The sequence below is a fragment of the Oncorhynchus mykiss genome, chromosome 25, assembly GCF_057628025.1.
Source record: "Oncorhynchus mykiss isolate SJ-2025 chromosome 25, ASM5762802v1, whole genome shotgun sequence".
Classification (NCBI taxonomy): domain Eukaryota; kingdom Metazoa; phylum Chordata; class Actinopteri; order Salmoniformes; family Salmonidae; genus Oncorhynchus; species Oncorhynchus mykiss.
Window position 1 is genome coordinate 8,037,371 of NC_143046.1, and position 106,586 is coordinate 8,143,956.

The window sequence follows — 106,586 nt, forward strand, 5'->3', positions numbered from 1 at the left end:
CATCCATACTGGTAAACACAAGTGGCCACAATCAAATACAAATAGAGAACATATGTCATTGATTGAACACAACCACTCAAAATGGATTTAACCTGTTTCAAATGATGCAACACAACCAATATAAGCCAGTTCAGAGAGCAAACAGGTTGTTGAAGGTGGGAACGAGAACGTCTGAGAATGTATACTGTAGTGCAGTGCATTGTAGGCTGTATACTGTACAACGGACAAATTGTATGGCCCTGAACATTGTGCTTTCCATTTATTAACAGTACTGACTGCTCAATAGATTTTGACTGGTTGCAGGTTCATATCAACAAAGAACAAGAATTACAGTATCACAGAGACAAAGGACAAGTTTGTAAGATGCAGGGTACAGTACTGTAAAAATAGGGGTACAAGGAGGAGGAAGAACAAAATACTAAATTACAAAGAGCAAAGCAGAGTAGTAATTTCTGATCAATTTTGAGCTCCTATGATAGAACATGTTTTCGTTCATCAAAAGACAATGACGGAAAATATGAATATTTTTTTAGATTAAAAATGTACTTCTCCCTGAGAATTGTATGTTTTGAACAATGTGTTTTCTATTTTTCGGTGTATTGTTTACTGACTGCTTGAGAGTGTTTATCATTTTGATCACTTGGTTTATGATTTGAGAGCAGTGTTTGATTTTGAACACAGGTAAAACTGTTTTGAGGCGAATGTTTCATTTTGCGAGAGGAGTCAGAGGTTATGTAAATAGTGCTTGAAGATGAGGTTTTGTGTTTAATGTTTTCAGGAAATGGAGCAAAGTTTCAGAAATTGTGTTTTAGCAATTGAGAAAAACTGTAAATCAGGAAGGGTGTCAATAATTTCGAACCCCACTGTGACTGTCTGTCCACACAGTTTCTTTCTCAGGGCACACCACAGCACACCCTGCATTGTTGCCCTGTCCCAGCCGACTCTGGAGACAAGTTTATATTTTTCTCTGCAATGTAGTTCCCAGCCAGCTCTCTGTCAGCAGCTGAGAGGCTATCTAACTATCAACCCTGACAGATAATGTCAAAATAATCACTATTAACTAATAGGTAATGTCATAATTAGTAAAGAGGGGGGGGGGGGTCGAGAGAGCGGTTAGAGAATGAAAGAGAGAGACGGACAGAGAGAAAGAGAGACACTGAGAGAGAGAGAGAGAGAGAGAGAAAGAGAGAGAGAGAGAGAGAGTGAGAGAAAGAAAGAAAGAGCGCGAGAGAGATTGAGAAAGAGAGAGAGTGTGAGCGAGCGAGAGAAAAAGAGAAAAAGAGAGAGAGAGAAAAAGAGAGAAGGGGACAAAGCTGCTTTCATGGCTCATAACGGGCTGTACACTCTTTGTGACTGTGGTGTTGTTTCGTTTTCTTTCCCCCTGAGCCTCCTCTCGTCTCCCATAAAGGGACTTCAGCCAACCCTAATCCCTCCTGACGTCCACCTGCCTACCCAGGGACGGACTGAGACCAGAAATCAACCCGGTTATTTCTAGCACACCAGACAATTTTGTTTTCTTTATTGAGGTCTCCATTATTATCTAAATAATGAGAATTCAGCCCATCTGGCATTTCCCAACTGCCCTACGGCCAGTCAGTTTCTGTCACTACCCCAGCCCTGCCTCTCCACCCCCTGGCCCACCCCAGCCCTGCCTCTCCACCCCCTGGCCCACCCCTGCCCTGCCTCTCCACCCCCTGGCCCACCCCGGCCCTGCCTCTCCACCCCCTGGCCCACCCCTGCCCTGCCTCTCCACCCCCCTGGCCCACCCCTGGCCCACCCCTGCCCTGCCTCTCCACCCCCTGGCCCACCCCTGCCCTGCCTCTCCACCCTCTGGCCCACCCCTGCCCTGCCTCTCCACCCCCTGGCCCACCCCGGCCCTGCCTCTCCACCCCCTGGCCCACCCCTGCCCTGCCTCTCCACCCCCTGGCCCACCCCTGCCCTGCCTCTCCACCCCCTGGCCCACCCCGGCCCTGCCTCTCCACCCCCTGGCCCACCCCTGCCCTGCCTCTCCACCCCACCCCTGCCCTGCCTCTCCACCCCATGGCCCACCCCGGCCCTGCCTCTCCACCCCCTGGCCCACCCCGGCCCTGCCTCTCCACCCTCTGGCCCACCCCGGCCCTGCCTCTCCACCCCCTGGCCCACCCCTGCCCTGCCTCTCCACCCCCTGGCCCACCCCTGCCCTGCCTCTCCACCCCCTGGCCCACCCCTGCCCTGCCTCTCCACCCCCTGGCCCACCCCGTCCCTGCCTCTCCACCCCCTGGCCCACCCCTGCCCTGCCTCTCCACCCCCTGGCCCACCCCGGCCCTGCCTCTCCACCCCCTGGCCCACCCCTGCCCTGCCTCTCCACCCCACCCCTGCCCTGCCTCTCCACCCCATGGCCCACCCCGGCCCTGCCTCTCCACCCCCTGGCCCACCCCGGCCCTGCCTCTCCACCCTCTGGCCCACCCCGGCCCTGCCTCTCCACCCCCTGGCCCACCCCTGCCCTGCCTCTCCACCCCCTGGCCCACCCCTGCCCTGCCTCTCCACCCCCTGGCCCACCCCTGCCCTGCCTCTCCACCCCCTGGCCCACCCCTGCCCTGCCTCTCCACCCCCTGGCCCACCCCTGCCCTGCCTCTCCACCCCATGGCCCACCCCGGCCCTGCCTCTCCACCCCCTGGCCCACCCCGGCCCTGCCTCTCCACCCCATGGCCCACCCCGGCCCTGCCTCTCCACCCCCTGGCCCACCCTGGCCCTGCCTCTCCACCCTCTGGCCCACCCCGGCCCTGCCTCTCCACCCTCTGGCCCACCCCGGCCCTGCCTCTCCACCCCACCCCGGCCCTGCCTCTCCACCCCACCCCGGCCCTGCCTCTCCACCCCACCCCGGCCCTGCCCACCTGGCTCAGTACACGCCCGTGTACCTTTGACCAATCTCCTCATGGCTCAGGCCTCCTGCCCCAGGGACCCATATCTGCACAACTCAATAACACGGATAAGTTATCCAGACTACCAGTAATGATATTGGTAATGTTGAAACCACAGAGGTGTGCTTCTGTGGATCAGACACACACACACACACACACACAATGCTGCTGCTGTGGAAGAGAACAGTCATGGCTCTCTCTCTCACACACACACACACACACACACATATATACACCAATATACACACACAAACATACAAATACACAAACACACAAGTACACACACATTGCTGCTGCTGTGGAAGAGAACAATCATGGCTCTCACACACACACACACACACATATACACACATACACACACACACACACACGCACACACACACACACACACACACACACACACACACACACACACACACACACACACACACACACACACACACACACACACACACACACACACACACACACACACGCACACACACATACACACTGCTGTGGAACAGAACTGTCATAGTTTGTGAGGAAGGTTTATAAGCAGAGAGAGATAGACAGAATCAAACTGAACCTCAGTAAAGTTCACATGCATACGGGCAAGTGTCTCAAATGGCACCCTATTCCCTTTATAGTGCACTACTTTTGACCAGCGTCCTATGGGCCCTAGTCAAAAGTAGTGCACTATAAAGGGAATAGGGTGCCATTTGAGACCAGTCCCTTCCCTGTGTGCTCAGACAGTGGGTTTTTAACATGGAGTGACAAGTCTACCTGACAGATTGTACATACAAAAATTCATTCAGGCAGGAAAATTGCATATATATTTATAAATATCCCAAATTGAAAAGCTACTAAGTTCTCTCTCTCTCTCTCTCTCTCTCTATCTCTCTCTCTCTCTTTAATCTTACTAGTTTACTGTCTCTCTCTTTTTCTCCCCAACAAACACCACTCTATAAATACATACTTTGAATTAGAGTCTTTACCTTGTCTCAAATTCGCCCAGACCAAGACTGCTATTTAATTCTTGTTGTTGTGTATCCCGAGTGGACGGACAAATATAACCACTGTCTGTGTTTACTCTTATGAGGGCAAAGTGATTTTTTACGGCCATATATACAGGGCCTGTTGTGTGACCCTCCTACTCACTAGATTTAGCGACAAAGTAGCCTTTCTGACTGGCTGCTGAGTCTGGCCCCGTTTGGCCCATAATGTCCTCATTATTACACACAGCCTGAGCCCCAAATGACACCATATTCCCTATGTAGTGCACTACTTTTGACCAGAGCCCATAGGGAATAGGATGCCATTTGGGACATTTCCACAGTCAGGACTACAGGGTGAGAACTGTGAACAAATCCCGTGCTGAATGTCAGAAATTCTTTTCTGCTGTAAACTCTACTCTTTAGTTTTTCCTTAGTTGAACCCACATACTGTGGTCACACGGTATGTTTTTTTGTTTTTTTGGGGGGGGTGTCTTGTGACTTTGAGATGAAGTTGAACAAGTTGAGATACAGAGATGTGAGAGGGTGGGAACTCGTATCTGTCAAGGAATCTGATGACGTATTCTATGTAATGCAGTTCTGAAGCAACAGAGAGCAGTATTTCAAATCAAAGTTCATTGGTCACATACACAGATTTGCAGATGTTATCGCAGGGGCAGCGAAATGCTTATGTTGCAGTAATATCTAGCTATATACTAACCAAAACATTTTTTAAAAAGCAAGAAATTAGTAAATATCTGAACGAGCTAGTGGTGACTGTTTAACAGTCTGATGACCTGGAGATATATTTTTCAGTCTCTCGGTCCCAGCTTTGATGAACCTGCACTGCCTCCGCCTTCTAGATGATAGTGGGGTGAATAACACATGGCTCAGGTGGCTGAGGTCATTGGCGATCTTCTTGGCCTTCCTGTGACACCGGGTGCTTGTGGGCGGTGCAGTTGCCGGAACCGTGAAGAATGCTCTCAATGGTGTATCTGTAGAAGTTTGTGAGGGTCTTAGGTGCCAACCCGAATTTCCTCCACTGCGGCCCAGGGACTACACCAGGGATTTCACCTCCTCCCTGTAGGCTGTCTCGTCGTAGTTGTTAATCAGGACCTCCACTGTTGGGTTGAAAGCAAACGTATTTAATAGAGTTGGAGATGTGGGGTAGGCCACGCAGTCATGGATGTGCAGCGCAACGGGCGATTGCGTCGTCAGTGGATCTGTTGGGACGGTATGCAATTTGCAGTGGGTCTATGGTGTCGGGTAAGATGGAGGAAAAATGATCCCTAACTAGCCTCTCAAAGCACTTCATGATGACAGAAGTGATTGCTACAAGGCCATTTTTTATTACATTTTTTTTGTTATTAAAGTTGTATTTACTTTTCCCTTTTTTCCACAGAACAAACAAATAAAAATATAATAAAACAGTGCACATATTATCTCACAAGCTTCAAAACAGAACTAAATGGGTTTACAAGATACAGTACAGAATTAAATGGGTTTACAAGCTACAGTACTGAACTAAATGGGTTCACAAGCTACAATACTGAACTAAATGGGTTCACAAGCAGAAGTAATCACCTCCCAGTCTTAGAAACATGACAAATATACGCCCAGCTTCTATAATTTACATTTCTACCAGTGATCCTAGCAAGCATTTGCTCATAAGATGCCACCGCCAAAATTGATTCTACACTGTTTCAGTGCAAGAGAGGCCCTTCTAGATTCTAAGGATTACTCTAGTTGCTGTAACCATATCAACAGTGATTCTTTCCACGGTTTCAGAGTAGGAGTGAACCTTCCAGATTCTAAGGATTACTCTAGCTGCTGTAACCATACCAACAGTGATTATGACCACTGTTTCAGAGTAGGAGTGAACCTTCCAGATTCTAAGGATTACTCTAGCTGCTGTAACCATACCAACGGTGATTCTATCCACGGTTTCAGAGAAGGAGTGTGCCTTACAGATTCTAAGGATTACTCTAGCTGCTGTAACCATACCGACGGTGATTCTATCCACGGTTTCTGAGTAGGAGTGGCCCTTCCAGATTCTAAAGATTACTCTAGCTGCTGTAACCATACCGACGGTGATTCTATCCACGGTTTCTGAGTAGGAGTGAACCTTCCAGATTCTAAGGAATGGTCTGTTTATACACGTCCAGGTTCCCAGTACCCTGCCCTGGTTAAATGTGGTGGTTTGCGCTTTGTGTGAATGCTGCCAGCTATTCACTGTTTCTGGTTTGGATAAGTCCTAATCGTTCCAGTAGGAACAACATCCTCTATGCACTTCCTGATGAACCCAGTCACAGAGTCAGTGTATACATCTATACTAACGTTATTCCCAAAGGTGACCCGGAACATTTCCCAGTCCGGGTGATCAGATTAGTCTTGAAGCATAGATTCTGATTGTTCAGACCAACTTTGAACAGTCCTTATCACGGGTGTTTCTAGTTTAAGTTTCTGCTTATAGGTGGGGAGGAGCAGGATCGAGGCGTGATCTGATTTGTTGAAGGGAGGGAGGGGGAGGGTACTCGTAGATGTTCCAGAAGGTAGAGTAACAATGGTCAAGCATGTTCTATTTGCGTGTAACACGAGATGTGTTGGTAGAATTTCGGGAGCGTTTTCCTCAGATTTCATTTATTAAAGTCCAAAGCTACAATAAATACAGCCTCAGGATATGCAGTTTCCAGTTTGTGCGAAGTCCACTGTAGTTCTTTGAGAGGGGTTGCAGTGTCGGCTTGGGGGTGAATATACACGGCAGTGACAGTAACCAAAGAAAATTATCTTGGGATGTAATGTGGTCTGCATTTGATGGTGAGATATCCCAGATTGGGAGAACAAAAGAACTTGAGTACCTATAAAACCACATTCACACCATGAGTTGTTAATCATTACATACCCTTCCACCTTTGTTTTCCCAGAGAGTATGTTTACAGCCCCTTATGTCTCTCTGAAAGGTGATCCTCGCCCTGAGCTCGTCTCTTTTATTGTCCAGGTCAGGGAAGTAGAATTCCTGGTTGGATTTCTGGTGATTGACCGCCGATCTAATGTCCAAAAATGTATTTTCGGCTGTAGTAAATAATACTAGAAACGTTTTGAGGAAATAACGTAAGAAATAACACACACAAAAAAAAGTACAAATTCCGCAAAGTTTGCTAGGAGTTAGGAACAGGGTAACCGTGTCTGTTGGCTCCATCTTGCATATATAACATCTCAGGGATCACATTGCTGTGTAATCTGGCTAACTATAAGAAGAGAAAATAGCCTTGTGTGTCTGTAGTAGACAGCTACTTTTTTTGTTGTTTAACCTTGACAGTAATCCAGGGCATAGTTTCACATTCTGCTCAGGGAAAAGCAGAGAAAAACATACTTATCTTTCCCTGGGATGTGATTGAAAGGTATTAAAGTTACTGCATACAGTGGCAGATTAACTAATCTTGTAAAACGTCTCAAAATGCCATCATACTTTGGCGGGGGTTGGGAACATTTTAATCTCCAAATTCTGTCTACCCTGTTTGTGCTGTAAGGTGCATGACCAGGAAAGCCAGGTGTCTTTTGGGAAGCTAACAGGGGAGAAGTAGTGGCCAGTATTACTGGCAGTGATGTAAATACAGTCATACAGTCCCACTGTCCCACACACTCAAATCTCCCGTGGGCAGATGATGCGTGTAGACGAAGAATCTGCCGGGACTGAATGGGATGCATGAGACAACTGCGATCGCAACATTTTTGGCAAAATCAACCATTCCTCGCATATTATGCGAGGGCTTGCAAATTTGACCAATCTCCGCACTATTTCCGCATAAAACAGTCAAATCATTGCAATATTATCACATAAAACTGACCCATCACCGCAGTAAAAAAAAAAAGAAGAGGGCTTGCAATTTCAACCAATCATCGTACATTTACCGCATAATGTGGTTCAATCAACCAATCATCTTTTACATTTACCGCATAATGTGATTCAATCAACCAATCATCTTTTACATTTACCGCATAATGTGATTCAATCAACCAATCATCTTTTACATTTACCGCATAATGTGATTCAATCAACCAATCAACCACACGTCAACAAACTTTTTCCCTCGTCAGCGCATTTTCTCAACAAAATTGGACAGAATCATTGCAAATTGCCATGCAAAATGTCAGAATTGCGGCACAAAAATCTAGCATTTTATCCCGCAAATATCACAAAACATGTCAGTGAAATCCCAGAGGGATAACAGCATTAGTTCCGTTTTGGGGTTTTCATGGTTATTTGGGTGTGTGAGGATTGGACAAAGGCTGTGCTTAGGGTGGCTTCATGTGTTCTTGTGGGAAATGGGAAACTGGGAAGTCTGACATGATTGTGTTCACGTGCCTTTGAAACACTAAGATTTGAACTTGCAACCTTCCGGTTACTAGTCCAACGGTCTAACCACCCTGCCGCCCCTGTGTTCACACAGTGTGAACACAGAAGTTAATTATGCAGCTGACCAAATTACACAAGATTTTACTTCTGGGTTAACAGTAATTACTCACACTCTGATCTCTCTTCCCGTTCTCTCTCTCTCTCTCTCTCTCTCTCTCTCTCTCTCTCTCTCTCTCTCCCCTCACTCTCTTCCTCTCTCTCTCACTCACTCTCTCTCCCCCTGTCTCTTTCCTTCCCCTCTATCTCTCTCCCGTCTATCTTTTTCTCTCACACTCTACCGCTTTCCCTTTCTCTCTCCCTCATTCTCGCTTTTCTCTCTCGCTCCCCCCTCTCCTATTCTCCCAAGTTCTGATCTCTCTGCCCCTCCCCCCCTCTCTCGCTCTCCTCCTCTCACTCTCTCTCTCCCCTCTCTCCACCTCTTTCCCTCTTGCTCTCTCCCTCGTTCTTTTTCCCCCCTCTCTCTCTCCCCCCTCTCACTCTCTCCCTCTTTCTCGCTCCCTCTCTCCCTCTCTCCAGTCTAGCTTTACATTACCCTCTGACCGGAATGGCTCCCACCACAGCCAGCAGAGACAGAAATAGCACAGTCACAATCTCTCACACAGAATGCTCAGCTCTGGCAAAGTCACAAACCGGTAGGCCTCACAGCTCACACACACCAGTCATACCTCTCTCTCTCTCACTAAGGTTCAAACTATTATAACAGCGGAATAATAGATCTGAATATGCTTGTACAGAAGGCCCTGCATGTTGTTTCAATGTTTCAATACTGGCTCCTCTCATAACCTGACCATAACATGATTGCAACATTCACTCTGGTGGAGGTGGCTCCTCTGCATGCAACCTGGACTCAGAGGTAGACGTAACATAATACACATAATTTGAATCAGGTTCATTTTAGTTTTGAATTAAAGTTGAAAATATGTATTTTCCGGACATTGAAATCAGTTTCATTTTCGGGTTCTGAATAAAAGTTGAAAAAACATAATTTACAAATGTTGAAAATACTTGTTTTTTTGGTCATTCGTTCTATGGATATTTCAACTGCACACAAAGTACGTTCTCAGTGATTAATAATGTTTTATAGCCATCACTAGCACATTAGAGGCTGCTTGCTGCCTATTAACATAGACTTGAAATCACTGGCCACTTTAATAAATGGAACACTAGTCACTTTAATAATGTTTACATATCTTGCATTACTCATCTCATGTGTATACGCTGTATTCTATTGTATTCTACTGTATCTTAGTATATGCCTCTGACATTGCTCATCCACATACACTACCGGTCAAAAGTACCTACTCATTCAAGGGTTTTTCTTTATTTTTACTATTTTCTAAATTGTAGAATTATAGTGAAGACATCAACACTATGAAATAACACATATGGAATCATAAAGTAATCAAAAAAGTTAAACAAATCAAAATGTATTTGAGTTTCTTTAAATATCCTCCCTTTGTCTTGACAGCTTTTGCACAGTCTCGGCATTCTCTCCACCAGAGATTGTCCCTTAGTTCCCTTTTTTTTTATATCTAAGGTGGAGACTAAGTAACATCAGATGTCCTTCTAAGTTCTTAGTACTGAACAAAACAACAAGTTCTTAGTACTGGAGGCAAAGTGCTGGCAAAGGATGTGTGGGGTTAGGGGCTCCCGAGTGGCGCACTTCATCTCAGTGCAAGAGGAGCCACTACAGTCCCTGGCTCAAATCCAGGCTGTATCACAATGGACCACAATTGGGTGAGTCCCATAGGGCAGCGCAGTGTCGTCTGGGTTTGGCTGGGTGAGGCCATCATTGTAAATAACTGACTTTCCTGGTTAAAGGTAAAGGATGTCGCACCTATCCTGAGATGGTATATTACCCAGAGGCCCACTCTACCCAGTGGGGTTCCACTCTATTCACTCTGTGGGTGGTGGGAGCCGCTCCCCTTATCAATACGTTTTTACTACACCCGACCGGACAATAGTGTGCAACTGCAGCCCGCAATTCAGGGCGTTTCGAGCATCCCATCGGTCCCTGGATGGTCCCTGGATGGTCCCTGGATGAACATTACACATTTGAATGTGGGTCAAAAGGGAAATAAAAGTATTATCTGTGTTTTCTCGCGCCCCCGCCTCCCAGAGTCCTCCTTGCTAGCTAGCGGGAGTGACACCGGTAGACAGTGTCCTTCGCTCCTACCTGCCGAACACCTGCATTAACAGAACTGCTGGATAACAGTACCTGAAAGGCGGGGGCGAAGGACACTGTCTACCGGTCACCCCCACCTACCTACCTACCGCTAGCACAGCAGGCACCGTGTGTTAGCTAACTAGTTAGCTTGCTAGTTACGCCATGTGCTAGCTTGCTAGTTAGCTCGCACATAGTGTTGCCTCTGCCTCCCGCCTGCTGTGTTCCCGGAGAAAACCGTGCCCAACAGGCGGGGACGAAGGACACTGTCTACCAGTCGCCTGCTAGTTAGTTAGCTAGTACACAGTGTCGATTCCGCCTGCTGTGTACCGGACCAGCTGGCAGTGTCCTTCGCTCCTGCCTGCCGAACACCTGACCTCGTAGTCATTAACAGAACTGCAGGAAAACAGTGCCCGACAGGCTGGGAGGAAGGACACTGTCTACCGGTGTACGGTTTACTAGCTACCATTGTCACCCCCGCCCCTTCCTCTGTGAGGTTTTTTCGGCGGCTGGCATCCAACGTTATTGTGCATTAAAGCCACCTCCTGTAGTGGACTGGCCCCACCTCCCTCCTGTCCTAGCTTAGAAATGGACCAATAGAAGTATAAAGAGGGATTCCAGCACGTGCCAGAATTCCCACATGCAGGAACACCCTGAATTGCTGGCTGCAATTGCATCCCTCTTTGATCTGACAGGACCAAAAATAAGTCCTAAAGAAGGTTCATGCTTAGTGGGTATATGGAGCATCCAGAAAGACCAAACAGCACAAGTAAATTAGTTGTTCACATCTTTGTTAATTTACCGTAAACACCATTTTTATTCAGTGTGGAAGGGCTCGCTGTTTGAAAGGGAAACTCTTTTTGACGCACTGCCGGTGAGCGCCGCAGTTATTACGTCAGCTCGAGGACAGTGAATAAGACAGCTGGCTGTTTCAACACCGGGCAAAACGCAGGAGAGAGGAGGTCAGCACTGCGGCGTGGGTTGATTTGGATCAAATTAGTTCTGTAAAAGAGGTGAGTTTGCATTTTGCATTGTAACGAGTTTCCTATAGTGTCAAATGCTCAACAATATAGGCAAAGATAATGTTGTCGCAAGTCACGTGAAGACAATAACGGAGCTATAACGGTTTGTTTAGGCTATTATTAGCCTAGCCCAAGCCTATAATAGCAAGTTTGTGAAATGAGAGTAATAAACAGACACACTGTCCCATTTTACAAACCAAGAAGTATAAAGAACAACATAGAGAAAAGGATGTTGTAAATGTAAAGCAAGGGATTGAGCATAGACATGAGTCATGTCTATTGACATTGATGTCCATTGTGTAAATAGTCAAATTCTAAGTTATGTGTTTTTAGACAGAATAAAATAAATACATTTTAAAAAAAGTTTTAAGCTTTATGAATATGAAGTTGTATAATTAGTTTGGGGTGGGAGCCTGAGAGATGGGGTGTGGTCGTGGACATTCTGTGGCTGTAGGGGTTGTGGATCAAACTATTTTAGGAGACTGAACACTGCTGTGGGCTTATCTTAAACAAACTAAGATACCTTTCTTAGATTGTTTATCTCATATCCTCACTAATGGAGAAACTCTCAGAAATCCTACAATTGACTGCAATACTGCGTGCTTGCTTGTCCTCACTGAGTGCTTCTCCTGCGCTATATATTCTTTATGAGAATCCGAATGACTTACATCTCATTTGGAAAGTCCAACAGCATTCCCTTTACTGATACACAAATTCTTAAGCTACACAGTTTTTCCATCTACTGTAGAATCCATCATCATAGACCGTGTGTGCTTTGGTTCAAAGTGGAGATGCTTCAAAACAGTTCAACAAGAGTGTCAGAACAAGTTTAACCCAACCGTACCTTTGTAAAAGTAGATGTTTGATTATTAGATGTTCTGTGCCCCTTTCTCCACCTCACCAGATGCTAAAGCTAACTACCACTCTGAAAGGGAACACTGTAGCCACACTGAACTGCAGGAGAGAAGCAGCCAACATGTTTCCTGCAGAAAACGTGGCTATGCTTTATAACCACTAGGCCATAAGCCAACCACCCTACATTTACCCTGAACGCGTCAGCATGTGGGTGGGCCCCCGTTGTGTCTTCTCCCTGTATAATCCTATAGCAAGCCTACTAGTGACTTTTATTATGAAACAGTGTTTTGATCTTGCAATGCAGTCTTCTCTAGTGCAGGTTCTGTGGATGGTGTTGTGCTGAAACCGGACCACCACCATTCAATGACATATCGAGTATATTTTCATGAGCCTATGGTCCAATAGCATCTCTTTGTTCATCCGGCCACACATGTGGATCACAATCATATAATGTAAACATTGACAGTTAGGATCGATAAGATGGAACAGCCAGAAGAGGACCCCTTGGTTTCTGTAAAAAGCTCTTTGTGACAACTGCGAGCTGTAAAAAGGGCTCCATAAATACATTTGATTGGTTGATATTGATACCATCTTAAACAGAATGTCAACACGTTTCTCTGTTCTCATTTCTGCTTCGTATATATCTTGTCTTGCAGGTTGATTGTTTCCTGCATATCCTTAAAAGACCAAATATGGTAATGGTAAGTCAAAATTATAATCCTGTGTCTGCCATTCTCTCAGTGCTATGTGTAGCTACAGTAGATCTATAAGGATAAACGTATCCTATTCCATAATGACTGTATGATAATGAGGTAAGGACAGAGGAGGGGTCAGATGAGCAGTCATCAGCCTTGGGGCATCTGTTTATTGTAATGGCAGCAGTATAAGGTGTCACTTCCCTCTGGCAACCTGGACATGCTATTGACAGACACACAGAGAGAGCTCCGGCAGGCATACGTCAGGCCTGCTCCTCTATCTGATGCCAAGCCTCGGACACCCAGGTTCCGTCAGGCCTGCTCCTCTATCTAATGCCAAGCCTCGGACACCCAGGTTCCGTCAGGCCTGCTCCTCTATCTAATGCCAAGCCTCGGACACCCAGGTTCCGTCAGGCCTGCTCCTCTATCTAATGCCAAGCCTCGGACACCCAGGTTCCGTCAGGCCTGCTCTTCTATCTGATGCCAAGCCTCGGACACCCAGGTTCCGTCAGGCCTGCTCCTCTATCTGATGCCAAGCCTCGGACACCCAGGTTCCGTCAGGCCTGCTCCTCTAGCTGATGCCAAGCCTCGGACACCCAGGTTCCGTCAGGCCTGCTCCTCTATCTGATGCCAAGTCTCGGACACCCAGGTTCCGTCAGGCCTGCTCCTCTATCTAATGCCAAGTCTCGGACACCCAGGTTCCGTCAGGCCTGCTCCTCTATCTGATGCCAAGCCTCGGACACCCAGGTTCCGTCAGGCCTGCTCCTCTATCTGATGCCAAGCCTCGGACACCCAGGTTCCGTCAGGCCTGCTCCTCTATCTGATGCCAAGCCTCGGACACCCAGGTTCCGTCAGGCCTGCTCCTCTATCTGATGCCAAGTCTCGGACACCCAGATTCCGTCAGGCCTGCTCCTCTATCTGATGCCAAGCCTCGGACACCCAGGTTCCGTCAGGCCTGCTCCTCTATCTGATGCCAAGCCTCGGACACCCAGGTTCCGTCAGGCCTGCTCCTCTATCTGATGCCAAGTCTCGGACACCCAGGTTCCGTCAGGCCTGCTCCTCTATCTAATGCCAAGTCTCGGACACCCAGGTTCCGTCAGGCCTGCTCCTCTATCTGATGCCAAGCCTCGGACACCCAGGTTCCGTCAGGCCTGCTCCTCTATCTGATGCCAAGCCTCGGACACCCAGGTTCCGTCAGGCCTGCTCCTCTATCTGATGCCAAGCCTCGGACACCCAGGTTCCGCTCACGTAAGCTCTGAAAGTCCAGTCAACAAGAGGAGATTTGCAATGATGGCCCTGCTAGACTATTTAATATCAAAACCATGTCCAAAGATGGCCCTGCTAGACTATTTAATATCAAAACCATGTCCAAAGATGGCCCTGCTAGACTATTTAATATCAAAACCATGTCCAAAGATGGCTCTGCTAGACTATTTGATATCAAAACCATGTCCAAAGATGGCCCTGCTAGACTATTTAATATCAAAACCATGTCCAAAGATGGCTCTGCTAGACTATTTAATATCAAAACCATGTCCAAAGATGGCTCTGCTAGACTATTTAATATCAAAACCATGTCCAAAGATGGCCCTGCTAGACTATTTAATATCAAAACCATGTCCAAAGATGGCCCTGCTAGACTATTTAATATCAAAACCATGTCCAAAGATGGCTCTGCTAGACTATTTAATATCAAAACCATGTCCAAAGATGGCCCTGCTAGACTATTTAATATCAAAACCATGTCCAAAGATGGCTCTGCTAGACTATTTAATATCAAAACCATGTCCAAAGATGGCTCTGCTAGACTATTTAATATCAAAACCATGTCTAAGGATTGCCATGCTAGTGTAACCGATGTGAAATGGCTAGCTAGTTAGCGGTGGTGCGCGCTAATAGCGTTTCAATCGGTGACGTCACTCGCCCTGAAACTTGAAGCGGCGGCTTTTGTGGAGCGATGGGTAACGATGCTTTGTGGGTGTCAGTTGTTGATGTGTGGTTCGAGCCCGGGTAGGGGCGAGGGGACAGACCAAAGCTATACTGTTACACTAGACTATGTAATATCAAAAGCATGTCCAAGGATGGCTACACCAGAGTAGCAAGACAAACGACAAGTTAGCCATAGCACAGACAGACTGGTGCCAAGGATAGTGCAGTGTCTGAATGGAAGTTGCATGCAGCCAATCACTGCTGTAGTTTAGTTTTATCATCAAAACAAATAGCTCTAGTATTTCACTGGTATCATCTGAACATACTGTGATTATCTATGTTCTACGATGCTTATTTGCTGCTTGAACAGTCTGTTTGCTGAAAGGACCGTTGCTATAGGCCCGTTGGTTTGGTCCTGTCGCTATGTGGGTGGGACCTCCCAGCTGTCCTGGGGAGTGATGGTCTCTATGGTAGAGCTGTAGTAGGGGCACATCTGAGCATGTGCAGTGGCCTCCTTGGCTGTCTGACTGGCTGGATTTCTGGGTAGGAGACATTGGCTGTGTGCCTCAATGCAGCAGAAAGAATCTCCACAGAAACGGATATGTTTCTCACATACAGGATAAGAAATACGTATCAGATATAGGCTGGGGATTCTTCAAGACAGATCTGTAGTCTCTGAGCTGTTTATTTGGTTCTTGTTTATCACGTGATCTTCAACGTGTATTTTCACGTCATATGAACACCGATATTTTCCGCACTGAATATTTGATTGAATTGCAGCCCTGGTGACTATTGTGTTGTTTTATTGTTACCGTGTTGATTTGAAGTCAGCTTCTATGAAACCGTGTCAGACCCCTGCAGACTGAGCAGGTCTCTGTGTGTGTAACCTGACCTCCCCGTTCCTCCCTGCACACACACTGCTGTTCTGGAGGGGGCAGCTGTAGGCAGGCGGGCAGACTGGTGTCAGCTGTCTGTCTGCCTGTCAACCCTCTGCTCAGGGCAGGCTCGGCCACAGAGACTGCAGCCACAGCCCTTCCTTCTCCCTGTATACCCACTCAGCCACTTCCTGCTCCCTGTACACCCACACAGCCACTTCCTGCTCCCTGTACACCCACACAGCCCCTTCCTGCTCCCTGTACACCCACACAGCCCCTTCCTGCTCCCTGTACACCCACACAGCCCCTTCCTGCTCCCTATTCACCCACACAGCCCCTTCCTGCTCTCTGTTCACCCACACAGCCCCTTCCTGCTCCCTATTCACCCACACAGCTCCTCAAGGCCATCATATACTCCAACACAGCCCACAAATACACCCATAACCCCTCACTTCCCTGTGACTTTAATTAAACCTGGGACAGGCCCAGAGCAATTCCTGGCCCCTCATTCATTCTTCTGTGCCGAACTAGTCATACCAAGCTTCCAGTTGGCTCAATCAACCTTTGCTCTGAAACTCATTGTTATGAATGAAAATGTGTTCTTTAACAACTGACCTGATTAAGTGAATAAAATGTCATGAATATTTTTCTAGGGGTTCCGAGGCACAGTAACCGATGCTCCAGACTTTGATGCCAGCGCAGATGCTGAGACTCTCTACAATGCCATGAAAGGCATCGGTGAGTAACACCGTAGCTACACTCAGTATCCACTTTAGGGCAGGGGTACACTAGCCTGGTAAAACCAAACAGAACAATGCACTGCACTTTGTTTCAGTTTACTTCAGTTCTGTCTGGTTTATTAACCAGGCTAGAGATACACAACTCCAACACCAGTATTCACGGCTGTTTAGAACAGGGCTGATTTAACCCTGTTCCTGGAGAGATACCATCCTGTAGGTTAACATCCTACCCTGTTCCTGGAGAGATACCGTCCTGTAGGTTAACTCCAACCCTGTTCCTGGAGAGATACCATTCTGTATGTTTTAACTCCAACCCTGTTCCTGGAGAGATACCGTCCTGTAGGTTTTAACTCCAACCCTGTTCCTGGAGAGATACCGTCCTGTAGGTTTTAGCTCCAACCCTGTTCCTGGAGAGAAACCATCCTGTAGGTTTTAACTCCAACCCTGTTCCTGGAGAGATACCGTCCTGTAGGTTTTAACTCCAACCCTGGTAATTCTGGTAATTAATTCTGGTAATTAGCTGGTTGATAAGAATCAGTTTAGTTACAACGGGCGTTGGAGCAAAAATCTAGAGGAGGGTAGCTCATAGGAATAGATTAGAATCATTCTATTTCAGTGGTGTAGCTCTCCAGGAACAGGATTGGACAGCCCTGGCTGACAAGGTTCTAAAGTCAAATGTTACTAATGATGTTACTGATGATCTTCCTCTGTGCTCTGCAGGCAGCGACAAGGAGGCCATCTTGGATTTGGTCACTGGCAGAAGCAATGCTCAGAGACAGGAGATTGTACAGGCGTACAAGTCTAGCTATGGGAAGGTACAGGAACATCACATCATAACATCTAACATCACATCTATCATCACGTTTCTGTACCTTTCCAGAGCTGGACCTGGATTGCATTGAAATCATTTTTTTGGGGGGGGAGGATTCATGTACATAAACATCACTATATATCAGAAAGTACCCATTGTTACTTTGACCCACTCTATCATCTATAGTTAATACCAGGTAAATACTGGATCTGTATCAGCTAAAACCACGGTGTAAAATGTAGCTATACCACAAATTGCACAATTCAGTGTGCCATTTATTAGAAGGTACAATACATTCTTAGTTAAATTCCAGAGGTGCATGCATCAGTTTGTGAACATTAGCTAACGTTAGCTAACATTACCCATTTGTGTTGTTTTATGCTAACAATAGCTAACATTTCCCATTTGTGTTGTTTTATGCTAACGTTAGCTAACATTTCCCATTTGTGTTGTTATATGCTAACATTAGCTAACATTTCCCATTTGTGTTGTTCTATGCTAACTTTAGCTAACATTTCCCATTTGTGTTGTTCTATGCTAACGTTAGCTAACATTTCCCATTTGTGTTGTTTTGTGCTAATATTAGCTAACATTTCCAATTTGTGTTGTTCTATGCTAACATTAGCTAACATTTTCCATTTGTGTTGTTTTGTGCTAACATTAGCTAACAGTCTGCGAAGGTAGTGTGTAGAGAACGTCAGTGTCTGTTTTGGGGTCTAAACTGCCACTACAAATAATAATGTAACCCTGTAGGCTTTCCCATTACATGTAGTAGGAATAGCAACGTCATTTGCAGTTTGACCATTATCCCTAAACTGCCTCAGTTATCCTTACAAAAAAGGATCTGTTTAATGTTTCACTGTAATATTTTGGAATATTCATTCAAATCGTTCAACTGAAATTGTTGCTAAGTAACATGTTTGCCGCTAACAGAAGCGTTGTTGAACTCACTATACTGAGCACGTTGTGTCACAAATCATGACAGGACAACTTCAAAACAGACACGTGTCTTACTAATTGTGTTGAATTCTTTAAGGTAAGTTTGTCCAGTCAATTCGCAATTCACAATTCAGTGTGCGCACACCGTGAGAGGGTAACTTCCTAACAGACGTCTCTGTTCCCCAGGACCTGATAGATGACCTGAAGTATGAGCTGACGGGGCATTTTGAACGCCTCATCGTCAGTCTGATGAGACCCCAGGCCTACCATGACGCCAAAGAGATCCACGATGCCATCAAAGTAAGATAATGTCTTCGAGATTTTGGAAGTAAAAAGTTAAGAAACAGGAAAATGATCAGAATTGAGAATACCCACATCAGACACCAACTGTTACACAGTCCAGTTAGTAACTTGTGCCATTCTGTATTTAATGTAATGCTTTATTTCTAAGGGGGCAGGAACAGATGAGAAGTGCCTGATTGAAGTCTTGGCCTCGAGGAACAACCAACAGATACACGACCTGGTGGAGGCATACAAGGATGGTAAGAAATATTTCCTCCTCCCATTAGAATAGATAGTAAGATATATTTCCTCCTCCCATTAGAATAGATAGTAAGATATATTTCCTATCTCCCATTAGAAGCATTAGAAGCTGAATGGTGGAGATACCTGCAGATCTATGATCTATAGTTAAAGCCAAATACATATGACATACACCATATGATAATAATAATGTATTATTATAGCATTTTTTATTACAAAGTCAAAGAGCTTTAAGCAACAACAAAAAATGTTTAAAAAAAAGATACAATTTATAAAAACCAAAACAAATAGTTAATGACCGCTCATGGCAGGCAGGGTAGTTAATGGCTTGAGATAGTCGGCACCAGGAGGAAGGCTAGAGCAGAGGCAGTTCAGAGGTGAAACAGAGGGGTAGCTAGCTAACTAGTTTGATCACTCTTTTGTTGCTGAGAATTTTTGCTACACGGCAGGAAATGCAAACGTGTAGTGTATTCAAGGCTTCTGAAGTTTTGTAATTTCCACTTGAATTCCCATTTCCTGTTGCCGCAGCAACATACTCTATGACATACTCTACACTTGAATTCCCATTCCCTGTTGCCGCAGCAACATACTCTATGACATATGACATACTCTACACTTGAATTCCCATTTCCTGTTGCCGCAGCAACAGTATGACATACTCTACAGAAGTATGTGGGCACCCCTTCAAATTAGTGGATTTGGCTATTTCAGCCACACCCGTTGCTGACAGGTGTATAAAATCGAGCACACCGCCATGCAATCTCCATAGACAAACATTAGCAGTAAAAATGGCCTTTGCTGACGAGCTCAGTGACTTTCAACGTGGCACCGTCACAGGATGCCACCTTTCTAACAAGACAGTTCATCAAATTTCTGCCCTGCTAGAGCTGCCCGGGTCAACTGTAAGTGCTGTTATTGTGAAGTGGAAACGTCTAGGAGCAACAACGGCTTAGGCCACAGAAGCTCACAGAATGGGTGCTGAAGCGTGTAGCGCGTAAAAATCATCTGTCCTCGGTTGTAACACTCACTACCGAGTTACAAACTGCCTCTGGAAGCAACGTCAGCACAAGAACTGCTTCTCGGGGGCTTCATGAAATGGGTTTCCATGGCCGAGCAGTCGCACACAAGCCTAAGATCACCATGCGCAATGCCAAGCGTTGGCTGGAGTGGTGTAAAGCTCACCGCCATTGGACTCTGGAGCAGTGGAAACATGTTCTCTGGAGTGATGAATCACGCTTCACCATCTGGCAGTCCGACGGACTAATCTGGGTTTGGCAGATGCCAGGAGAACGCTACCTGCCCCAATCCATAGTGCCAACTGTACATTTTGGCGGAGGAGGAATAATGGTCTGGGGTTGTTTTCATGGTTCGGGACTAGGCCCCTTAGTTCCAGTGAAGGGAGATATTAACCTTACAGCATACAATGACATTCTAGATGTTTCTGTGCTTCTAACTTTGTGGCAACAGTTTGGGGAAGGCCTTTCCTGTTTCAGCATGACAATGCCCCCGTTCACAAAGCGAGATCCATACAGAAATGGTTTGCAGAGATCAGTGTGGAAGAACTGGACTGGCCTGCACAGAGCCCTGACCTCAACCCCATCGAATACCTTTGGGATGAATTGGAACGCCAACTGCGAGCCAGGCCTAATCGCCCAACATCAGTGCCCGACCTCACTAATGCTCTTCAATCAATCAAATGTATTTATAAAGCCCTTCTTCATCAGCTGATGTCACAAAGTTCTGTACAGAAACCCAGCCTAAAACCCGAAACAGCAAGCAATGCAGGTGTAGAAGCACGGTGACTAGGAAAAACTCCCCAGAAAGGCCAGAACCTAGGAAGAAACATAGAGAGGAACCAGGCTATGAGGGGTGGCCAGTCCACCCACCACAGCCAGAAGAGGAACAGAACATGGCCAAGATGTTCAAACGTTCATAGATGACCAACAGGGTCAAATAATAATCAACACAGTGGTTGTAGAGGGTGCAACAGGTCAGCACCTCAGGAGTAAATGTCAGTTGGCTTTTCATAGCCGATCATTCAGAATATCTCTACTGCTCTTTCTGTCTCGAGAGAGTTGAAAACAGAAGGTCTGGGATGTCCGGTGAACAGGTCAGGGGTTCCATAGCCGCATGGCTGAATGGAAGCAAGTCCCTGCAGCAATGTTCCAACATCTAATGGAAAGCCTTCCCAGAAGAGTGGAGGTTGTAATAGCAGCAAATGGGGGGGGCAACTCCATATTAATGCCCACGATTTTGGAATGAGATGTTCGACGAGCAGGTTGTCAACATACTTCTGGTCATGTAGTGTGTGTATGACAAACACAGCATGTTCCAGTGAAATCCTGGTTGCGTTATTAACTGCCTGTGTTGTTACTGTCTTCAGCTTACGGCTCAGACATCGAGGAGGACGTTACAGGAGAGACCTCAGGGCACTTTAAGAAGATGCTGGTTGTTTTACTCCAGGTAAGTTGTTTTATAAGGTCACAGCCATGGAAACAGGAAATGTAAATCAATCTAAATGTGATTTGACTATTTGAAAGGCTGTCAATAGCTTGTTTTCTGGTTTTCGTTATTTTGTAAGTTGATCTAGTCTGGGTACCAATCTGTTACCGAACTTGTTGTTGTCCTAACCAAGGCGTGTGTGTGTGTGTGTGTGTGTGTGTGTGTGTGTGTGTGTGTGTGTGTGTGTGTGTGTGTGTGTGTGTGTGTGTGTGTGTGTGTGTGTGTGTGTGTGTGTTTTTCTCCAGGGAACCAGAGATGAACCAGGAGTAGTGCATACTGATCTAATAGAGGAGGACGCTCAGGTGAGTGTTTAAAGCAGGAGAACACGTTCCCCATAATATAAACACCAAGCATTTGATCCCCTACCCAACCCTATCAACCTCACCCCTTTCTTCCTGTCTCTAACTATCACTTTTCAACACTTTCCAGGTGCTGTTTGCAGCCGGGGAGGAGCAGTGGGGCACAGAGGAGTCCATTTTCATTATGTTGCTGGGAAACCGCAGTTTCGACCACCTACAGATGGGTGAGTATAACACTGGGGTACATAAACATGAGGCTGAGCGCGACAACAGTATCATGACCTCAGCCTGACCAGAACTATTGGTTACATCCCAAATGGCACCCTACTCCCTACATAGTGCGCTGTCTATAACCCATAGATGTTAAAAGTAGTGCACTATGTAACGAATAGGGTTCCATTTGGAACATATCCAGTATGACGTCAGTGTGACATTTACTAGTGTGAATGGGTCATTTCTTGTCACACCCACAACACACAGGGATCCTGGTTGTATCAGGCTGCTGAGTTATGTGTCTGTGGTCTGGTCTCAATAGTTCACTGACTAGGATACCATGCCAGGGAATGACTCCGTTCTCTTGTCTTCTTCCTGCAGTGTTTGATAAGTACCAGGAGATAGCAGGGACGTCCATAGAGGACAGTATCAAGAGTGAGCTGTCTGGTGACTTTGAGAACCTCATGTTGGCTGTCGGTACGTGTTGGACTCTTTCTGATGGTTAAAAATCAGACGGAACCAAATTGAAATCAAATTGAACATCGTGGAGTACACTCACCGTCTCGTTCAGTCTGGTCTAATCATACCTAGTCAAGTCATCCACGAACCCTTATTTCAACATGTCTGTCTTGTGCGTCTTGTCTCCTACAGTCCAGTGCATCAGGAGTGTACCTATGTACTTCGCCAAGCGTCTCTACAAGTCTATGAAGGTAAAAAATCAACTGCTTATTCTTATTGAAGTCTTTCAGTCTCAGCCGCGCTCATATCCATCTCACTCTGACCAACAAGCTCTCAATTCAATTCAAAGGGCTTGTCTCTCTCTCTCTGTCTCTCTCTCTGTCTCTCTCTCTGTCTCTCTCTGTCTCTCTCTGTCTCGCGCTCTCTCTCTCTCTGTCTCTCTCTGTCTCGCGCTCTCTCTCTCTCTCTCTCTCTTTCTGTCTCTCTGTCTCTCTCTGTCTCTCTCTGTCTCTCTCTGTCTCTCTCTCTCTCTCTTTCTCTCCCCCCTCTCTCTCTCTCTCTCTCTCTCTCTGTCTCTCTCTGTCTCTCTGTATCTCTCTCTCTCTCTCTCTCTCTGTCTCTCTCTGTCTCTCTCTCTCTGTCTCGCGCTCTCTCTCTCTCTCTCTTTCTGTCTCTCTCTCTCTGTCTCTCTCTGTCTCTGTCTCTCTCTCTCTCTCTCTCTTTCTCTCCCCTCTCTCTCTCTCTCTCTCTCTCTCTCTCTCTCTCTCTCTCTCTCTCTCTCTCTCTCTCTCTCTGTCTCTCTCTCTCCCTCCCTCTCTCTATTTCAATTCAATTCAAGGGGCTTTATTGTCATGGGGAAACATATGTTAACGTTGCCAAAGCAAGTGAAATGGATAAACAAAAGTGAAAAAAACAATAAAAAGTGAACAGTAAATCTCTCTCTCTCTCTCTCTCCAGGGTCTTGGTACGCAAGACAACACTCTGATCAGGATCATGATCTGTCGTTCTGAGATTGACATGCTGGATATACGGGAGTGCTTCCGTATGTGCTATGAGAAGTCCCTGTACAACATGATCAAGGTGATACAACTTAACTTATCTTAAACCCGTATATGCTTTGATCCTATAGATTGTAACCTCCAGACTTTATAATGCCTCTTGTTTGAAGTTCTGTCTTAGTTCTTAGTCACCTTGTCTAGTGACTTGAGTTCTTAGTCACCTTGTCTAGTGACTGAGTTCTTAGTCACCTTGTCTAGTGACTGAGTTCTTAGTCACCTTGTCTAGTGACTGAGTTCTTAGTCACCTTGTCTAGTGACTGAGTTCTTAGTCACCTTGTCTAGTGACTGAGTTCGTAGTCACCTTGTCTAGTGACTAAGTTCTTAGTCACCTTGTCTAGTGACTGAGTTCTTAGTCACCTTGTCTAGTGACTGAGTTCTTAGTCACCTTGTCTAGTGACTGAGTTCTTAGTCACCTTGTCTAGTGACTGAGTTCTTAGTCACCTTGTCTAGTGACTGAGTTCTTAGTCACCTTGTCTAGTGACTGAGTTCTTAGTCACCTTGTCTAGTGACTGAGTTCTTAGTCACCTTGTCTAGTGACTGAGATAAGAGTAACATTATGACTCCATACTGTCTATCTTCCTGTCTGTCTAACTAGCTATCTGTCTGTCTAACTAGCTATCTGTCTGTCTAACTAGCTATCTGTCTGTCTAACTAGCTATCTGTCTGTCTAACTAGCTGTCTGTCTATCTAACTATCTAACTAGCTGTCTGTCTATCTAACTAGCTATCTGTATATCTAACTAGCTATATGTCTATCTAACTAGCTATCTGTCTATCTAACTATCTAACTAGCTATCTGTATATCTAACTAGCTATATGTCTGTCTAACTAGCTATCTGTCTATCTAACTAGCTATCAGTCTTTCTAACTAGCTATATGTCTAGCTAACTATCTATATGTTTATCTAACTAGCTATCTGTCTATCTAACTAGCTATATGTCTATCTAACTATATATATGTCTATCTAACTAGCTGCCTGTCTATCTAACTATCTAACTAGCTATCTGTCTATCTATCTAACTAACTATCTGTCTATCTAACTATCTGTATATATCCCTGTCTTTCTAACTATCTATATGTTTATCTAACTAGCTATCTGTCTATCTAACTAGCTAGCTATCTGTCTATCTAACTAGCTATTGGTCTATCTAACTAGCTAGCTATCTGTCTATCTAACTATATATATATATGTCTATCTAACTAGCTATCTGTCTATCTAACTAGCTATCAGTCTATCTAACTATATATATATATGTCTATCTAACTAGCTAGATGTCTATCTAACTATATATATATGTCTATCTAACTAGCTATCAGTCTATCTAACTAGCTATCTGTCTATCTAACTATATTCAATTCAATTCAAGGGCTTTATTGGCATGGGAAACATGTGTTAACATTGCCAAAGCAAGTGAGGTAGACAACATACAAAGTGAAAATATAAAGTGAAAAACAACAAAAATTAACAGTAAATATATATATATGTCTATCTAACTAGCTATCTGTCTATCTAACGAGCTATCTGTCTATCGGTCTATCTAACTAGCTATCAGTCTATCTAACTATATATATATATATATGTCTATCTAACTAGCTATATGTCTATCTAACTATATATTTATGTCTATCTAACTAGCTATCAGTCTATCTAACTAGCTATCTGTCTATCTAACTGTATATATATGTCTATCTAACTAGCTATCTGTCTATCTAACTATATATATATGTCTATCTAACTAGCTATCTGTCTATCTAACTAGCTATCAGTCTATCTAACTAGCTATCTGTCTATCTAACTGTATATGTATGTCTATCTAACTATATGTATATATCCCTGTCTTTCTAACTATCTATATGTCTATCTAACTAGCTATCTGTCTATCTACCTATCTATGTCTATCTAACTAGCTATCTGTCTGTCTAACTAGCTATCTGTCTGTCTAACTAACTATCTGTATATCTCCCTGTCTATCCAACTAGCTCTCTGTCTATTTAACTAGCTATCTGTCTATCTACCTATCTATATGTCTATCTACCTATCTATATGTCTATCTAACTAGCAATCAGTATATCTAACTATCTATATATCTATCTAACTAGCTATCTGTATATCTAACTAGCTATCTGTATATCTAACTATCTATATGTCTATCTAACTAGCTATCAGTATATCTAACTATCTATATATCTATTTATATAGCTATCTGTCTAACTATCTATATGTCTATCTACCTATCTATATGTCTATCTAACTAGCAATCAGTATATCTAACTATCTATATATCTATCTAACTAGCTATCTGTATATCTAACTAGCTATCTGTATATCTAACTATCTATATGTCTATCTAACTAGCTATCAGTATATCGAAACTATCTATCTATATAGCTATCTGTCTAACTATCTATCTAATTACCTATCTGTCTAACTAGCTATATGTCTATCTAACTAGCTATCTGTCTATCTAACTGTATATATATGTCTATCTAACTATATGTATATATCCCTGTCTTTCTAACTATCTATATGTCTAACTATCTATATGTCTATCTAACTAGCTATCTGTCTCTCTACCTATCTATCTGTCTATCTAACTAGCTATCTGTCTATCTAACTAGCTATCTGTCTGTCTAACTATCTGTATATCTCCCTATCTATCTAGCTGTCTGTCTGTCTATCTAACTAGCTGTCTGTCTATATGTCCCTGTCTAACTATCTGTATATCTCCCTGACTGTATATATTTTAACATGATGTCTTAATGTTCCGTCTGGTCTTCTACCCATCAGGAAGACACATCAGGAGATTACAAGAGGACTCTGCTCGCCCTGTGTGGAGGAGACGATGAGTAAGTTAGTTACTGCTGATTGATGGAGCTCATCATTACTGGGTATTTTTAGTAGTTCATTTTCACCGCTTGGGGGTGACATTGCACCATCTCAGTTTATCCACAGTTGGCAGATTCGACAATGACTTTTTCTGAGAAAACAGTAAGCCAAGGAGCTGAAACCCAAAGCTTCCCTAAAAAGTGAGAGAATTTAGAATGAAATGTGGTCATAGTTTAGGAATGAGTCAGAGGAGAAATACTGTTCATATATAACTCTCAACAGGCAAGCCTGAAGGGTCAGAACAGAGTCTGCTTATAGTGTAAAGGTTGGGGGAGTGCAAAGCTGACATAAGGAATTATGGTCATGATATCGATGTTGTGGTCATACTAAGATGGTCATACTGTGGATAATTTTGCTATTTGATTTTTAATTGTGTGACCCCTTTAGGTATCAACATTTAAAAAAAATAGGTATTTGATAAAATAACAATTTTAGCCTTTACTACTAAAGCCGATAGAAACGCATTGAATAACACATTCATACATGTCAAAAAGGACAGTCAGAAAATAAATCATAAAAACAGGGTTCTGAAGTGTCTATGCTATTCCAGGAGATACAGAGCATTCTGAAAGTATTCAGACCCCTTCTCTTTTTCCACATGTTGTTATGTTACAGCCTTATTCTAGAATGGATTCAATTATATTTTTTCCTCATCAATCTACACACAATACCCCATAATGACATCACAATACCCCATAATGACATCACAATACCCCATAATGACATCACAATACCCCATAAGGACAAAGTGAAAACAGGTTTTTAGAAATACCTTATTTACATAAGTATTCAGACCCTTTGCTATGACACTCAAAATGGAGCTCAGGTGCATCCTGTTTCCATTGATGATCCTTGAGATGTTTCTACAACTTGATTGGAGTCCACATGTGGTAAATTCAATTGATTGGACATGATTTGGAAAGGCACACACCTGTCTATATAAGGTCCCACAGTTGACAGTGCATGTCATAGCTAAAACCAAGCCATGAGGTTGAAGGAATTGTCCGTAGAGCTCCGAGATAGGATTGTGCCGAGGCACAGATCTGGTGAAGGGTACCAAAACATTTCTGCAGCGTAGAAGGTCCCCATGAACACAGTGGCCTCCATCGTTCTTAAATGGAAGAAGTTTGGAACCACCAAGACTCTTCCTAGAGCTGTCCGCCCGGCCAAACTGTGCAATCGGGGGAGAAGGGCCTTGGAGGTGACCGAGAACCCGATGTCTCCTGACACTTGTGGGGTTCGTAAAGCAAAACGGAAAACACCTTTGTGAGAGGCTCATCTTTCCATATAGTTGTCATAATAGTTTGTAGTTCACACCTTCTGGACGCTGCGGACATTTACCCGACAAGACCAATTTTCGGGGCGTCTCATGTTCTGACAAACACCGCTCTAGCTCTGCCACCTCCCACCACAGATGCAGAAGTACAATATGGGCAGATGAGGTGGATTGAGACGCATCCAATAATATCTCTAGTTTAAACTGAAGGATTTTGATGGGGATTCTTTGATTATTTAACTTAGATTGACATACCCGTGCGATAATCAACTCTAAGGGGTTTAAAACAGCCATAAACCCCATTGCGACGGGGGAAATGGAAGCTTGTTGTGTGCAACAGGGAGTGGCAATGCAAGCTTCGCGCGTATTTGTCTTCTTGCCAAAATAGTTATAGTCGGGTAACGATGACGTGGACATGGATTTTAAGGCAGCCCCCTGCGCCTCTCCGAGTCAGAGGAAAATGAGACATTTAGTTTGAATGCATTCACTTGTGCAACTGAATACGGTATTCCTCATTTCCTTCCTATTTATGGGTAACAGGGTTGACGTGTTATGCTTGACCCACTCAGTTTTTTGGTCACCACAAAAACACCAGGAAATGTCCAGAAAGAGTACAACCCAGCTCACATTCTTTTACACTATGAATTGATTATTCATAGTTATTATTATTTTATTATTCTTTAGAATAATATTTTTGTAGGTTTTCCCTACTTACAAAGCATGTAGAGGTCTGTATTTTTTTTTAATCATAGGTACATTTCAACTGTGAGAGACGGAATCTAAAAAAATATTGGTGAACAATTTCTACTTAAAATATAGAGTTGGCTCATGATTAGATACATTTTATTATTAAAGTGTTTTGAATCTTCAGGATGCCCAGCCCAGTCTGTTTTTCTGATTCAGTCTGTTCCATACTCCTTGACTCATTAGTCTATAATTGGTCATGCAGCCTTGCAGGAGAGTTCTTCCCAGAGGCTGCTCAGCTAGCCTACAAGATGTGGGAAACAAGCGCCATGACAAAAGTCCAGGTTTGGCCCTCTGCTCACACATCCCAAAAGTAGTACACTGTGTAGGGTGTCATTTCAGAGATTGCATGTTTGTTCTGGCTCTGCCATGCATCTCAATACCTTTACAAGGATCTCTTCCCTTGCTGTTGCCCCTCAACCCGCGGTGATTACTCTACCATGTCCTCCCTTGCTGTTGCCCCTCAACCCGCGGTGATAACTCTACCATCTCCTCCCTTGCTGTGGCCCCTCACCCCGTGTTGATAACTCAACCATCTCCTCCCTTGCTGTTGCCCCTCAACCCGTGTTGATAACTCAACCATCTCCTCCCTTGCTGTTGCCCCTCAACCCGTGTTGATAACTCAACCATCTCTTCCCTTGCTGTGGCCCCTCGCCCCGTGGTGATAACTCAACCATCTCTTCCCTTGCTGTGGCCCCTCACCCTGTGGTGATAACGCTACCATCTCTTCCCTTGCTGTGGCCCCTCACCCTGTGGTGATAACGCTACCATCTCTTCCCTTGCTGTGGCCCCTCACCCCGTGTTGATAACTCAACCATCTCTTCCCTTGCTGGTTTCCCTCACCCCGTGGTGATAACTCTACCGTCTCTTCCCTTGCTGGTTTCCCTCACCCCGCGGTGATAACTCTACCATCTCCTCCCTTGCTGTTGCCCCTCAACCCGTGGTGATAACTCTACCGTCTCTTCCCTTGCTGGTTTCCCTCACCCTGTGGTGATAACTCTACCGTCTCTTCCCTTGCTGGTTTCCCTCACCCTGTGGTGATAACTCAACCATCTCTTCCCTTGCTGGTTTCCCTCATCCGTGTTGATAACTCAACCATCTCTTCCCTTGCTGGTTTCCCTCACCCAGTGTTGATAACTCAACCATCTCTTCCCTTGCTGGTTTCCCTCACCCGTGTTGATAACTCAACCATCTCTTCCCTTGCTGGTTTCCCTCACCCCGTGGTGATAACTCAACCATCTCTTCCCTTGCTGGTTTCCCTCACCCCGTGTTGATAACTCTACCGTCTCTTCCCTTGCTGGTTTCCCTCACCCGTGTTGATAACTCAACCATCTCTTCCCTTGCTGGTTTCCCTCACCCCGTGGTGATAACTCTACCGTCTCTTCCCTTGCTGTGGCCCCTCACCCCGTGGTGATAACGCTACCATCTCCTCCCTTGCTGTGGCCCCTCACCCCGTGGTGATAACTCTACCATCTCCTCCCTTGCTGTGGCCCCTCACCCCGTGGTGATAACTCTACCGTCTCTTCCCTTGCTGTGGCCCCTCACCCCGTGGTGATAACGCTACCATCTCCTCCCTTGCTGTGGCCCCTCACCTCGTGGTGATAACTCTACCATCTCCTCCCTTGCTGTGGCCCCTCACCCCGTGGTGATAACTCTACCATATTTTCCCTTGCTGTTGATAACTCTACCATCTCCTCCCTTGCTGGTTTCCCTCACCCCGTGTTGACCTGTGCATGCTTGCTGCTCTGACCCTATGAAGTGTTGACATTTCAGAAGGAGGATTATGCAATAACGGCTTTGCCTTTACTATACACGTGTGTGTGTGTGTGTGTGTGTGTGTGTGTGTGTGTGTGTGTGTGTGTGTGTGTGTGTGTGTGTGTGTGTGTTTACTATATCTGATTTGTCCCCTGCCCCCTCTCATCATCATCCTCTCTTCTTCAGCTCAGACCAACCATCCGTCCTGCCAGTGATTTCGACCCGGCTGATGATGCTCAGAACCTGAGGAAAGCCATGAAAGGCTTTGGTACATAGCCTCCCATGGAAAACACATCACCTTCACTCTAACCGTGTTAATGACGTTGTTGTAACTGGTTCATACATCATATGGTATTGTATTAAACATATTGTGTGGAAGTGTTTGATAAAACAGGTATTTATAACCATTGTTTCTGCCGTGTCTTCAGGCACAGATGAAGACGTCATCATTGACATTGTGGCTAACAGGAGCAACGAGCAGAGACAGGAGATCAGACAGGCATTTAAGTCCATCCTCGGCAGGGTAAGACAGACATCCCCAACACTCACATGGTAGAGCTTTGCGTTGTACTGTGAAACCCACCGCATCCAAAACTCTGTTTGCTGGAATGTGATGACATCATTCCAGTGAGTGGGTGATGCACAGCAGCCATTTTGTGCCAGTAGTTCCACACATGGGCTACAGATGTACACAGGATCAGATGATCATTTTTATTTTACCTTTATTTAACTAGGCAAGTCAGTTAAGAAAAAAATCTTATTTTCAATGACAGCCTAGGAACAGTGGGTTTACTGCCTGTTCAGGGGCAGAACGATAGATTTGTACCTTGTCAGTTCTGGGGTTTGAACTTGCAACACTTTCCGCTGCTAGTCCAACGCTCTAACCACTAGGCTACCCTGCCACCCCCGTCATCTGTTCTGGGTGTTAACTACGACCTCTCCTATAGGACCTGATGAAGGATCTGAAGTCTGAGCTCTCTAAGAACCTGGAGAGGCTGATTATCGGCCTGATGCTGACGCCCGCTGAGTTTGACGCCAAGATGATGAGGAAAGCGATGGAGGTAGGAAGAGATGGTGGTCAGTGTATCTACAGCGCATTCGTAAAGGATTCAGACACAATGACTTTTTCCACATTTTGTTATGTTACAGCCTTATTCTAATATGTATGAAATTACTTCAATCTACACACAATACCCAATAATGAAAAAGGCAAAAACAGATTTTAAGAAACGTTTGCAAATGTATATTTAAAAAAACAACTGAAATATCACATTTATGTAAGTATTCAAACCCTTTACTCAGTACTTTGTTGAAGCAACTTTGGCAGTGTTTACAGCCTCAAGTCTTCTTGGGTATGACGTTACAAGCTTGGCACACCCAAATTTGGGGAATTTCTCCCATTCTACTCTGCAGATCCTCTCAAGCTCTGCCAGGTTGGAGGGGGAGCGACACTGCAAAGCTATTTTCTGATCTCTCCAGAGATGTTCGATCGAGATGTAGTCCGGGCTCTGGTTGGCTACTCAAGGACATTCAGAGACCCAAAGCCACACCTGCGTTGTCTAGGGTCGTTGTCAGGTTGGAAGATGAACCATCTCCCCAGTCTGAGGTCCTGAGCGCTCTGGAGCAGGTTTTCATCAAGAATCTCTCTGTACTTTGCGTCGTTCATCTTTCCCTCGGTCAGGACTAGTCTCTCAGTCCCTGCCGATGAAAAACATCCCCACAGCATGATGCTGCCACCACCATGCTTCACCGTAGGGATGGTGCCAGGTTTCCTCCAGACGTGACACTTGGAATTCAGGCCAAATAATTCAATCTTGGTTTCATCAGACCAGAGAATCTTGTTTTTCATTGTCTGAGAGACTTTAGGTGCCATTTGCAAACTCCAAGCGGGCTGTCATGGGCCTTTTACTGAGGAGTGGCTTCCATCTAACCACTCTACCATAAAGGCCTGATTGGTGGAATGCTGCAGAGATGAATGTCCTTCTTGAAGCTTCTCCCATCTCCACGGAGGAACTCTGGTGCTCTGTCAGAGTGACCATCGGGTTCTTGGTCACCTCCCTGACCAAAGCACTTCTCCCCTGATTGCTCAGTTTGGCCGGGTGGCCAGCTCTAGGAAGAGTCTAGGTGGTTCCAAACTTCTTCCATTTAAGAATGATGGAGGCCACTGTGTTCTTGGGCACCTTCAACGCTGCAGATATTTTTTGGTACCCTTCCCCAGATCTGTGCCTCGACACAATCCTGTCTCGGAGCTCTACGGAGAATTCCTTCGTCCTTATGGCTTTGTTTTTGCTCTGACATACACTGTCAACTATTGGACCTTTTATTGACAGGTGTGTGCCTTTCCAAATCATGTCCAATCAATTGAACTTACCACAGGTGGACTCCAATCAAGTTGTAGAAACATCTCAAGGATGATCAATGGATGCAGGAGGCACCTGAGCTCAATTTCAAGTCTCATAGCAAAGGGTCTGAATACTTGTGTAAATACGGTATTTCTGTTTTTGACAATCATTTCAAAGAATCAAATCAAGTTGTATCACATGCGCCGAATACAACAGGTTTAGACCTTACAGCGAAATGCTGAATACAACAGGTTTAGACCTTACAGTGAAATGCTGAATACAACAGGTTTAGACCTTACAGCGAAATGCTTAGTTAACCAACAATGCAGTTTTAAGAAAATATCCCCCCCCCCCCAAAAAAAATTGATTACAATAACAAATAATTAAAGAGCAGCAGTAAATAACAATAGCAGGTCTATATACAGGGGGGGGGGGGGGTACCGGTACAGAGTCAATGTGTGGGGGCACCAGTTAGTTGAGGTAATTGAGGTAATATGTACATGTAGGTAGAGTTATTAAAGTGACTATGCATAGATAATAACAGAGAGTAGTATCTCAGGACCCATGCCAAATCTTTTCAGTCTCCTGAGGGGGAATAGTTTTTGTCATGCCCTCTTCACAACTGTCTTGGTGTGCTTGGACCATGTTAGTTTGTTGGTGATTTGTCCTCTTCACGACTGTCTTGGTGTGCTTGGACCATGTTAGTTTGTTGGTGATGTGGACGCCAATGAACTTGAAGCTCTAAACCTGCTCCACTACAGCCCCATCGATGGGGGCGTGCTCTGTCCTTCTTTTCCTGTAGTCATGAAGTCCAGGATCCAGTTGTAGAGGGAGGTGTTTAGTCCCAGGGTCCTTAGCTTAGTGATGAGCTTTGAGGGCACTATGGTGTTGAACACTGAGCTGTAGTCAATGAATAGCATTCTCACATTGGTGTTCCTTTTGTCCAGGTGGGAAAGGGCAGTGTGGAGTGCAATAGAGATTACATCATCTGTGGATCTATTGGTGCGGTTTGCAAATTGGAATGGGTCTAGGGTTTCTGGGATAATGGTGTTGATGTGAGCCATGACCAGCCTTTCAAAGCGCTTCATGGCTACAGACGTGTGCTACAGATTGCTAGTCATTTAGGCAGGTTACCTTAGTGTTCTTGGGCACAGGGACTATGGTGGTCAGCTTGAAACATGTTGGTATTACAGACTCGGACAGGGAGAGGTTAAAAATTTCAGTGAAGACACTTGCCAGTTGATCAGCGCATGCTCAGAGTACACGTCCTGGTAATCCGTCTGGCCCTGCGGCCTTGTGAATGTTGACCTGTTTAAAGGTCTTACTCACATTGGTTGCGGAGAGAGTGAACACACATTCGTCCGGAACAGCTGATGCTCTGTTTCAGTGTTACTGTGGCCCTGCCACATCCAACATGCGTCGGAGCCGTTGTCACTGGGCAGCTCTCGGCTGTGCTTTCCTTTGTAGTCTGTAAGTGTCAGAGCAGGTGTAGTACGATTCGATCTTAGTCCTGTATTGACGCTTTGCCTGTTTGATGGTTCATCGCAGGGCATAGCGGGATTTCTTTTAAGCTTCAGGGTTAGAGTCATGCTCCTTGTAAGCGGCAGCTCTACCCTTTAGCTCAGTGCGAATGTTGCCTGTAATCCATGGCTTCTGGTTGTGGGGACGACGTCCTCGATGCACTTATTGATAAAGCCTGTACTTCTCAATGCCACGAGAAGAATCCCGGAACATATTCCAGTCTGTGATATCAAAACAGTCCTGTAGTTTAGCATCTGCTTCATCTGACCACTTTTTTATAGACCGAGTCACTGGTGCTTCCTGCTTTAGTTTTAGCTTGGAATCAGGAGGATAGAATTATGGTCGGATTTGCCAAATGGAGGGTGAGGGAGAGCTTTGTACGTGTCTCTGTGTGTGGAGGAAAGGTGGTCTAGAATGTTTTCCATCTGGTTGCACATTTAACATGCTGATAGAAATGAGGTAAAACTGATTTAAGTTTCCCTGCATTAAAGTTCCCGGACACTAGGAGAGCCGCCTCGGGATGAGCATTTTCCTGTGCAGCTCATTGAGTGAGGTTTTAGTGTCAGCATTGGTCTGTGGTGGTATGTAGACAGCTACGAAAAATACAGATGAAAACTCTCTAGGTAGATAGTGTGGTCTACAGCTTATCATGAGATACTCTACCTCAGGCGACGAAAACTTTGAGACTTCCTTAGATATCGTGCACCAGCTGCTGTTTACATAAATGCATAGGCCCCTGTGTCTTACCAGAGGCCGATAGAGTGTATAACCCCCCAGCTGTAAAAAAAACTGTAACATTTCTGAATGCACTGTAGTATATAGAAATGTATTTACACACTGAATGTTTGTGAAGGATCTCTCTGTATGATACATATCTAGTAGACAGGTCTTAGTATGAGATAACATCTTCTGTTCCTACGGGTTCTTTCTACAGTGGGTGGATTGATGTGTGAGACAGATATGACGAACTATGAATCAAAAGTGTTTTGACAGCACAGTGCCTTTGAAAGACTCTTTCTCATATATATATATATAGAGAGAGAGAGAGAGAGAGAGAGAGAGAGAGAGAGAGAGAGAGAGAGAGAGAGAGAGAGAGAGAGAGAGAGAGAGAGAGAGAGAGAGAGAGAGAGAGAGAGAGAGAGAGAGAGAGAGAGAGAGAGAGAGAGAGAGAGAGAGAGAGAGAGAGAGAGAGAGAGAGAGAGAGAGAGAGAGAGAGAGAAAATATTGAGTCAGCCTGGCAGACACAGTGTTGACCGAGATAGGCGTTTCCATGTTGACTGATTCTAAAAGATAAATCTCAGCATTTAGAAGACTTGCAATGGATTTGATGTTGGCTGCTCAAACAAACCAGAATGACAACACCGTTTCCTATTCTGGGAGTCACACAAACTGTTTCAATATTTTTCCAGGGGGCGGGGACAGATGAACACGCTCTGATTGAGATCCTGGTAACCAGGAGCAACGAGGAGATCCACGCCATGAACGCTGCCTACGAGGATGGTGAGGCTTACAGCGCCCTTTAAAAAATATATAATCACTACTGACCACTATTATTCTACAATGTAGAAAATAGTAAAAATAAAGAAAAATCCTTGAATGAGTAGGTGTGTCCAAACTTTTGACTGGTACTGTATATGCATATAGCAATTATTGGTACCATGATATTTGTATTGCGGACTCTGACATCGCTCGTTCTGATATTTCTTAATTTCTTCATTTGTTGCTGTATTTGTGCGTATTTGTTTACATTGTTAAGTAATACTGCACTGTTGGAGCTGGAAACATCAGCATTTCTCTGCACCTGCGATAACATCTGCGTAATATGTGTTCACAACTAATACAATTTGACTTGCTCTTTGACCTGTGGTACCTGTTGTTGCCTTTAGGGGGAGCCAGTTGTTCTAGTAGCTGTTACTAAACCATAACACCCTGAAGCATTAACAGTTACTGTAGCTATAAACACCTATGATGCATGAATAATAGCCTTGTATTAATTAACCTGGGTCCAATGTCTTGCAGGCTATAAGAAGAGCATGGAGGACGCCATCCAGTCGGACACCTCAGGACGCTTCAGTCAGATCCTCACGTCGCTGGTGCAGGTAACGTTTATTCCCTCGTACTGTACATCTACAAAACAACAGGACATATAATTCTATAGGAACGAGTTAAATCTATTCTACATAACAATTCCTGCCGTGCTCTTCCTCCCCCCCCCCCCCCCCCCCCCCACCAGGGGGCGAGAGAGCAGGGTCCAGCCGACTGGGACAGAGCTTTGGTGGACGCCCAGGTGAGTACATCATGCAACATGACTCTCGCTTGTTTGATTTTTCAACTGGGTTTATTGTGGAATAGTGTTGATGCTCTTTTCAGGAACTGGCCGATGCCTGTAACGAAGACTCTGACGACATGGAGATTAAGTTCATGAGTATCCTCTGTACCAGGAGCTTCCCACATCTCAGGAGAGGTACCAGAGAAACACTGTGTTAGCACTACTGACCACATCTCAGAGAGGTACCAGAGAAACACTGTGTTAGCACTACTGACCACATCTCAGAGAGGTACCAGAGAAACACTATTTAACCACTACTGACCACATCTCAGAGAGGTACCAGAGAAACACTATTTAACCACTACTGACCACATCTCAGAGAGGTACCAGAGAAACACTATTTAACCACTACTGACCACATCTCAGGAGAGGTACCAGAGAAACACTATTTAATCACTACTGACCACATCTCAGGAGAGGTACCAGAGAAACACTATTTAACCACTACTGACCACATCTCAGAGAGGTACCAGAGAAACACTATTTAACCACTACTGACCACATCTCAGGAGAGGTACCAGAGAAACACTATTTAATCACTACTGACCACATCTCAGGAGAGGTACCAGAGAAACACTATTTAATCACTACTGACCACATCTCAGAGAGGTACCAGAGAAACACTGTTTTATCACTACTGACCACATCTCAGAGAGGTACCAGAGAAACACTATTTAATCACTACTGACCACATCTCAGAGAGGTACCAGAGAAACACTATTTAACCACTACTGACCACATCTCAGAGAGGTACCAGAGAAACACTATTTAATCACTACTGACCACATCTCAGGAGAGGTACCAGAGAAACACTATTTAATCACTACTGACCACATCTCAGAGAGGTACCAGAGAAACACTATTTAATCACTACTGACCACATCTCAGAGAGGTACCAGAGAAACACTATTTAATCACTACTGACCACATCTCAGAGAGGTACCAGAGAAACACTATTTAATCACTACTGACCACATCTCAGGAGAGGTACCAGAGAAACACGATTTAATCACTACTGACCACATCTCAGGAGAGGTACCAGAGAAACACGATTTAATCACTACTGACCACATCTCAGAGAGGTACCAGAGAAACACTATTTAACCACTACTGACCACATCTCAGGAGAGGTACCAGAGAAACACTATTTAATCACTACTGACCACATCTCAGGAGAGGTACCAGAGAAACACTATTTAACCACTACTGACCACATCTCAGGAGAGGTACCAGAGAAACACTATTTAACCACTACTGACCACATCTCAGGAGAGGTACCAGAGAAACACTATGTAATCACTACTGACCACATCTCAGAGAGGTACCAGAGAAACACGATTTAATCACTACTGACCACATCTCAGAGAGGTACCAGAGAAACACTATTTAATCACTACTGACCACATCTCAGAGAGGTACCAGAGAAACACTATTTAATCACTACTGACCACATCTCAGAGAGTTACCAGAGAAACACTATTTAATCACTACTGACCACATCTCAGAGAGGTACCAGAGAAACACTATTTAATCACTACTGACCACATCTCAGAGAGGTACCAGAGAAACACTATTTAACCACTACTGACCACATCTCAGAGAGTTACCAGAGAAACACTATTTAATCACTACTGACCACATCTCAGAGAGGTACCAGAGAAACACTATTTAATCACTACTGACCACATCTCAGAGAGGTACCAGAGAAACACTATTTAATCACTACTGACCACATCTCAGAGAGGTACCAGAGAAACACTATTTAATCACTACTGACCACATCTCAGAGAGGTACCAGAGAAACACGATTTAATCACTACTGACCACATCTCAGAGAGGTACCAGAGAAACACTGTTTAATCACTACTGACCACATCTCAGAGAGGTACCAGAGAAACACTATTTAACCACTACTGACCACATCTCAGAGAGATACCAGAGAAACACTATTTAATCACTACTGACCACATCTCAGAGAGGTACCAGAGAAACACTATTTAATCACTACTGACCACATCTCAGAGAGGTACCAGAGAAACACGATTTAATCACTACTGACCACATCTCAGAGAGGTACCAGAGAAACACGATTTAACCACTACTGACCACATCTCAGAGAGGTACCAGAGAAACACTGTGTTAGCACTACTGACCACCTCTCAGAGAGGTACCAGAGAAACACTATTTAATCACTACTGACCACATCTCAGAGAGGTACCAGAGAAACACTGTGTTGGCACTACTGACCACATCTCAGGAGAGGTACCAGAGAAACACTATTTAACCACTACTGACCACCTCTCAGAGAGGTACCAGAGAAACACGATTTAATCACTACTGACCACATCTCAGAGAGGTACCAGAGAAACACGATTTAATCACTACTGACCACATCTCAGAGAGGTACCAGAGAAACACTATTTAACCACTACTGACCACATCTCAGAGAGGTACCAGAGAAACACTATTTAACCACTACTGACCACATCTCAGAGAGGTACCAGAGAAACACTGTTTAACCACTACTGACCACATCTCAGAGAGGTACCAGAGAAACACTATTTAATCACTACTGACCACATCTCAGAGAGGTACCAGAGAAACACTGTGTTGGCACTACTGACCACATCTCAGAGAGGTACCAGAGAAACACTATTTAATCACTACTGACCACATCTCAGAGAGGTACCAGAGAAACACTATTTAACCACTACTGACCACCTCTCAGAGAGGTACCAGAGAAACACTATTTAACCACTACTGACCACATCTCAGAGAGGTACCAGAGAAACACTATTTAACCACTACTGACCACATCTCAGGAGAGGTACCAGAGAAACACTATTTAATCACTACTGACCACATCTCAGGAGAGGTACCAGAGAAACACTATTTAATCACTACTGACCACATCTCAGGAGAGGTACCAGAGAAACACTATTTAATCACTACTGACCACATCTCAGAGAGGTACCAGAGAAACACTGTTTTATCACTACTGACCACATCTCAGAGAGGTACCAGAGAAACACTATTTAATCACTACTGACCACATCTCAGAGAGGTACCAGAGAAACACTATTTAACCACTACTGACCACATCTCAGAGAGGTACCAGAGAAACACTATTTAATCACTACTGACCACATCTCAGGAGAGGTACCAGAGAAACACTATTTAATCACTACTGACCACATCTCAGAGAGGTACCAGAGAAACACTATTTAATCACTACTGACCACATCTCAGAGAGGTACCAGAGAAACACTATTTAATCACTACTGACCACATCTCAGAGAGGTACCAGAGAAACACTATTTAATCACTACTGACCACATCTCAGGAGAGGTACCAGAGAAACACGATTTAATCACTACTGACCACATCTCAGGAGAGGTACCAGAGAAACACGATTTAATCACTACTGACCACATCTCAGAGAGGTACCAGAGAAACACTATTTAACCACTACTGACCACATCTCAGGAGAGGTACCAGAGAAACACTATTTAATCACTACTGACCACATCTCAGGAGAGGTACCAGAGAAACACTATTTAACCACTACTGACCACATCTCAGGAGAGGTACCAGAGAAACACTATTTAACCACTACTGACCACATCTCAGGAGAGGTACCAGAGAAACACTATGTAATCACTACTGACCACATCTCAGAGAGGTACCAGAGAAACACGATTTAATCACTACTGACCACATCTCAGAGAGGTACCAGAGAAACACTATTTAATCACTACTGACCACATCTCAGAGAGGTACCAGAGAAACACTATTTAATCACTACTGACCACATCTCAGAGAGTTACCAGAGAAACACTATTTAATCACTACTGACCACATCTCAGAGAGGTACCAGAGAAACACTATTTAATCACTACTGACCACATCTCAGAGAGGTACCAGAGAAACACTATTTAACCACTACTGACCACATCTCAGAGAGTTACCAGAGAAACACTATTTAATCACTACTGACCACATCTCAGAGAGGTACCAGAGAAACACTATTTAATCACTACTGACCACATCTCAGAGAGGTACCAGAGAAACACTATTTAATCACTACTGACCACATCTCAGAGAGGTACCAGAGAAACACTATTTAATCACTACTGACCACATCTCAGAGAGGTACCAGAGAAACACGATTTAATCACTACTGACCACATCTCAGAGAGGTACCAGAGAAACACTATTTAACCACTACTGACCACATCTCAGGAGAGGTACCAGAGAAACACTATTTAATCACTACTGACCACATCTCAGGAGAGGTACCAGAGAAACACTATTTAACCACTACTGACCACATCTCAGGAGAGGTACCAGAGAAACACTATTTAACCACTACTGACCACATCTCAGGAGAGGTACCAGAGAAACACTATGTAATCACTACTGACCACATCTCAGAGAGGTACCAGAGAAACACGATTTAATCACTACTGACCACATCTCAGAGAGGTACCAGAGAAACACTATTTAATCACTACTGACCACATCTCAGAGAGGTACCAGAGAAACACTATTTAATCACTACTGACCACATCTCAGAGAGTTACCAGAGAAACACTATTTAATCACTACTGACCACATCTCAGAGAGGTACCAGAGAAACACTATTTAATCACTACTGACCACATCTCAGAGAGGTACCAGAGAAACACTATTTAACCACTACTGACCACATCTCAGAGAGTTACCAGAGAAACACTATTTAATCACTACTGACCACATCTCAGAGAGGTACCAGAGAAACACTATTTAATCACTACTGACCACATCTCAGAGAGGTACCAGAGAAACACTATTTAACCACTACTGACCACATCTCAGGAGAGGTACCAGAGAAACACTATTTAACCACTACTGACCACATCTCAGGAGAGGTACCAGAGAAACACTATGTAATCACTACTGACCACATCTCAGAGAGGTACCAGAGAAACACGATTTAATCACTACTGACCACATCTCAGAGAGGTACCAGAGAAACACTATTTAATCACTACTGACCACATCTCAGAGAGGTACCAGAGAAACACTATTTAATCACTACTGACCACATCTCAGAGAGTTACCAGAGAAACACTATTTAATCACTACTGACCACATCTCAGAGAGGTACCAGAGAAACACTATTTAATCACTACTGACCACATCTCAGAGAGGTACCAGAGAAACACTATTTAACCACTACTGACCACATCTCAGAGAGTTACCAGAGAAACACTATTTAATCACTACTGACCACATCTCAGAGAGGTACCAGAGAAACACTATTTAATCACTACTGACCACATCTCAGAGAGGTACCAGAGAAACACTATTTAATCACTACTGACCACATCTCAGAGAGGTACCAGAGAAACACTATTTAATCACTACTGACCACATCTCAGAGAGGTACCAGAGAAACACGATTTAATCACTACTGACCACATCTCAGAGAGGTACCAGAGAAACACTGTTTAATCACTACTGACCACATCTCAGAGAGGTACCAGAGAAACACTATTTAACCACTACTGACCACATCTCAGAGAGATACCAGAGAAACACTATTTAATCACTACTGACCACATCTCAGAGAGGTACCAGAGAAACACTATTTAATCACTACTGACCACATCTCAGAGAGGTACCAGAGAAACACGATTTAATCACTACTGACCACATCTCAGAGAGGTACCAGAGAAACACGATTTAACCACTACTGACCACATCTCAGAGAGGTACCAGAGAAACACTGTGTTAGCACTACTGACCACCTCTCAGAGAGGTACCAGAGAAACACTATTTAATCACTACTGACCACATCTCAGAGAGGTACCAGAGAAACACTGTGTTGGCACTACTGACCACATCTCAGGAGAGGTACCAGAGAAACACTATTTAACCACTACTGACCACCTCTCAGAGAGGTACCAGAGAAACACGATTTAATCACTACTGACCACATCTCAGAGAGGTACCAGAGAAACACGATTTAATCACTACTGACCACATCTCAGAGAGGTACCAGAGAAACACTATTTAACCACTACTGACCACATCTCAGAGAGGTACCAGAGAAACACTATTTAACCACTACTGACCACATCTCAGAGAGGTACCAGAGAAACACTGTTTAACCACTACTGACCACATCTCAGAGAGGTACCAGAGAAACACTATTTAATCACTACTGACCACATCTCAGAGAGGTACCAGAGAAACACTGTGTTGGCACTACTGACCACATCTCAGAGAGGTACCAGAGAAACACTATTTAATCACTACTGACCACATCTCAGAGAGGTACCAGAGAAACACTATTTAACCACTACTGACCACCTCTCAGAGAGGTACCAGAGAAACACTATTTAACCACTACTGACCACATCTCAGAGAGGTACCAGAGAAACACTATTTAACCACTACTGACCACATCTCAGGAGAGGTACCAGAGAAACACTATTTAATCACTACTGACCACATCTCAGGAGAGGTACCAGAGAAACACTATTTAATCACTACTGACCACATCTCAGGAGAGGTACCAGAGAAACACTATTTAATCACTACTGACCACATCTCAGAGAGGTACCAGAGAAACACTGTTTTATCACTACTGACCACATCTCAGAGAGGTACCAGAGAAACACTATTTAATCACTACTGACCACATCTCAGAGAGGTACCAGAGAAACACTATTTAACCACTACTGACCACATCTCAGAGAGGTACCAGAGAAACACTATTTAATCACTACTGACCACATCTCAGGAGAGGTACCAGAGAAACACTATTTAATCACTACTGACCACATCTCAGAGAGGTACCAGAGAAACACTATTTAATCACTACTGACCACATCTCAGAGAGGTACCAGAGAAACACTATTTAATCACTACTGACCACATCTCAGAGAGGTACCAGAGAAACACTATTTAATCACTACTGACCACATCTCAGGAGAGGTACCAGAGAAACACGATTTAATCACTACTGACCACATCTCAGGAGAGGTACCAGAGAAACACGATTTAATCACTACTGACCACATCTCAGAGAGGTACCAGAGAAACACTATTTAACCACTACTGACCACATCTCAGGAGAGGTACCAGAGAAACACTATTTAATCACTACTGACCACATCTCAGGAGAGGTACCAGAGAAACACTATTTAACCACTACTGACCACATCTCAGGAGAGGTACCAGAGAAACACTATTTAACCACTACTGACCACATCTCAGGAGAGGTACCAGAGAAACACTATGTAATCACTACTGACCACATCTCAGAGAGGTACCAGAGAAACACGATTTAATCACTACTGACCACATCTCAGAGAGGTACCAGAGAAACACTATTTAATCACTACTGACCACATCTCAGAGAGGTACCAGAGAAACACTATTTAATCACTACTGACCACATCTCAGAGAGTTACCAGAGAAACACTATTTAATCACTACTGACCACATCTCAGAGAGGTACCAGAGAAACACTATTTAATCACTACTGACCACATCTCAGAGAGGTACCAGAGAAACACTATTTAACCACTACTGACCACATCTCAGAGAGTTACCAGAGAAACACTATTTAATCACTACTGACCACATCTCAGAGAGGTACCAGAGAAACACTATTTAATCACTACTGACCACATCTCAGAGAGGTACCAGAGAAACACTATTTAATCACTACTGACCACATCTCAGAGAGGTACCAGAGAAACACTATTTAATCACTACTGACCACATCTCAGAGAGGTACCAGAGAAACACGATTTAATCACTACTGACCACATCTCAGAGAGGTACCAGAGAAACACTGTTTAATCACTACTGACCACATCTCAGAGAGGTACCAGAGAAACACTATTTAACCACTACTGACCACATCTCAGAGAGATACCAGAGAAACACTATTTAATCACTACTGACCACATCTCAGAGAGGTACCAGAGAAACACTATTTAATCACTACTGACCACATCTCAGAGAGGTACCAGAGAAACACGATTTAATCACTACTGACCACATCTCAGAGAGGTACCAGAGAAACACGATTTAACCACTACTGACCACATCTCAGAGAGGTACCAGAGAAACACTGTGTTAGCACTACTGACCACCTCTCAGAGAGGTACCAGAGAAACACTATTTAATCACTACTGACCACATCTCAGAGAGGTACCAGAGAAACACTGTGTTGGCACTACTGACCACATCTCAGGAGAGGTACCAGAGAAACACTATTTAACCACTACTGACCACCTCTCAGAGAGGTACCAGAGAAACACGATTTAATCACTACTGACCACATCTCAGAGAGGTACCAGAGAAACACTATTTAATCACTACTGACCACATCTCAGAGAGGTACCAGAGAAACACTATTTAACCACTACTGACCACATCTCAGAGAGGTACCAGAGAAACACTATTTAACCACTACTGACCACATCTCAGAGAGGTACCAGAGAAACACTGTTTAACCACTACTGACCACATCTCAGAGAGGTACCAGAGAAACACTATTTAATCACTACTGACCACATCTCAGAGAGGTACCAGAGAAACACTGTGTTGGCACTACTGACCACATCTCAGAGAGGTACCAGAGAAACACTATTTAATCACTACTGACCACATCTCAGAGAGGTACCAGAGAAACACTATTTAACCACTACTGACCACCTCTCAGAGAGGTACCAGAGAAACACTATTTAACCACTACTGACCACATCTCAGAGAGGTACCAGAGAAACACTATTTAACCACTACTGACCACATCTCAGGAGAGGTACCAGAGAAACACTATTTAATCACTACTGACCACATCTCAGGAGAGGTACCAGAGAAACACTATTTAATCACTACTGACCACATCTCAGGAGAGGTACCAGAGAAACACTGTGTTAGCACTACTGACCACATCTCAGAGAGGTACCAGAGAAACACTGTGTTAGCACTACTGACCACATCTCAGAGAGGTACCAGAGAAACACTATTTAACCACTACTGACCACATCTCAGAGAGGTACCAGAGAAACACTATTTAACCACTACTGACCACATCTCAGAGAGGTACCAGAGAAACACTATTTAATCACTACTGACCACATCTCAGAGAGGTACCAGAGAAACACTATTTTTCCACTACTGACCACATCTCAGAGAGGTACCAGAGAAACACTATTTAATCACTACTGACCACATCTCAGGAGAGGTACCAGAGAAACACTATTTAACCACTACTGACCACATCTCAGAGAGGTACCAGAGAAACACTATTTAACCACTACTGACCACATCTCAGAGAGGTACCAGAGAAACACTGTGTTAGCACTACTGACCACCTGTCAGAGAGGTACCAGAGAAACACTATTTAACCACTACTGACCACATCTCAGAGAGGTACCAGAGAAACACTATTTAACCACTACTGACCACATCTCAGAGAGGTACCAGAGAAACACTATTTAACCACTACTGACCACATCTCAGAGAGGTACCAGAGAAACACTATTTAACCACTACTGACCACATCTCAGAGAGGTACCAGAGAAACACTGTTTAACCACTACTGACCACATCTCAGAGAGGTACCAGAGAAACACTGTTTAATCACTACTGACCACATCTCAGAGAGGTACCAGAGAAACACTATTTAACCACTACTGACCACATCTCAGAGAGGTACCAGAGAAACACTATTTAATCACTACTGACCACATCTCAGGAGAGGTACCAGAGAAACACTGTTTAACCACTACTGACCACATCTCAGGAGAGGTACCAGAGAAACACTATTTAATCACTACTGACCACATCTCAGGAGAGGTACCAGAGAAACACTATTTAATCACTACTGACCACCTCTCAGAGAGGTACCAGAGAAACACTATTTAACCACTACTGACCACATCTCAGAGAGGTACCAGAGAAACACTATTTAACCACTACTGACCACATCTCAGAGAGGTACCAGAGAAACACTATTTAATCACTACTGACCACATCTCAGAGAGGTACCAGAGAAACACTATTTAACCACTACTGACCACATCTCAGAGAGGTACCAGAGAAACACTATTTAATCACTACTGACCACATCTCAGGAGAGGTACCAGAGAAACACTATTTAACCACTACTGACCACATCTCAGCAGAGGTACCAGAGAAACACTATTTAACCACTACTGACCACATCTCAGGAGAGGTACCAGAGAAACACTATTTAACCACTACTGACCACATCTCAGAGAGGTACCAGAGAAACACTATTTAATCACTACTGACCACATCTCAGAGAGGTACCAGAGAAACACTGTGTTGGCACTACTGACCACATCTCAGGAGAGGTACCAGAGAAACACTATTTAACCACTACTGACCACATCTCAGAGAGGTACCAGAGAAACACTATTTAATCACTACTGACCACATCTCAGGAGAGGTACCAGAGAAACACTATTTAACCACTACTGACCACATCTCAGCAGAGGTACCAGAGAAACACTATTTAATCACTACTGACCACATCTCAGAGAGGTACCAGAGAAACACTATTTAACCACTACTGACCACCTCTCAGAGAGGTACCAGAGAAACACTATTTAACCACTACTGACCACATCTCAGAGAGGTACCAGAGAAACACTATTTAACCACTACTGACCACATCTCAGGAGAGGTACCAGAGAAACACTATTTAATCACTACTGACCACATCTCAGGAGAGGTACCAGAGAAACACTATTTAACCACTACTGACCACATCTCAGGAGAGGTACCAGAGAAACACTATTTAACCACTACTGACCACATCTCAGGAGAGGTACCAGAGAAACACTATTTAATCACTACTGACCACATCTCAGAGAGGTACCAGAGAAACACGATTTAATCACTACTGACCACATCTCAGAGAGGTACCAGAGAAACACTGTGTTAGCACTACTGACCACATCTCAGGAGAGGTACCAGAGAAACACTGTGTTAGCACTACTGACCACATCTCAGAGAGGTACCAGAGAAACACTGTGTTAGCACTACTGACCACATCTCAGAGAGGTACCAGAGAAACACTATTTAACCACTACTGACCACATCTCAGAGAGGTACCAGAGAAACACTATTTAACCACTACTGACCACATCTCAGAGAGGTACCAGAGAAACACTATTTAATCACTACTGACCACATCTCAGAGAGGTACCAGAGAAACACTATTTAATCACTACTGACCACATCTCAGGAGAGGTACCAGAGAAACACTATTTAACCACTACTGACCACATCTCAGAGAGGTACCAGAGAAACACTATTTAACCACTACTGACCACATCTCAGAGAGGTACCAGAGAAACACTATTTAACCACATCTCAGGAGAGGTACCAGAGAAACACTATTTAATCACTACTGACCACATCTCAGGAGAGGTACCAGAGAAACACTATTTAATCACTACTGACCACCTCTCAGAGAGGTACCAGAGAAACACTATTTAACCACTACTGACCACATCTCAGAGAGGTACCAGAGAAACACTATTTAACCACTACTGACCACATCTCAGAGAGGTACCAGAGAAACACTATTTAATCACTACTGACCACATCTCAGAGAGGTACCAGAGAAACACTATTTAACCACTACTGACCACATCTCAGAGAGGTACCAGAGAAACACTATTTAATCACTACTGACCACATCTCAGGAGAGGTACCAGAGAAACACTATTTAACCACTACTGACCACATCTCAGCAGAGGTACCAGAGAAACACTATTTAACCACTACTGACCACATCTCAGGAGAGGTACCAGAGAAACACTATTTAACCACTACTGACCACATCTCAGAGAGGTACCAGAGAAACACTATTTAATCACTACTGACCACATCTCAGAGAGGTACCAGAGAAACACTGTGTTGGCACTACTGACCACATCTCAGGAGAGGTACCAGAGAAACATTATTTAACCACTACTGACCACATCTCAGAGAGGTACCAGAGAAACACTATTTAATCACTACTGACCACATCTCAGGAGAGGTACCAGAGAAACACTATTTAACCACTACTGACCACATCTCAGCAGAGGTACCAGAGAAACACTATTTAATCACTACTGACCACATCTCAGAGAGGTACCAGAGAAACACTATTTAACCACTACTGACCACCTCTCAGAGAGGTACCAGAGAAACACTATTTAACCACTACTGACCACATCTCAGAGAGGTACCAGAGAAACACTATTTAACCACTACTGACCACATCTCAGGAGAGGTACCAGAGAAACACTATTTAATCACTACTGACCACATCTCAGGAGAGGTACCAGAGAAACACTATTTAACCACTACTGACCACATCTCAGGAGAGGTACCAGAGAAACACTATTTAACCACTACTGACCACATCTCAGAGAGGTACCAGAGAAACACTATTTAATCACTACTGACCACATCTCAGGAGAGGTACCAGAGAAACACTATTTAACCACTACTGACCACATCTCAGAGAGGTACCAGAGAAACACTATTTAACCACTACTGACCACATCTCAGAGAGGTACCAGAGAAACACTGTGTTAGCACTACTGACCACCTGTCAGAGAGGTACCAGAGAAACACTATTTAACCACTACTGACCACATCTCAGAGAGGTACCAGAGAAACACTATTTAACCACTACTGACCACATCTCAGAGAGGTACCAGAGAAACACTATTTAACCACTACTGACCACATCTCAGAGAGGTACCAGAGAAACACTATTTAACCACTACTGACCACATCTCAGAGAGGTACCAGAGAAACACTGTTTAACCACTACTGACCACATCTCAGAGAGGTACCAGAGAAACACTGTTTAATCACTACTGACCACATCTCAGAGAGGTACCAGAGAAACACTATTTAACCACTACTGACCACATCTCAGAGAGGTACCAGAGAAACACTATTTAATCACTACTGACCACATCTCAGGAGAGGTACCAGAGAAACACTGTTTAACCACTACTGACCACATCTCAGGAGAGGTACCAGAGAAACACTATTTAATCACTACTGACCACATCTCAGGAGAGGTACCAGAGAAACACTATTTAATCACTACTGACCACCTCTCAGAGAGGTACCAGAGAAACACTATTTAACCACTACTGACCACATCTCAGAGAGGTACCAGAGAAACACTATTTAACCACTACTGACCACATCTCAGAGAGGTACCAGAGAAACACTATTTAATCACTACTGACCACATCTCAGAGAGGTACCAGAGAAACACTATTTAACCACTACTGACCACATCTCAGAGAGGTACCAGAGAAACACTATTTAATCACTACTGACCACATCTCAGGAGAGGTACCAGAGAAACACTATTTAACCACTACTGACCACATCTCAGCAGAGGTACCAGAGAAACACTATTTAACCACTACTGACCACATCTCAGGAGAGGTACCAGAGAAACACTATTTAACCACTACTGACCACATCTCAGAGAGGTACCAGAGAAACACTATTTAATCACTACTGACCACATCTCAGAGAGGTACCAGAGAAACACTGTGTTGGCACTACTGACCACATCTCAGGAGAGGTACCAGAGAAACACTATTTAACCACTACTGACCACATCTCAGAGAGGTACCAGAGAAACACTATTTAATCACTACTGACCACATCTCAGGAGAGGTACCAGAGAAACACTATTTAACCACTACTGACCACATCTCAGCAGAGGTACCAGAGAAACACTATTTAATCACTACTGACCACATCTCAGAGAGGTACCAGAGAAACACTATTTAACCACTACTGACCACCTCTCAGAGAGGTACCAGAGAAACACTATTTAACCACTACTGACCACATCTCAGAGAGGTACCAGAGAAACACTATTTAACCACTACTGACCACATCTCAGGAGAGGTACCAGAGAAACACTATTTAATCACTACTGACCACATCTCAGGAGAGGTACCAGAGAAACACTATTTAACCACTACTGACCACATCTCAGGAGAGGTACCAGAGAAACACTATTTAACCACTACTGACCACATCTCAGGAGAGGTACCAGAGAAACACTATTTAATCACTACTGACCACATCTCAGAGAGGTACCAGAGAAACACGATTTAATCACTACTGACCACATCTCAGAGAGGTACCAGAGAAACACTGTGTTAGCACTACTGACCACATCTCAGGAGAGGTACCAGAGAAACACTGTGTTAGCACTACTGACCACATCTCAGAGAGGTACCAGAGAAACACTGTGTTAGCACTACTGACCACATCTCAGAGAGGTACCAGAGAAACACTATTTAACCACTACTGACCACATCTCAGAGAGGTACCAGAGAAACACTATTTAACCACTACTGACCACATCTCAGAGAGGTACCAGAGAAACACTATTTAATCACTACTGACCACATCTCAGAGAGGTACCAGAGAAACACTATTTAATCACTACTGACCACATCTCAGGAGAGGTACCAGAGAAACACTATTTAACCACTACTGACCACATCTCAGAGAGGTACCAGAGAAACACTATTTAACCACTACTGACCACATCTCAGAGAGGTACCAGAGAAACACTATTTAACCACATCTCAGGAGAGGTACCAGAGAAACACTATTTAATCACTACTGACCACATCTCAGGAGAGGTACCAGAGAAACACTATTTAATCACTACTGACCACCTCTCAGAGAGGTACCAGAGAAACACTATTTAACCACTACTGACCACATCTCAGAGAGGTACCAGAGAAACACTATTTAACCACTACTGACCACATCTCAGAGAGGTACCAGAGAAACACTATTTAATCACTACTGACCACATCTCAGAGAGGTACCAGAGAAACACTATTTAACCACTACTGACCACATCTCAGAGAGGTACCAGAGAAACACTATTTAATCACTACTGACCACATCTCAGGAGAGGTACCAGAGAAACACTATTTAACCACTACTGACCACATCTCAGCAGAGGTACCAGAGAAACACTATTTAACCACTACTGACCACATCTCAGGAGAGGTACCAGAGAAACACTATTTAACCACTACTGACCACATCTCAGAGAGGTACCAGAGAAACACTATTTAATCACTACTGACCACATCTCAGAGAGGTACCAGAGAAACACTGTGTTGGCACTACTGACCACATCTCAGGAGAGGTACCAGAGAAACATTATTTAACCACTACTGACCACATCTCAGAGAGGTACCAGAGAAACACTATTTAATCACTACTGACCACATCTCAGGAGAGGTACCAGAGAAACACTATTTAACCACTACTGACCACATCTCAGCAGAGGTACCAGAGAAACACTATTTAATCACTACTGACCACATCTCAGAGAGGTACCAGAGAAACACTATTTAACCACTACTGACCACCTCTCAGAGAGGTACCAGAGAAACACTATTTAACCACTACTGACCACATCTCAGAGAGGTACCAGAGAAACACTATTTAACCACTACTGACCACATCTCAGGAGAGGTACCAGAGAAACACTATTTAATCACTACTGACCACATCTCAGGAGAGGTACCAGAGAAACACTATTTAACCACTACTGACCACATCTCAGGAGAGGTACCAGAGAAACACTATTTAACCACTACTGACCACATCTCAGGAGAGGTACCAGAGAAACACTATTTAATCACTACTGACCACATCTCAGAGAGGTACCAGAGAAACACGATTTAATCACTACTGACCACATCTCAGAGAGGTACCAGAGAAACACTGTGTTAGCACTACTGACCACATCTCAGGAGAGGTACCAGAGAAACACTGTGTTAGCACTACTGACCACATCTCAGAGAGGTACCAGAGAAACACTGTGTTAGCACTACTGACCACATCTCAGAGAGGTACCAGAGAAACACTATTTAACCACTACTGACCACATCTCAGAGAGGTACCAGAGAAACACTATTTAACCACTACTGACCACATCTCAGAGAGGTACCAGAGAAACACTATTTAATCACTACTGACCACATCTCAGAGAGGTACCAGAGAAACACTATTTTTCCACTACTGACCACATCTCAGAGAGGTACCAGAGAAACACTATTTAATCACTACTGACCACATCTCAGGAGAGGTACCAGAGAAACACTATTTAACCACTACTGACCACATCTCAGAGAGGTACCAGAGAAACACTATTTAACCACTACTGACCACATCTCAGAGAGGTACCAGAGAAACACTATTTAACCACTACTGACCACATCTCAGAGAGGTACCAGAGAAACACTATTTAACCACTACTGACCACATCTCAGAGAGGTACCAGAGAAACACTATTTAACCACTACTGACCACATCTCAGAGAGGTACCAGAGAAACACTGTTTAATCACTACTGACCACATCTCAGAGAGGTACCAGAGAAACACTATTTAACCACTACTGACCACATCTCAGAGAGGTACCAGAGAAACACTATTTAATCACTACTGACCACATCTCAGGAGAGGTACCAGAGAAACACTGTTTAACCACTACTGACCACATCTCAGGAGAGGTACCAGAGAAACACTATTTAATCACTACTGACCACATCTCAGGAGAGGTACCAGAGAAACACTATTTAATCACTACTGACCACATCTCAGAGAGGTACCAGAGAAACACTATTTAATCACTACTGACCACATCTCAGAGAGGTACCAGAGAAACACTATTTAACCACTACTGACCACATCTCAGAGAGGTACCAGAGAAACACTATTTAATCACTACTGACCACATCTCAGGAGAGGTACCAGAGAAACACTATTTAACCACTACTGACCACATCTCAGCAGAGGTACCAGAGAAACACTATTTAACCACTACTGACCACATCTCAGGAGAGGTACCAGAGAAACACTATTTAACCACTACTGACCACATCTCAGAGAGGTACCAGAGAAACACTATTTAATCACTACTGACCACATCTCAGAGAGGTACCAGAGAAACACTGTGTTGGCACTACTGACCACATCTCAGGAGAGGTACCAGAGAAACACTATTTAACCACTACTGACCACCTCTCAGAGAGGTACCAGAGAAACACGATTTAATCACTACTGACCACATCTCAGAGAGGTACCAGAGAAACACTATTTAATCACTACTGACCACATCTCAGAGAGGTACCAGAGAAACACTATTTAACCACTACTGACCACATCTCAGAGAGGTACCAGAGAAACACTGTTTAACCACTACTGACCACATCTCAGAGAGGTACCAGAGAAACACTATTTAATCACTACTGACCACATCTCAGAGAGGTACCAGAGAAACACTGTGTTGGCACTACTGACCACATCTCAGAGAGGTACCAGAGAAACACTATTTAATCACTACTGACCACATCTCAGAGAGGTACCAGAGAAACACTATTTAACCACTACTGACCACCTCTCAGAGAGGTACCAGAGAAACACTATTTAACCACTACTGACCACATCTCAGAGAGGTACCAGAGAAACACTATTTAACCACTACTGACCACATCTCAGGAGAGGTACCAGAGAAACACTATTTAATCACTACTGACCACATCTCAGGAGAGGTACCAGAGAAACACTATTTAACCACTACTGACCACATCTCAGGAGAGGTACCAGAGAAACACTATTTAACCACTACTGACCACATCTCAGGAGAGGTACCAGAGAAACACTATTTAATCACTACTGACCACATCTCAGAGAGGTACCAGAGAAACACGATTTAATCACTACTGACCACATCTCAGAGAGGTACCAGAGAAACACTATTTAATCACTACTGACCACATCTCAGAGAGGTACCAGAGAAACACTGTGTTGGCACTACTGACCACATCTCAGGAGAGGTACCAGAGAAACACTGTGTTGGCACTACTGACCACATCTCAGGAGAGGTACCAGAGAAACACTATTTAACCACTACTGACCACATCTCAGAGAGGTACCAGAGAAACACTATTTAATCACTACTGACCACATCTCAGGAGAGGTACCAGAGAAACACTATTTAACCACTACTGACCACATCTCAGCAGAGGTACCAGAGAAACACTATTTAACCACTACTGACCACATCTCAGGAGAGGTACCAGAGAAACACTATTTAACCACTACTGACCACATCTCAGAGAGGTACCAGAGAAACACTATTTAATCACTACTGACCACATCTCAGAGAGGTACCAGAGAAACACTGTGTTGGCACTACTGACCACATCTCAGGAGAGGTACCAGAGAAACACTATTTAACCACTACTGACCACCTCTCAGAGAGGTACCAGAGAAACACGATTTAATCACTACTGACCACATCTCAGAGAGGTACCAGAGAAACACTATTTAATCACTACTGACCACATCTCAGAGAGGTACCAGAGAAACACTATTTAACCACTACTGACCACATCTCAGAGAGGTACCAGAGAAACACTATTTAACCACTACTGACCACATCTCAGAGAGGTACCAGAGAAACACTGTTTAACCACTACTGACCACATCTCAGAGAGGTACCAGAGAAACACTATTTAACCACTACTGACCACATCTCAGGAGAGGTACCAGAGAAACACTATTTAATCACTACTGACCACATCTCAGGAGAGGTACCAGAGAAACACTATTTAACCACTACTGACCACATCTCAGGAGAGGTACCAGAGAAACACGATTTAATCACTACTGACCACATCTCAGAGAGGTACCAGAGAAACACTATTTAATCACTACTGACCACATCTCAGAGAGGTACCAGAGAAACACTGTGTTGGCACTACTGACCACATCTCAGAGAGGTACCAGAGAAACACTATTTAATCACTACTGACCACATCTCAGAGAGGTACCAGAGAAACACTATTTAACCACTACTGACCACATCTCAGAGAGGTACCAGAGAAACACTATTTAACCACTACTGACCACATCTCAGGAGAGGTACCAGAGAAACACTATTTAATCACTACTGACCACATCTCAGGAGAGGTACCAGAGAAACACTATTTAACCACTACTGACCACATCTCAGGAGAGGTACCAGAGAAACACTATTTAACCACTACTGACCACATCTCAGGAGAGGTACCAGAGAAACACTATTTAATCACATCTCAGAGAGGTACCAGAGAAACACGATTTAATCACTACTGACCACATCTCAGAGAGGTACCAGAGAAACACTGTGTTAGCACTACTGACCACATCTCAGGAGAGGTACCAGAGAAACACTGTGTTAGCACTACTGACCACATCTCAGAGAGGTACCAGAGAAACACTGTGTTAGCACTACTGACCACATCTCAGAGAGGTACCAGAGAAACACTATTTAACCACTACTGACCACATCTCAGAGAGGTACCAGAGAAACACTATTTAACCACTACTGACCACATCTCAGAGAGGTACCAGAGAAACACTATTTAATCACTACTGACCACATCTCAGAGAGGTACCAGAGAAACACTATTTTTCCACTACTGACCACATCTCAGAGAGGTACCAGAGAAACACTATTTAATCACTACTGACCACATCTCAGGAGAGGTACCAGAGAAACACTATTTAACCACTACTGACCACATCTCAGAGAGGTACCAGAGAAACACTATTTAACCACTACTGACCACATCTCAGAGAGGTACCAGAGAAACACTGTGTTAGCACTACTGACCACCTCTCAGAGAGGTACCAGAGAAACACTATTTAACCACTACTGACCACATCTCAGAGAGGTACCAGAGAAACACTATTTAACCACTACTGACCACATCTCAGAGAGGTACCAGAGAAACACTATTTAACCACTACTGACCACATCTCAGAGAGGTACCAGAGAAACACTATTTAACCACTACTGACCACATCTCAGAGAGGTACCAGAGAAACACTGTTTAACCACTACTGACCACATCTCAGAGAGGTACCAGAGAAACACTGTTTAATCACTACTGACCACATCTCAGAGAGGTACCAGAGAAACACTATTTAACCACTACTGACCACATCTCAGAGAGGTACCAGAGAAACACTATTTAATCACTACTGACCACATCTCAGGAGAGGTACCAGAGAAACACTGTTTAACCACTACTGACCACATCTCAGGAGAGGTACCAGAGAAACACTATTTAATCACTACTGACCACATCTCAGGAGAGGTACCAGAGAAACACTATTTAATCACTACTGACCACATCTCAGAGAGGTACCAGAGAAACACTATTTAATCACTACTGACCACATCTCAGAGAGGTACCAGAGAAACACTATTTAACCACTACTGACCACATCTCAGAGAGGTACCAGAGAAACACTATTTAATCACTACTGACCACATCTCAGGAGAGGTACCAGAGAAACACTATTTAACCACTACTGACCACATCTCAGCAGAGGTACCAGAGAAACACTATTTAACCACTACTGACCACATCTCAGGAGAGGTACCAGAGAAACACTATTTAACCACTACTGACCACATCTCAGAGAGGTACCAGAGAAACACTATTTAATCACTACTGACCACATCTCAGAGAGGTACCAGAGAAACACTATTTAATCACTACTGACCACATCTCAGAGAGGTACCAGAGAAACACTATTTAACCACTACTGACCACATCTCAGGAGAGGTACCAGAGAAACACTATTTAACCACTACTGACCACATCTCAGGAGAGGTACCAGAGAAACACTGTTTAACCACTACTGACCACATCTCAGGAGAGGTACCAGAGAAACACTATTTAACCACTACTGACCACATCTCAGGAGAGGTACCAGAGAAACACTATTTAACCACTACTGACCACATCTCAGAGAGGTACCAGAGAAACACTATTTAACCACTACTGACCACATCTCAGAGAGGTACCAGAGAAACACTGTTTAATCACTACTGACCACATCTCAGGAGAGGTACCAGAGAAACACTATTTAATCACTACTGACCACATCTCAGGAGAGGTACCAGAGAAACACTATTTAACCACTACTGACCACATCTCAGGAGAGGTACCAGAGAAACACTGTTTAACCACTACTGACCACATCTCAGAGAGGTACCAGAGAAACACTATTTAATCACTACTGACCACCTCTCAGGAGAAGTACCAGAGAAACACTATTTAATCACTACTGACCACATCTCAGGAGAGGTACCAGAGAAACACTATTTAATCACTACTGACCACATCTCAGAGAGGTACCAGAGAAACACTATTTAACCACTACTGACCACATCTCAGAGAGGTACCAGAGAAACACTGTTTAACCACTACTGACCACATCTCAGGAGAGGTACCAGAGAAACACTATTTAACCACTACTGACCACATCTCAGAGAGGTACCAGAGAAACACTATTTAACCACTACTGACCACATCTCAGAGAGGTACCAGAGAAACACTGTTTAATCACTACTGACCACATCTCAGGAGAGGTACCAGAGAAACACTATTTAACCACTACTGACCACATCTCAGAGAGGTACCAGAGAAACACTATTTAACCACTACTGACCACATCTCAGAGAGGTACCAGAGAAACACTGTTTAATCACTACTGACCACATCTCAGGAGAGGTACCAGAGAAACACTATTTAATCACTACTGACCACATCTCAGAGAGGTACCAGAGAAACACTATTTAATCACTACTGACCACATCTCAGAGAGGTACCAGAGAAACACTATTTAATCACTACTGACCACATCTCAGAGAGGTACCAGAGAAACACTGTGTTATCACTACTGACCACATCTCAGAGAGGTACCAGAGAAACACTATTTAACCACTACTGACCACATCTCAGAGAGGTACCAGAGAAACACTATTTAACCACTACTGACCACATCTCAGAGAGGTACCAGAGAAACACTATTTAACCACTACTGACCACATCTCAGGAGAGGTACCAGAGAAACACTATTTAATCACTACTGACCACATCTCAGGAGAGGTACCAGAGAAACACTATTTAATCACTACTGACCACCTCTCAGAGAGGTACCAGAGAAACACTGTTTTAATCACTACTGACCACCTCTCAGAGAGGTACCAGAGAAACACTGTTTTATCACTGCTGACCACATCTCAGGAGAGGTACCAGAGAAACACTATTTAATCACTACTGACCACATCTCAGAGAGGTACCAGAGAAACACTGTTTAATCACTACTGACCACATCTCAGAGAGGTACCAGAGAAACACTATTTAATCACTACTGACCACATCTCAGAGAGGTACCAGAGAAACACTATTTAACCACTACTGACCACATCTCAGAGAGGTACCAGAGAAACACTATGTAATCACTACTGACCACATCTCAGAGAGGTACCAGAGAAACACTGTTTAATCACTACTGACCACATCTCAGGAGAGGTACCAGAGAAACACTATTTAATCACTACTGACCACATCTCAGAGAGGTACCAGAGAAACACTGTTTAACCACTACTGACCACATCTCAGGAGAGGTACCAGAGAAACACTATTTAACCACTACTGACCACATCTCAGAGAGGTACCAGAGAAACACTATTTAACCACTACTGACCACATCTCAGAGAGGTACCAGAGAAACACTATTTAACCACTACTGACCACATCTCAGAGAGGTACCAGAGAAACACTATTTAACCACTACTGACCACATCTCAGAGAGGTACCAGAGAAACACTATTTAACCACTACTGACCACATCTCAGAGAGGTACCAGAGAAACACTATTTAATCACTACTGACCACATCTCAGAGAGGTACCAGAGAAACACTATTTAACCACTACTGACCACATCTCAGAGAGGTACCAGAGAAACACTATTTAACCACTACTGACCACATCTCAGAGAGGTACCAGAGAAACACTATTTAACCACTACTGACCACATCTCAGAGAGGTACCAGAGAAACACTATTTAACCACTACTGACCACATCTCAGAGAGGTACCAGAGAAACACTATTTAACCACTACTGACCACATCTCAGAGAGGTACCAGAGAAACACTGTTTAACCACTACTGACCACATCTCAGAGAGGTACCAGAGAAACACTGTTTTATCACTACTGACCACATCTCAGAGAGGTACCAGAGAAACACTATTTAACCACTACTGACCACATCTCAGGAGAGGTACCAGAGAAACACTGTTTAACCACTACTGACCACATCTCAGGGGAGGTACCAGAGAAACACTATTTAATCACTACTGACCACATCTCAGGAGAGGTACCAGAGAAACACTATTTAACCACTACTGACCACATCTCAGGAGAGGTACCAGAGAAACACTGTTTAACCACTACTGACCACATCTCAGAGAGGTACCAGAGAAACACTGTTTAATCACTACTGACCACATCTCAGAGAGGTACCAGAGAAACACTATTTAATCACTACTGACCACATCTCAGAGAGGTACCAGAGAAACACTATTTAACCACTACTGACCACATCTCAGAGAGGTACCAGAGAAACACTATGTAATCACTACTGACCACATCTCAGAGAGGTACCAGAGAAACACTGTTTAATCACTACTGACCACATCTCAGGAGAGGTACCAGAGAAACACTATTTAATCACTACTGACCACATCTCAGAGAGGTACCAGAGAAACACTGTTTAACCACTACTGACCACATCTCAGAGAGGTACCAGAGAAACACTGTTTAATCACTACTGACCACATCTCAGAGAGGTACCAGAGAAACACTATTTAATCACTACTGACCACATCTCAGGAGAGGTACCAGAGAAACACTATTTAACCACTACTGACCACATCTCAGGAGAGGTACCAGAGAAACACTGTTTAACCACTACTGACCACATCTCAGGAGAGGTACCAGAGAAACACTATTTAATCACTACTGACCACATCTCAGGAGAGGTACCAGAGAAACACGATTTAACCACTACTGACCACATCTCAGAGAGGTACCAGAGAAACACTATTTAACCACTACTGACCACATCTCAGAGAGGTACCAGAGAAACACTGTTTAACCACTACTGACCACATCTCAGGAGAGGTACCAGAGAAACACTATTTAACCACTACTGACCACATCTCAGAGAGGTACCAGAGAAACACTATTTAACCACTACTGACCACATCTCAGAGAGGTACCAGAGAAACACTGTTTAATCACTACTGACCACATCTCAGGAGAGGTACCAGAGAAACACTATTTAATCACTACTGACCACATCTCAGAGAGGTACCAGAGAAACACTATTTAATCACTACTGACCACATCTCAGAGAGGTACCAGAGAAACACTATTTAATCACTACTGACCACATCTCAGAGAGGTACCAGAGAAACACTGTGTTATCACTACTGACCACATCTCAGAGAGGTACCAGAGAAACACTATTTAACCACTACTGACCACATCTCAGAGAGGTACCAGAGAAACACTATTTAACCACTACTGACCACATCTCAGAGAGGTACCAGAGAAACACTATTTAACCACTACTGACCACATCTCAGGAGAGGTACCAGAGAAACACTATTTAATCACTACTGACCACATCTCAGGAGAGGTACCAGAGAAACACTATTTAATCACTACTGACCACCTCTCAGAGAGGTACCAGAGAAACACTGTTTTAATCACTACTGACCACCTCTCAGAGAGGTACCAGAGAAACACTGTTTTATCACTGCTGACCACATCTCAGGAGAGGTACCAGAGAAACACTATTTAATCACTACTGACCACATCTCAGAGAGGTACCAGAGAAACACTGTTTAATCACTACTGACCACATCTCAGAGAGGTACCAGAGAAACACTATTTAATCACTACTGACCACATCTCAGAGAGGTACCAGAGAAACACTATTTAACCACTACTGACCACATCTCAGAGAGGTACCAGAGAAACACTATGTAATCACTACTGACCACATCTCAGAGAGGTACCAGAGAAACACTGTTTAATCACTACTGACCACATCTCAGGAGAGGTACCAGAGAAACACTATTTAATCACTACTGACCACATCTCAGAGAGGTACCAGAGAAACACTGTTTAACCACTACTGACCACATCTCAGGAGAGGTACCAGAGAAACACTATTTAACCACTACTGACCACATCTCAGAGAGGTACCAGAGAAACACTATTTAACCACTACTGACCACATCTCAGAGAGGTACCAGAGAAACACTATTTAACCACTACTGACCACATCTCAGAGAGGTACCAGAGAAACACTATTTAACCACTACTGACCACATCTCAGAGAGGTACCAGAGAAACACTATTTAACCACTACTGACCACATCTCAGAGAGGTACCAGAGAAACACTATTTAATCACTACTGACCACATCTCAGAGAGGTACCAGAGAAACACTATTTAACCACTACTGACCACATCTCAGAGAGGTACCAGAGAAACACTATTTAACCACTACTGACCACATCTCAGAGAGGTACCAGAGAAACACTATTTAACCACTACTGACCACATCTCAGAGAGGTACCAGAGAAACACTATTTAACCACTACTGACCACATCTCAGAGAGGTACCAGAGAAACACTATTTAACCACTACTGACCACATCTCAGAGAGGTACCAGAGAAACACTGTTTAACCACTACTGACCACATCTCAGAGAGGTACCAGAGAAACACTGTTTTATCACTACTGACCACATCTCAGAGAGGTACCAGAGAAACACTATTTAACCACTACTGACCACATCTCAGGAGAGGTACCAGAGAAACACTGTTTAACCACTACTGACCACATCTCAGGGGAGGTACCAGAGAAACACTATTTAATCACTACTGACCACATCTCAGGAGAGGTACCAGAGAAACACTATTTAACCACTACTGACCACATCTCAGGAGAGGTACCAGAGAAACACTGTTTAACCACTACTGACCACATCTCAGAGAGGTACCAGAGAAACACTGTTTAATCACTACTGACCACATCTCAGAGAGGTACCAGAGAAACACTATTTAATCACTACTGACCACATCTCAGAGAGGTACCAGAGAAACACTATTTAACCACTACTGACCACATCTCAGAGAGGTACCAGAGAAACACTATGTAATCACTACTGACCACATCTCAGAGAGGTACCAGAGAAACACTGTTTAATCACTACTGACCACATCTCAGGAGAGGTACCAGAGAAACACTATTTAATCACTACTGACCACATCTCAGAGAGGTACCAGAGAAACACTGTTTAACCACTACTGACCACATCTCAGAGAGGTACCAGAGAAACACTGTTTAATCACTACTGACCACATCTCAGAGAGGTACCAGAGAAACACTATTTAATCACTACTGACCACATCTCAGGAGAGGTACCAGAGAAACACTATTTAACCACTACTGACCACATCTCAGGAGAGGTACCAGAGAAACACTGTTTAACCACTACTGACCACATCTCAGGAGAGGTACCAGAGAAACACTATTTAATCACTACTGACCACATCTCAGGAGAGGTACCAGAGAAACACGATTTAACCACTACTGACCACATCTCAGAGAGGTACCAGAGAAACACTATTTAATCACTACTGACCACATCTCAGGAGAGGTACCAGAGAAACACTATTTAATCACTACTGACCACATCTCAGAGAGGTACCAGAGAAACACTATTTAATCACTACTGACCACATCTCAGAGAGGTACCAGAGAAACACTATTTAACCACTACTGACCACATCTCAGAGAGGTACCAGAGAAACACTATTTAACCACTACTGACCACATCTCAGAGAGGTACCAGAGAAACACTATTTAACCACTACTGACCACATCTCAGAGAGGTACCAGAGAAACACTATTTAACCACTACTGACCACATCTCAGAGAGGTACCAGAGAAACACTATTTAATCACTACTGACCACATCTCAGGAGAGGTACCAGAGAAACACTATTTAATCACTACTGACCACCTCTCAGAGAGGTACCAGAGAAACACTATTTAATCACTACTGACCACATCTCAGGAGAGGTACCAGAGAAACACTATTTAACCACTACTGACCACATCTCAGGAGAGGTACCAGAGAAACACTATTTAACCACTACTGACCACCTCTCAGAGAGGTACCAGAGAAACACTATTTAACCACTACTGACCACATCTCAGAGAGGTACCAGAGAAACACTATTTAATCAATACTGACCACATCTCAGAGAGGTACCAGAGAAACACTATTTAATCACTACTGACCACATCTCAGAGAGGTACCAGAGAAACACTATTTAACCACTACTGACCACATCTCAGGAGAGGTACCAGAGAAACACTATTTAACCACTACTGACCACATCTCAGGAGAGGTACCAGAGAAACACTGTTTAATCACTACTGACCACATCTCAGAGAGGTACCAGAGAAACACTATTTAATCACTACTGACCACATCTCAGAGAGGTACCAGAGAAACACTATTTAACCACTACTGACCACATCTCAGAGAGGTACCAGAGAAACACTATGTAATCACTACTGACCACATCTCAGAGAGGTACCAGAGAAACACTGTTTAATCACTACTGACCACATCTCAGGAGAGGTACCAGAGAAACACTATTTAATCACTACTGACCACATCTCAGAGAGGTACCAGAGAAACACTGTTTAACCACTACTGACCACATCTCAGGAGAGGTACCAGAGAAACACTATTTAACCACTACTGACCACATCTCAGAGAGGTACCAGAGAAACACTATTTAACCACTACTGACCACATCTCAGAGAGGTACCAGAGAAACACTATTTAACCACTACTGACCACATCTCAGAGAGGTACCAGAGAAACACTATTTAACCACTACTGACCACATCTCAGAGAGGTACCAGAGAAACACTATTTAACCACTACTGACCACATCTCAGAGAGGTACCAGAGAAACACTATTTAATCACTACTGACCACATCTCAGAGAGGTACCAGAGAAACACTATTTAACCACTACTGACCACATCTCAGAGAGGTACCAGAGAAACACTATTTAACCACTACTGACCACATCTCAGAGAGGTACCAGAGAAACACTATTTAACCACTACTGACCACATCTCAGAGAGGTACCAGAGAAACACTATTTAACCACTACTGACCACATCTCAGAGAGGTACCAGAGAAACACTATTTAACCACTACTGACCACATCTCAGAGAGGTACCAGAGAAACACTGTTTAACCACTACTGACCACATCTCAGAGAGGTACCAGAGAAACACTGTTTTATCACTACTGACCACATCTCAGAGAGGTACCAGAGAAACACTATTTAACCACTACTGACCACATCTCAGGAGAGGTACCAGAGAAACACTGTTTAACCACTACTGACCACATCTCAGGGGAGGTACCAGAGAAACACTATTTAATCACTACTGACCACATCTCAGGAGAGGTACCAGAGAAACACTATTTAACCACTACTGACCACATCTCAGGAGAGGTACCAGAGAAACACTGTTTAACCACTACTGACCACATCTCAGAGAGGTACCAGAGAAACACTGTTTAATCACTACTGACCACATCTCAGAGAGGTACCAGAGAAACACTATTTAATCACTACTGACCACATCTCAGAGAGGTACCAGAGAAACACTATTTAACCACTACTGACCACATCTCAGAGAGGTACCAGAGAAACACTATGTAATCACTACTGACCACATCTCAGAGAGGTACCAGAGAAACACTGTTTAATCACTACTGACCACATCTCAGGAGAGGTACCAGAGAAACACTATTTAATCACTACTGACCACATCTCAGAGAGGTACCAGAGAAACACTGTTTAACCACTACTGACCACATCTCAGAGAGGTACCAGAGAAACACTGTTTAATCACTACTGACCACATCTCAGAGAGGTACCAGAGAAACACTATTTAATCACTACTGACCACATCTCAGGAGAGGTACCAGAGAAACACTATTTAACCACTACTGACCACATCTCAGGAGAGGTACCAGAGAAACACTGTTTAACCACTACTGACCACATCTCAGGAGAGGTACCAGAGAAACACTATTTAATCACTACTGACCACATCTCAGGAGAGGTACCAGAGAAACACGATTTAACCACTACTGACCACATCTCAGAGAGGTACCAGAGAAACACTATTTAATCACTACTGACCACATCTCAGGAGAGGTACCAGAGAAACACTATTTAATCACTACTGACCACATCTCAGAGAGGTACCAGAGAAACACTATTTAATCACTACTGACCACATCTCAGAGAGGTACCAGAGAAACACTATTTAACCACTACTGACCACATCTCAGAGAGGTACCAGAGAAACACTATTTAACCACTACTGACCACATCTCAGAGAGGTACCAGAGAAACACTATTTAACCACTACTGACCACATCTCAGAGAGGTACCAGAGAAACACTATTTAACCACTACTGACCACATCTCAGAGAGGTACCAGAGAAACACTATTTAATCACTACTGACCACATCTCAGGAGAGGTACCAGAGAAACACTATTTAATCACTACTGACCACCTCTCAGAGAGGTACCAGAGAAACACTATTTAATCACTACTGACCACATCTCAGGAGAGGTACCAGAGAAACACTATTTAACCACTACTGACCACATCTCAGGAGAGGTACCAGAGAAACACTATTTAACCACTACTGACCACCTCTCAGAGAGGTACCAGAGAAACACTATTTAACCACTACTGACCACATCTCAGAGAGGTACCAGAGAAACACTATTTAATCAATACTGACCACATCTCAGAGAGGTACCAGAGAAACACTATTTAATCACTACTGACCACATCTCAGAGAGGTACCAGAGAAACACTATTTAACCACTACTGACCACATCTCAGGAGAGGTACCAGAGAAACACTATTTAACCACTACTGACCACATCTCAGGAGAGGTACCAGAGAAACACTGTTTAACCACTACTGACCACATCTCAGGAGAGGTACCAGAGAAACACTATTTAACCACTACTGACCACATCTCAGGAGAGGTACCAGAGAAACACTATTTAACCACTACTGACCACATCTCAGAGAGGTACCAGAGAAACACTATTTAACCACTACTGACCACATCTCAGGAGAGGTACCAGAGAAACACTATTTAACCACTACTGACCACATCTCAGAGAGGTACCAGAGAAACACTATTTAATCACTACTGACCACATCTCAGGAGAGGTACCAGAGAAACACTGTTTAACCACTACTGACCACATCTCAGAGAGGTACCAGAGAAACACTGTTTAACCACTACTGACCACATCTCAGGAGAGGTACCAGAGAAACACTATTTAACCACTACTGACCACATCTCAGGAGAGGTACCAGAGAAACACTATTTAACCACTACTGACCACATCTCAGAGAGGTACCAGAGAAACACTATTTAACCACTACTGACCACATCTCAGGAGAGGTACCAGAGAAACACTATTTAACCACTACTGACCACATCTCAGGAGAGGTACCAGAGAAACACTATTTAATCACTACTGACCACATCTCAGAGAGGTACCAGAGAAACACTATTTAACCACTACTGACCACATCTCAGAGAGGTACCAGAGAAACACTATTTAACCACTACTGACCACATCTCAGAGAGGTACCAGAGAAACACTATTTAATCACTACTGACCACATCTCAGGAGAGGTACCAGAGAAACACTGTTTAATCACTACTGACCACATCTCAGGAGAGGTACCAGAGAAACACTATTTAATCACTACTGACCACATCTCAGAGAGGTACCAGAGAAACACTATTTAACCACTACTGACCACCTCTCAGAGAGGTACCAGAGAAACACTATTTAACCACTACTGACCACATCTCAGGAGAGGTACCAGAGAAACATTGTGTTGGCACTACTGACCACATCTCAGAGAGGTACCAGAGAAACACTATTTAATCACTACTGACCACATCTCAGAGAGGTACCAGAGAAACACTATTTAACCACTACTGACCACATCTCAGGAGAGGTACCAGAGAAACACTATTTAATCACTACTGACCACCTCTCAGAGAGGTACCAGAGAAACACTATTTAATCACTACTGACCACATCTCAGAGAGGTACCAGAGAAACACTATTTAACCACTACTGACCACATCTCAGGAGAGGTACCAGAGAAACACTATTTAACCACTACTGACCACATCTTAGGAGAGGTACCAGAGAAACACTATTTAATCACTACTGACCACATCTCAGGAGAGGTACCAGAGAAACACTATTTAATCACTACTGACCACATCTCAGGAGAGGTACCAGAGAAACACTATTTAACCACTACTGACCACATCTCAGGAGAGGTACCAGAGAAACACTATTTAACCACTACTGACCACATCTCAGAGAGGTACCAGAGAAACACTGTTTAACCACTACTGACCACATCTCAGAGAGGTACCAGAGAAACACTGTTTAACCACTACTGACCACATCTCAGGAGAGGTACCAGAGAAACACTATTTAACCACTACTGACCACATCTCAGGAGAGGTACCAGAGAAACACTATTTAACCACTACTGACCACATCTCAGGAGAGGTACCAGAGAAACACTATTTAATCACTACTGACCACATCTCAGAGAGGTACCAGAGAAACACTATTTAACCACTACTGACCACATCTCAGAGAGGTACCAGAGAAACACTATTTAATCACTACTGACCACATCTCAGAGAGGTACCAGAGAAACACTATTTAACCACTACTGACCACATCTCAGAGAGGTACCAGAGAAACACTATTTAACCACTACTGACCACATCTCAGAGAGGTACCAGAGAAACACTATTTAATCACTACTGACCACATCTCAGAGAGGTACCAGAGAAACACTATTTAATCACTACTGACCACATCTCAGGAGAGGTACCAGAGAAACACTATTTAACCACTACTGACCACATCTCAGGAGAGGTACCAGAGAAACACTATTTAATCACTACTGACCACATCTCAGGAGAGGTACCAGAGAAACACTATTTAACCACTACTGACCACATCTCAGGAGAGGTACCAGAGAAACACTGTGTTGGCACTACTGACCACATCTCAGGAGAGGTACCAGAGAAACACTGTTTTAATCACTACTGACCACATCTCAGAGAGGTACCAGAGAAACACTATTTAACCACTACTGACCACATCTCAGGAGAGGTACCAGAGAAACACTGTTTTAATCACTACTGACCACCTCTCAGAGAGGTACCAGAGAAACACTATTTAATCACTACTGACCACATCTCAGAGAGGTACCAGAGAAACACTATTTAACCACTACTGACCACATCTCAGAGAGGTACCAGAGAAACACTATTTAACCACTACTGACCACATCTCAGGAGAGGTACCAGAGAAACACTATTTAATCACTACTGACCACATCTCAGGAGAGGTACCAGAGAAACACTATTTAATCACTACTGACCACATCTCAGAGAGGTACCAGAGAAACACTATTTAACCACTACTGACCACATCTCAGGAGAGGTACCAGAGAAACACTGTGTTGGCACTACTGACCACATCTCAGGAGAGGTACCAGAGAAACACTATTTAACCACTACTGACCACATCTCAGGAGAAGTACCAGAGAAACACTATTTAACCACTACTGACCACATCTCAGGAGAGGTACCAGAGAAACACTGTTTAACCACTACTGACCACATCTCAGAGAGGTACCAGAGAAACACTGTTTAATCACTACTGACCACCTCTCAGAGAGGTACCAGAGAAACACTATTTAACCACTACTGACCACATCTCAGAGAGGTACCAGAGAAACACTATTTAATCACTACTGACCACATCTCAGAGAGGTACCAGAGAAACACTATTTAATCACTACTGACCACATCTCAGAGAGGTACCAGAGAAACACTATTTAACCACTACTGACCACATCTCAGGAGAGGTACCAGAGAAACACTATTTAACCACTACTGACCACATCTCAGGAGAGGTACCAGTACCAGAGAAACACTGTTTAACCACTACTGACCACATCTCAGGAGAGGTACCAGAGAAACACTATTTAACCACTACTGACCACATCTCAGGAGAGGTACCAGAGAAACACTATTTAACCACTACTGACCACATCTCAGAGAGGTACCAGAGAAACACTATTTAACCACTACTGACCACATCTCAGGAGAGGTACCAGAGAAACACTATTTAACCACTACTGACCACATCTCAGAGAGGTACCAGAGAAACACTATTTAATCACTACTGACCACATCTCAGGAGAGGTACCAGAGAAACACTGTTTAACCACTACTGACCACATCTCAGAGAGGTACCAGAGAAACACTGTTTAACCACTACTGACCACATCTCAGGAGAGGTACCAGAGAAACACTATTTAACCACTACTGACCACATCTCAGGAGAGGTACCAGAGAAACACTATTTAACCACTACTGACCACATCTCAGAGAGGTACCAGAGAAACACTATTTAACCACTACTGACCACATCTCAGGAGAGGTACCAGAGAAACACTATTTAACCACTACTGACCACATCTCAGGAGAGGTACCAGAGAAACACTATTTAATCACTACTGACCACATCTCAGAGAGGTACCAGAGAAACACTATTTAACCACTACTGACCACATCTCAGAGAGGTACCAGAGAAACACTATTTAACCACTACTGACCACATCTCAGAGAGGTACCAGAGAAACACTATTTAATCACTACTGACCACATCTCAGAGAGGTACCAGAGAAACACTGTTTAATCACTACTGACCACATCTCAGGAGAGGTACCAGAGAAACACTATTTAATCACTACTGACCACATCTCAGAGAGGTACCAGAGAAACACTATTTAACCACTACTGACCACATCTCAGGAGAGGTACCAGAGAAACACTATTTAACCACTACTGACCACATCTCAGGAGAGGTACCAGAGAAACACTGTTTAACCACTACTGACCACATCTCAGGAGAGGTACCAGAGAAACACTATTTAACCACTACTGACCACATCTCAGGAGAGGTACCAGAGAAACACTATTTAACCACTACTGACCACATCTCAGAGAGGTACCAGAGAAACACTATTTAACCACTACTGACCACATCTCAGGAGAGGTACCAGAGAAACACTATTTAACCACTACTGACCACATCTCAGAGAGGTACCAGAGAAACACTATTTAATCACTACTGACCACATCTCAGGAGAGGTACCAGAGAAACACTGTTTAACCACTACTGACCACATCTCAGAGAGGTACCAGAGAAACACTGTTTAACCACTACTGACCACATCTCAGGAGAGGTACCAGAGAAACACTATTTAACCACTACTGACCACATCTCAGGAGAGGTACCAGAGAAACACTATTTAACCACTACTGACCACATCTCAGAGAGGTACCAGAGAAACACTATTTAACCACTACTGACCACATCTCAGGAGAGGTACCAGAGAAACACTATTTAACCACTACTGACCACATCTCAGGAGAGGTACCAGAGAAACACTATTTAATCACTACTGACCACATCTCAGAGAGGTACCAGAGAAACACTATTTAACCACTACTGACCACATCTCAGAGAGGTACCAGAGAAACACTATTTAACCACTACTGACCACATCTCAGAGAGGTACCAGAGAAACACTATTTAATCACTACTGACCACATCTCAGAGAGGTACCAGAGAAACACTGTTTAATCACTACTGACCACATCTCAGGAGAGGTACCAGAGAAACACTATTTAATCACTACTGACCACATCTCAGAGAGGTACCAGAGAAACACTATTTAACCACTACTGACCACCTCTCAGAGAGGTACCAGAGAAACACTATTTAACCACTACTGACCACATCTCAGGAGAGGTACCAGAGAAACACTGTGTTGGCACTACTGACCACATCTCAGAGAGGTACCAGAGAAACACTATTTAATCACTACTGACCACATCTCAGAGAGGTACCAGAGAAACACTATTTAACCACTACTGACCACATCTCAGGAGAGGTACCAGAGAAACACTATTTAATCACTACTGACCACCTCTCAGAGAGGTACCAGAGAAAAACTATTTAATCACTACTGACCACATCTCAGAGAGGTACCAGAGAAACACTATTTAACCACTACTGACCACATCTCAGGAGAGGTACCAGAGAAACACTATTTAACCACTACTGACCACATCTTAGGAGAGGTACCAGAGAAACACTATTTAATCACTACTGACCACATCTCAGAGAGGTACCAGAGAAACACTATTTAACCACTACTGACCACATCTCAGAGAGGTACCAGAGAAACACTATTTAACCACTACTGACCACATCTCAGGCGAGGTACCAGAGAAACACTATTTAACCACTACTGACCACATCTCAGAGAGGTACCAGAGAAACACTATTTAATCACTACTGACCACATCTCAGGAGAGGTACCAGAGAAACACTGTTTAACCACTACTGACCACATCTCAGAGAGGTACCAGAGAAACACTGTTTAACCACTACTGACCACATCTCAGGAGAGGTACCAGAGAAACACTATTTAACCACTACTGACCACATCTCAGGAGAGGTACCAGAGAAACACTATTTAACCACTACTGACCACATCTCAGAGAGGTACCAGAGAAACACTATTTAACCACTACTGACCACATCTCAGGAGAGGTACCAGAGAAACACTATTTAACCACTACTGACCACATCTCAGGAGAGGTACCAGAGAAACACTATTTAATCACTACTGACCACATCTCAGAGAGGTACCAGAGAAACACTATTTAACCACTACTGACCACATCTCAGAGAGGTACCAGAGAAACACTATTTAACCACTACTGACCACATCTCAGAGAGGTACCAGAGAAACACTATTTAATCACTACTGACCACATCTCAGAGAGGTACCAGAGAAACACTGTTTAATCACTACTGACCACATCTCAGGAGAGGTACCAGAGAAACACTATTTAATCACTACTGACCACATCTCAGAGAGGTACCAGAGAAACACTATTTAACCACTACTGACCACCTCTCAGAGAGGTACCAGAGAAACACTATTTAACCACTACTGACCACATCTCAGGAGAGGTACCAGAGAAACACTGTGTTGGCACTACTGACCACATCTCAGAGAGGTACCAGAGAAACACTATTTAATCACTACTGACCACATCTCAGAGAGGTACCAGAGAAACACTATTTAACCACTACTGACCACATCTCAGGAGAGGTACCAGAGAAACACTATTTAATCACTACTGACCACCTCTCAGAGAGGTACCAGAGAAACACTATTTAATCACTACTGACCACATCTCAGAGAGGTACCAGAGAAACACTATTTAACCACTACTGACCACATCTCAGGAGAGGTACCAGAGAAACACTATTTAACCACTACTGACCACATCTTAGGAGAGGTACCAGAGAAACACTATTTAATCACTACTGACCACATCTCAGAGAGGTACCAGAGAAACACTATTTAACCACTACTGACCACATCTCAGAGAGGTACCAGAGAAACACTATTTAACCACTACTGACCACATCTCAGAGAGGTACCAGAGAAACACTATTTAATCACTACTGACCACATCTCAGAGAGGTACCAGAGAAACACTATTTAATCACTACTGACCACATCTCAGGAGAGGTACCAGAGAAACACTATTTAACCACTACTGACCACATCTCAGAGAGGTACCAGAGAAACACTATTTAATCACTACTGACCACATCTCAGGAGAGGTACCAGAGAAACACTGTTTAACCACTACTGACCACATCTCAGAGAGGTACCAGAGAAACACTGTTTAACCACTACTGACCACATCTCAGGAGAGGTACCAGAGAAACACTATTTAACCACTACTGACCACATCTCAGAGAGGTACCAGAGAAACACTATTTAACCACTACTGACCACATCTCAGAGAGGTACCAGAGAAACACTATTTAATCACTACTGACCACATCTCAGAGAGGTACCAGAGAAACACTGTTTAATCACTACTGACCACATCTCAGGAGAGGTACCAGAGAAACACTATTTAATCACTACTGACCACATCTCAGAGAGGTACCAGAGAAACACTATTTAACCACTACTGACCACATCTCAGGAGAGGTACCAGAGAAACACTATTTAACCACTACTGACCACATCTCAGGAGAGGTACCAGAGAAACACTGTTTAACCACTACTGACCACATCTCAGGAGAGGTACCAGAGAAACACTATTTAACCACTACTGACCACATCTCAGGAGAGGTACCAGAGAAACACTATTTAACCACTACTGACCACATCTCAGAGAGGTACCAGAGAAACACTATTTAACCACTACTGACCACATCTCAGGAGAGGTACCAGAGAAACACTATTTAACCACTACTGACCACATCTCAGAGAGGTACCAGAGAAACACTATTTAATCACTACTGACCACATCTCAGGAGAGGTACCAGAGAAACACTGTTTAACCACTACTGACCACATCTCAGAGAGGTACCAGAGAAACACTGTTTAACCACTACTGACCACATCTCAGGAGAGGTACCAGAGAAACACTATTTAACCACTACTGACCACATCTCAGGAGAGGTACCAGAGAAACACTATTTAACCACTACTGACCACATCTCAGAGAGGTACCAGAGAAACACTATTTAACCACTACTGACCACATCTCAGGAGAGGTACCAGAGAAACACTATTTAACCACTACTGACCACATCTCAGGAGAGGTACCAGAGAAACACTATTTAATCACTACTGACCACATCTCAGAGAGGTACCAGAGAAACACTATTTAACCACTACTGACCACATCTCAGAGAGGTACCAGAGAAACACTATTTAACCACTACTGACCACATCTCAGAGAGGTACCAGAGAAACACTATTTAATCACTACTGACCACATCTCAGAGAGGTACCAGAGAAACACTGTTTAATCACTACTGACCACATCTCAGGAGAGGTACCAGAGAAACACTATTTAATCACTACTGACCACATCTCAGAGAGGTACCAGAGAAACACTATTTAACCACTACTGACCACCTCTCAGAGAGGTACCAGAGAAACACTATTTAACCACTACTGACCACATCTCAGGAGAGGTACCAGAGAAACACTGTGTTGGCACTACTGACCACATCTCAGAGAGGTACCAGAGAAACACTATTTAATCACTACTGACCACATCTCAGGAGAGGTACCAGAGAAACACTGTTTAACCACTACTGACCACATCTCAGAGAGGTACCAGAGAAACACTGTTTAACCACTACTGACCACATCTCAGGAGAGGTACCAGAGAAACACTATTTAACCACTACTGACCACATCTCAGGAGAGGTACCAGAGAAACACTATTTAACCACTACTGACCACATCTCAGAGAGGTACCAGAGAAACACTATTTAACCACTACTGACCACATCTCAGGAGAGGTACCAGAGAAACACTATTTAACCACTACTGACCACATCTCAGACAGGTACCAGAGAAACACTATTTAATCACTACTGACCACATCTCAGAGAGGTACCAGAGAAACACTATTTAACCACTACTGACCACATCTCAGAGAGGTACCAGAGAAACACTATTTAACCACTACTGACCACATCTCAGAGAGGTACCAGAGAAACACTATTTAATCACTACTGACCACATCTCAGAGAGGTACCAGAGAAACACTGTTTAATCACTACTGACCACATCTCAGGAGAGGTACCAGAGAAACACTATTTAATCACTACTGACCACATCTCAGAGAGGTACCAGAGAAACACTATTTAACCACTACTGACCACATCTCAGGAGAGGTACCAGAGAAACACTATTTAACCACTACTGACCACATCTCAGGAGAGGTACCAGAGAAACACTGTTTAACCACTACTGACCACATCTCAGGAGAGGTACCAGAGAAACACTATTTAACCACTACTGACCACATCTCAGGAGAGGTACCAGAGAAACACTATTTAACCACTACTGACCACATCTCAGAGAGGTACCAGAGAAACACTATTTAACCACTACTGACCACATCTCAGGAGAGGTACCAGAGAAACACTATTTAACCACTACTGACCACATCTCAGGAGAGGTACCAGAGAAACACTATTTAACCACTACTGACCACATCTCAGAGAGGTACCAGAGAAACACTATTTAACCACTACTGACCACATCTCAGGAGAGGTACCAGAGAAACACTATTTAACCACTACTGACCACATCTCAGGAGAGGTACCAGAGAAACACTATTTAATCACTACTGACCACATCTCAGAGAGGTACCAGAGAAACACTATTTAACCACTACTGACCACATCTCAGAGAGGTACAAGAGAAACACTATTTAACCACTACTGACCACATCTCAGAGAGGTACCAGAGAAACACTATTTAATCACTACTGACCACATCTCAGAGAGGTACCAGAGAAACACTGTTTAATCACTACTGACCACATCTCAGGAGAGGTACCAGAGAAACACTATTTAATCACTACTGACCACATCTCAGAGAGGTACCAGAGAAACACTATTTAACCACTACTGACCACCTCTCAGAGAGGTACCAGAGAAACACTATTTAACCACTACTGACCACATCTCAGGAGAGGTACCAGAGAAACACTGTGTTGGCACTACTGACCACATCTCAGAGAGGTACCAGAGAAACACTATTTAATCACTACTGACCACATCTCAGGAGAGGTACCAGAGAAACACTGTTTAACCACTACTGACCACATCTCAGAGAGGTACCAGAGAAACACTGTTTAACCACTACTGACCACATCTCAGGAGAGGTACCAGAGAAACACTATTTAACCACTACTGACCACATCTCAGGAGAGGTACCAGAGAAACACTATTTAACCACTACTGACCACATCTCAGAGAGGTACCAGAGAAACACTATTTAACCACTACTGACCACATCTCAGGAGAGGTACCAGAGAAACACTATTTAACCACTACTGACCACATCTCAGGAGAGGTACCAGAGAAACACTATTTAATCACTACTGACCACATCTCAGAGAGGTACCAGAGAAACACTATTTAACCACTACTGACCACATCTCAGAGAGGTACCAGAGAAACACTATTTAACCACTACTGACCACATCTCAGAGAGGTACCAGAGAAACACTATTTAATCACTACTGACCACATCTCAGAGAGGTACCAGAGAAACACTGTTTAATCACTACTGACCACATCTCAGGAGAGGTACCAGAGAAACACTATTTAATCACTACTGACCACATCTCAGAGAGGTACCAGAGAAACACTATTTAACCACTACTGACCACATCTCAGGAGAGGTACCAGAGAAACACTATTTAACCACTACTGACCACATCTCAGGAGAGGTACCAGAGAAACACTGTTTAACCACTACTGACCACATCTCAGGAGAGGTACCAGAGAAACACTATTTAACCACTACTGACCACATCTCAGGAGAGGTACCAGAGAAACACTATTTAACCACTACTGACCACATCTCAGAGAGGTACCAGAGAAACACTATTTAACCACTACTGACCACATCTCAGGAGAGGTACCAGAGAAACACTATTTAACCACTACTGACCACATCTCAGAGAGGTACCAGAGAAACACTATTTAATCACTACTGACCACATCTCAGGAGAGGTACCAGAGAAACACTGTTTAACCACTACTGACCACATCTCAGAGAGGTACCAGAGAAACACTGTTTAACCACTACTGACCACATCTCAGGAGAGGTACCAGAGAAACACTATTTAACCACTACTGACCACATCTCAGGAGAGGTACCAGAGAAACACTATTTAACCACTACTGACCACATCTCAGAGAGGTACCAGAGAAACACTATTTAACCACTACTGACCACATCTCAGGAGAGGTACCAGAGAAACACTATTTAACCACTACTGACCACATCTCAGGAGAGGTACCAGAGAAACACTATTTAATCACTACTGACCACATCTCAGAGAGGTACCAGAGAAACACTATTTAACCACTACTGACCACATCTCAGAGAGGTACCAGAGAAACACTATTTAACCACTACTGACCACATCTCAGAGAGGTACCAGAGAAACACTATTTAATCACTACTGACCACATCTCAGAGAGGTACCAGAGAAACACTGTTTAATCACTACTGACCACATCTCAGGAGAGGTACCAGAGAAACACTATTTAATCACTACTGACCACATCTCAGAGAGGTACCAGAGAAACACTATTTAACCACTACTGACCACCTCTCAGAGAGGTACCAGAGAAACACTATTTAACCACTACTGACCACATCTCAGGAGAGGTACCAGAGAAACACTGTGTTGGCACTACTGACCACATCTCAGAGAGGTACCAGAGAAACACTATTTAATCACTACTGACCACATCTCAGAGAGGTACCAGAGAAACACTATTTAACCACTACTGACCACATCTCAGGAGAGGTACCAGAGAAACACTATTTAATCACTACTGACCACCTCTCAGAGAGGTACCAGAGAAACACTATTTAATCACTACTGACCACATCTCAGAGAGGTACCAGAGAAACACTATTTAACCACTACTGACCACATCTCAGGAGAGGTACCAGAGAAACACTATTTAACCACTACTGACCACATCTTAGGAGAGGTACCAGAGAAACACTATTTAATCACTACTGACCACATCTCAGAGAGGTACCAGAGAAACACTATTTAACCACTACTGACCACATCTCAGAGAGGTACCAGAGAAACACTATTTAACCACTACTGACCACATCTCAGGAGAGGTACCAGAGAAACACTATTTAACCACTACTGACCACATCTCAGAGAGGTACCAGAGAAACACTATTTAATCACTACTGACCACATCTCAGGAGAGGTACCAGAGAAACACTGTTTAACCACTACTGACCACATCTCAGAGAGGTACCAGAGAAACACTGTTTAACCACTACTGACCACATCTCAGGAGAGGTACCAGAGAAACACTATTTAACCACTACTGACCACATCTCAGGAGAGGTACCAGAGAAACACTATTTAACCACTACTGACCACATCTCAGAGAGGTACCAGAGAAACACTATTTAACCACTACTGACCACATCTCAGGAGAGGTACCAGAGAAACACTATTTAACCACTACTGACCACATCTCAGGAGAGGTACCAGAGAAACACTATTTAATCACTACTGACCACATCTCAGAGAGGTACCAGAGAAACACTATTTAACCACTACTGACCACATCTCAGAGAGGTACCAGAGAAACACTATTTAACCACTACTGACCACATCTCAGAGAGGTACCAGAGAAACACTATTTAATCACTACTGACCACATCTCAGAGAGGTACCAGAGAAACACTGTTTAATCACTACTGACCACATCTCAGGAGAGGTACCAGAGAAACACTATTTAATCACTACTGACCACATCTCAGAGAGGTACCAGAGAAACACTATTTAACCACTACTGACCACCTCTCAGAGAGGTACCAGAGAAACACTATTTAACCACTACTGACCACATCTCAGGAGAGGTACCAGAGAAACACTGTGTTGGCACTACTGACCACATCTCAGAGAGGTACCAGAGAAACACTATTTAATCACTACTGACCACATCTCAGAGAGGTACCAGAGAAACACTATTTAACCACTACTGACCACATCTCAGGAGAGGTACCAGAGAAACACTATTTAATCACTACTGACCACCTCTCAGAGAGGTACCAGAGAAACACTATTTAATCACTACTGACCACATCTCAGAGAGGTACCAGAGAAACACTATTTAACCACTACTGACCACATCTCAGGAGAGGTACCAGAGAAACACTATTTAACCACTACTGACCACATCTTAGGAGAGGTACCAGAGAAACACTATTTAATCACTACTGACCACATCTCAGAGAGGTACCAGAGAAACACTATTTAACCACTACTGACCACATCTCAGAGAGGTACCAGAGAAACACTATTTAACCACTACTGACCACATCTCAGAGAGGTACCAGAGAAACACTATTTAATCACTACTGACCACATCTCAGAGAGGTACCAGAGAAACACTATTTAATCACTACTGACCACATCTCAGGAGAGGTACCAGAGAAACACTATTTAACCACTACTGACCACATCTCAGAGAGGTACCAGAGAAACACTATTTAATCACTACTGACCACATCTCAGGAGAGGTACCAGAGAAACACTGTTTAACCACTACTGACCACATCTCAGAGAGGTACCAGAGAAACACTGTTTAACCACTACTGACCACATCTCAGGAGAGGTACCAGAGAAACACTATTTAACCACTACTGACCACATCTCAGAGAGGTACCAGAGAAACACTATTTAACCACTACTGACCACATCTCAGAGAGGTACCAGAGAAACACTATTTAATCACTACTGACCACATCTCAGAGAGGTACCAGAGAAACACTGTTTAATCACTACTGACCACATCTCAGGAGAGGTACCAGAGAAACACTATTTAATCACTACTGACCACATCTCAGAGAGGTACCAGAGAAACACTATTTAACCACTACTGACCACATCTCAGGAGAGGTACCAGAGAAACACTATTTAACCACTACTGACCACATCTCAGGAGAGGTACCAGAGAAACACTGTTTAACCACTACTGACCACATCTCAGGAGAGGTACCAGAGAAACACTATTTAACCACTACTGACCACATCTCAGGAGAGGTACCAGAGAAACACTATTTAACCACTACTGACCACATCTCAGAGAGGTACCAGAGAAACACTATTTAACCACTACTGACCACATCTCAGGAGAGGTACCAGAGAAACACTATTTAACCACTACTGACCACATCTCAGAGAGGTACCAGAGAAACACTATTTAATCACTACTGACCACATCTCAGGAGAGGTACCAGAGAAACACTGTTTAACCACTACTGACCACATCTCAGAGAGGTACCAGAGAAACACTGTTTAACCACTACTGACCACATCTCAGGAGAGGTACCAGAGAAACACTATTTAACCACTACTGACCACATCTCAGGAGAGGTACCAGAGAAACACTATTTAACCACTACTGACCACATCTCAGAGAGGTACCAGAGAAACACTATTTAACCACTACTGACCACATCTCAGGAGAGGTACCAGAGAAACACTATTTAACCACTACTGACCACATCTCAGGAGAGGTACCAGAGAAACACTATTTAATCACTACTGACCACATCTCAGAGAGGTACCAGAGAAACACTATTTAACCACTACTGACCACATCTCAGAGAGGTACCAGAGAAACACTATTTAACCACTACTGACCACATCTCAGAGAGGTACCAGAGAAACACTATTTAATCACTACTGACCACATCTCAGAGAGGTACCAGAGAAACACTGTTTAATCACTACTGACCACATCTCAGGAGAGGTACCAGAGAAACACTATTTAATCACTACTGACCACATCTCAGAGAGGTACCAGAGAAACACTATTTAACCACTACTGACCACCTCTCAGAGAGGTACCAGAGAAACACTATTTAACCACTACTGACCACATCTCAGGAGAGGTACCAGAGAAACACTGTGTTGGCACTACTGACCACATCTCAGAGAGGTACCAGAGAAACACTATTTAATCACTACTGACCACATCTCAGAGAGGTACCAGAGAAACACTATTTAACCACTACTGACCACATCTCAGGAGAGGTACCAGAGAAACACTATTTAATCACTACTGACCACCTCTCAGAGAGGTACCAGAGAAACACTATTTAATCACTACTGACCACATCTCAGAGAGGTACCAGAGAAACACTATTTAACCACTACTGACCACATCTCAGGAGAGGTACCAGAGAAACACTATTTAACCACTACTGACCACATCTTAGGAGAGGTACCAGAGAAACACTATTTAATCACTACTGACCACATCTCAGAGAGGTACCAGAGAAACACTATTTAACCACTACTGACCACATCTCAGAGAGGTACCAGAGAAACACTATTTAACCACTACTGACCACATCTCAGGAGAGGTACCAGAGAAACACTATTTAACCACTACTGACCACATCTCAGAGAGGTACCAGAGAAACACTATTTAATCACTACTGACCACATCTCAGGAGAGGTACCAGAGAAACACTGTTTAACCACTACTGACCACATCTCAGAGAGGTACCAGAGAAACACTGTTTAACCACTACTGACCACATCTCAGGAGAGGTACCAGAGAAACACTATTTAACCACTACTGACCACATCTCAGGAGAGGTACCAGAGAAACACTATTTAACCACTACTGACCACATCTCAGAGAGGTACCAGAGAAACACTATTTAACCACTACTGACCACATCTCAGGAGAGGTACCAGAGAAACACTATTTAACCACTACTGACCACATCTCAGGAGAGGTACCAGAGAAACACTATTTAATCACTACTGACCACATCTCAGAGAGGTACCAGAGAAACACTATTTAACCACTACTGACCACATCTCAGAGAGGTACCAGAGAAACACTATTTAACCACTACTGACCACATCTCAGAGAGGTACCAGAGAAACACTATTTAATCACTACTGACCACATCTCAGAGAGGTACCAGAGAAACACTGTTTAATCACTACTGACCACATCTCAGGAGAGGTACCAGAGAAACACTATTTAATCACTACTGACCACATCTCAGAGAGGTACCAGAGAAACACTATTTAACCACTACTGACCACCTCTCAGAGAGGTACCAGAGAAACACTATTTAACCACTACTGACCACATCTCAGGAGAGGTACCAGAGAAACACTGTGTTGGCACTACTGACCACATCTCAGAGAGGTACCAGAGAAACACTATTTAATCACTACTGACCACATCTCAGAGAGGTACCAGAGAAACACTATTTAACCACTACTGACCACATCTCAGGAGAGGTACCAGAGAAACACTATTTAATCACTACTGACCACCTCTCAGAGAGGTACCAGAGAAACACTATTTAATCACTACTGACCACATCTCAGAGAGGTACCAGAGAAACACTATTTAACCACTACTGACCACATCTCAGGAGAGGTACCAGAGAAACACTATTTAACCACTACTGACCACATCTTAGGAGAGGTACCAGAGAAACACTATTTAATCACTACTGACCACATCTCAGAGAGGTACCAGAGAAACACTATTTAACCACTACTGACCACATCTCAGAGAGGTACCAGAGAAACACTATTTAACCACTACTGACCACATCTCAGAGAGGTACCAGAGAAACACTATTTAATCACTACTGACCACATCTCAGAGAGGTACCAGAGAAACACTATTTAATCACTACTGACCACATCTCAGGAGAGGTACCAGAGAAACACTATTTAACCACTACTGACCACATCTCAGAGAGGTACCAGAGAAACACTATTTAATCACTACTGACCACATCTCAGGAGAGGTACCAGAGAAACACTGTTTAACCACTACTGACCACATCTCAGAGAGGTACCAGAGAAACACTGTTTAACCACTACTGACCACATCTCAGGAGAGGTACCAGAGAAACACTATTTAACCACTACTGACCACATCTCAGGAGAGGTACCAGAGAAACACTATTTAACCACTACTGACCACATCTCAGAGAGGTACCAGAGAAACACTATTTAACCACTACTGACCACATCTCAGGAGAGGTACCAGAGAAACACTATTTAACCACTACTGACCACATCTCAGGAGAGGTACCAGAGAAACACTATTTAATCACTACTGACCACATCTCAGAGAGGTACCAGAGAAACACTATTTAACCACTACTGACCACATCTCAGAGAGGTACCAGAGAAACACTGTTTAACCACTACTGACCACATCTCAGGAGAGGTACCAGAGAAACACTATTTAACCACTACTGACCACATCTCAGGAGAGGTACCAGTGAAACACTATCTAACCACTACTGACCACATCTCAGGAGAGGTACCAGAGAAACACTATTTAATCACTACTGACCACATCTCAGAGAGGTACCAGAGAAACACTATTTAACCACTACTGACCACATCTCAGAGAGGTACCAGAGAAACACTATTTAATCACTACTGACCACATCTCAGAGAGGTACCAGAGAAACACTATTTAACCACTACTGACCACATCTCAGAGAGGTACCAGAGAAACACTATTTAACCACTACTGACCACATCTCAGAGAGGTACCAGAGAAACACTATTTAATCACTACTGACCACATCTCAGAGAGGTACCAGAGAAACACTATTTAATCACTACTGACCACATCTCAGGAGAGGTACCAGAGAAACACTATTTAACCACTACTGACCACATCTCAGAGAGGTACCAGAGAAACACTATTTAATCACTACTGACCACATCTCAGAGAGGTACCAGAGAAACACTATTTAACCACTACTGACCACATCTCAGAGAGGTACCAGAGAAACACTATTTAACCACTACTGACCACATCTCAGAGAGGTACCAGAGAAACACTATTTAATCACTACTGACCACATCTCAGAGAGGTACCAGAGAAACACTATTTAATCACTACTGACCACATCTCAGGAGAGGTACCAGAGAAACACTATTTAACCACTACTGACCACATCTCAGAGAGGTACCAGAGAAACACTATTTAATCACTACTGACCACATCTCAGGAGAGGTACCAGAGAAACACTGTTTAACCACTACTGACCACATCTCAGAGAGGTACCAGAGAAACACTGTTTAACCACTACTGACCACATCTCAGGAGAGGTACCAGAGAAACACTATTTAACCACTACTGACCACATCTCAGGAGAGGTACCAGAGAAACACTATTTAACCACTACTGACCACATCTCAGAGAGGTACCAGAGAAACACTATTTAACCACTACTGACCACATCTCAGGAGAGGTACCAGAGAAACACTATTTAACCACTACTGACCACATCTCAGGAGAGGTACCAGAGAAACACTATTTAATCACTACTGACCACATCTCAGAGAGGTACCAGAGAAACACTATTTAACCACTACTGACCACATCTCAGAGAGGTACCAGAGAAACACTATTTAACCACTACTGACCACATCTCAGAGAGGTACCAGAGAAACACTATTTAATCACTACTGACCACATCTCAGAGAGGTACCAGAGAAACACTGTTTAATCACTACTGACCACATCTCAGGAGAGGTACCAGAGAAACACTATTTAATCACTACTGACCACATCTCAGAGAGGTACCAGAGAAACACTATTTAACCACTACTGACCACCTCTCAGAGAGGTACCAGAGAAACACTATTTAACCACTACTGACCACATCTCAGGAGAGGTACCAGAGAAACACTGTGTTGGCACTACTGACCACATCTCAGAGAGGTACCAGAGAAACACTATTTAATCACTACTGACCACATCTCAGAGAGGTACCAGAGAAACACTATTTACCCACTACTGACCACATCTCAGGAGAGGTACCAGAGAAACACTATTTAATCACTACTGACCACCTCTCAGAGAGGTACCAGAGAAACACTATTTAATCACTACTGACCACATCTCAGAGAGGTACCAGAGAAACACTATTTAACCACTACTGACCACATCTCAGGAGAGGTACCAGAGAAACACTATTTAACCACTACTGACCACATCTTAGGAGAGGTACCAGAGAAACACTATTTAATCACTACTGACCACATCTCAGGAGAGGTACCAGAGAAACACTATTTAATCACTACTGACCACATCTCAGGAGAGGTACCAGAGAAACACTATTTAACCACTACTGACCACATCTCAGGAGAGGTACCAGAGAAACACTATTTAACCACTACTGACCACATCTCAGAGAGGTACCAGAGAAACACTGTTTAACCACTACTGACCACATCTCAGAGAAGTACCAGAGAAACACTGTTTAACCACTACTGACCACATCTCAGGAGAGGTACCAGAGAAACACTATTTAACCACTACTGACCACATCTCAGGAGAGGTACCAGAGAAACACTATTTAACCACTACTGACCACATCTCAGGAGAGGTACCAGAGAAACACTATTTAATCACTACTGACCACATCTCAGAGAGGTACCAGAGAAACACTATTTAACCACTACTGACCACATCTCAGAGAGGTACCAGAGAAACACTATTTAATCACTACTGACCACATCTCAGAGAGGTACCAGAGAAACACTATTTAACCACTACTGACCACATCTCAGAGAGGTACCAGAGAAACACTATTTAACCACTACTGACCACATCTCAGAGAGGTACCAGAGAAACACTATTTAATCACTACTGACCACATCTCAGAGAGGTACCAGAGAAACACTATTTAATCACTACTGACCACATCTCAGGAGAGGTACCAGAGAAACACTATTTAACCACTACTGACCACATCTCAGGAGAGGTACCAGAGAAACACTATTTAATCACTACTGACCACATCTCAGGAGAGGTACCAGAGAAACACTATTTAACCACTACTGACCACATCTCAGGAGAGGTACCAGAGAAACACTGTGTTGGCACTACTGACCACATCTCAGGAGAGGTACCAGAGAAACACTGTTTTAATCACTACTGACCACATCTCAGAGAGGTACCAGAGAAACACTATTTAACCACTACTGACCACATCTCAGGAGAGGTACCAGAGAAACACTGTTTTAATCACTACTGACCACCTCTCAGAGAGGTACCAGAGAAACACTATTTAATCACTACTGACCACATCTCAGAGAGGTACCAGAGAAACACTATTTAACCACTACTGACCACATCTCAGAGAGGTACCAGAGAAACACTATTTAACCACTACTGACCACATCTCAGAGAGGTACCAGAGAAACACTATTTAACCACTACTGACCACATCTCAGGAGAGGTACCAGAGAAACACTATTTAATCACTACTGACCACATCTCAGGAGAGGTACCAGAGAAACACTATTTAATCACTACTGACCACATCTCAGAGAGGTACCAGAGAAACACTATTTAACCACTACTGACCACATCTCAGGAGAGGTACCAGAGAAACACTGTGTTGGCACTACTGACCACATCTCAGGAGAGGTACCAGAGAAACACTATTTAACCACTACTGACCACATCTCAGGAGAAGTACCAGAGAAACACTATTTAACCACTACTGACCACATCTCAGGAGAGGTACCAGAGAAACACTGTTTAACCACTACTGACCACATCTCAGAGAGGTACCAGAGAAACACTGTTTAATCACTACTGACCACATCTCAGAGAGGTACCAGAGAAACACTATTTAATCACTACTGACCACATCTCAGAGAGGTACCAGAGAAACACTATTTAACCACTACTGACCACATCTCAGAGAGGTACCAGAGAAACACTATGTAATCACTACTGACCACATCTCAGAGAGGTACCAGAGAAACACTGTTTAATCACTACTGACCACATCTCAGAGAGGTACCAGAGAAACACTATTTACCCACTACTGACCACATCTCAGGAGAGGTACCAGAGAAACACTATTTAATCACTACTGACCACCTCTCAGAGAGGTACCAGAGAAACACTATTTAATCACTACTGACCACATCTCAGAGAGGTACCAGAGAAACACTATTTAACCACTACTGACCACATCTCTGGAGAGGTACCAGAGAAACACTATTTAACCACTACTGACCACATCTTAGGAGAGGTACCAGAGAAACACTATTTAATCACTACTGACCACATCTCAGGAGAGGTACCAGAGAAACACTATTTAATCACTACTGACCACATCTCAGGAGAGGTACCAGAGAAACACTATTTAACCACTACTGACCACATCTCAGGAGAGGTACCAGAGAAACACTATTTAACCACTACTGACCACATCTCAGAGAGGTACCAGAGAAACACTGTTTAACCACTACTGACCACATCTCAGAGAGGTACCAGAGAAACACTGTTTAACCACTACTGACCACATCTCAGGAGAGGTACCAGAGAAACACTATTTAACCACTACTGACCACATCTCAGGAGAGGTACCAGAGAAACACTATTTAACCACTACTGACCACATCTCAGGAGAGGTACCAGAGAAACACTATTTAATCACTACTGACCACATCTCAGAGAGGTACCAGAGAAACACTATTTAACCACTACTGACCACATCTCAGAGAGGTACCAGAGAAACACTATTTAATCACTACTGACCACATCTCAGAGAGGTACCAGAGAAACACTATTTAACCACTACTGACCACATCTCAGAGAGGTACCAGAGAAACACTATTTAACCACTACTGACCACATCTCAGAGAGGTACCAGAGAAACACTATTTAATCACTACTGACCACATCTCAGAGAGGTACCAGAGAAACACTATTTAATCACTACTGACCACATCTCAGGAGAGGTACCAGAGAAACACTATTTAACCACTACTGACCACATCTCAGGAGAGGTACCAGAGAAACACTATTTAATCACTACTGACCACATCTCAGGAGAGGTACCAGAGAAACACTATTTAACCACTACTGACCACATCTCAGGAGAGGTACCAGAGAAACACTGTGTTGGCACTACTGACCACATCTCAGGAGAGGTACCAGAGAAACACTGTTTTAATCACTACTGACCACATCTCAGAGAGGTACCAGAGAAACACTATTTAACCACTACTGACCACATCTCAGGAGAGGTACCAGAGAAACACTGTTTTAATCACTACTGACCACCTCTCAGAGAGGTACCAGAGAAACACTATTTAATCACTACTGACCACATCTCAGAGAGGTACCAGAGAAACACTATTTAACCACTACTGACCACATCTCAGAGAGGTACCAGAGAAACACTATTTAACCACTACTGACCACATCTCAGAGAGGTACCAGAGAAACACTATTTAACCACTACTGACCACATCTCAGGAGAGGTACCAGAGAAACACTATTTAATCACTACTGACCACATCTCAGGAGAGGTACCAGAGAAACACTATTTAATCACTACTGACCACATCTCAGAGAGGTACCAGAGAAACACTATTTAACCACTACTGACCACATCTCAGGAGAGGTACCAGAGAAACACTGTGTTGGCACTACTGACCACATCTCAGGAGAGGTACCAGAGAAACACTATTTAACCACTACTGACCACATCTCAGGAGAAGTACCAGAGAAACACTATTTAACCACTACTGACCACATCTCAGGAGAGGTACCAGAGAAACACTGTTTAACCACTACTGACCACATCTCAGAGAGGTACCAGAGAAACACTGTTTAATCACTACTGACCACATCTCAGAGAGGTACCAGAGAAACACTATTTAATCACTACTGACCACATCTCAGAGAGGTACCAGAGAAACACTATTTAACCACTACTGACCACATCTCAGAGAGGTACCAGAGAAACACTATGTAATCACTACTGACCACATCTCAGAGAGGTACCAGAGAAACACTGTTTAATCACTACTGACCACATCTCAGGAGAGGTACCAGAGAAACACTATTTAATCACTACTGACCACATCTCAGAGAGGTACCAGAGAAACACTGTTTAACCACTACTGACCACATCTCAGAGAGGTACCAGAGAAACACTGTTTAATCACTACTGACCACATCTCAGAGAGGTACCAGAGAAACACTATTTAATCACTACTGACCACATCTCAGGAGAGGTACCAGAGAAACACTATTTAACCACTACTGACCACATCTCAGGAGAGGTACCAGAGAAACACTGTTTAACCACTACTGACCACATCTCAGGAGAGGTACCAGAGAAACACTATTTAATCACTACTGACCACATCTCAGGAGAGGTACCAGAGAAACACGATTTAACCACTACTGACCACATCTCAGAGAGGTACCAGAGAAACACTATTTAATCACTACTGACCACATCTCAGGAGAGGTACCAGAGAAACACTATTTAATCACTACTGACCACATCTCAGGAGAGGTACCAGAGAAACACTATTTAACCACTACTGACCACATCTCAGAGAGGTACCAGAGAAACACTATTTAATCACTACTGACCACATCTCAGAGAGGTACCAGAGAAACACTATTTAATCACTACTGACCACATCTCAGGAGAGGTACCAGAGAAACACTATTTAACCACTACTGACCACATCTCAGGAGAGGTACCAGAGAAACACTATTTAATCACTACTGACCACATCTCAGGAGAGGTACCAGAGAAACACTATTTAACCACTACTGACCACATCTCAGGAGAGGTACCAGAGAAACACTGTGTTGGCACTACTGACCACATCTCAGGAGAGGTACCAGAGAAACACTATTTAACCACTACTGACCACATCTCAGGAGAGGTACCAGAGAAACACTATTTAATCACTACTGACCACATCTCAGGAGAGGTACCAGAGAAACACTATTTAACCACTACTGACCACATCTCAGGAGAGGTACCAGAGAAACACTGTGTTGGCACTACTGACCACATCTCAGGAGAGGTACCAGAGAAACACTGTTTTAATCACTACTGACCACATCTCAGAGAGGTACCAGAGAAACACTATTTAACCACTACTGACCACATCTCAGGAGAGGTACCAGAGAAACACTGTTTTAATCACTACTGACCACCTCTCAGAGAGGTACCAGAGAAACACTATTTAATCACTACTGACCACATCTCAGAGAGGTACCAGAGAAACACTATTTAACCACTACTGACCACATCTCAGAGAGGTACCAGAGAAACACTATTTAACCACTACTGACCACATCTCAGAGAGGTACCAGAGAAACACTATTTAACCACTACTGACCACATCTCAGGAGAGGTACCAGAGAAACACTATTTAATCACTACTGACCACATCTCAGGAGAGGTACCAGAGAAACACTATTTAATCACTACTGACCACATCTCAGAGAGGTACCAGAGAAACACTATTTAACCACTACTGACCACATCTCAGGAGAGGTACCAGAGAAACACTGTGTTGGCACTACTGACCACATCTCAGGAGAGGTACCAGAGAAACACTATTTAACCACTACTGACCACATCTCAGGAGAAGTACCAGAGAAACACTATTTAACCACTACTGACCACATCTCAGGAGAGGTACCAGAGAAACACTGTTTAACCACTACTGACCACATCTCAGAGAGGTACCAGAGAAACACTGTTTAATCACTACTGACCACATCTCAGAGAGGTACCAGAGAAACACTATTTAATCACTACTGACCACATCTCAGAGAGGTACCAGAGAAACACTATTTAACCACTACTGACCACATCTCAGAGAGGTACCAGAGAAACACTATGTAATCACTACTGACCACATCTCAGAGAGGTACCAGAGAAACACTGTTTAATCACTACTGACCACATCTCAGGAGAGGTACCAGAGAAACACTATTTAATCACTACTGACCACATCTCAGAGAGGTACCAGAGAAACACTGTTTAACCACTACTGACCACATCTCAGAGAGGTACCAGAGAAACACTGTTTAATCACTACTGACCACATCTCAGAGAGGTACCAGAGAAACACTATTTAATCACTACTGACCACATCTCAGGAGAGGTACCAGAGAAACACTATTTAACCACTACTGACCACATCTCAGGAGAGGTACCAGAGAAACACTGTTTAACCACTACTGACCACATCTCAGGAGAGGTACCAGAGAAACACTATTTAATCACTACTGACCACATCTCAGGAGAGGTACCAGAGAAACACGATTTAACCACTACTGACCACATCTCAGAGAGGTACCAGAGAAACACTATTTAATCACTACTGACCACATCTCAGGAGAGGTACCAGAGAAACACTATTTAATCACTACTGACCACATCTCAGGAGAGGTACCAGAGAAACACTATTTAACCACTACTGACCACATCTCAGAGAGGTACCAGAGAAACACTATTTAATCACTACTGACCACATCTCAGAGAGGTACCAGAGAAACACTATTTAATCACTACTGACCACATCTCAGGAGAGGTACCAGAGAAACACTATTTAACCACTACTGACCACATCTCAGGAGAGGTACCAGAGAAACACTATTTAATCACTACTGACCACATCTCAGGAGAGGTACCAGAGAAACACTATTTAACCACTACTGACCACATCTCAGGAGAGGTACCAGAGAAACACTGTGTTGGCACTACTGACCACATCTCAGGAGAGGTACCAGAGAAACACTGTTTTAATCACTACTGACCACATCTCAGAGAGGTACCAGAGAAACACTATTTAACCACTACTGACCACATCTCAGGAGAGGTACCAGAGAAACACTGTTTTAATCACTACTGACCACCTCTCAGAGAGGTACCAGAGAAACACTATTTAATCACTACTGACCACATCTCAGAGAGGTACCAGAGAAACACTATTTAACCACTACTGACCACATCTCAGAGAGGTACCAGAGAAACACTATTTAACCACTACTGACCACATCTCAGAGAGGTACCAGAGAAACACTATTTAACCACTACTGACCACATCTCAGGAGAGGTACCAGAGAAACACTATTTAATCACTACTGACCACATCTCAGGAGAGGTACCAGAGAAACACTATTTAATCACTACTGACCACATCTCAGAGAGGTACCAGAGAAACACTATTTAACCACTACTGACCACATCTCAGGAGAGGTACCAGAGAAACACTGTGTTGGCACTACTGACCACATCTCAGGAGAGGTACCAGAGAAACACTATTTAACCACTACTGACCACATCTCAGGAGAAGTACCAGAGAAACACTATTTAACCACTACTGACCACATCTCAGGAGAGGTACCAGAGAAACACTGTTTAACCACTACTGACCACATCTCAGAGAGGTACCAGAGAAACACTGTTTAATCACTACTGACCACATCTCAGAGAGGTACCAGAGAAACACTATTTAATCACTACTGACCACATCTCAGAGAGGTACCAGAGAAACACTATTTAACCACTACTGACCACATCTCAGAGAGGTACCAGAGAAACACTATGTAATCACTACTGACCACATCTCAGAGAGGTACCAGAGAAACACTGTTTAATCACTACTGACCACATCTCAGGAGAGGTACCAGAGAAACACTATTTAATCACTACTGACCACATCTCAGAGAGGTACCAGAGAAACACTGTTTAACCACTACTGACCACATCTCAGAGAGGTACCAGAGAAACACTGTTTAATCACTACTGACCACATCTCAGAGAGGTACCAGAGAAACACTATTTAATCACTACTGACCACATCTCAGGAGAGGTACCAGAGAAACACTATTTAACCACTACTGACCACATCTCAGGAGAGGTACCAGAGAAACACGATTTAACCACTACTGACCACATCTCAGAGAGGTACCAGAGAAACACTATTTAATCACTACTGACCACATCTCAGGAGAGGTACCAGAGAAACACTATTTAATCACTACTGACCACATCTCAGAGAGGTACCAGAGAAACACTATTTAATCACTACTGACCACATCTCAGAGAGGTACCAGAGAAACACTATTTAACCACTACTGACCACATCTCAGAGAGGTACCAGAGAAACACTATTTAATCACTACTGACCACATCTCAGGAGAGGTACCAGAGAAACACTATTTAATCACTACTGACCACATCTCAGGAGAGGTACCAGAGAAACACTATTTAACCACTACTGACCACATCTCAGAGAGGTACCAGAGAAACACTATTTAATCACTACTGACCACATCTCAGAGAGGTACCAGAGAAACACTATTTAATCACTACTGACCACATCTCAGAGAGGTACCAGAGAAACACTATTTAATCACTACTGACCACATCTCAGAGAGGTACCAGAGAAACACTATTTAACCACTACTGACCACATCTCAGGAGAGGTACCAGAGAAACACTATTTAACCACTACTGACCACATCTCAGGAGAGGTACCAGAGAAACACTGTTTAACCACTACTGACCACATCTCAGGAGAGGTACCAGAGAAACACTATTTAACCACTACTGACCACATCTCAGGAGAGGTACCAGAGAAACACTATTTAACCACTACTGACCACATCTCAGAGAGGTACCAGAGAAACACTATTTAACCACTACTGACCACATCTCAGGAGAGGTACCAGAGAAACACTATTTAACCACTACTGACCACATCTCAGAGAGGTACCAGAGAAACACTATTTAATCACTACTGACCACATCTCAGGAGAGGTACCAGAGAAACACTGTTTAACCACTACTGACCACATCTCAGAGAGGTACCAGAGAAACACTGTTTAACCACTACTGACCACATCTCAGGAGAGGTACCAGAGAAACACTATTTAACCACTACTGACCACATCTCAGAGAGGTACCAGAGAAACACTATTTAATCACTACTGACCACATCTCAGAGAGGTACCAGAGAAACACTGTTTAATCACTACTGACCACATCTCAGAGAGGTACCAGAGAAACACTATTTAATCACTACTGACCACATCTCAGAGAGGTACCAGAGAAACACTATTTAATCACTACTGACCACATCTCAGAGAGGTACCAGAGAAACACTGTGTTGGCACTACTGACCACATCTCAGAGAGGTACCAGAGAAACACTGTGTTGGCACTACTGACCACATCTCAGGAGAGGTACCAGAGAAACACTATTTAATCACTACTGACCACATCTCAGAGAGGTACCAGAGAAACACTGTTTAACCACTACTGACCACATCTCAGAGAGGTACCAGAGAAACACTGTTTAATCACTACTGACCACATCTCAGGAGAGGTACCAGAGAAACACTATTTAATCACTACTGACCACATCTCAGAGAGGTACCAGAGAAACACTGTTTTATCACTACTGACCACATCTCAGAGAGGTACCAGAGAAACACTGTTTTATCACTACTGACCACATCTCAGAGAGGTACCAGAGAAACACTGTTTAATCACTACTGACCACATCTCAGAGAGGTACCAGAGAAACACTGTGTTGGCACTACTGACCACATCTCAGAGAGGTACCAGAGAAACACTGTTTAATCACTACTGCCCACATCTCAGGAGGGGTACCAGAGAAACACTGTGTTGGCACTACTGACCACATCTCAGAGAGGTACCAGAGAAACACTATTTAATCACTACTGACCACATCTCAGAGAGGTACCAGAGAAACACTGTTTAATCACTACTGCCCACATCTCAGGAGGGGTACCAGAGAAACACTGTTTAATCACTACTGACCACATCTCAGGAGAGGTACCAGAGAAACACTATTTAACCACTACTGACCACATCTCAGGAGAGGTACCAGAGAAACACTATTTAATCACTACTGACCACATCTCAGAGAGGAACCAGAGAAACACTATTTAATCACTACTGACCACATCTCAGGAGAAGTACCAGAGAAACACTATTTAACCACTACTGACCACATCTCAGGAGAGGTACCAGAGAAACACTATTTAATCACTACTGACCACATCTCAGAGAGGAACCAGAGAAACACTATTTAATCAATACTGACCACCTCTCAGAGAGGTACCAGAGAAACACTGTTTAATCACTACTGACCACATCTCAGAGAGGTACCAGAGAAACACTGTTTAACCACTACTGACCACATCTCAGAGAGGTACCAGAGAAACACTATTTAATCACTACTGACCACATCTCAGAGAGGTACCAGAGAAACACTGTTTAACCACTACTGACCACATCTCAGGAGAGGTACCAGAGAAACACTATTTAACCACTACTGACCACATCTCAGGAGAGGTACCAGAGAAACACTATTTAATCACTACTGACCACATCTCAGAGAGGAACCAGAGAAACACTATTTAATCAATACTGACCACCTCTCAGAGAGGTACCAGAGAAACACTGTTTAATCACTACTGACCACATCTCAGAGAGGTACCAGAGAAACACTATTTAATCACTACTGACCACATCTCAGAGAGGTACCAGAGAAACACTATTTAATCACTACTGACCACATCTCAGAGAGGTACCAGAGAAACACTGTGTTGGCACTACTGACCACATCTCAGAGAGGTACCAGAGAAACACTGTTTAATCACTACTGCCCACATCTCAGGAGGGGTACCAGAGAAACACTGTGTTGGCACTACTGACCACATCTCAGAGAGGTACCAGAGAAACACTGTTTAATCACTACTGCCCACATCTCAGGAGGGGTACCAGAGAAACACTGTTTAATCACTACTGACCACATCTCAGGAGAGGTACCAGAGAAACACTATTTAACCACTACTGACCACATCTCAGGAGAGGTACCAGAGAAACACTATTTAATCACTACTGACCACATCTCAGAGAGGAACCAGAGAAACACTATTTAATCACTACTGACCACATCTCAGGAGAAGTACCAGAGAAACACTATTTAACCACTACTGACCACATCTCAGGAGAGGTACCAGAGAAACACTATTTAATCACTACTGACCACATCTCAGAGAGGAACCAGAGAAACACTATTTAATCAATACTGACCACCTCTCAGAGAGGTACCAGAGAAACACTGTTTAATCACTACTGACCACATCTCAGAGAGGTACCAGAGAAACACTGTTTAACCACTACTGACCACATCTCAGGAGAGGTACCAGAGAAACACTATTTAATCACTACTGACCACATCTCAGGAGAAGTACCAGAGAAACACTATTTAATCACTACTGACCACATCTCAGGAGAAGTACCAGAGAAACACTATTTAATCACTACTGACCACATCTCAGAGAGGTACCAGAGAAACACTATTTAATCACTACTGACCACATCTCAGGAGAGGTACCAGAGAAACACTATTTAATCACTACTGACCACATTTGTATTTCTTCTCAGTGTTCCAAGAGTTTGTTCGATGCAGCAATAAGGACATTGAACAGATCATCAAGAATGAGATGTCTGGAGACGTGAAACAGGCCATGTATGGCATAGGTAATAAGGCATTTGATTGGATGGCTTCTTTAGTTTGACCCTTGACTCCAGAGTGGAGTATAGGCCATTGAGGCTGTTGACAAATTACATTTTACAGGTTTTGGCTATTGTAATATATATTTATTTTTTGACCTATCATATCTCTCTTTCTCGTTGCAGTTCGGAGTGTAAAGAACCAGCCTAATTACATTGCAGAGCGCCTGTACAAAGCCATGAAGGTAGGTCTATTTCTGCTGATTTTTACAAACGGCTCCCATCGCAGTCCAGCCATGTTTCACTGGCCCGTGGATAGCTAGCGAAATCCAGTTTTTACTAGGCTAGCTGTTAGTACTAGCAGGCCTAAAGGGGAGGGATTTTCTAACCACTTCATGTTGTTGTTTCTGTCTACTTGCTAGAGCAGGCTATGTATGTTTTGTGTTTTGTTTTGTGTTTTGTGTTTTGTATTGTGTTTTGTATTGTGTTTTGTATTGTGTTTTGTATTGTGTTATGTTTTGTGTTTTGTATTGTGTTTTGTATTGTGTTTTGTATTGTGTTTTGTATTGTGTTTTGTAATGTGTTTTGTATTTTGTGTTTTGTATTGTGTTTTGTATTGTGTTTTGTATTGTGTTTTGTATTGTGTTTTGTATTGTGTTTTGTAATGTGTTTTGTATTGTGTTTTGTATTGTGTTTTGTATTGTGTTTTGTATTGTGTTTTGTATTGTGTTTTGTATTGTGTTTTGTAATGTGTTTTGTATTGTGTTTTGTATTGTGTTTTGTAATGTGTTTTGTATTTTGTGTTTTGTATTGTGTTTTGTATTGTGTTTTGTATTGTGTTTTGTAATGTGTTTTGTAATGTGTTTTGTAGTGTGTTTTGTATTGTGTGTTTTGTATTGTGTTTTGTATTGTGTTTTGTAATGTGTTTTGTAATGTGTTTTGTAGTGTGTTTTGTATTGTGTGTTTTGTATTGTGTTTTGTTGTGTTTTGTAATGTGTTTTGTAATGTGTTTTGTATTGTGTTTTGTTGTGTTTTGTAATGTGTTTTGTAATGTGTTTTGTATTGTGTTTTGTAATGTGTTTTGTAATGTGTTTTGTAGTGTGTTTTGTATTGTGTGTTTTGTATTGTGTTTTGTATTGTGTTTTGTTGTGTTTTGTAATGTGTGTTTTGTATTGTGTTTTGTAATGTGTTTTGTAGTGTGTTTTGTTGTGTTTTGTAATGTGTTTTGTATTGTGTTTTGTATTGTGTTTTGTATTGTGTTTTGTAATGTGTTTTGTAATGTGTTTTGTAATGTGTTTTGTAATGTGTTTTGTAGTGTGTTTTGTATTGTGTGTTTTGTATTGTGTTTTGTATTGTGTGTTTTGTAATGTGTGTTTTGTATTGTGTTTTGTAATGTGTTTTGTATTGTGTTTTGTAGTGTGTTTTGTTTTGTGTTTTGTAATGTGTTTTGTAATGTGTTTTGTAATGTGTTTTGTAATGTGTTTTGTTTTGTTTTGTATTGTGTTTTGTAATGTGTTTTGTATTGTGTTTTGTAATGTGTTTTGTAATGTGTTTTGTTTTGTGTTTTGTAATGTGTTTTGTAATGTGTTTTGTAATGTGTTTTGTAATGTGTTTTGTAGTGTGTTTTGTTTTGTGTTTTGTAATGTGTTTTGTAATGTGTTTTGTAATGTGTTTTGTAATGTGTTTTGTATTGTGTTTTGTAATGTGTTTTGTAATGTGTTTTGTTTTGTGTTTTGTAATGTGTTTTGTAATGTGTTTTGTGTTTTGTAATGTGTTTTGTAATGTGTTTTGTTTTGTGTTTTGTAATGTGTTTTGTAATGTGTTTTGTATTGTGTTTTGTAGTGTGTTTTGTAATGTGTTTTGTAGTGTGTTTTGTTTTGTGTTTTGTAATGTGTTTTGTAATGTGTTTTGTAATGTGTTTTGTATTGTGTTTTGTAATGTGTTTGAATTGTGTGTGGACCCCAGGACCCTAGGGATCCCAACGACACTGAACTAAAATATAAACACAACATGTAAAGAGTTGGTCCCATGTTTCATGAGCTGAAATTAAAGATCCCAGAAATGTTCCAGACGCACAAACATATTATTTCTCTCAAATGTTGTGAACAAATGTGTTTCCTTCCCAGTTAGTGATCATTTCTCCTTTACCAAGATAATCCCATCCACCTGACAGCTGTGGCATATCAAGAGGCTGATTAAACAGCATGATCATTACACAGGTGCACCTTGTGCTGGGGACAATAAAAGCCCTCTCTAAAATGTGCAGTTTTGTCACACAACACAATGTCACAGATGTCTCAAGATTTGAGGGAGTGTCAATTGACATGCTGACTTCAGGAATATCCACCAGAGCTGTTGCCAGATCATTTAATGTTGATTTCTCTACCATAAACTGTCTCCAACGTCGTTTTAGAGAATTTTTGGAGTACATCCAACCGGTCTCACAACCGCAGACCACGTGTACGGCGTGGTGTGGGTGAGCGGTTTGCTGATGTCAACGTTGTGAACAGAGTGCCCCATGGTGGGGTTATAGTATGGGCAGGCATTAGCTACGATGAACATTTTACCAATAGCAATTTGAATGCACAAAAAGACTGCGATAAGATCCTGAGGCACATATTGTTTTAAGCATCTGTGACCAACAGTTGCATATCTGTATTCCCAGTCATGTGAAATCTATAGATTAGGGCCTTGTGAAATTAGAGGGGTTTTTCTGGGGGGGGGAAGGGGTATTTTATATATTCTTGATCAGTATATGTGTATAAACATGTTTTCTCTGTTCTCTCTGCAGTGTATTGGCACAGACGACAGGGCTCTGATCCGCATCATGGTCTCACGCAGTGAAGTCGACCTTTTCAATATCCGCAAAGAGTTCAAGGAGACTCACGACTGTTCTCTCCATGAATTCATCCAGGTAGAAACCATGGTTGTAAGTTTTCATATTTTACATGTCGAGTGACACACTACTGTCTACTGCACTCTGCACGTCCCTTTTACATGCCCCTGTACACCCTCGGTGTGTGTGTGTGTGTGTGTGTGTCTGTGTGTCTGTGTCTGTGTGCGTGCGTGCGTGCGTGTCTGTGTGTGTGTGTGTGTGTGTGTGTATGTGTAGTGTGTGTATGTGTAGTGTGTGTATGTGTAGTGTGTGTATGTGTAGTGCGTGTGTGTGTAGTGCGTGTGTGTGTGTGTATGTGTGTGTGTGTGTGTGTGTGTGTGTGTGTGTGTGTTCTGTTGCACTAACTGTGCTGCTACACATCCTATTTCCGTTCGAGACGAGTGGAGGGGGAACAGTGCTCTATAGCTTCCTGTGTCGGGCAGGGCTTGTGGGGCTGCGGCTGCCATACAGCTGTTTAGGAATTTCCCCTGACTTCCTCTCTGTAGGCCGACACCCGTGATTGGCTGGAAGATGTCGAGGCAGGAAGTGCCCAATAACAGGTCTATACTGACTCTCACATGTAAAAGACCTGGGTTGTGTACGGAATGGCACCTTGTTCCTCTACGGGCCCTGGTTGAAAGTAGTGCAATATATAGAACCTAGAGTAGGGTTCCATTTGGGACACTTTCACCAGTACTAACTTCTGCAGGTGAGGGTGACCCTTAAATAATGTCATCTATGTACCAGAGGAGGATATAAGAGCTATAGTGGAATGGTTGGGGATTGATATACTGGTTGGTTGAAAGAGTCTTGAAGTCACGTGCTGTACATACAGTCGCTGTGTCATTAAAATACAATAAAAATCTAACCCGATCCGGAGACGTTCTTTATTGCCGTCAGCGTAAAGTAAATTGCCATTTTGCTAATTCAATGTATTTCAAAACCGATTGTGAACTTAGATTCTGACATGTTATAACTTCTTTGGTTTCTATAAATGTCTGTCCACTAACCCTGTGTGTCTGTCCACTAACCCTGTGTGTCTGTCCACTAACCCTGTGTGTCTGTCGCCTAACCCTGTGTGTCTGTCGCCTAACCCTGTGTGTCTGTCCACTAACCCTGTGTGTCTGTCCACTAACCCGGTGTGTCTGTCCACTAACCCTGTGTGTCTGTCCACTAACCCTGTGTGTCTGTCCACTAACCCTGTGTGTCTGTCCACTAACCCTGTGTGTCTGTCCACTAACCCTGTGTGTCTGTCCACTAACCCTGTGTGTTTGTCCACTAACCCTGTGTGTCTGTCGCCTAACCCTGTGTGTCTGTCCACTAACCCTGTGTGTCTGTCGCCTAACCCTGTGTGTCTGTCGCCTAACCCTGTGTGTCTGTCCACTAACCCTGTGTGTCTGTCGCCTAACCCTGTGTGTCTGTCCACTAACCCTGTGTGTCTGTCCACTAACCCTGTGTGTCTGTCGCCTAACCCTGTGTGTCTGTCGCCTAACCCTGTGTGTCTGTCCACTAACCCTGTGTGTCTGTCCACTAACCCTGTGTGTCTGTCCACTAACCCTGTGTGTCTGTCCACTAACCCTGTGTGTCTGTCCACTAACCCTGTGTGTCTGTCCACTAACCCTGTGTGTCTGTCGCCTAACCCTGTGTGTCTGTCCACTAACCCTGTGTGTCTGTCCACTAACCCTGTGTGTCTGTCCACTAACCCTGTGTGTCTGTCCACTAACCCTGTGTGTCTGTCGCCTAACCCTGTGTGTCTGTCCACTAACCCTGTGTGTTTGTCCACTAACCCTGTGTGTCTGTCCACTAACCCTGTGTGTCTGTCCACTAACCCTGTGTGTATGTCCACTAACCCTGTGTGTATGTCCACTAACCCTGTGTGTCTGTCCACTAACCCTGTGTGTCTGTCCACTAACCCTGTGTGTCTGTCCACTAACCCTGTGTATCTCTGTGATGTACTGTATGTATCTCTGTGATGTACTGTGTGTATCTCTGTGATGTACTGTGTGTATCTCTGTGATGTACTGTGTGTATCTCTGTGATGTACTGTGTGTATCTCTGTGATGTACTGTGTGTATCTCTGTGATGTACTGTGTGTATCTCTGTGATGTACTGTATGTATCTCTGTGATGTACTGTGTGATGTACTGTGTGTATCTCTGTGATGTACTGTGTGTATCTCTGTGGTGTACTGTGTGTATCTCTGTGATGTACTGTGTGTATCTCTGTGATGTACTGTATGTATCTCTGTGATGTACTGTGTGTATCTCTGTGATGTACTGTATGTATCTCTGTGATGTACTGTGTGATGTACTGTGTGTATCTCTGTGATGTACTGTATGTATCTCTGTGATGTACTGTGTGTGTCTGTGTGATGCACTGTGTGTATCTCTGTGATGTACTGTGTGTGTGTGTTAATGTGTCTGTGTGATGTACTGTATGTATCTCTGTGATGTACTGTATGTATCTCTGTGATGTACTGTGTGTATCTCTGTGATGTACTGTGTGTATCTCTGTGGTGTACTGTGTGTATCTCTGTGATGTACTGTGTGTATCTCTGTGGTGTACTGTGTGTATCTCTGTGATGTACTGTATGTATCTCTGTGATGTACTGTATGTGTCTGTGTGATGCACTGTGTGTATCTCTGTGATGTACTGTGTGTATCTCTGTGATGTACTGTATGTATCTCTGTGATGTACTGTGTGTGTCTGTGTGATGTACTGTATGTGTCTGTGTGATGTACTGTGTGTATCTCTGTGATGTACTGTGTGTGTGTGTTAATGTGTCTGTGTGATGTACTGTGTCTCTGTGATGTACTGTATCTGTCTGTGTGTGTGTTAATGTGTCTGTGTTACTGTGTCTGTGTGACATTATTGAGTTGACAATGCTTTTACTGTGGGAGCTGTTCATATCCCTAACTGATTACCCCGCCCTGAATAACTTAGAATATTTATATAGCTATATAACATATGATAGAATTAACCAATAAGGCCCGAGGGGGTGTGGTATATGGCTAAAATACCACGGCTAAGGGCTGTTCTTAGGCACAACGCAACGCGGAGTACCTGCATACAGCCCTTAGCCGTGGTATATTGGTCAATATACCACAAACCCCAGAGGTGACTTATTGCTATTATAAACTGTTTACCAACGTAATTATAAGAGTAAAAACAACCCAGTTTATAACTTAGATTATATCACATATTATATAACTTAGATTATGACCTGGGTGGTTCGAGCACTGAATGCTGATTGGCTGACAGCCGTGGTATATCAGACCGTATACCACGGTTCGTCGGGTCTAAGAACAGCCCTTAGCCGTGGTATATTGGCCATATACCACACCCCCTCAGACCTTATTGGTTAATTATATAATATATGATATAATAACATATACTGTATAAACACTCAGTAAAAGAGACCCTAAATACTCCTTCCTCTCCTGTATGCATCCCTAGCTGTGCCACCAGAGACTCTGGGTTCGCGCCCAGGCTCTGTCGCAACCGGCCGCGACCGGGAGGTCCGTGGGGCGACGCACAATTGGCCTAGCGTCGTTAGGGAGGGTTTGGCCGGTAGGGATCTCCTTGTCTCATCGCGCACCAGCGACTCCTGTGGCGGACCGGGCGCAGTGCGTGCATGGTGTTTCCTCCGACACATTGGTGTGGCTGGCTTCCGGGGTTGGATGAGCGCTGTGTTAAGAAGCAGTGCGGCTTGGTTGGGTTGTGTATCGGAGGACGCATGACTTTCAACCTTCGTCTCTCCCGAGCCCGTACGGGAGTTGTAGCGATGAGACAAGATAGTAGCTACTAACAATTGGATACCACGAAATTGGGGAGAAAAAAGGGGGTAAAATTCACACCAAAAACAACAAACAAAAAAAACATTTGTATGCATCCCAAATGGTCCCCTATTATTATATAGTGCCATTTGGGACGGAGTCTGTTTTAGTAAGTTCCTAAAAAGCTGCTGCTTCCTCTCTCAGGGTGATACCTCAGGGGACTACCGTAAGACCCTGCTGATGCTGTGTGGAGGACAAGACTAGAACCAGAACCACCCAGCAGGCTTCCTGAAGGCTCTAGAACACTCTAGAACCAGAACCACCCAGCAGGCTTCCAGAAGGCTCCAGAACACCAGTGGAGCTTCTGGAACACTCTAGAACACCAACTGAAGCTGTCAATCTACCGGTCAACTGTGCTGTGTATACATCCACATTGAACCCAGTGGGGATAGTCCGTCTGCTCTGTTTGTCCCTCACCGCTGCCACTCCTCTGCCAAAGTGACCTATGACCTCAACAGCCTCCCCACAGAGTCTCTGTTCCTTTCTTCTTTCCTAGCTTTCTTCAAGTAATCACAGATCTAAATTGGTTCAAGTGATGATAACCTTGCTATGCTTACACCTATCCATAACTAATGATGCATTTTTAAAGTATTGGAACATTGGAGCTCTGTGCTGTCACCTCTGTGTCAGATAGCTGTCACCTCTGTGTCAGATAGCTGTCACCTCTGTGTCAGATAGCTGGCCCCTCTGTGTCAGATAGCTGACACCTCTGTGTCAGTCTTTTTCATGTCAAAATATTTTTTTTTTCATTTTTTTTCCCAGAACCCCTGTAGTGTTAGTGGTATTTACATTGAAAGTGAGAGATAGGAAACTGCTTGGCTATGTGTCTATCAACCTATTGAGGGCTTGATGTGTTTTGTATGGCGCTTCTACAATGCAATAGGTCAATAGGTCATCCATCCAATAAATACTGTATGGTTTTAGGAACGTTACATTGTGTCTCCTGATAATAAAAGGACTGTGTCGTAGTACTGTATTCTGTTGGCATTTCTTTTTTGAAAACAGATTTGAATGATAAGATATGACCTATATTGGTATAAATGCACATACAATTTTGGAAACTGCATTGAATACATTTGCAACTAAATCGCTCTTAGGTCCACATTTCTGTGTGATATGCACTGATGATGGGGTAATGACTCATTTGGACTGAGATCGTGTTACGGTAATGCCCTGTGTTGATTTCCTCTTGACAGTGCTGCAGATACAGCAGGATCAGGGTTAAGGCTGTGTCAACATCTCTACTTACCAGAATGGCACCTAATCCCTTATATAGTGCACTACTTTTGACCACAACCCTATGGGCCCTGGTCAAAAGTAGTGCACTATAATAGGGAATAGGGTGCCATAGGGCTCTGGTTAAAAGTAGTGCACTATATAAGGGAAGAGGGTGCCATAGGGCTCTGGTTAAAAGTAGTGCACTATATAGGGAAGAGGGTGCCATAGGGCTCTGGTTAAAAGTAGTGCACTATATATAGGGAATAGGGTGCCATTGGGCCCTGGTTAAAAGCAGTGCACTATATAGGGTGCCATTGGGCACTGGTTAAATGCAGTGCACTATATAGGGAATAGAATGCTATTTGGACCTTGTCAGTGGTACACTATGTTTAGCTACCTGGGTAGCTTCTGGGTAACGTTCAGTGATTAAATATTGATATTGGCAGAGGGACACTGGGCAGAGATTTAGAATCAGGAAACTCCTTGGTTACATCCTGAATGGCACCCTATTCCCTACACATAGTGCACTACTTTTAACCAGAGCCCTATGGCACCCTCTTCCCTATATAGTGCACTACTTTTAACCAGAGCCCTATGGCACCCTCTTCCCTATATAGTGCACTACTTTTAACCAGAGCCCTATGGCACCCTCTTCCCTATATAGTGCACTACTTTTAACCAGAGCCCTATGGCACCCTCTTCCCTATATAGTGCACTACTTTTAACCAGAGCCCTATGGCACCCTATTCCCTATATAGTGCACTACTTTTAACCAGAGCCCTATGGCACCCTCTTCCCTATATAGTGCACTACTTTTAACCAGAGCCCTATGGCACCCTATTCCCTATATAGTGCACTGCTTTTGATCAGGGCCCTATGGCACCCTCTTCCCTATATAGTGCACTACTTTTAACCAGAGCCCTATGGCACCCTCTTCCCTATATAGTGCACTACTTTTAACCAGAGCCCTATGGCACCCTCTTCCCTATATAGTGCACTACTTTTAACCAGAGCCCTATGGCACCCTCTTCCCTATATAGTGCACTACTTTTAACCAGAGCCCTATGGCACCCTCTTCCCTATATAGTGCACTACTTTTAACCAGAGCCCTATGGCACCCTATTCCCTATATAGTGCACTACTTTTAACCAGAGCCCTATGGCACCCTATTCCCTATATAGTGCACTACTTTTAACAAGAGCCCAGGCCAAAAGTAGTACACTATTTAGGGAATAGCAAATGGTACTCTATTCGGGATAGGCTACTACTTTGGATACGGCACTTTGTATAATTCACTCACTGCCTCTTCCATTCTCTGCCTCTCCCACTCGCTGCCTCTCCCACTCACTGCCTCTCCCACTCTCTGCCTCTCCCACTCACTGCCTCTTCCACTCTCTGCCTCTCCCACTCTCTGCCTCTCCCACTCACTGCCTCTCCCACTCTCTGCCTCTCCCACTCACTGCCTCTTCCACTCTCTGCCTCTCCCACTCTCTGCCTCTCCCACTCACTGCCTCTGCCTCTCCCACTCGCTACCTCTCCCACTCTCTGCCTCTCCCACTCTCTGCCTCTCCCACTCTCTGCCTCTCCCACTCTCTGCCTCTCCCACTCTCTGCCACTCCCACTCTCTGCCTCTCCCACTCTCTGCCTCTCCCACTCTCTGCCTCTCCCACTCTCTGCCTCTCCCACTCGCTGCCTCTCCCACTCGCTGCCTCTCCCACTCTCTGCCTCTGCCTCTCCCACTCGCTACCTCTCCCACTCTCTGCCTCTCCCACTCTCTGCCTCTCCCACTCGCTGCCTCTCCCACTCGCTGCCTCTCCCACTCACTGCCTCTCCCACTCACTGCCTCTTCCACTCTCTGCCTCTCCCACTCACTGCCTCTTCCATTCTCTGCCTCTCCCACTCGCTGCCTCTCCCACTGCCTCTGCCTCTCCCACTCTCTGCCTCTCCCACTCTCTGCCACTCCCACTCTCTGCCTCTCCCACTCTGCCTCTCCCACTCTCTGCCTCTCCCACTCACTGCCTCTGCCTCTCCCACTCGCTACCTCTCCCACTCTCTGCCTCTCCCACTCACTGCCTCTTCCACTCTCTGCCTCTCCCACTCTCTGCCTCTCCCACTCTCTGC

General features: G+C 43.7%; 1 protein-coding gene across 2 annotated transcripts; it reads left to right on the forward strand.

The window, feature by feature from the left end:
* Positions 1–11,066: 11,066 nt before the first annotated feature.
* LOC110504482 (annexin A6) lies at positions 11,067–104,223 on the forward strand. Of its 2 annotated transcripts, none has more exons than XM_036969860.2 (25): positions 11,067–11,468; positions 12,989–13,033; positions 16,485–16,569; positions 17,292–17,386; positions 18,508–18,621; positions 18,773–18,863; positions 21,248–21,327; positions 21,612–21,668; positions 21,796–21,889; positions 22,260–22,355; positions 22,530–22,588; positions 23,295–23,417; positions 26,183–26,241; positions 28,507–28,585; positions 30,243–30,324; positions 30,485–30,579; positions 31,004–31,117; positions 35,329–35,419; positions 35,939–36,018; positions 36,153–36,206; positions 36,290–36,383; positions 96,469–96,564; positions 96,724–96,782; positions 99,329–99,451; positions 103,392–104,223. In XM_036969860.2, the coding sequence occupies exons 2-25, from the start codon at positions 13,025–13,027 to the stop codon at positions 103,449–103,451; spliced, it is 1,989 nt and encodes a 662-aa protein (XP_036825755.2). In that variant the 5' UTR covers positions 11,067–11,468; positions 12,989–13,024; the 3' UTR covers positions 103,452–104,223. The 2 variants fall into 2 exon arrangements, with proteins under 2 accessions (XP_036825755.2, XP_036825753.2); XM_036969858.2 differs by having other exon boundaries at positions 11,088–11,468; positions 99,329–99,466.
* Positions 104,224–106,586: the final 2,363 nt, after the last annotated feature.

Bases quoted from the DNA above. Each gene is read 5' to 3' on its own strand.
- LOC110504482 (XM_036969858.2), top strand. The intron at 23,418-26,182 runs GTGATACAACTT...TCTACCCATCAG, and splicing joins CCCTGTACAACATGATCAAG to GAAGACACATCAGGAGATTA. The intron at 30,325-30,484 runs GTACATAGCCTC...CCGTGTCTTCAG, and splicing joins GAAAGCCATGAAAGGCTTTG to GCACAGATGAAGACGTCATC.